Source organism: Centroberyx affinis, unplaced genomic scaffold, assembly GCF_046629955.1.
Source record: "Centroberyx affinis isolate AG114_WGS23_722 - 3 ecotype Tasmania unplaced genomic scaffold, CSIRO-AGI_Caff_v1 ptg002087l_1, whole genome shotgun sequence".
Lineage (NCBI taxonomy): Eukaryota > Metazoa > Chordata > Actinopteri > Beryciformes > Berycidae > Centroberyx > Centroberyx affinis.
This window is the reverse complement of record NW_027280413.1, coordinates 114,421-258,599: the sequence shown is the minus strand read 5'-3', so window position 1 is coordinate 258,599 and position 144,179 is coordinate 114,421. Positions and strand designations below refer to the sequence as shown.

At 40.7% G+C, this 144,179-nt stretch overlaps 2 protein-coding genes across 2 annotated transcripts; one reads left to right on the top strand and one right to left on the bottom strand.

Moving 5' to 3' along the window:
* Positions 1-23,286: 23,286 nt before the first annotated feature.
* On the bottom strand, positions 23,287-138,188 carry ctnna1 (catenin (cadherin-associated protein), alpha 1). The gene is made up of 18 exons (XM_071531498.1): positions 137,934-138,188; positions 136,242-136,359; positions 134,048-134,243; positions 126,960-127,126; positions 124,742-124,861; positions 121,035-121,304; positions 112,517-112,720; positions 73,028-73,108; positions 72,579-72,731; positions 61,637-61,729; positions 60,788-60,944; positions 59,793-59,993; positions 53,995-54,146; positions 49,880-49,990; positions 46,414-46,595; positions 38,686-38,791; positions 27,598-27,732; positions 23,287-26,009 (listed from the first exon to the last, which is right to left on the bottom strand). The coding sequence occupies exons 2-18, from the start codon at positions 136,344-136,346 to the stop codon at positions 25,719-25,721; spliced, it is 2,724 nt and encodes a 907-aa protein (XP_071387599.1). The 5' UTR covers positions 136,347-136,359; positions 137,934-138,188; the 3' UTR covers positions 23,287-25,718.
* On the top strand, positions 77,036-79,359 carry lrrtm2 (leucine rich repeat transmembrane neuronal 2). The gene is made up of 2 exons (XM_071531505.1): positions 77,036-77,039; positions 77,717-79,359. The coding sequence occupies exons 1-2, from the start codon at positions 77,036-77,038 to the stop codon at positions 79,357-79,359; spliced, it is 1,647 nt and encodes a 548-aa protein (XP_071387606.1).
* Positions 138,189-144,179: the final 5,991 nt, after the last annotated feature.

Here is a 144,179-nt window from a genome sequence, read left to right as displayed (position 1 = left end):
ATTGTACATTTTTAAGTCAGCATACTCGTTTAAACCCTGTGATCTAATGACTGCATGTTATGCTGTGTAGATGACTGTGTCACTTTGATTTTAGCCCGGTTCCAGAGAGTTTCAGTAGAACTATCCTATGCGCAAAATGATAAGACATGCTTTTCCTAGGTCTTAAATTCCGTGCACAATCAGCAGGTGTTAACGGCCACCGCCTCTTGATAAAACACGTCCACTGCAAATCTCCATAAATTCCTCCCTTTATTTTGCGCCTCAGCCTTGGAACACCCACAAGTGCATATGCAATTAGACCACACCGCAAAAAACGGTGCACACAGATCAACCCATGTTTTCAGGCGCAAATGCCCTATGCGCCGTCTTAGTAGATCATAAAACAAGGTTTTAGCACCTGCAATGCGATTTGCGGTGGAGCAAACCTTTAGTAGATCTGGGCCCATGTCTTCAGAACCTCACCAGAATAATTTATCAGTTTCTAGTACACAGCAGAATTATCATAAAGATACACCAAAATGCAAAGAGATTATACCATTGGCTGCAGAGGTGCCAGTAAATGAGACATCTATAGTCTGGTGATGCTTCTGGGTTGCAGACTTTTAGCAGTTGCATGTTGTACATTTTTCAATGATACACAAAAAGATTGCTGAAATAAACAAAAAATACTGGTGTAATTCAAGATTTTCCACAATGTGATGATTTCTCTGCTACTTCAGACATACTTAGATTCATACGAATAGTGTTACAGAGATATGCAATTCAAAGTTAAATTCAAAGTGAAATTACCCTCCGTTATCAGATATGCCTTTCACAGACATCTGTGTTGATCTAAAACCATATCTAACAATGGGACTTCAGCCTTATCCACTTTTTGCAGGCAAATATCGTCCTAGTTCTTTTCAGAAAATAACTTAGAACTGGCAGTAAGTTAAGCAACCATCGAATCAATTAATACATACTGGTACATTTCATAAACGCTGCTAAGCAGGCCTCAAGGTTTTTTTTTTTTTTTTCCTTTTTTACCCGTTTCATAATTTTTTTTATCTTTTTCTTAAGATACCACATTTCATTTGAAAGGACCCTGCCCCAAATCATAACAACAAAGCCACATAATGGGAAATGGCCTATGTCAAGTAGAGCTGTAATGAAGGAAAAGATTAAAGGACAATTCCTGCTTTTTGATGTGATATTCAGGCAGTTCTTTGGCTTGTGAATAGTCTAAGAACCACATTAAACTGGAACGCAAGGTTTGACTCTTTGATAGAATAAAGTGAACTGTGGCATCCCGCATTTGCCAGGTGCTTTGGGAAGGAAGACTCCAAGCCACACCACACGTTCTTTGATAGAGGAGAAAAGCTTTGACATTTCTGAAAAGTCGTGTCAGCTGTGTAACTCCAATATAATTAGCATATTTTTGTATGCGAGGTGGTGCCAGTGTAAGAAGATAAAACAAAACAAAACTGCTCTATGTCGCTATATGACGTCTTGTGTTCTCCATAACCCCAGGAAACTTCAGTTCATGCCGTGTAAAATTTATAAACACATTGCATGAATGCCAATATTTATATTTACAGCTATTTACAGTGTGATAACATATGATGACAAACCAAGACCCCATGGCATCCCATGGCACTAAAACAACAGTATGGACATTTCCAGTTGTAAAAAATAAGTGAAGAAATCTGAATTTCCATCTTGGACTTAATCTGTTCACACTGCCTGGGGCTTGGTGTCCATCCTCGGGGGAGTCCTGGCAATCCCCTGGCTCTCTCTGGAGACCAGCAGAGAGAAATGTGCAGCAGAATGGAAATCTCAACACTCTCAGCCCTCCCAGATTGCTATTGAAGGCATTTACAGTACACTGGGTAAGATAGGCAACCAAGCATTGATAATGAGAGAGAGGGAGGGAAAGAGAGAGAGCGCTGTATGGGTAATATTTGCTGGCAAATCCAAGAACACACAAGTTATACAAGTGGTAAGAGAGTCAACCCTAGTTTTTATTTACCCCTCTAGTGTTGGCTAACAGCAGTGGCCATTGTGCTCCAGCGTTTTGATGTAGTGGTAGTGAGCTTATGGATGACCGCCATGGGGTAGGTGTGGGGGGATTTCAATATCTCCCTCAGATGCAGTAGGACTGGGAAAAAGAACTCAGGAGGTCTACCTGAAAAGTGCAATCATCTGCGTTGGAGATAGTCTGAGAAACAAAGACTGGAGAGTGCAAGAGCAAAAGAGAGAGAGAGAGAGAGCGAGGGAGAGCGAGAGAGAGCGAGAGAGAGAGATTCCACAAAACAATTATCAAAGACAGGCATGACATGCCTAGTAGGGCAGATTGCATCCCCAGTACTGGTAACAGGGGGTTTTCAGAGGGAGTACACTCTGCAGATGACTGCATGATTTATAGATGAAAGAGGATCCAAAACAGAGCGATCAGTGCGCAGATGAGACCAGATACCAACTACTCCAACACAGAGGTTTGAGCACACAACAAAACTCAGCATGACCACTGCAGTGGGGGGCAGGTGCAAGGCTATTTTAATGTCTCCCTGCCCCCTCCCCTAAAATAACCAGCAATTAAATCGCCTTTTCTGCCATCATTCTGAATGTGGGAAAGGACTTGAGTTCTTGTCTTCATTTGGGAGAGCCAGTAAATGAGCCAGCATGATCATTGAGGAGTTACAGCCATTTAAGCAGATCCATCAGAGCCGTTTGCAGCCACGTTTCCCCTTTGAACACGCTCCTGCACACAAGCACCCTCACAAATCTTTTGTTATCGCTGAAGTGGCTGCTGTGAAACCACTATACCATGTGTGATACGCCTGTTCATGCTAGCCAGGGCAGTGCGTGGGGATCGGAAGTAGGACCTCAGAGAGTGCATTAACCCACACCGATCTGCCAAATACAGCAGCAATTTCACACCTGAGTGGACAAAAACATGACCATTCATTTTTGCTGGTGACAGGGAAAACCTCACGGCTTACAGTCAACCATCTTGTATGAGACATATGTTCCCCATCATTCAAGTCAGATTTTACAACAGTTGTGGAAGGGATACCAATTATTTGATTATATATTAAATTCATTTAACTTTGTTAGGAAACATTGTTTACAATCATTTTGTATGTTTGGATGTTATTCCATTATTTACTGTGATCACATGACACTGTTTTCCTTATGAATTACTTCATATTTAATTGGCCACACCTCATGTGTAGCTTGGAAAAAACACTGTCAGAGAGATCAATCCTTTACAGTTTGTAGTTAATACGGTAGGTACTGTACGCTTAGCATCACTATGGGAAGAAGTATTTTTTTACTTATCCTATCTATGTTGATAGAAAAAGTAAAGAATTTGTCACCTTCAACTTTTTAAAGAAAATATTTCTGAAATATATGTGGAATGGTGGTCCTCAAGGGCCACGGTAATACTAGGCTTGGTCAACACATCACTTTCCCACATAACATTTGCCTTGAGTTGTACAGGAAAAACTTGTTTCCTCAGGATTAAAGGGCATGTGTCAAGTCACATTGGAATAATGTGAAGTGAGACCGATGTTTTGTCACACAATCTCTGCACGATGTCTGTTTACAGTCAACCTCTGTACCATTCTAACATGTCAAAGCTCTGTTTTTATCATGGAATTTCTGCCTCGTGTGAAAAAGTATGATAATGACAGGAAAATGTTTTGATTTAACTATTTACTATCTTTGCAGTGCGTTCTGCAGTAATTGCAGTAACATTGATTTTTAGCAATAATAATTGACAGTCAGGCTACAGGCTGCAATGTTTAATGGCACATATTCAAACAAAGATAATCTCAAAGGAGTGATTGAATTTATGATGTACACACTTAATTGATACTGTAGATATTATACTGATATGCTCAATTTTGTTGTTGCTTTCTTTCCTTCCTTCCAAATTTTTGCTGTGTAGCAACTATACAGACCTCAGTAATATGAAATTTGAGTTCACAGTGCAGGAGAGGAGTTTTCAGATCCTTTGATGTGTGATTTCCAGTGAACAAGGATGAATGTGATGTACAAGAAAAGACACCAATTAAGAGAGGCGCCACACTCCCAGGGAAATCACACCATTATTTCTTTGAGACCCACTCAAACTCTGACAAAGGTTATGAACCGAACCAAACCAACCCTTAGGCTAGGGCAAGTAAGGAAAAGTGTGTGTGTGTCTCTGTATGTGTGTGCATGTGTGCAATGTATCAGGCACAGCCAAGCTCTGAAACTGGGCAGTAACAAGATAACAAGAGAGTCAGAGGTGCTGCTAGTGAGGGGTGATACTCTACTAAATAAGGGCGTGTTCACACCAAGCATGTTTGGAGCCGTTTATTCAAACTATGGAGTGTTTACTCCTTAAGTTCAGTAGTTTGGGCAGGTGACCACAATGCCATTCAAACTTGGGTGGCACCAAATAACTGTGCCGAGCCACTAGGGCTGGGCGATATATCAATATTATATCGATATCGTGATATGAGACTAGATATCGTCTTAGATTTTGGATATCATAATATCGTGATATGGCATAAGTGTTGTCTTTTCCTGGTTTTAAAGGCTGCATTACAGTAAAGTGATGTCATTTTCTGAACTTACCAGACTGTTCTAGCTGTTCTATTATTTGCCTTTACCCACTTAGTCATTATATCCACATTACTGATGATTATTTATCAAAAATCTCATTGTGTAAATATTTTGTGAAAGCACCAATAGTCATCCCTACAATATTGTCGCAATATCGATATTGAGGTATTTGGTCAAAAATATTGTGATATTTGATTTTGTCCATATCACCCAGCCCTACTTACAACTGAACATTTAGCCCACTTCGTAGAAAATACCGAGATATATATCGTGTATCGCCATTCAGCCTAAAAATACAGAGATATGATTTTTGGTCCATATCGCCCAGCCCTACGAGCCACCTGAAAATTTGGGTCTTGATCCTCTGCCAAGTGAACTGTGGTACGGCTCGTTAGGAGTGAGAATGTAATCTGAGCCAACTGCAGGGAACAACCCCAAAACATGCAGTTCTATGGGTACAAGGAGACGGATGTTGACATCTGATAGTCAGCAGTTCCTCATGCTTGGAAAGCCTAGCATTACAAAATGAACTGAGGGCAAACCGCAGTCTCAACTGATATTCACTCATATTCAGCTATTTCCTCATGTGTTCTTAACTGGTATGAACACCAGAGAAGGGAAATTATGGCAAAGAGCGCAGAGAAGTCCATTATGCTTAGCTAAAGTTACAGGGACTGATATCAGATTTGTCCCTTCCACCGACAAAATCTCTAACCTCGTGATATGGAAGGTTACCAAAACTGTCCAATAAAGGAGCTATTTGCTGCAGCCGAAAAGTGGAATAAGAGCGGCATACCAGTGAGAAGTGTTACCTGCCAGTGGAATAATAAGTGGCATGCCATTGATAAGTGGTACGCGACAATGGAGTAAGAGCGGCATACCAGTGAGAAGTGGTACCTGCCAGTGGCATAAGAAGTGGCATGTCATTGATGAGTGGCACGTGACAATGGAAAAAAGCAGCATACCAGTGAGAAGTAGTTTGCCAGTGAAATAAGACTGGCACACCAGTGGTCACATTTGATCTTGGCCCTGCTGGTAATTTGTGAGTCCGTGTGACTTTTGTTTACAAGCCCTGGTTTATTTGTAATTGGGCAATGTGAAGCTAAATGAATGGAATACAAAAATACAACAAAGTAAAGTTTTCTACTATGGTCTCTACCAAAGAAAATGAACTGTAGGTGTGACTGCACCCTTAGGCTGGGGATACACTAGACTAGACAACTATTGCCCCGATTTTAGCCAGGATTCACAATCAGGCCGAGTCTGTCCTGGTCTGCAGTAGTCTGCAGATTTTGGGGCAGTAGGCGTGGCCAGTTGGCACAGAAAATCTATAAGTGTATGAGGGGTACAGACTCTAATCGACAAGTGTGTGAGGGAAACAGACTCTAATATCTTGCCTCCCGACGTGAGTCAGAGCCACTACGATTATATCAAACATGTTTGATTTTTACAAGCGGAATCTGGACGCAGTCGGGTAGTGTGTACTCGTCACCAACTCAAATGCGAATGGATCCCGTCAATAGCCAATGAAAAACTATGAAGCTATGCCATAACAAGCCAATATGGTGTTTAGCTCACACCAAGGAGCTATCAACTAGTTAATTCTTCATACAATAAATTTATAGATAGGCCTACCAATCTTTCTGGTACCAAGGCACACAGGAAAAAAATACAGGGAAGACTCAATTATTGATTCCACAAAACCTTGGCTGCCAGATGCCGATTTTAGACCGGAAAGTCAGGTTTTATAATTATTATTTATTAGCCTACATGTCCGGTTGGTAGTCCTGACCGGACAATGTAAATGTGCAGTCCGGTTTTGCAACATAATCATCTGGCACCATAGCAACATCTCCTACAAACATTCTCAGCTCCCACTTCATAACTTTGGCTCCATTATGTAGCAACAGGTATTTGATTCACATTTGCTGCTCACCTCCAGCTCCTCTGCAGTCTGTGCAGTCCAGACTGACTTCCACACCTTTATGTAAATGCGTTTTGGGTCTGTGTATTTTTTGGTAATTCTATTTTCCTCTCTCTCTGCTTCTCTCTCTCCTTTCTGCTTTCCAGGCCTTGATGGTGCTGAAAGACGCACAGCTCTGTATTCAGGTTGCAATCCAAAAATAGTTTTTTTTAATTTTTTAGTTTTACAAAGGAGAAAAAGAAAATCAAGTCCTTTGTAAATGTTGTATCTGCCGTTTCTCACCAGGAAAACTATGCTAGACAATGCCTTGTATATTTTGGTTTTCCATTTTTGGATTTTGAAATGAAAATTAAATCATCATTTGTTTTCCATTTTTTATTTTCTGTTTCTGATAAGAAAATAGAATGACCATGCAGATGGTCTTTATTCCATGCAGATGGTGGCGCAACAACAACAGCAAGCTCTAGTACGCTACCATAAAAATGTATAATGTGAATTTACAATATATCTATGCTGTATCCCCGTGTTTGCTTTGCTACCGGCATCTCGTAGCGTACCGCGAGAGCTCCTGTTTTCATGTGAGTTTGGTGTGTTCAGTGTGGTTCAGCTGCAGTGAGTCCAGTAGTGTGTGATCCCTCATCTAGCGTAGTCGTTAAGTGTGTGATCCCCAGTTTTTCAGTCGTCATAAAAAAATCTGCAGAAACCAGTCGGTTAGTGTATACGCCCAGTCTTTTCATAATCTGTTAGGATTTTAAAAGTTGTGTGGTGTATCCCCAGCATTAGATACATCAGAATGGTGTCACATCTTGGCAGAAGGCCCCAAATTCCTAACAGCTCCCCTGCAGCAACCAGGTAGCACAGCAAGGACATATATTTTTTTAATATACCTTAATGAAACTATGTATTCTGTATATTTTCTATGAAATTATGACTTTTGTGTGTCATTTATGGAGCAGGTATTTACATAGTCACAAAGTTTTTTATGACTTAACTTGCATCTGTTTAAACCTTAAATCAGCATTACACAAAAGGATTTTGAGGGTTAGAGTTCATGGAGAGATGACTACATTTAGGTGAACCAAGAGGTAGGCACTGCTGGTTTTATTTCATACATTCCTGAGTTTGAAAAGATAAATAGAGAAAACTAATGATATTTTGCTAAACCTCTCAAATGGAAGAGGTTTTGCAATTGCTAAGTTACGGTTGCTATGGTACAGAATAATTAGAGAGTCTGCACATGAGGGTGTGACTCAGCACTATCAGTGTACAAATGGGAGCCAGTGAATAAACATTAAGAGGATGTGAAATAAAGCATTGTTTATGCAGCTGCTGCCTTGGTCGAGTAAGTAGCCTATGCCAGCATCTCAATTCTATTCCTGTTCTTCAAGACTGTCCAAGGAAGGGGGAAGAAAAAAAGAGGAGAAACCAGCTTTCATGGTTGCTTATATAAATGCAGATGAGAAGTCCAGAGTCCTTAAATTTGTGGAAAAGTAAGTACACCCTCCAGATAAGATGCAGGGGTTTGTGCTATGAGCTGTGAGTATGCAGTGATCTGTTCGCAGCATTGGTATATTTAGCAGAGATTAAAGAGCCATGTGATGCAACAGCAACACAAATGGTTGAAAGATGCACTTTCTGTTTTGTGATTTTGTAGGGTTCAGTCTATAATTAATTTAAAAAAGGGCAAGTCGATCCTACACACTGGCAGGTAACATTAAAAGATGAGTCATTCAGCACTCCTCAACATTACATTTTAGGATAAACATCCCATTCAATGTTACAGTTTCATAATACACATTGTGTATGTGAAGCCAGCCCTTAATTTTGTAAGGCACATCTTCTATAATTTTCCCTTTTCATTTTAGGATGAATATCCTCTCCAACCTTACATTTCACTTAATGGTATGTGAGAATTTATGTCCCCAAGGATTTTTTCACGCTAGGGCTGTGTAATAACCACACATTGAAAATGTGGTTCCTAACATTCATCATCCCCTGCACTGCTATGATCCAGTTTAAACACCACTGGGCTTTGGCAGCAAAGCTGCAATAAAAGCAACTTGACATTGTGCTTGTCACATGATTCCCTGCCTACAATAGGCTCCTGTGGCAGCTAAGCACAAGAGGGATAAATCTGAATTGGCACGCAAGTACAGTATACATATAGGTGAACAGAGTTCTATGACAACTCGCAGGAGATGGTATTTTTAATTTTCATTGCATGCATCCCCAATTCTTCTGTCGTGTGAACTACATAAGCGCAGAAGTTTGAGTCAGTTCTCTTCACACCTGAAAACCAAGAGGTTCATCCTCATGAACACCACTATGTACTTTGGTAGATGCAAATAGAGTTCTACTGGCGCCTGACCCAATCAATAAGCGAGACACTGACTCTTTGTTGGGGTGTTACAGATTTCTTTGTATTTATCTATCTAATTCTGCCAGCGGCAACCAATGCATCACTGTCGGTCTACGACTGGAAGGCTGCAAAAGAGTAAGACTCAGCTAGTGCCAGGTCACATGGGGCGCCGCACTGGACTTCACAAAACTCTCTGAGCCCGACGAGAGAGCACTGCCAGAGGCACTGTGGTGCAAAGCCTTGGATTACACCCGGGTGGAGTAGCTAATTGGCCAGTTGTGTTTTTAAGCAAGCTTACATCTAGTCTGCTCATGATTTAACTTCCTCATTAATTGGTGGTTGCTTATATCCTCTGAAGGCGCAAGAAACTAAATGAAAGTAGATATGGAAATGATGCATTTATCCGCAACGGGCCTCATTTATGAAATGCTCATTGAGAAAGTGCATTGTGTACTGCGGCAGGACACAAACTTTACTTCTGTCCTCACTGTAAACACTTCATCTTGAATGTTGGTACATTTTTCAGGAGTATAGGCTTTATTATTTGAGACCACAAAAACAAAAGCACAGAGCAAATTGCGATTGACCAGTCTATGGGGAAATTTGAATTTGCTGATGCTTCAAATGTACAGGTTTGTTTGCTGTGATGGAACAACCAACCTACAGTACACTGAGACATTTTAACAAGGAGCTGAGGACCAATTATTGACTGAACAGATGTTGCGTTCTTATTTCAGGGCACAGTTGTCATGTCAACCAACAAAACTCAAAAGAACTCATCCATTTCATACTCCAGGCTGACACTTATTGAGGTACAAGCTAATAACAAGCTTTTGGGATGTATTGTATTACTGTTCCCTGGCTTAGGCCGATTTTCCCAGCTCTTTTTCACATTTTTTGGTTGGAACAGAACAAGGGTTGCTGAGAAGAAAAACAACTAGGACAAGGGGACATTGCATGCCTGTCTATTTATAAGCTGATATAATGCCAGCTTTTCAGAATACATTTGAAATTGTTTGACCATGCAGGGAGAGAGAGAGGAGCTGTTGACCACAGTTTCTAGCAGGTCAATTAACCAGCCAGTTTTTGCGGCCTTGGGCATCGAGTTCAGCACCACATCAATTATGATGTGCAGTGTGGGCTGCCAGTGCAGCTGTCACCGAACACCGGTGCAATTCAAGTGGTCAAACTAGCTGACCATGGCTGACTGCTAAAATTTTTTTACGAATAATATCACCATACCTCACTAAAAGGTAATTGAAAATGGAGAAAATCAGATGCATTAAGTAAATGCATCCAAAGATTAAAGTCAAGCCAACCATTTGTTGTAATTCATATACTGTTATAAGGCTGGAATTTTAGGTCCAAAACAAGATAGTCCACATTCATGCAAATAGTTGTTTCATATAACGCTCAATTTGAATTGGCGCCTGTATCCTTATTTCATATTCATAGGGCCACTCAGCATGCTATGAAGTATTTACACTAAAGCCCTTTGTAAAGCATTCTACATACTGAAGCACTTCCAAGTTAGTTGCACTGCCTGGAGCAAGAGAAGAAACAGGAGGTCTCTCTGCAGACGCCACCAAGTCACTGATTACCAAAGTCCAAAAATCACTACTGCCACTAGAAACAGACTGTGCACTTCATTTTGTTGCACACCTATTACTTTGCACTCTGTGTCTGTCTGGGCAGAATCTATAGGGCAACAAAAATTACCCACACACAGATGTTTGAGTGTTTCTCCGAAGCATTTAAGGCTTGATGTATGCCATTATAAAAGCGGTCTGACGGCAGGTGCATTGTCAGCATTCTAGTGTTCTACTGGGTGACGGGGGCTTGGGGCTGTTTGAGAACTGGCTGACCGAGGATATGACAAGATAAAGAAAATTAAATTACACACTTCCAACAATCATTACATCTGAAATTAAACATCTACATATTCAGGGATAATACAATATTGATTAATTTTTAATGATTCTCAAGACACATCTTGTCTTTTTCCCTTTTATTTGTCATGGTAATTTGAAAATTTGAAAATTAAATATTTCCCCTTTCCATTTTAATCATTTTTCAGTTGCAGTAAATGTCCAAAATAAATGTCCAACATTGCTGAATTACTGCAATGTTAGTCCTGCTGTGCTAAATAAAATATGTATTTACTCATCCCCTTGCATGACATAATAATAGTATTTAAAAAAAAAATCCTATTACTTGCTCTCAAATTGGGAATGCATCTGCAACATCATTCAAGAACCGGTGTGAAGTAGTTCTAATGAGGTTGAATCATGCTGCAATATATTCCTTCATCCTAAGCCTATTTCTGTGCAACGCTATCAATCTCCAGGAAAAATGGGATAGTGTGTGTGTGTGGTGTTTGCTCTGTGTGATGTCATGACAAGTTCACTCAGCCCTCAGAAGAATTTAATGGTACTCCTTCCCTCTAGTTCCATATTGGACTGTCGTCCGTATTACAGACCCTTCAAGGAACATAGAGCAATCATGGCAAGAGAGCAGACACTCTTGAGGCACTGTTCCAAAGCAGAGCCTCATTTTAACATTGTTTTGTGCCCTGCTTCATCACATATACAGAGTAACAATCACCCAGAATCACTCCTCCGGCTGAAGGATATTATTAAAGAGGGGACAAAATCAATACAACCCAAATTTCATATTAGGGGTGGTTTTCTTAGGCAAGGTAAATGTCGCCACTCTGATAATACAGCTTTTCAAGTGTGCATGATGACTGAAATCAGGCGTGGAAGAGAGTACCAGGTCTTGCCATGAGGCTGGGTCGAGTTCATGACACCATCACCACCAAGAAATTATTTAACATCACTTTTAATTAAGTCAGCCTACACAACAGCTCATTACAATGGAAGGTTGATTAACTCAACATACTGTATTTCTAGCTCAGTTCAGTTCATCCACTTTTATGCCAATGTCCATTCAATCTCACCACATACTCACTGATACCATTACCATCACATGCCTACATATGTTAAAATGTACTGACAGCAGAATAAGAATGTCACTTGTCTTTGTAATGTATTAGTTTAAATCACCTCCATAAAGGATACCAAATAAAGGGAGCGTGGCCATCCTGTGTATGCCTCCTTCTTCTGAAGGGCAAACCTGCCCTTCATTGAATTAATGCACAAGCCTAGTCTCCCGAAATTTTGTGAAATGAGCACAATGTCTTAAAATGCAAATACATGCTCCATGCACAAAAAGTGAGAGAAATATATTTTCCCAGCACAAACAGGATTTTTTGAAGGAGACGACTACAAACAGGCAGTTGTTTGACATTGAAATAGAGTGGTGCAAAATAGGAGTGTTGTGGTGGGGGTGGTGGATGGGCGTATACATTTATCTTCAACTCCGACAACCTGGGTTAAATTCCCAACTCATATCAATAGGTTTTCTACTGTAAGTGAAGATTTAATTCTTAGCAAAAAAGTTTTTATTATTTAACCATGAACAAAATCTTACTCTAAACTTAAACAAATTGTTCTAGTTGCCAAACCTGAGAGGATAATTCCAGTTATTTTCAACCTGGGCAATCCAACAGGGCCATGGGAAACTGAAACAGTCAATTCCAAAAGCACCCACAACATCAACATCAACATCAACACGATGCAATGGGACCTACCTACATCCGATTTTCCAATTATCCATGGCCAGAACCCCAAGTATATTGCGGTATTAGATATGTTAGGGTTAGTAGCGTGAGCTAGTTGGCAAGGAGAAAGTTCAAGTACTCTGATGCCACATTCAGGTCATATTGGATTTACAGTAAATACAAACTCCCGACTGGAAAAACTGTTCAAGTCAGCCTCCTAATGGTAATTACAAGTAGATTATGTGGGAATGTACTGTATATCTCCTATACTTGGCGTCACAAATTGAGAAAGTGTATCAATGCAAGTGGTAAACATAGGGACTCCAAAGATGTCAGTAGTCCGAGGTAATACAAATCTAAATTATCAGTTATATTCACACTAATGAACTTCAGTGTGAGTGTTATTGTGTTGAAGGGGTTTAATTGCTTTTTGGGTTTCAGTTTCCATTGGTCCTGTTGGATTGTATTGAAGAGCAGCACTCCCTGCAAACTGAGTGGTACGTAGCTCTACAATAAAGTAGGCTGAGGGAATTTTGATCAGAATCGATTGCCATCATGACAAAAACTAGGAAAATAAGGAAATAAGGCCCAGGTTGAAAATAACTGGAATTCTCATTTAATCAAAGTTTTAGCTGTATGAGCCTAATCCAAAGCCTAACAACCAAAGTTGTTTAAGTTGCCTAAACTTAACCGTAAACTAACCTTTTTACATGACGCACAGGTGAAAATGGTGTGTCCAATTTGGGTATTGTCACGTAATCCAATTAGTGGTAGGGGAACGTAATCTTAATTCGTGTCCACAACACATAATTATATTTCAGAGTTTGTGCTCATTTCACAACTGACTGTTGGATGCATTGCATGCACCTAGCTCATTAGAAATTGAAATATACAGTACATACTGTGAAGTCCCCCACCTGAGAGCTGCATTGGACACTTTCACTCTTTTTAATAAAAAACCTGGTGAATAACAACTTGGAGGCAGTTAATTTAGGCTAACACAGCAAAATAGCTGCTTTTATAGGTGGCAGAGAAAACATTCTTTGTAGGGGAAAAATACAGAATAAACAATCCCACTGTTGGAGAGGGATAGGTTTCACAGTGTTTTTCAATGTGAGAACTAGGGAGGGAGGCTTGACTGAATAATAACTTGTGTGTTATGCCCCTGGAATTGTTATTCCAGGTCTCTCTTATGATCTGCATAATTAATAAACGTATGATATTAGGAGTACACAGCGCCGTAGGGAAATAAAGGAATAAATTAGTGATTAATATTTTGTCTGTCCGTCTCTACAACTCCCCATACTGGCTCTTTCAAAAATAATTCTAGACTAATTTATCACTTGTCATGCATGTTCCTGGCCGAATGTCACAATTTTCACAGGTAGCCATGGTGACAGAGGCAATGGCCTGATTGGCATGCAATGGAAAAGGTGTACCATTGCATTTGCACCCTGTCCTCTTCCTGGCAAATCATCCCCCTCTCTGAGATGCCACATTGCTCCTCTCTCCTCCCCTCTGGCATATTGTAATAGCTAGATGCCGGTCTTTTCAGCTGCACTCATACTGTAGTAGATAACATTCACTACCTGTCTCAAAAGGATATTTGGCCGCTGGGTGTATTGTGGCCTTTGTTTCACCACTGGTCAGCGTGCTGCCCCTAAGCAAACACACATTTTTGTGGTCTAACTAACTCTCGCCCTAATTAGCCACAAATCACTGAGTGCATTTGAAAATCATCACTAACCTTACCTATAAAGAACACCAATAAAAATGAGCAGGTCTTCGATTAAAGCATTTAAAGCCCATATGTGGAGTGGGGTAGAGGAGTACATTAAGTGATTGTAGTGGATTTCCATTGACATTATGCTATGAAGAGAGAGGAATGCACACACACCCACACAATGCTGCAACCATGAACTATGAGGGCCAGGGTTTGTCAGCTAAATTATTCTATTATATTGTGCTAGGTTCTTTGCCTCTTTAAACACGCTCTACATCAAACTATTCTTTTACAATCCTTTTTACTTTCCATGGTCCAGAAAAACATTTTTTATTTTAATACCTGGATATTACTCTACTGACTGTTGGCTGTACAAATAAAATATCTGTATTGTTTTTCCAAAGATGTCATGAAATAATTTTTATGCAAAACACAAAACCAAGAGAAATAATAAAAGCAATCTTAATAAAACCAATAGGTCACTCAGACATTTCTTAGCAACATAGATCTAAATAATCGTCACTCTGGTTCACACTCAGAGCTCTTGACTTGTCAAATCTGCGAATTGTATGTGTGAGACATTTATTAGACAGATAATTGTGCTGCTACACAGGCAGCTACCACAGGGAAAGACATGCAGGACACATTCCCTCAACCTTCAAATGGAGAGAATATGTCTGGCTATTTGATTAATGCTACAGCTGGGAGCAAGATCTAATTGTAAAAGCAGGATAAACACTTTGAGTAACCCTACTCTGAGAAAGGAAACAGTGCAAATCAGACCACTCCCCAGAGTATTGAGGGAGGAAATTGGTTTAAGGATGAGACACAGACATGCGTACCAATGCAGGCCCTGTCACCCCTCTCTTACTCTCTGTAGCCTTCTCCACCCCTACTGCAGCACCTCTGATTCAAATTTCTACAAAAATTGGGACTGTGACACAACTGTCTTTTTCTGTTTCCTCCCCTCTGTATTAGCTATGCTTGTCCTATAAGCACAAAGTCAGATCCTTGGATCTGATTGTAACTGATGACTTGAGAAGATATAAATCACACTTGAATTGCAGCCCTGAGATGTCAGCCATTAAAATACAGTGCCTGCTAAAGTGGGTACCTGCAATACATATGAGATGATTGGTAGTCAGCAATGCTGTATGACACCACAGGATTACCTTATGCAAAGGTGTTTGACTGAATGTTTAATATCTGGAGCTGTTTAAATAGCTGTCAGGATGTATTTCAAGTTAAGCACCTAAGAGTAGCTTTGAGGGAATCTTAACAAAGTGAGTATGGAATATATGCATTGAAAGTAGTTCCTCCTTAGGGTTATAGAGATCACGTCCACACAAGAGACAGCTGAGGAGCTGATCGAACAAGCCCGGCTTCAGAAACTGGATTTAGGTGCTTGCAAATAATCCCCCGGCCTTGACCGAAGACAACAGCATGCCACTAGTAGGAACTTGATGGTCACAAATCACTCTAGCCAAAAGTCAATTAAAGAGCCAGCTAAAAAGCATTTTACATCTAATTACATCACACAAATCGTCCCAGACAGCACACACATGTTCACCACAGCCATTTATTTGCAATACAAAGACAGCGGCCCTCACTGCAAGGCTTACAGTATTAAGCTTTTTCCAAGCTTCCATTGTGAAAGGAGTTTTTAACATAATTACCTGTGTCTGTGCCACTGCTGATTCTATTACTTTTTACTGCCTTTTTTGTGATTCCTTGGGAGCTGATTATAAAAGTGACTTTAAATGGAAAGATAGTGCTCTATTTAATGCTGGCACCATTTCACTGGATTACACACCACCCAACTCTAAAATGTTTTCAAGCTCACACAACCCCAGGGGCGACTACCCTGCATGCACTCACATCAGAAAGAGGTGGTTTTAGAATATAGATTTTATATAACTGGTCTTGGAAGCCATGCCATCGAAGGTGAAGATATGAAATTGTGTTCAGTGAGACAACCTTACATGTGTGGGAGTCCTTTATGAGGGAAAGGCACTGGATTTTATTGCTAGATGCAGCATTTACACCTACTATGCTAGACGTAAAAACGTGGGTGATGACTGAAATACTATTCATTTCATATGGAGTTCAATCACAGGTTTGTGGTATAGTGAATTCTGAGAAGTCCTGCTGGGACGGGCTGGCTGGGTGGCTGCACTGCATGGAATGCTGTACCCTCCTCCTTCTTGGGCAGTGGCAAAATAAGTCTTTGGCTAACATGGCTACCCAATGGCAGGCTCATACCAGTAAAAGATTGGCCATGAAACTCAGCAGTCACAATAAAAGGCTCTGTTCGACAAGTCTCTCACATTAGCCAACAAGGGGGAAATGTTTAAGGTTTATGAGATAAACGTTGAGATTGAAAGTACCATACCACAGCACTAATTACACTTCTACGAAAAATGCAAAGTGAACTTCCCCAAGGGAGAATACTTCCATTAAAATGATATGTGGGTTACCGTGCTACTATAAACCTGACATGGGCAGCACAATATACAATTCAGTAACTTACAACTCCTCCATTTGTCCTGATGGCCTTAAGGTAATTAATGTTCTCCCAAATTCCCAGCACTCTGTCTATGACTGTGGCTTTAGGAGACTTTTTGAACCTTATTCCTCAAGACAAACCCTGACAAAAACTGTTATTAATGTAAAAATATTATTAATGATACCCTGGAAAGGTTAAGCTTGTGAGGTCATTAGAACTGATGGAAGACCTTCAAACTTGATAAAAATCTATTTCCCTTACTTTTACTTTGAGGTTTCTACTTTGTTCAGTAACCTCTAGTGTTTATGTTAAATTAATATTGATAGAGGACAGATGACATTTCATTGTCTGTGTGCTGGCTGTTAAATAACTCATCTGAAGAGACTGAAATAAACAGACTTTATGAACTGATACCCCTTTTGGTTTGATATTTGTACATCTAAAACATAATTTCACCTGTCAAATGATTTCACTTACAACTAGCTCAGCAGAACAAATAAAAGAGCCTCACTGGTATGTTTGTAGGTAGCGGAGAATATTAAAACTCCCAAATAAATGACAGTTCCCTTTAGTTCACTGGTCAGCTTGTTGGACTCTTAGATCTTAGTGTAACTCTATTGACATTTTAATAAGAACTGCCTTATTTGGCATGACTGCATGACTGATGTCTGTATGGTGTGGTTCAGTGGTCCTTTCAACCAGTCATATGTCATATTTAACATTTATACTCCAACACAGAGCCAAGCCTATTTGTCTGAAAATTCCACCACTACATTGGGGAGCTTGTCAGTCCAGCAACTGATGTTTACTGCCAATCCTTTCCCACCTGGTTGAGAGCTAATACTTCAGAGGCCTATGTGTTCCTGTGTTTATGTATAGTACCCCCCCCCGCCCCACACACACACACACACACACACACACACACACACACACATACACGCACCTGCTTTACCTCCACTCCCTACCCCAACACAGTCCCTCTACTTATGAAATAATGGGAATCTTTGAGAAAACTTCCCCTATTGATTAAACTGTCACACTCAACCAGTATGATTGATAACACTTCATTTGATCATCTCATCCTGTGACAACACTTTGAGTGACACAGAAAAACATGGAAGGAAGCGAACTAACTGTGGGGGTTCTGACGTGAATGGCTGCTCTGTACTGTCTTTGTGTCTACTGTACTTTTGCATCATATCTGCATTGAAAACCCCTCCTCATAATACCTGCCAAGACTCAATAAGTACAGAAGAACAGGACATATGGTTCTGCATAGTCCTTTTTTGTTTTTTGAGATAGACAATTTATACCATTGCCATATACTACATCCTCATTTTGATGGTTTGATGAATTTTACATCTACAGCATTATTTGTATTACAGTGAGTAAATGTCAGCAAATTCATTGTATTGCACTGCATACCTATTGACATGTAATTGTAAAATATATCCTTAGCTATTCTTGTTTGTGATAAGAATCTTACATCTGTAGCTAGCTAGCTAGCTAACTAAACATAGGTTAAATCATTATCTACCTCCTTAGCCTTAGCTAGTGATATGGTGTCTGAGCAATCTCTGAATACAGTTATCCAGTGTGCCTGAAACTACGTTGAATTTAAGAACTCCACCTATTAACACCAACGCGCTGTGGTAGCACAGCGTTGTTGTAACTAAGAGAATCGCTGAACAAAATATTTAATTAATGGGTTGACTTACTCACTCTAGCTAGAAAATCATCAAGCTACTTCCTGGTAGTGAAAGTCCACAGGATGCAGTGAGGATTGTGTCCCAAGGCTGGCCGAGAGGTGTGGCTTAAAGGGCCAAAAATTCAGCTCCACGTATAATGCAAGTTGGAGAATGTGAGCACGTGCGTGCAACACCGTCTTTGACACGGTGAACAAGCACTGGGGGTGAGGGGTGTATAGCACTGTCACGTGCAGTGCACTCAAAACTTAATGAAGACCATTATTTTTAGTCGCATTGCTGTACCGCTCAATACATGACTCTAGCTAGCTAGGCATTTAGTGATAGTTTGTCTAACAATGCTAATGTTAGAGATAAGCGTGGCTGAATAACTGCGCCCATTTAGCAATTGTTCACCCGCTAGCCTATATTTACAGGATATTTCAATCCTGTATTGTCTTTCCAATTGCAAATCGATCAGAAGTGCATTTAGGTCAGCCATGTTGCCCCAACCCCCAGCACCGTATTTGAACTAGAAGGTACTATTCTGTGCATACCTTAGCTTAAGCCTACATATGCAATAGCGACTCTGTTGCATCAGTTCCACGATGAATACTACCTGAAGTCCAACACCACCCCTCCCCCTCACAGCTCATGTGTGTTCACAAGGCAACTTCAGGGGCCAAACAATGGCTCCATGAAGAAAAATGTACACACCCATAAACCCCTACCTCTCGTCACTGTCTGCTCCATGTTTAAAGGCATGGAAAGTCAACTGGGGTCGGTAGGGCCAACCAATGCTTCCAGATAATATAATACTTCCATGCCCTGCCCAAAAAAACTACCAACGATTAAGGAATAGTTCACCCAAAAATGAAAGTGTGGTCATTATCTACTCACCCTCATGTCAGTCGAGTTTGGTAGTGCTGCCCCGTATCAGCCTTCTCCAAAAGAACTAAATTGGCCGAGTCCTGGTTCTTTAGAGTTCTAAAAAGGGCAAAAAATTACCATAAAATTACAGCTTGTGCAGCTTAATCCTAGTGTTCTAAAGCCAAACCATCCAAGTGTCGGTCCAAAAGTCCAATATTTACCTCGTTATCTCCTAGATTCTATTAGTTGATATCAATTTCTCCACCAGCAGTAGCCACAACAGACCAGACTGCAAAGCAGCCACAAGACGTGTTGTGTTTTGAATGAGACTGGGGACACGATACAAGATCATTGGGTCGATTAACACCATATTTGACCATCCCGACATTTGGGAGGGGAACCCCTGATCTGAGGCTTGGTCTGGACAGACGGTCCGCACAGACTATCTGGTAGTGAGAGTTTTAAATCTTAAACACACCGAGTGACTCCCAGACTGGTCTGAGCCTAGTGTGATTGTATTTACGGCAGAGACAAAATAACATCTGAAATCTGTCATTAGGTGTATGATGCAATGCATTTTCAAAATCGGTTAGGATTTTAAGTCTTCTAGAGTAGAACAGTAGAGTAGAAATCTTTACTGTCCCCAATGGGGCAATTCGGTTCACAGCAAGCAGTTGTAATACACCGAAAACATCAAAGAAACATAACCACATACTACAAAAACACAGACAATATCACACAATATCAATTTATGCCAACAAAAAGCTGTAGGCCTACATCCTTATGCATAAGCAGGGAACAGGCCTTTGTTTCACACACCTAACTGCAGTTAGCCAACACATTTAATCTGTGGATTGCCTCAGGGATAAAAGAGCACCGAAATCTGTTACTGCTACCTTTAGGGAGCATGCGCCTACTCCCAGAGGGAAGAAGGGAAAACTCAGAGAAAAGAGAGTGCAGGGGGTCCTGAAGAATATCCTGAGCTTTCTTACTAACTCTCTTCTGGTAGATACAGGATAACTAAGATCATTAAGGTCACTGCCAGTGATTTTAGAGCACAACTTCACAATTCCTAGCATGTTCCCAGCCTAAGGGGCGCAACTCTTTTCCTTGACTGGAAAACCTCTCTCCACCTACACATAAAGGGTAAGTTAGGCTATATTTCTGCATCGAAGCTAGGCCATAGCTACAGCGGTGCGAACATTTATGGTTCTGCGCATAGACCACCAAAATGCTAAACGCCAGTGGTGTGTTTTGTTAACATGGAGGCAATAACAACAGAAGTAGTGTTTACATTCTTAAACTCATGCTCTAGGATATTTCTCACCATAAATTCAGCGACATCTGGTAGTCTTTATAATTCAGAGATTAGGTGTCCTACAAATTAATATATTTGCAGAACTCCTCAGCTAGTCCTTCTTCGATCGGCTCCATTGTCTTCGCTATTGATGGACATTAACCAGATACAGGTAGGAGGAAATGTGCGGGCCAGTCACAGTTCTTACGTTCTTCCATCGCCCTACGCACAGTTACATAGGAAATTACTAACTTAAGCAGATGTAAACGAGACAGGTTGAGGCAAAGTTAGTGGGTCCACCAAAAAAGTAAATTACTACACTTCACCACAGAATAACTCCTGGAATGCACTGACCACCATAAATTGAACTAACAGTGTAAGAATATCCAAGGTGGATTTTTCCTTTAAGCGTCCCCTGAGCGACCCACAGACGGACTCTGCTGTGGGTAAAATGGGCAATTCATTCCCAGTACTCTACCTCTAGCCACACATAGTTTGCTTTCTCACCTCTCTGTCTGAATTTTCTTTTTCAGGCAATGTTTTGTTTTTGTTTTTTTTAGACCTTGAGATGCTGTATAGTGCCAAGGTGCTATTGTAGGAAGTTGCAACCTGGGCATTGCACAGGCAAATCATGGCTGAAGTTTGAACGAAAGGAGGGAAATGTTCACGCGGAGATGTCACATTATTTCTATTAGCCAATAGCCAATGTACAATACATTAAAGCATATAGAGAGGGGCAGATGTAGCCTAGGCTATACATTGAATGGTTGGGTTAACGTGACATGGCAAATACATTTTATTACTTTTTTGGAGGTAAACATAGCCGAAGTGTTCATAGTATTCCCATGATGTCACATGCATTTCCTACCAATATGATGCTTTAACATACACAGCTTGGATATGGCTGTCATTTGATTATAATAAGCTGTTAATTTATTACAGTCACCCGTTATTTTCCTACCAAGATGGCCACGTGATGATGTAACATAAGAAATCCCACTATGGTAAACATAGTTACCACTATAATGAATATAAAGTTATGTCTATTATCTGGATTTCGCTATTTGCCACGGTAACGTGTATTTCAGACAATTATCATACATACATACCTTCTTTTAAAAATTGTGGGATTTTCATAGCTTCCACTTAGTCAGCAATGAAGTACTCAAACGCAATGCCCACCATTGCAAGAATGAACAAATCTAACATGATGCCTGCGGTTTGAAAACTCCCCTACTGCACTCACGTCTACTTTCAAGGCAAGGCGAATCTCATCTCAAAGTTCAAGCCTAATATTAGATTAATGCTAGATATAATATAATATAATATAATATAATATAATATAATATAATACTTCCATGAGCTTAGCATGTCAAGAGTAATATTTACCATTTGAATATGACTTGCCTTCATCCACAGTGATGCCATTCAGGTTTTCTTGTTCCGCAGGCAACCAGGGGGGAAAAAAATCTAACATCCATGGAGGATATCTCAGTCATCATTAACACCAAGCGGGATGGATGCGATACCCAGTTTTGCACATTGACAGATCTGGTCCTCCATGAGTCCAACCAACGATGCGTACTGGGTTCTTCTTCCGCGCCTTTTTGTCTTCACTAGCAACAGAGCTAGCCGAACCCGGTAGGGATATAGTCTTCTCCGATAAAAAAAAAAAAAAAAAAAAAAAAAAAAAAAAAAAAAAAAAACAATGTTTCTTCAGCGTAGCTATTTGTTCTTATGTAAGTGCAGTTACACACTGGAATTCTGAAATAACAGAAAATATACAGTAGCTTCATAGACACCGCTAAAGCTGCCATGCTCCATCGCCGCCATTGTTGTATACGTTTCTTCTGCTGCGTCGCGCGTCTCACTTACGTCACTCCGCTTGGATCGCCCTACAAAACTGTGATTGGACCGAATCTTTATTTTTTTAAACAAAAACTTGTTTTTCTTCTGTGTGTAGTAATGGAAGGATACGTTCTATATTTTAGCAGGATGGTGGCATCTTATTGGAATAATTTGGTTGAAAATATCAACTATGGTCCATGCCTTCTATGTTCTTACTAACAAATAAGAAATTAAAGTAAAAGAAATTTATACATTTCTTTTAAATTAGAATACTTCCGAAATGTTATCCTGTCAAGCACTTTAAGAAACTGAAGAAAGACATTAATACACACTGCTCTCTCTGTGAATCATATCCTGAAACAGTCTTTCATCTCTTCTGGTTTTGTAATTACACCCGTAAACTATGGCAAGATGGTTGTTATGAGTATTATATCAGTGATGAAAAAGCCTTTTTTTCTTAGTGATTTAATTTTAATTCTAACAAAATTCAATATCCACAAATGTAAATTTACCAACAGAAAGCCTGAATTTGTGTGTTTTTGAAGGAAATTAGTCTTTATGTTGATTTAATTTCTCTCTCATAACAAAAAGGCCATTAGAACTTTTAATATTTGTCATTTATATAAGGTCTTTGTGTAATTCAAGTAAATCTGTGTATCCCCCTTATTTTTCTTTACATCAATTATTTATTTTTTATTGTATGTCATTACCTTGCCCTTTTGTATTACATTGCTGTATTCTCTGAAGATTATTTCAATAAAATAAAAACTGATTGGACCTTTTGGCTTGCAAGGCTAAAGTATTGTCAACTCTTTCAATGAGAATTGAGCCAAGAGATTGTACGAAAATTCACAGCTAAGGTTTAATAATCAAACTTTTATTTCGTTTTCACCAATTACAAGTAAAATATCAGCACAATAATAAAGATAAATGTAGGCTACTGACACCGTGATATGTTCCTTGAGTGAAGTGTCTGACTGACTGACCTTATTTTGTCAGTCCCTAGACAAAAACAGAAGATTGAAGGATGTGCGTTTGATCTTAGATGCTGCACTTATTTTATGGGTGAAAATAACCCACAGCTGTAGCGCAACCCAATTACATGATGATCTAGTTACTTTTATTGCACACTGCACTGTGTACAGCACAACAAGTATAAAGAGCAAATATAAGCCTTAAGTCAATAAAGCTGACTATATGGGAGGTATGCACACAGATAACGCCTTTATTATGCATAGCCTCCTTTTGAGCTTTTGCAGAGACTCTTAATATGTATAAGAAAAAATATTACTATTGAGGGCCAAGACTTGTTACTTCTGTACCAATTTGGTGTAGTGATAAAACATGCAACATATCAAAAAAACAAGGATTCAAGTGAGAAAAAATACTTCGATCTGCAGTAGATTTGACAAAACACCAACATGAAAGAAATAGTGGATCCATCTCATTTGTTTATTAAGATATAAAGCAGGCACATGAATATGGAAAACGGTGTGCAGTAAAAAGTTAGCTCTCAATAATAAAGAATTTCCACAGCAAAGTAGTATGAACACTCCAGATTCAAACGCTTAACCTCACAGCAAAAGACGCAAATCATGAGGAAAAACTCATCAAAAACACGCTCCAAATGCTTGAGTCTACAACACAAGCAAAAAAAAATCTTCCATCTGTCAAATAACCTGACATGCCCATTCTGCTATAGTTTACAGATGTCAAATGAGCGAAAACAGATTCAGCCTCGAGACCAAAGTAGCAGGATTTCAAAGCCTCACTCTACACCAATGCACCACTATGCAGCAGACAGCTATGTATGACTAGAAAACAAGCGGCAAAGAGCAACTCCTTTCCATTCTACTGTTTTTACCTAATGTAGAAGGCATTTCTCCTGTTAAACACTTTAAAGCTCCAACACCTCCAACAAGTCGTTTCAAGGACTTTCATAATGACTAAAAGCAAACCCTCAGAGTGTTTCAGGAACAGCATGATTGTGCATAAACTAAAATCTTGATTAGTGTTCAAGCTTAAGGCCTGGGATTTAAACAGAAGACAAATAACAATGAGCGGAGGTTAAAGCCAGTGGAATTTCCTCCGTTCCCCACCCACCACTAAGCTGTAGAGAGAAAACATATTGATCCCTCAATTTGGACACATTCTTAGATTGTGGAGGTGTTTGGTCTCATTGACAGTTAATGGAGCCTGTCGGCTTTGGAGAACGGTGACACATGGTCAACTCATTGTTTAGCCCACTGGGTTCTCTCAGACTCAGACATAGGAGTTGAAAGCTCAGTTACCAAGACTTTCTGACTGGGTGGATCCATGTGCTGTAAGTGTAGGATGCAGCACCTGTACCAGTCTTATGTCGTAAAACAAAATGTTGGGGAGACTGCTCTCTATCACCTTTGGTTTGCCGCATCACATGAACATGAAAAGACATCATGAAAATTATAAAGCCTGGGGTGTGTATTAACAATAAGGAGAAAAAATAACATTTACCAGTCCAAATGTCAAAGGGGACCACAAAATAATTCAACATACAGTACTGAAAATAGTGTTGAAGGACAATTCAATATTACTTGAACTGTATGTAGTGGCATAACAAACTATATATATATATATAAAGATATAAAAATGCAAGCACACATGGAAAAATATTGACTTTGGTTCCTCAGAGCTAAACCAAAACATTTAAAACCTCACCAGTTAGCTCAGCACATCCGAATGAACTATAATTATTGCTTGAGTTAAAATAAGGCAGTTGAGATTTTGCATAGTTGATATCTGCACTACACATTTCAAGTTATTGTGCCATAATCATAAACAACACAATGGAACACCAAAGAGACCCCACAATATTATTATAAAATAGGTTAGAATACAAAATACTCAAAATCTAATCAAAAGCCTTTTGGAATTAGTTCTTACAATATCTATGAAAGCCACTCCCTCCCTCCTATAAACATGACAGAAAAAAGGGGAACAGGTAAAAAATGCCTTTGTCCAGTTGCTTTCCTCAAACTGCATTTTCCCCAGAAGAGAAATAATACTCAATGCTACAGACTAGGGCAAATCAGACCTTTAGTTTGAGATATGAGAGACAGAGTAGGACTATAATGGGTATACCTTAGGAAGCCTCTACAAAGCAACTCCAAGTCAACCAGACAAGCCGACTATGCAGAGACGGAGTAACATTTTTAAATGTGTTAAATCCTTTCTTTCTGACGGACCGTCAAGCTCAATCTATTGACCAATATATTGTCTCTGCCCTCTCTTGAATCAGAAATAGTGGATCTATATGCTATCCATGGCCTTGAACTCGCTCAGGGCCTGCACAGGATTAACATGCTTCTTGTGGGAGGATCTCTTGACTCTATTAGTCTGGCCGTCTTCCTGCTTCTCTCTCTTCACCAGGGGCTTCTTCTCAGGGGCCTTCATCCTCCAGGAGATGGCTGGCATGTTGAGGGACTGCATGCCTTGGTTCTTCTGGTACTTGGTGGACGCCACATAGGAGGCCTTCACAGTGGACACCACCGTGTTCATCAGGTTCTTTGCTGCCTGGATAAGGGACATGGCGCTGTCCACCTGAGCAAGTGGAAGAGAAATGTGGAAAGATCAGAGACTCGGTTAGCGTTGTGACATGGTGAGAGCACAGCTTAAAGTGATGTTGAACTTTGGTAGTAACTTGGGTTGATATACTGTAACATTTAGCACATAAAATCACACATTTAGCACAAACAAATATGAACAAAGCAGATTCTGACAATATATTAAAAACCTAGTCATTCTGCAGATTTTTTTTAACCATGAATCACTTTATTTATACGTTTATAAAACCTTTTAGTTTGAACAAATGTAACACCGAAATTCTTACGACTGGATTTCGGTGTTACACTTGCCTTGACTAGTTGTTTTATATATTGTCAGAATCTTCTTAGTTCATTTAGGTGCTAGAAGAGTGATTTTCAGACCTGTTTCGCCATATAATGGCAGTGAATGGAGAGAGAAAAAGATGCAATTCTCCAGTCGTCTTGCAACACAACAGAGAATCGCTGATTTTGGTGTTATATCATGGCCAGGAAGCTATACAACCCAAGGACTACCAAAGTTCAACATAATTTTAATATCCTTAAAAATTTACATTCTTGTTGAATTCTTGTCTAGTAAATGTAAACAGTTCACGTCTTTCTGCTATGCTTGGAGAATCCCACAGTTTCGTAGTGTTAGCTTTCCAGTGGAAGGCCAAGACTCAGTGTTTGGAGACAAGAATTAACGACCTTTACCAAGTTTGTCTGGCATACAAACAGATGTGAGAAATTTGAGAATATGGAAAAAGGTCATCCTAATTTAATCTCCACAATTTAATAGCCTCAGAGACACTGCTGACACTCGCCTGGTAGTGTCGGAAGCCTAGTCTCTCATTTCAGGACTACAGAAAGGAGGAATTCATTATCTTCTGCACATAGAAGCAACCAATTTTAAGCAATCCCACTGGTGAGTAAGTGGTTAATTCGCTTTCAAAAGGTTCTGTTTGTAAATATCGTCTAGCACAGTGTTATCTTGAGGATTGAAAAAGCTTAGGAAGCATTTGGGCAACACTAGCCCTCCTTCAGAGAGAAAAAGCTATTATTTTTGTTATCTGTCTATTAGATATAAAATATAAGCTGCAAATTACACTGCAAGAGGATGAATCATTAAGTAATCAGAACCAATAGCCAATGCCATTAAGTCTTAGCGTTTTTAATTTATTTGGGCAACACCAGCTTATAAAACTGCAGAAAACAGTCTAGGCATTCTATTGATTTAATAATCCTTCTATCCAGAAATTAAAATAAATACTTCACTTTTAAACTGTGTTGTGCCTTTAATTTAAGATATAGAACCCCCCCCCCCATTTTACAATTCAATTATGAGTATTCATACTAAAGAAATAATAAAGAAATAGCTACAAAAATGTTACCTTGAAACTCTAATGCTGTTTCATCTTTAAACACTTTAATTTTTAAACCAGCTTCAGTGTTGTCCATTTTACTTAGGACTCCAACTAGTTCCTGAATACAATTTAATACCACATTTCAATCGCTTTACTATTCTTCAGCTACTGTTGCACCTAAGGATAACGGACTGTCTGTCATACACAATGTGTCCATGGTTACAATGGTGTTGAACTTACCCCCGACACGACAAGCTCTCCTCCCAGGTTCTGAACCTCAGCCTTGACCTTGCTGCAGATGTTGAGCTGGTGGCAGTACAGAGCGATACGCTGCAGGTAGGCCAGCAGGTCCTGCTTACAGGTGGAGTCGGGGCACTGGGGGGGGGAGATAGAGAATGTGTGAACTAATGTGAGCTATAGTCAGTATTGACCAGCACACTCAAAACAGGTAGCTGATCTTGCACAACAATGAGGTTTAGAATACATCCATTTTAATCACCTTAATATGCATTTACTGGCTCCCATCAATCTGAATATTTATGTTGTTCTACAGATGCAATCTCATACTTAGTCAAGTTGAGTCAGTAGCACTATGACAGGTAAGGTAGACACCCACGTTACGGCCGTGCTCAGAGCAACTTGACAAACAAACGCCCACAGACTGGTAGATTGATAACTCATCTTCACAGGGTTGAGCACTACCAAGTCACACACAATGCAAATTCTACTGTAAGGCAAACACTGCTGTCGATCAATTACTCCGAGGTGGTATTAATAATGTTGTCTGGAGCAAAGTCTGTGTTTTTATATAAAAGAGCACTTACTCCAGAGTAAAGTGAGATACGAACTGTTTTCAGGATAATTAAACAAAGGCATCTTACCAACTGTCATTAATCTGTCTGCGAGAGTTCTTGGAGAAAATGTTGGAAAACCCTCCATCCCAACAATTTAAACAATGAGCTTAGATGTAAAAGGCACAAATAAACTGCTCAGGGCTAGAAAGGCACTGAAATAGGCCTCCATAAGCATAATTAATTCTCAAAGGAAACATGCAGTGGATGAGAGATGGTTTACAATGTCTGGCAAAAACAATTTTAAGACCACAGCTGCAATACTAAGTTGAAAAAGAAGGCTATGTCTCTTATTCTTGTTTCCAATGAGGCGTAACGGTGCTATAAACTACGAGGAGGTCAAGAACAGTTGAGAACAAAAAAACAAAATGTATCAGGATCTATCGGAAATCTATCAACTTCAAGAAATCCCAAAACTTAATTATCATAAAACCCACTTGAAAGAGAAGCTGTATGTAAATAAGTCCACAAATGCATCTCATTTAGCACTAGCAATCTTTTTGAACTACTTCATCTCGTCATAATTAGACTTAGGCTCTATGTTGGAACACCACTTCCAATCCCTTTCCTAGTTTGCTAAACAAGCCCCCTGCCAGCTTGATAATTAGGCTGTAGTTCTCTTCCTCGCTGCTCATCAGGTGAGGGATGTAAACACATTGATGGGGCTCTGGAGCTTTACATTAGATTCTAATAAGATCCAGGCAGAGTGACCTGACAGACAGGGCATTACGGTATGTCAGCAATGATCACGACACGGGGAGACAGTCGACACAGCAGCACAACGACCCTTTATCAGTCTGTTAATAAACAGACGCTAGTAGCTTTCCCCTCACCTCATCTGATCATCTTCATCACTATACCTGTAAAAAGGCACACGTGTGTCCATGTAAGTGAGCAAGCAAAAGAAAATACTGTTTACAACACCAGTATTTGCAGGTGCTTGGCTGTTTGAAGGAGGGTTCCTTTGGCAGCTGTTAATTCTGAGTGCAGGCAGAAGGTGAAAGGGAGGTAATAGCAGCCAATCTTTTAATTGATGGAATATCTGGGCTGTCTGCTGACACCAAGCACATCCACAGTAAGGAGCTGGCGAGGTCAGAGCTGTAAAACTAAAGCCCTGTATAAAGGAGTGTGTGTGGGTGAAATGAAGAGCCATTTTGACTGGCTTTAAGTGAGCAAATCAGATAGTATACATGTAGTTTTTTTCCAATCGCAATGATTAGCCTATTTTTCAACTTCAGCTATTACCACTATTTCCATGCGTGAAGCCCTGTGTATTTTCCCTATTCCAAGGGAGGAAAGCAAAGGAGCGTTTTTTGGGGTCGTGATTTTTAGACACTTGAAACAGACTGGGAGTTATGATGCTTCTAATCCTGCTGAGCGCATCAATATCCCTGGTGGGATGTCTACAGCACTCCGCTGAACATAGTGCACACACTCCCAGACACACAGCCATGCATGCATGCAATCACACACACAAGCCCTGCCAGTCCAACTGTGCTCAATCATACACAGCAAACATGAGGGACTGGTGGGACGCTATAGCTAAATGAGGACACACAAAATATAGGCACACACTTCTTTTCAACCTATACAAAAAATACAAACCCATGCTACACTATGTCCACATGTAAACTAATACAAATTACAAGACACACAAAAAAAGTGCAACTTCGCATTGCCAGTATGAAAAAAAGACCTCAGTTGTCTTTCCATCTAGAGAGCTCTATAGTTGTCCTCCGACAATATTAATAAAATGGACTAAATCATTTCTATCACTGCCATCCACTCCTGATTAATAGAAGGGTGTGCTAAGTAGAGAGGAGGGAGATGTAAGAGATGACATTCTATTAAAAGGAAGAGAAAAAAGAAGGGTATGCAAGAGGAGACAAGGGGAAAGAGAGAGCTGGAGGGGATGATCATCATACAGGGGAGGACTAATACATGGCTGAGAGACTGGAGAAAAAAGGGAGAGGGAGGAGAGTAAAAAGGAGGAGGAGAGAACCAGAGAGAAATAAGTAGTCGGATAGAGGACGAGGATGAGGAGTGAGCCAGAGGGGGAACAGTATGGAGGAGTAAATAAGGGGGAGAAATCCAAATGGGGGCAAGGGAGGTTGAGAGGAGGATACGACTATAGCGGGAGAGGAGAAGGGAAGTGTGAGAGAGTGTGTGTGTGCGCGCATGCAATAGCAAAGAGCTGGGCTGAGGCTGAATGCAGCAGCCATGCTAATGAGGGCTTGGGGAAGTATTCAGACGGCTGAGAGCAGGGCACTGTGAAAGCATCACTTGTGCTCGTACTCAGCTCAGCTGCTGGCTTCACTCAGCACTCAGGAAATTCTGCAAGGCTGCTCTGACTGTCTCTGACATGTGAATACATGGGTTGCGCAGAGAAGAGACAAGAACACCTCTTCTGATTAAGAGGCTTGCACTGGTGACTAATAGCAGCCCTATGTATGATTAACCTGGATGCTAGTCATAAGCTGCTGATCGTTTGGGTGATTTAAGTAGCTCACTGGCTACATTCACTGTGCCACATTAATATGAGTCGAGAACCAGGTTCCATGAGGCAACACACATTTCATCAGTAAGGTTTAATTGCTGTGGGACATAAGAAAATCTCTGCTTGAGCTGTTTGGTGATTTATGCTGTAATCTGGGTCTAGTGTTTAACTTGTATGTTTCCCTCATGTATCGGCAGGTCATGCAAACCAAAATACATGCGGTCATGTTGAAAATCTCAGTTAGCTTCAGCATTTGAACAATCCCCCTGTATTTTATGGCACGTAATATCTCGTGGAAAAGACAGGGATCATCACTTTTACTCTTGTCCCTAACGATTGACGATTGGTGGTACAATGGTGACTTCAATCATTAGAGCCCATCATTGTTTTCTCTCTCCCCTAGTGAGAAAGCATCTCTTGTCTGAGCGAAGGCCTGTGAAATGTCCCTAACACCTGGTGATATAGGCCCCTTGGTTTTTCCACATGCTGTGCGGCCGGTTATTAAGTGGGACAGAGTTCACCTTGCTTGGTCAGCGACTACTGAGAGATAGCAAAGCGGGAAGAAGGGGCTCTGGAGGCTTCATCACACAACCCAGGAGGTCCTTTCAAGTGAAACAGATAAAAAGTAAGACACCTCCATCATTAAAAGGAAGCAGCAGTAAGTAGGTAGAAATGTCACAGGTGCTTGTAGATGGGATGTCGTCTCCTCACTGTTGACATTAGGTTCATATTCAGAAAGTACAGCAAACACACCAAAGTAGGGCTGAGAGGTATTGGGTCGTCATTCTATCTGCTAATTAAATCTCTCAAGTAACAACGCCTGGCATGGATGACTTTTGGTGTACTATTTCCATATTCATGAGGTTCAAATTTTGAACTGCTGTGAGTGCGCGTGGGCGGCTCAGTTTTTTTTTTTTTTTGTGCCTTTGTGTTTAAGCTGTTACTCTGAAGAAGGTTCAGAGCGTGCTGCAAACAATAGCAAAAATCTTTTTTTCCTTAACAATACCCAGCCCACAAACTAAGAAAGGAGAGAGAGGAAATGAGGCAATAACAATGATAGAGGAGAATGTTGAACAAAAGGATTTCACAGTGCTACGTGTTGGGTAATGTCCATGATATAAATGATCATCAGGAAGGTCAGGTCCCATCATTGGAAATGCCATGCAATTCTGCTGAATTCCATTATATAGAGCAGAGACAGTGGGAGAGCCACTGTGCTGCTGCCGCCCAGCATTGACCTTTCAGGACGCATCACCCAGAGGAAATGCCAATTTCCAATATTTACTGACACGGCAGCATTCTAATGCGCCGCTGCCAGGGGCCTGTCGGTGAGCGCCAGGGGGTAGTGAATACAGAGGTGTTTTCTGCTATGTTTGTTTTCACTCACTTCTTGTCATGAGAGAAGATCGATACTCCTGCTATCCTCAGATCCAAGCGAGGTAAGTTTGAGTGTTTTGCTTAGTCTGTTCATGGTAAAACTGATTAATCTGCTGACGAATCAGAAACACTGCCCACAACACTCTGATGTGAGGCTGAGTATCACTGGTGAGTTTTGAGTCATTGGAGCAAATTGGCTCAATGTTGTAATTCCTCTGCTGTGATATAAAAGTATAATGAGGCTTGAAGGTAAAATGGCCCCATTTTTCTTCTGGGCTTTGGCCTGGTAACAGGGGGCCGGCTAAAGTATAGCTTCCCCAAACCAATAATGTAACAGCTGCTGTTATGGTACACGTACCATAAAACCCAATTTATAATTAAGGTGAGAAAGTAAAGTGAAAAAGGAAAAAAAAAAAAAAGTGTTGTTCAATTCCACAGTGGATTGGGAGATATGCCATAGCTTTGTGAATCATCCTATATCTCAACCTACTGACAGTCCAGTTTGTTCTCCTGCCACTGTTAAAAGATATGCTCATCCAACCACCAAAACCATCTTCAGTCAGGCAATCTGGACGCCTTCCAGTGGAGCCGTGGCTGGATTTTCATAGCCCAGAGAGAAGAAAGCAAATCCAAAAGCTTAGGCCAGTCAGCAAGTTTCACCCTGCGACTTTACTGCTCTGACATACAAGACATCTGCTGGGTACAAAATGTCAGACATTTCTATGTGTGTGTGTGGTTGGGGGTTGTGGATGACGAACTGTGTCTGAGCTGGGAGAGCACCTTTAGGACAGCAAGCCACCAGGCACCTTTATCTGCCATTACACCTCTCAACTGCCACGGGGATTGCAGGGGGGGATATGGGTTACAATGGGCTCACCGCCATCGGGAAGAACAGCGTGACTGAGATGCATGGCAAAGTTTAGGCAGATACAGATAATGCACTGGAAAGACTACTCCATTATTTTGAGGCAGAAACAGAGGCTGGGGATAAGGCTAGATAGGGGGAGGAAATCAATCCACAAACTGAACTGTGGTCTGTATTCACTTCAAGATGAATAGACAGTAACTACAACATTTAATGTTATAGATTATTTATTAAAAAAAAATAAATGTATTACTGTTCTTGTAGTATGCTTCAAAATACCCCAAGATATTGAACATGAGATGGAAGAAGTAAAAAAATCTTCAGGACAGCTACTAGAAGAGATTTTTTTTAGCCGGGATTCAAAAGTAGAAATGAAGACAGAGCTGTGCACAAAGGAGAAGAGGGCACTGAGGAAAATGAAATTAAAAAAATCCTACAGTACAAAAGATAAAAGTGCTTTAATGCAGGATAAAGGCTTGAACAGACTAGACTCCCTACTGGAGAGACCTCTAATGAACTTTGTGAGTATTTTCTGTGTATAGTCTAGTTAATGTGCCGTACCATTAGATTTCTTCTGTCTGGTGCTGATCCTGTTACTGCGGCTGGCTAAATATAAAACCACCATGGTCTACAGTGATCAATCAAGACCCATTTGAAACTGAATGATGATAGCCAGAATTCCTCTCCTCATCACATCTGCTAAAATGATGCACCAAATTTGCGTGGGGCCAATTCAATCACACTGACACTTGGGGATGTTAATGTGACAGTGAAACAGACAGACACTGAGAGTCTGGGCATGACAGGAGAAAATCATGCTGGAGGCAGGCCAAAAAGACTGACTTTAGAGGTAACCACGGGGACCAATTAAATGGCCTTCATCAATTTTTAATGTCCATGCTGCAGCTGTCAGTCAGGCATTTCATTGAAGTACTTGTAAGCAAAACTGATATCTTAACAGGGCAGCTACAAAATAGGTAGGTACAAACAGGCATGTTAAAACATTTATACTTTTGGGGTTAGCTTGACATTCAGGCTGTGACTTCTACTTGGCCTGAACCTTCGCTGCTTAATGGCTCACCTGCTACTTGACAGCTACAAAACCTCAGATTTACAAACTGAGGTTAAAAACCAAAGGAAATACTTATGGCCTTCACAGGTTGCAAAATATTTCAACAGTGGCAAATAGTTGCATCCTATTTAAGCTACTTAAATTGTATTTTTTATTTACAAAGTGTCTCCATTCCTCTCCTATGTGCAGAGGGTCTATACTACGCAATTAATCTGTATCAAGCATTTAGGTATAGCCAAGTACTGAATTTCTGTCAACATGTAACAAGGTACCGCAGACATCACACAACCACCTCAGTACGATATTTGGCCCTTCTTGCAGTGTACCCTCCCCTCGTTTCTCCACCTCTGGGCCAGACGCCAGAGCTCCAGACAGCCTTATTCCAAGGCCACGTGCCTTTTGCCGACCTGCTTCGAAAGTGAAAAATGAAAGCATTTTTGCTATGATATTAGCATAACTACATGCTTTACAAACCAATAACAAAGTGGCAGTGGATAAATTTCCCCTACCAGCAACCAAAAAGGCGGGCTGCTGATGGGAGGGCTGAGCTGCAGTTGGCTGTGGGCTGACCCTTGAACTGCTGAGCTGAGAATTTGTGGGCTCCCTAGGTGATTTTGCTCCTCCACTGCAGCAGGAAATTTACAGCCCTGTCCGCCCTAAAGCGTCCAGGGCCAGAGCCGGGATTAGACTGCGACCAGCACCAGAGCCCATGGATCACCATAAATCTCCACTGATTGAATGCAAATTGGAAAAGTACACTACGTATGTCGGTATACATCATGAGAATAAAGCTTGCACACCAAACGCACACACGGCAAGCACATGGCCCATTCTCTAAATATGCAAGCCTTATTTCATGTGCATGTGCCTGTGCATGCGTTTGTGTGTGTACATGCACAAGTGAGTGTATGTACGTGTGCGAGCAGGCGGGCGGTGGGAATTTATGGGCTACATAGTGGCTCACACATTTGCATTATAAATCTCAATTACATAGCATTATTTGTTTACCAGCCCGCTCAGATGGAATTCTCATAAGGTGCCCTGCAGAGGAGGGTCATAAATTCTTAATAAACTGCAGTGCAGACCTTTGTACGGCACTGACCTAAATCCTGCAGCTCATCTCTGCACTACACTCATTTCTTTAAACTTTAATAAGGCTCTATTACACACATTTAACTGGTTTTCGGTAACCCAAAACTAGACCACTTCTACCTGCACATATCTGCTGAACACAATGTGCACATACAACAACATGCCATAACACGATCTTGTGCGGGAAAGTGTGGAGTGAGATGCTGTGCTATCAGTATGGGACCATCTGCCGATGTGTTTTATATGAAGAGTCAACCCTCATAGGCCCTCCAGCCTGAAACACAGAGGGCGAGTGATTAATATGCCTAGGTTAATGAGCAGTCCCAGCATTGCCTTTGCTGCCCTGACTGTTTCTGACAGTATGTTTGCATCTAGGTGGTGATTCACTTTACTATTGCTGCTCGAGTATGCAGACCATCCCAACTTACCATGTCTTCGTTGGAACTGGGCCTCTGGCATCTCCTGCTTTGTTAGAGATATGCCCCTAAATATAAACCACCTACGTAAATAAATTTTAAAAAGCTGCCACCTGGTAATTACGCTGCTAATTAAAGGCGAATCACTCATAATGGATTCAGCTCTCAGGAGGGACTTCCCTTTCCTCCACACACACTGCCCCTACTTTCTCCCTCTCCTATCATCTCCATCATTCCCTCCCCCACTAGCCCATGTCCATCCCTGGGAGCCCTGGCTGATGTGTTGTGGGTGAGTGTCGCCTGGTCTGCTAGTGTTTTGGTCTGCGCTGAGAGAGGCTAAGAGGGACAGCTGGATGGGTTCAGAGGCTGGAGGGGTCCTCACTCTTGGCAAAGACTTCGGTTCCAAGAGCCAAAGCTCTTCATTTATTCATACTTTGAGTGCTTCAAACCCCCAAATCCCCTAATAGTGTACACACATACACAAAGACGTACACACAGAAAAAAAAAAAAACTATGCAGAAATGAGTAGCTACAAATAGTCTCAGACAGGGAAAAAATGTCACCCAAATCAAACATATCCATACACATGTGCATGGGGGGAGGCAGGCAAGTGAACAGACACGTATGTAGGCATATACACTCACACACATGCACGCCCACACACCTGCACAGTTGCCCATCTGTTTTCTTTGGGGGATAACACTGTATTCATTAAAGTGAATAAGCAGCTTCAAAAGCCGCACTGAGGCATGAAGGGGAAAAAAAAAAGAAAAAAAAGAAAATCACTTTCCAGAACGGCTTGTTCTCTATTCAGATGCAATTAGGTCAGTACAGGTAAAGGTTTTACTCGGTGATAGACATGAGTCTGCAACATGAAGGATCCGAGGGCAACTTAAATAAAATATCAAAAGTGTAGGGCTCTTGGAGGCCGGCAGCTCATTATGTCAGATTATGAGGGAGAGATCTCCACTGAAAGCTAACTGCAGATGTTTCCAGTATGCCTAGGTCTAATTAAAACCTATGGTCGTGCAGCAAATCGGATAAAGGTACTTAGCTTTTACATTCCCTCCTTACCTCTGAGAAACAGTCAAAAAATATTTTTGTATGCATATGTGGGAGGTGTTCAGCAAATTTCAAAACAAGTGGTAAATATTTCACATGCCCCAGCGGTACAAGGTTAAAACATATTTCTCCTCATTACGCAAACAACTGGTATGAAAAGAGCTATGGAACAAAACTACGTAATTCATGCATCAATTATTAAAAAGTGTCGTGTGTATGCGCACACTGACTGTTTGGAAACAGATATTTAATAATGGCGCAAGATAATTGATTCAAACAGAATTGTTAATGACCACTACAAAGCAGCAAAATCCATGACTTGTATTTAGCCTTGAAACATTCAATATGAATGAACTCATTACTTAATGATGAGGCTTTATGCTGTTATGACACATTTTGCCAACATGAGATCAGTGGAGATGTCAACAAAACCAGAGTAAGAGAGAGACTGACAACGCCTCCATGTTTATCTAAATCGAAATCTTACAGCAAACATCTGAAGCCAGTGTTTGCCTTCCCGCGCGCCTGTGTGTTCTTGGATAGAAGTGGAAGAAACCCACAGCTGGTAGATCTCCCAACCACAGAGGCAAGCGATGTCTTCACAGGGGAAGACCATGTCAACCTCAATCTGACAACCGTGTCTTGTTGCAAACATCACAACTCAACTCCTCCGTGATTTAACAACAAAATATATACATATTGCAGACACGGAGCCAGTGAGCCTCTTTTCTGCCTAAGAGGTGGTACATGAATAAGTTGGGGGATAAATCATGTACAGTGTCTCCCAGAGGAGAGGTACAGTGCAAGTATTTAAGTGAAATATGAGGCCATGGATAATTGAATGTGTGTTTCCCTATGTCAAGTAGCATAGTCTCTGGGGTAAAGGATAGATGTGGAAAGATGATGGAATGGGGGATTGGGGAGTGGGAGATGGAGGGACAATGAGAGGGAGAGCAGTGTTTGATCCAGAAAGGAATTGGTTAAGACCGAAAAGGGGGGGGGTCTCATGAATAACACGCATAATGGTAAAGTTAACAGCAGGCTCAGTGATAAAGACCTAGTGTAGACCCTTTTCATTCTGTTACTGTCTCATAATATATAAATTTGATTAATAAATCAGCTAGACAATATTCTAGTAGCCTGTCTGTGCCAAACTGACAAATATGACAACAGAAAATACGATTTGGCGATGCAACCGTCCTATCTGCAATAGGCTCTTTTGAAACAATGATGTCCTACTTGCCGAGTTCATCGAGCCTGTTCCGATTGGTACAAACATAGCTGAGCCTTGTTCTGGCAGATTCAGAAATGCAATTGAGATCATAATGAAATGTTACTGTAGCCAACACACAGACAGATGTCTCATTTTCAGCCAATAAAGTAGCTTAGCTCCACAAATCCAATGGCATTATCTTCACACATTACATCTGGGTGGTTATCCCCCTTTTTACAGCTTATTCCTAGCCCAAAGTGTCATGTATATAGACCATTATTTACCGCCAGTATTTTCTACTGGACATTTCATTGGGTACTGCGACAATGCATTAATTAATCCACTGTAGACTCACTCCATGCAAAATAGTCAAAGATGTGCAAAGTCCTTTTTTCTATAGATACACAATAGAACCAGTAGATAACATCAATTAATCTGCTCAGTCTTTTGTTTTCAAAGGAAAAATATAAAAAATATTTGAATTTAGGCTATTCCTGTGGATTTTGGACTTGTGAAACCTACTGGTCCCGCTGGGGTACCACTGAGGGAGCTTTATTACTTTTATGTTGATGTATGTTAAAATCATCAGCAAGAAACCAAAATCTGTGTGGGTAGGCTAATTGCCAAGGCTAAAGAAAGGGAAAACTCTAACATCATTCTGCACAGCACGCCGGCAGCAGCCACAGGAGATTTAAACCAAACTTGCCTACAACTATCCTTAACATCTGTGCTGTATTTTTTTCTCTCACCATCATGCATTTTAACAGCGCATATTCACATGTACACAATATAAGAGAGTCAAAGTGGCAAATAACTAAAATTCTATACACATATTCGGGTCACTACATCAAGCCCTTTGGGATGGGGTTCATTTCAGACTTACATTGTCAGCGATGGTGCGGCCCAGCTTGTCCATTCTTGATCCCGCCTCGGCGATTTTCTTGGCGGCACTGATGACATCAGACGTGTTCTTCAGCGGTCCTTTCCCCCTGGGAAAAAAACGCGGCAAGATCACTCACTGTTTCTGATCTACTGCAGCCTCATTCAATATGCAAGAGCAGCATCTCAGTCATGGAGCTGCTGCGTTTTTTCCGAAGGTTGTTTTTCGGTCAGAGACAGGTATGGACAGAAGCGTGATATATAGGAATAGGTCATGAAAACACTGTACTAGCGCATGTGTACGCTTGGGCACACTGGGTAATTCCACACACACAAAACACACAAACACACAGACCTCTTGCACAGTTTTGTTCAGCCAGGGTTGTGAACGTTTTATAACCCATTAAACTCAGGGGCGCAGCCTTCAGTCTGGAGGCCATAACATCAGAGCCATAGCCATGTGCTTGCGATCCTAACAGAAATTCCCCTTTCCAATCCTGCTGTGTTAACCTGTTTGGCCCCTTTAATTCAAGCGGCTTCACAGGCTTTGTTAGAATGCTAAGAAGCAACTAGGTTGGTTTCATGTGTATTGGCTGAGGAGAACCAGATGGTCTAAACAACATAACACACACCACCCACTCTTCATTTGTGTGGTCATTTTCTGCCATGGATGGTAGGACAAAGAGGGAGAGGTGGACAAAGGCAGAAAGAAGAAATTATTCTAATTGGAAGGAAGTGAGAGCCCAACTCAAATCAAAAGCTCTGGTCAATGTCCTAATGCTGCACTTCCACCCCCCTCCATGACCCAAACCAAGCTAGTCCCAACACAGGCCAGTCCAGCCCTGACCCAACCCACTGTAAAGCTTGTCAGCCATTTGCCAGCTTTGTGCCCCCACAAGGGACTCTGGGACACAGTTGGCAAGAGGCACAAATTGGATTCAAAGCTGCTCTCTCCAGGCTAAAAAATGAGCCATCCAACCCAGAACAGATGGAATTTTGTGTTCTCTTCTCTCCCTTCCTCTGCCCTCCCCTCCCGTCTCCAACCCTTCCCCTCTCTTGCTCTCCCTCTGCTGCTCTGCTATGGAGCAAGTCAGGGTCCTCGTGGAAGAGGCCATGCGTCACGGCACAGACTGGGAGATCTCTGGGGACCGGTCCACCCCTGGAGACAGAGCTGGGGGCATTGTGATGGGTTTGAAAAAAATAAATAAAAATAAAAAAACAGGAGAAATCAACAACTCTCTAAAAGACAGCCTTAGCTTGGCTCCGTACAAACACAACACTTAGTTTAACAGTGATTAAACTTCTGTCAAAACATCTCATAAATATAGCCAACATTGATTTCCTGTTAAAATACTCCTTGCTTAAATATGCAATAACCATAAGAGCAAAAGGATAGCACTCAGTGTGCTGTTACTGCTAAATTTCCTCCATATTTCCAGCACTCCCTTGGTGGCATAGTGACTGTTTTGCAATAGGGAGAGGAAGAAAGGAGGCAGGGGGGAGGGACAAGGGGGCTCCTGATTTACCCTTATCAGATTTTCATAGTGGATTTATACATGGAAGAGAGGCTGGGGGAATGTCAGGTCTGGTGACAGCCACAGGACTCCAGATGGGAGTAAGCCACATCGGGGCGAGCGCTCCACAGCACAGAATGCTCTAAGACAGGTGGCTCCCAAATATGTTGCATGCTTCCAAGCCACACATGCCTTATTCATGAGAGCCACCATACAACCATAAGCAAAGTAGGAGTCAACAAGAATCTCTCACTCTCTCTGCAGATAAGTCAGGAGAGAGGCCCAGATCAATTTCCTCAAACAGCATTAACCTTGGCAAGGCTATGTGCCAGCTCAAGGTTGAGGGGGCAATAATTTGGGCGTGGGCTGAATTAGCCAGCTAGTGACCTTCCATGTGCTACTGCTGCATGTGAGAGTGAAGACATAATGGGAAGATAGATCGTCAGACAGACAAGTATCCAAGTAGGCTCGCTCACACTCCCCTACACGCACACACACAGGCATCCACTGAGAAAAATACAAAGCACTTGCAATCATTTCAAATCATTCTCCTAACTGCGTAAATTATGTAATCAATGGGAAGTCACCTTTTCATTTGCCTTCATTCATTAATTCTGTTAACTTTTTTTCCATTTATAAAACTGTTGTGTGTGTTCCTCTTGATTTGTAGACAAAATTGAAATGCATGTCCTCAGTGGGTATAGTAATGGAATAATTTAGGAAATATTGCTTTCGTTCCAATTTAAATGATTAACATGATTTAACAGGCAGAATCCAGGCAGATAAAGCTAACAACAAGCGAATTCAGCCGACACAACTGTTGTTGATAGATTATCCAACATGTCACAAGTGTGGAAGCCTACAAACAAGCTACTCCTCTCTCACTGAGTCACAAACTTCAACATCGGCTATTCAAAGATAGTCCAGATAAGAAATTCAGCTGGTTATGAAATCAGGGACTTACAATGGGTAGGCTTCCCCGCAGGAAATGCACAAGAGAGCTGAACAAGAGGAATACACTTTAATAATTAATTACCTTAATGTTATCTATCTGCAATTTCTGTTTAATGTGCAAGGGATTTAAATAAACTCCATTGAATTAGATTGTGTCATGTATCAAGAGTTGAGTTTGCATCAGCTTACTTGTAGGCTAACAGACTTTCAGTAAAGGCAGAGGAAAAAGGCAGTGCAAAAGTCAGGGTTTGTAAGGATAATTTAAGCTATTTATCTTACTTGCCAATGTAGCTAAGCAACATTTTAGACAGGTATGCTGATATTGACAATCAACGCAAAAACATCAAAAACACGAATAATGGAATTTTGAGACCAAGTTTTGCTGTAACACCAGACAGGGATGAAAAGTGCAGCACACAGGAAACAGAAGGGCCAACTTCCTATAAGTCTGACTATTTAAGACCGATTGGGAAGTGTAGTTGGGGTAAACACACATTTCAGGTCTGTTAAGATATCATGATTTGTTTTTACCATGTCCCATTAACCCTGTCCATCCAAAACCAGAGGTTGAGGAAATTTTGGTATAATGTTTCTCAAAGAGCAAACGTAACAAAACTACTGTTTAATATATTCTATAATGCATATGTTCAGCACCAAATTAAATTAATACCTTTACTTGAGAGTAATACCAGTTTCCAATGGCATCAAAATTCTCTCTACCTCCAACTTCTTTTCTCCATTTAAATACAGTATTTCAAATATTGATGGCACCTCATTGGGCACTTCATGTGAAAGGTTTTCTTCATTTGAATTCCTTGGGTGTGCTTTACATTGTAAAGGCTAGAAAGAAGCAGCCGTTACCTTGACAGACAAATATCACTGCAATCAAGAACCCCTTAAAATATATATACACGGCTGGTACCATCTAATCAAAATACATGCATGGCACGGGGCTGGAGATGCGAGGCAGCATCATTTGCATTCTATTTACATGCAGCACAATAGATGTAGTAGGCGAAAGGCTGCTTGCAATTATCTTCTCTTGATCGTTTGAGTAAAAAAGGATCAAATCAAAACTTGTAGGATTCAGCGGACGCTCAGTCGGATCAACGGTTGTCTCAGCACTCTGAACTCTGCCACAGCTTTCTAATATTATTCCTCCACAGCCGAGGAGGCAGGATCTTTGACCCATTCAAAAAGATGAAGATGGAGAGGGAGCATTTCATCGTCATTACCGCTGTGACTCAGAGCTAGGCACAAGATGTCCTCTGAGTAATTCACTTGAATATTTAAAAAGGCACAGCCACACAAATACAGTCAGACACAAATACACCCAGCCAGTCGAAATGTCCCCTCACTTCCTCCAGACACACATGCGAGTACACACACACACAAACATAGTGAGCTAGACTATCGTGCTGAGACAGACATTTTCTCTCACAAACCAATCCATACCAGAGAAGCGTCATAATTACCCCACACAGCCAGATATTCAAATGCATCAGGTACACACATGCACAAGCACATGTTCACGCACAAACACATCACACACACCATCATACTCACTGCATATGGCAGGGATTCGCGGGTGATATGCCAATGAGCTTAGCTTCTGTCACATTTAAACAAGATAGTTTTTGGACTCCTCTGCCTGTCAGAGAAAAAAACCTGACCTTTTCCTCTGTTAAGAACTGCCCTTTCTCTCACAGCCTTTCACAAAGACAGTTTTCTACAGAGGCGGCCTGCGGCAGAACCCTAAATTCACACTTGATGCCTTGCAGTCATATTATTTCTCAACATGTTTACTGTGCTTTCGGGAGGTATTCAACCCCCTTGACTTTGTCCACATTTTGTGGTGTTGCAGTCTGAATTCAAAATGAATTAAATCGTTTTTTTGTTAACAATTTGCTCAAAATAACCCATAATGACAATGTGAAAACATATTTTTATAATTTTCCATGTTTTTTTTAAAAAGGCAATACAGAAATCTCATTTAAATAATAATCCCCAAACCATACTTTGTAGAAGCACCTCTGGCAGGGATTATGATTTTTTTTTGGCAACTTCTTTCTCTTCTTCCTAACTCGGTCAAATTGGCTGGGGATGGTCTGTGGTGTTATATGGGTGGTGAGCTCTCCTCGGTTTCTGCCAGACATAGCACTTTGCATTATGGCTGAAGAGTTAAAATTTCATTTTTATCAGACTACAGTCTTTTGCCTCATACTCCATCTTTCACTGCATTTTTGAAAACTCCAGGCTGCTGCCATGCGCCTTTTTGCAGAAGTGGCTTCCTTCTGGCCACTCTGCCCTACAGCCCAGATTTGTCAAGTTCTGCACCGACTGTAGTCCTTATACCAAGATCTCCCATTGCAGCCAAGGAACTCTGTAGTTCTGTCGGTCAGTGGGTTTCTTAGTAACCTTCCTTGACCGCGGTCCTTCCTGGCTAGTTGCTAAGTTTGATGAGACGACCAGCTCTAGAAAGAGTCAGGGTAGTTCCATATTTCTTCCACTTTCCTAATGATGGAGACTACTGTGCTCTTATTCCCATCACTCCAAAAATTGTCTGATGCCCTCCTCCACAGTTATGCCTCCTCACAATTCTTTCTCTGACTTCATGGTAGAGTTTCTGCTCTGATGTGTACCATCATCTGTGGGACCTTTTATGTGCTTTGTTATAAAGTATGTTGAATCATTTAGTTGGCCACAAGTGGATTCAATCAAGTTGTAGAGCCATCTCAAGGACAATTTGGATGCACTTTAACTCACTGCAAAGGGTGTGAATACTAACTGACAAAAAACATTTCAGCTTCTTTTTGAGTAATTTGTAGATTTCTATATAAAAAAAAACAACAACTTTGACATTACGTGTTATTGTGTGTAGATCAGTGATCAAAAAATCCTAGTTTAATCCTTTTTGAATCCAGACCAACACAAAATGCAGAAAAACCCAAGGGGTTTAAATACTTTTGAAGGCACTGTACATTGAGTGCTGCCGTATTAGGGATCGACTCAGCACAAAAACGACTCAGCACAAACATGCTCGTTAGCAAAGTAAACAATGCCAAGTTAAATTTCTTACTGAAATAGCGCAGAACTGAGAAAACATCTGTCTTGGGGTGTGATTTTTACAACATCTCAAAAGACTTTTTCAGGCCACTGATCCAGACAGAAACCTTCCCGATTTGTCCTATCATGACATTTAAACTTTCAGTACATCTATCTAGTGTATTGTACCTCTCCATACACCTGAGGAAGTTTGAAGGCCTAAAAAACAAAAACACCTATGCTTACAAATACTCTGTGGCTGGCTGGGTAGTTGAGCCAAGAATATAGCATCTGAAAAGGGGAAATATTTTTGGTCAAAGGACAGGTAAGAATCATTTAATCAAATTTGTAAACATCAGATGCTTAAGTTGCAGAAATAATTTACATCAAGCCAAGCCTAATCAAATACTACAAAATTCTGTTAAAATGCTTATCACACACATTTCCCAAACTGCATTTTTGCAAACTGTGGGGAATTGTGGCACTTCCCAACAGTTTGCAAGGATGCAGTCTTCACAATATGTGTGTGTGTGTATGTGTGTGCACACGGCATCATCTAAACAGTAGTGTGAAATTCACTCTGTCTTGCTGGCACAAAAACAGTGCGACTAATTGGCTGAATTATCTCACTACAGGTCAAACACTCAGGCTCAACATGGCCTCCACTCATCTGTGGATTATGGTGCAACATGACAGTGCTCACGGACACTTGAGTTTGACACCACAATAAAAAGCCTGTTGGTATTTGTACTGTGCACAACATTATTTGGATTAAAATGCATTTTTGAATTTTTATTTTAGGCAGACAATAAGAGCTGGACTCTCTTATTGAGGTGCTCCTCCTGAGCATCTAATAAGTGCTTAAAAATGTAATGCAACAAAAATTCATGCTTGTTTGATATGGGATTGGATTTAAAGTGGTAATTTCAGGGAGAAATATGCTTCATCCAGAAGTCCCTATGCTGGCAACATCTGCAAAACAACTGCTGCCCCATAGAAATCAACACTGTAGCGAAGTGTGAATCAAGTTAAATGTTTGCCAGATATTCACAGCTTCCAACCTGAATAACACAGAAACGCCAACTGCTCTCAGTTTAGGCATATTTTAGAGCCATCTATACTGCAGCGAAAATATGGACTAATCTGTTTTATACTTCACAGTGAGTTCTGAGGTTCTTTGCTTGCTGGCTTATTGTCTCAACAAACCCCCGTTGATTTTCTGATGCATGTACAGACATGAACACATTCACACACAGCAAGCCCTCAGCCTTATACAAACACAGCTCAGAAACAAACACAACAGTCCACATGCACAGTGCAATAATTTATCCGAAGCCTCATAATGCCATGGCAGTATGTCGTTATGTCTGAATTCTGTTTTTGAAGTCAGATTCTGCAAGCTCATTTGTGATTTCTACACAATGGAGAACAAAGAACCCCAAGACTGATTGAAGGGAGTGCATGAGGAAGCGACAAAGAGACACTGGTTAGGAGGGAAACAAGGCTGTATAAATACCATTCTAATAGGAGATGCTGTGTACACAGTGGAGCGAGGGGTGAATCTGGCCACCATGTAGCAGCTCTGCTCAGAGAGCCTGTCCATTTAACATTTACACACACACCGCTACACATGTAGCAGAGAGAGAGGGGAAATTTGACATATTGCTTATGGCTCTGCAGAAAAAGAACAGGGGGAAAAAATCTAAATCAAAAAACAAAATCCCACCTACAGTGCAGCTTGAGGAACATTAAGAGCGTTGGTGCATGAACAGTAGTGTTCAACTGGGTGCATAATATATTGCGGATATGGGCAAATGTTGGGAAACAAATGTAAGCTTATTGGGTGATTGTGTTTGACACGGGCTGAGCTTGAAGACGCATTTTGTCTGGAGGCATTTTGCTGCTATTGCACAACCACGGGAATATCAATGTGAGGTGTGACTAAGATGACACATGCGTATCAGCAGGGTGAATAAAGCACCATGGAGAAGTCACAAACACACAGAGAGACTACAAACACTTCATCCGACTGACTTCTGAGGCTAGCAAAGATCAGCTATAAATACTATATAGGGTATCATTCAGGTCAACAGTTGCAAGGGAAAAACAAATGGCATAAGCTGTGTGTTCGACTGTCTACACGCACAAAACACACAACCACATCTTCCCACCCCAGACCAGGTGTCTGGATGTGGGCCAAGTTGTCGGTCCAAGCTCACCTGGTGAAGTCCGTCATCTCCATCATGATCATGCACATCTGCTTAGCCAGCACGATGATGTCATTGCCACTGTCATCCCACTTGGATACTTCAGCATCCAGCTTGCTCTTCTCTTCCTGGAAGCTTGCCACCTGTTCTGCAATCTTCGCCTTCTGCTCCTGGGGCAACTGGGCCATGATAGCCTAGAGGAGGGATAACGGAAAGACATAGAAGGTAAGTACAATGGACCAGAACATGGCACACTTGTGTTGGGGCCATTTCTGTGTCTCCAGGCTACTTTTTTTTTTTCCAAATCATAGCCACTGGCTTCCAAGGATGCTCTGTGTATTTTTTTGCCAGGGGGAGAGCATCATGTTGTATGAGATTACAGCAGCACTCTCAGGGTCCGAATTACCCCCTGCCAACCGCCAAATACTGGTAAAATTTGTTTTTGGGTCACCAGCCACACTGGTTGTTAACTTTGAGACAGGAGCATTTGAATGCCTTGGTTATATAGTCTTTGATACAGCCATGATGAATTACAAAGCACCTGATCTATACATAAGATAATAGGAGAGCTTGTGATTACTACAGCAGAATAATATTGTGATTCATTTTTCTGCCCCACGAAACATACTGTCACATTTTTGTATTCCGATATATTGAATTTCCATATATTATCCCATCCCTATAAAGATAACATTGAAAATGGGTAGAGTGTGACATATTTCTCTGAGAACTCTATATTAATAATTTTGGTAATTTTTTTTACCAGCCCTTGGCAGGTGAGCGAAAAAGTTAATTAGAAGAGGCCGACACCTACTCTTCCAAAAGGACTGTTGGCATAAATATAAAGGACATCATTGGTTACCATTAAAGTTGAGTCATCTATAAACGTTTGCTTACCTCATAGTTATGGTTTGTGAGGAAAAACTTGTTTTTGAATACTGCTGAAAATTTTCCTAAATAGATAAATAGCATGTTGACATGGAATGACATTCTTCAGGGAGTGACCAATGGCTACTTGAAGAGTAATGTCCTCCCTGTAAATAACTGTCATAAACAGCAACCCTCTAGGGTGAACATTTCCTTGATTGGCCCTGGTTAAATGGGGACTGAAAATCATTAGAAGTTTCATTTCCTACCATCAAGGATGGGTTCAAAACGCCTGCAGAGCTCAAGAGTGAGGAGGTTGGTCAGATGGGTGAGGAGAAATATACATTTATTTCACTCTGCCTCTGGCCATTAAAGGAGATCAATAGAAGGGCATTTATTTAGCAGTACTTAATATCCTGTGCAAACGTGTTTAGCACTTTATTTCTACTCATCCTGTTGAGGTGGACGGTTAAAGGGCAGCTTCCCAACAGGCAATCAGACATTCAATGAATGAGGTTGTGAGGCCGAAGTGGGCAGATACTTAAGGGTAGAAACTCAAATACAGCAGCAAGAACGTTCATGCTATTACTGGTAAATAGGGATTCTCTCTAGAGTCACCCAAGTTTAAATAAGGGTGTTCACAGTGGTTCAAGGATGAAGGACCCCTACTTAACCCAACAGTCAGCTGGTCTTCTGTGGGCTAAACGTACAAACAGCATAGAAATGAGGGACCATTCCACTCTTACAAGGAGTGAAAATTTCAGAGGAATTCAGTCCTGCGTATTATTTAAGACATTTAGGAAATTGGCCTCTTAAGTTACAATTGGATGGGAAGTCAAAAGAGGTTAAAGCTGTGTGGTAACAAGAGAGAGGAGATCTTACAGATAATAGGAACACAGACATAATGACAATGCTGGCCCATTAAGTTGGCTATGGCACAGCACAACCACTCAAGACAATAGGACTAATGAGAGTGAAGCTCTCTGACAAGAGCTTGGAGTCACACTTGACTTCAGCTCCTCAAGGAAGAGGGCCAACAATAAGAGGCCTATTGTGTGCCGAGGGGCTCTTCAGATGGGCCACTGTATGCTAAAAAAGCCTGACCTGCACATTCAACATATCAAATACCAACCCAAATCCACTTTAAGACTAGAACATTATATCCAAAAAACAATTAGCATGAAGTCCTTGCTAGAGAACAATATTAGAAAGAGAGAAAAGTCACAAACGATGGGCGGAATGTTAATATGTATATAAAATAATCATTCATTGCCTTGATCTGCTTATTCCTATTAAGGGTCATGGAGCCTATTCCAGTATGCATTAGGCAAAAGGCATGAAGAAATCCTGCAAAGGTTGCCGTCCCATTGCAGGGCTAACACAGATAGACAATCACACACTCTAGAGCTTCCAATCCACCTGACTTGCATGTGTTTTGATTGTGGGAGGAAACTGGAGCACCCGGAGGAACACAGGTCAAATATGCAAACTCCACACAGAAAGGGCCAGGGCCACAAATCAAACCCGGGACCTACTTGCTGTGAGGCAACAGTGCTAACTACTGAGCCACTGTGCCTACCTCTCATATAAAACATGACAGTCAGAATTTATTTAAAAACCACCAAGGACAACTTTCAACTTCAGCTTGCAAAGATAAGGTGTACTTGTTTTATATAGTCCACTGACCTGGAGCTGCAGTAAAAGTTTATGAAACACACATTTGTACAAAGTTTGAGCTATGTTGAAGAAAACAAGGTATATAATATTACTTGGTCAACATCAAATTTCATGCTGGTAAGCAAGTAAAGCTTTACGAATGTTAAAGTGTGAGTGTGAGTTTTGTTACGTGCAGTGCAGGCATGTGGGCCTCAGCATGACAACAACATGAGCTATAGTACTGGCTTCAAGTACAGAGCAGGGCATACGTTGTATAGTAGATGTATGCATAAATTCAATTGTGTGTTATGTCAACATAAGAGACCTAGTTGTCGTGTGCGTGAGGAGAGGCTCTTTATGAATACTAGGGTCACATTAGCCATGGTTCTAGGTCAACTGTACATAACTCGTCAACAGTATATGTGGGGGAGATGTCGGGGGTGGGGGGAAGCATAACTGAATCTGCATTGTAGCAGAAATACAAACTCTACTCCTCTTGTCTACAATGGCAGAGTGGTAAAAAACAGAGATATTAAATGGCTTTAGATAATGCAGTGTTCTTGCAGGTATTTAATTCTACCATATTTACTCACTACACTGATGTGTGGGAGGATTAGGCTACATTGGCAAAGAGGCAAGTGATTACAGTTCAAAATTCAACTCAATAGCTCAAGGATATTAGGCAAGCTTATGAGAATGTTTAAACATCTACAAGTACAGATCTGCTCCTTAAGCCACTGAAAAATCCAATTTCCTATATGATAAATACTAAATTTGTACACTTTCAGTGAGAATATATTTTTCATTCAGATAGAACATTCTTCACATGTGATGTCATGTCACAACTGAAGATGCCAGAGCCATTAACAGGGTATATTCTGTATGTGTAGGGAGCCCGGGACAGGACAGTACAAGGTGTGCCTGCTGATTGCCTGTGCAGCAATGGACAACTCACCCTGGCACTCTGGCCGGCAATAAGCTGGTCATCCTCTGTCTGCACGCTGGTCCTGCTGCGAACATCAAAGTCCTCTGTCTCAAAGTCAGAGTCATCCAGCTCCTCTGGAGTCTGCAAGTGAGTGGGAGAAAGGGACAGAGGAAGGGAAATGAAGGAGGGACAGATGAAAGAGTGAGATGGACAGAAGTAGATGAGCAAAGACAAGAGAGAAGCCAGAGAGGATGGGAAGAACGGAAGAAAGTAGTTGGATGGGAGCAGACAAGAAAAAAAAATATGTTGGTGTAAAAGAGCCATTTGAGCACGGTTAAAATCCAGCCTGCTTATGATCTATGACAAATGCCTTGGCGCTGCCAGCTAGGGCAGCATCAGATAAATGTCTTCTTTCCCACAGCTTGGTACAGGAAACTGTAAACTGTAAATGAATTTGTAAATCAAGTGTAATGTGCTGCCTGTGCATTTTGAGAGGGAAAATGGAGGTACGAGCTGGTATGAAGCATATTGGGAGTAAAACGCTTCAATCAGATTTCCCATCTGTCGTTGCTATCCGTAGAGAGGAGAGGGAAGCATGAGTGGTGCTCTTATAGTGTACTGTTACTTTATCCCTGATCCTTAACCCCTTCCCAGCATTGAATGCAAAGCAAGCCATGAGCAACTATTACTAACCATAAATACTCACATGCAAAGGAAAGTCTTTCTTAGCAGGTCATGCTTAAAGCAAAATATAAAACTGACTGACAGGAAAATGTATTTGTTGGCGATACGGGCAAGGGGAAGATGATGTGGACAGATAAAGGTGCATTATCACGCCTCTGCCGCTACTTGTGCTTATCCAACTGTCTCAATACTTCCCCTCTGTAATGGATTTGGAGCTCTCACATCTAAAAATAGCTGAAGGTCTCTGAACAACCTTACACTCCTTTATGGAATATAGAGATGCTCTTGTTCCCAGGGGAGAAGGGGGTATGGTTTCAGATACAAAGCAGTAGTGACTCATAGGCATCTCTTTCAACCCAGACAATGCTGTTCAGTGGCGCAGAGATATCACCTGCTGTGGCCTGTGCAACAGATAACCTGTGAACGTGGGAGTTTCAGAAATGATAGTCCATGGTGGTTGCCCAATGGGAAACTAGAGAGGTGACAAAGATAGCCTGCAGTTAAACAAAGGGGTTGGATAGTAGTAGCATTGTCACGATAAATGAAATTTCAATATTACTTTGATTTGCAAAATATTTTATTCAATACTTAATTTTATAAACATTTGGTACTTTAAGCTGAATTTCCATTTCAGTGTCACCTACAGAGGGTGGATACATGTGGATGGCATGTGGATTGGAATAGTTAAGAGAGGAAGAAGAAATACTGGAATAGACTGAGTTGCAGTCTGTCTTTTCACAGTGGACTGTAGCGGTTAGCGCAAAATTCAAACATGAAAATATAGCAGTGTCAAACAGTCCACTATGCTTTGAACTAAATCCCAGTCCACCAAAAATGGTTGGGAAAACCGGTGCCAGGAGCAAAATAAGGAACTATTTGACTTGCTACTTAGCAGTAGGCATACTCATGTACATACTGTAACAACAAAGCCAAAGTTGGCTAAATACTGATGCTGTGTTCCGTTTATTTTATGTTCTTCTGGTCAAAAATGATGCTGCACATTTTTCAGAAAGTCCTAGATATACTTATTTGGTTATCTGTTATCATTACAGAGTTAAGAGTTGAGATGCTGAGTTATTTAAGTTAGTGATGTTGAAGTTATGGTCCTCTCCAGTAACTTCTGGCTAAAGCACAGTGATTGCTCTGTGACATTGCCTGATGGTTTCTTTCTTGTTTACTGTGGTATCAGAGAAGTACTGAAATTTTAGATACACTTGGTATCGAAATGTACTGTATCGAACTCACATTCTGGTATCCACCATTTTTATTCTTCCTGTGACACTCTGCACCCACCCTCTGTGAGCCGAGCAGTAGGTGGTCTTTTTTTTTTTTTTAATTTTGGACAGAGCAGGCAAAATCACCTTGGGCTGTGACGCACTGTACAAATCAAAAGGTAGCGACAGCTGCCCCCTGTATCTCGCTGTCGGCAGCTCCCTGACTTTGAGACAGTTTGTTTGATGTCTGGGAGGCGTATTCTCTGATGTCGCTGTAGGTGGGAGAGGGTTCTGTCCGCCTGTCAAATATCCAGGGGACGTCCAACATGGGCTGCCAGTGCTCCACTCACAGAGGTTAAAGACTCTGTCTATCTTAAGTAGCCCCAACCACACACTTGTCTGTTCCGATTGAAGAGTAGCCCACTGAGCAGTGTGTGCACGTGAGCGTGGTACAGAGCTGGGGAGAGAGAGCGCGCGTGCGTGTGTGGACATGCCCTTTGGAGTAGTTGTTTTACAGAGCTTTTAGCTCAGCTGATTTGCAGGCTTTCATATTTTGTTGGACTCAGAGATGGACAGGACAGTTCAGCCAAGCAAAGGGTGCTTCTAGATACAAGTTAACATTTCTGATACACTTTTCTATCTTTTTCCTATAAGATCAAGTCTGTGTATTTGTGTGCTACGCACATAAATGAGAGTACCATTATAGCTCAACAACAATTAAGACTAAGCTTAAACTGACTCCCGTGTAGAGGTTGTTGGAAATATGCGCGCTAACCTGCTGAGCTCTTTCCTGCTGAATAATCACTACAAAACCTGTGGTGATTACCTCTCGCACCTGATCCTGAAATCCTGGCAAACACCTGGGAACTGTATGATTTTTTTTTTATGCATTCAGAAAGGTTCACAGATCAGCACAGATCTCCTGCTCTCAGTCAATGGCAGACTGAACCTCTGATGGAACCACAACACACACCTCCACACACACACACCCACCAGGTAGCATTCAGCCAGCCCAACGGGCCCCGTGTTAACGGCTTAATCAATCTGGATAACAAGAGTGGAGCGGGGGCAGAGGGGAAATTGAATGTAGTTCTCTGGCTCTCAGTCCAACTTAAGAATGCTAATTAAAACCTCCATTTTAAATCAATTGCTTATTATAATGCAAATACTGCATAATGGCTCCCCTCTCATTTGGTGTTTGTCTATGTCTGAGCAGCATTATTAATGGGAGCCCAAGTACAGTTTGGGAGCACCACTGTCAACGCACAATGTGCTGTCAAGACTAATGGTTCCAATTCAATGGATTAAAGCAGCGAAAATAATGGAAGATGGCATAATACAATAAACCAGCACTGTAACACAAAATACTAAATAAATAATTAGGGACTGTTAGACATGAGAAGCAGTTTAAGCAAATTACCAATTCTCTTCTTAATAGAGAAGAAATTAAATTTGGTGGTTTTAAGTGGTTAACCTAGTAAAACAATAAGACATTAAGAGCTATCCATTTCCCTTCACAGCTGTAGTGGGTTTTGTTGTCAGCTCATTGTCAGTCAATTAGGTAACGCTCCAATGGCACCTAACTACCATCTGTCCCAGTTATAGTTCTACTCAAGCAAAGGCCATTAACCCACAGACAACTAAGGCTGTTGTTACACTATATTGCAAGTCTGGTCAATTAGGTCGGCTCTTGCCTGAGACAAGTTAATCATTGGCTTCTGGGGCCACACATACATATAAAGTCACTCGCATAGAATTACAATAAAAACATCTGGTGGAGCGACCATCAGCCATATATACATTTGGCTTTACACTACAATGCACAAAAACTAATTCAATGCTGGGGTTAAAAGTGCTTCTCTTTGTGTAAATTGTTTAAATTAGTCCAAACCAAATGAATGCAGTCCCAGGTCAATGAATCTTAACCTCTATAGATGGCTCTCAAGGAGATGGTGCTTCTTAATGTGATCAATGATAAGCAATGCTGAAGGTAAACCTTTCTATGCACAGTGAAAGCACATACTGGAGCATTATTTAGTCCTGACAGTTTGGACTCTGTCCAAGCTCTGCGGGGGAGAGGGAGGACAGTGTTACTTGCACTCTCCAGGCTTGATTCAGAATAAGACAGAATATGGTGTGATTTAAACTTGAAAATATTGGTTTTGTACTCCTGGCAGGGCGGAGTTGTAGTCCTGTGGTGCAGAGGGGGAAAATCAAGTGTCCACCAAAAGTGTGGTGTTTATTTACCCTGATCATGAGGACAGCCTTGCGAATGTCGCGAACGCCATCATACACCAGACGGGATGCGTCGATGAACTCGTTCTCATCCACGGGTAGCGTGGGGTTTGCACTCAGGGCCTCCACTGCAGCCTCCACCTGCTCTGTGAACCGTGGCATGACTGAAGGAGCAGGGGCGATGGGGTAGGAGGGAGGGAGAGAGAAGCAATATCAATGAGGATTCACCACAGTGAGTGTAGGTAGGTACATAACCAAAATAGGCTCAGTATAACAGAACAGAGACCACACACCGTTTACATATCCTGTTTTAAAGGAGACACAGTTTCTTTTCTCTGATTTGAGAGTGAGGCATGACATGGATTATACTGCATGAACATATGAAAAAATCTTGACATGGACAGAAATAAATGTTGCATAAACCCCACGACCAGCCACCACCCACCCACACACACCAACACAACCAATGGGGTATTAAAACTTGGGTACTATGTTGAGAGCTTACTGGAGCAGTGGTGCCTCCGCACCAGTTCCTCTCTAATCCATATTTGCCACATTCCCCCAAGGTTACAGGCTATCAAAGGCTTCTTGACATAAACCATAAACATAGATGCCCTCAAGAGGAGACACATTTCCAATTAATATCAATGAGCCCCTCAAAGAGAACTAGTAAGGGCCCCAATTCTGCTCTGTTGAAAATAAAAGATTCCTTACTGTGCAACTGAAAAACAAAACGGATTGGCCTCTGAATAGTTAATAAAGCCAAGTGTGATGATTACAAAAAACTTTGACAGTTGGAATATGTTTTGCGCTGTTGGTCACTTGCTTACTTATTGCTTTCTACATGACGTTAGGGTGTTCAAGCTGTGGGTTGCAAGGGGAAGGGAGGCAACATGCCGAGGGGGAGTAGACCCTTGATTCAGCATGATACAAAGCAGCTTTCCACTAGTATGTTTCACAAAGCTGTCCCAGCGGGCATGTATTTTGCCCCATCGATGATATAATGGTTGCTCCAGAGGGCTCTGCTGCACATTTGCATTAATAGTCTTTCTCATTCTGTATTTCGGCCTTCGTGGTAGAGGCATGTATGTAGGGATGCGGGAGTGGATAGGAGCAGACACAGCAAGGAAAAGGAGAGGATTTGGTTTTGTGCATTAAGAAAAAGGTTTTAGGCTTGCCTGCAGGCTTCTGAAAGTAAATTAAGTTTAAAAGAAATTTTAGAGAAACATTTGCAGTGACAACAATCCCTCTCCCCATTTCCTTCAACCTACTCTTGATGAATCTTTCAAATACTTTCACATTAAAAAAGGAAAAGGGAAGTAACCAAGGCATCTCAAACCATGATTAGCAAAACTAACACATTGGCCAGGCTCATTTCCAGAACAAATGTCCTGTGCTGTAACTGCATTTTCCATCACAAATATGAGAAAAGCATATTTCACACTAAAACGTAATCATGTATTACCTAATCAATGTACTGAGCTAACACTTAATTGCTGTCATAGTGTTGATATTAAAATGAAAATGATATATTCAGAAAAAATGCTACATTTTAGTGTTGCATTTTTCTGCAACAGGAAAATACTGTTGCACCTAAAAATTACCCTATAAATAATATCGACCTGCAGGCATGACAATTCTGCATGCAATGTGAAATGCATAGTTAAGAATTTGTGCACTGCTGAATATTAGGAAAGTCCTTTTCCCAAAAGCCATAGAAAAATATATATTTTCTCATATTTTTTGTTACAGATGCTCCAAATATAAAGTGCATCGTGCGGAAGTGCTATTCAAACGTTTCGATTACATCCTCTTCAGTGACACACTATTACTGGCAAACCCATAACAATATATAGAGACATATACAGAGAATAAACACACACACCCTTGATGTCATTTGGCATCAATTACACGAAGCACCAGCATCAACCACTGGAGATGGCAAAGTGTCAAATGTCTATACTTGGATAAGACATAACTTGTTAAAATTCTTCAAGCTATAGTTGGAAATTTGTTTTTATGCTTCCAATTACTTTCAAAATGGATGACTGAAATAATTCAATATTGTAATATCTTCCATTAGCCATTATGAGAGGCTATTCCCAAAATCTCATTAGAAATGCTGAACATTGCTGAACATTGGTGCTTAAAATATTGTGATGGGATAGTGGTCTTGGGTGATAATAAATTATAGACCATGGGAGCAGCTTTTAGTGTGTGGCCTGTACTTTTATTTAGTTTCATATTTTGTATTCTGTCCAGCACATGGTTAAGACTTGGATTGGTTTTTACTCTCCTCATGCATCTTGGAATACAGTCATATTTTGTGACATTTGCATCATAACTGATCATTTTTCTACCAGGCTTCTTAACATTTGGGATATTTACTTACAATTATCTTATTAATATGTAATGTAATATGTATGTTATAATAATTGTCAACAGTCAAAGTAAATGAACTGCATGCATACAAGAAAAATGCTTTTGTTACCTAGATCAAAAGTGATGGGAAGGATTTGTACAAATCATAATTCAACAAAACTATCTGTAACAGTTTGTTATTTGGCAGCATGAAAATATTTTCTCCAGAGTTCTTGATTAGCTGGAAATGAAATATATATGTAATGTATGTAGAATATTCAATTTCTATTTTTGTGGTAATAAATAGAAAATCTGATATAAAATCAACTATTTTGACAATATATTTACAACTCTACCTCATATTTATCTCCATATAAAAATACAAAAAATGTGTAGCTTGCAAAAAATAAATAAATCAAGCTCTGCTCACAGACAACTGTTCAAATGTCAGGCAATTGGCAGACAGCCAGCCCACAGTTTGACATCTGTTCTGAATATGTACAGTGCCTTAAGAAAGTATTCAACTCCATGGATTTTTTTCTGCATTTTGTGGTGCTACAGTGTGAATTCAAAATGGATTAAGATTTTTTGTCACTGCTCTTCATAGAAAATAACACAATGTCAAAGTGCTTTTTACAAATTAATTAAAAATGAAAAGCTGAACTGTTAAGTACTCAACACTTTGCAGTGATACAAACTGAGAGTTAAGGAAAATCTGAACTCCTTTAAATGACCTTAAGATGTCAATGAAACTTGGAGTCTACTTGTATCCAATTCAAATCACTGGACAGGATTTAAAACAAACACACATGCCCATATAAGGTCCCACAGATGCACATGAGAGAAAGAAACTCTACCATGACGCCCAAGGATCTGTCTATAGACTTCAGGGAAATAAGTGAGAGAGAGACAGATCTGGGAAACAATTTCTAAAGTGTTGGGAGTTCACAAGAGCACACTACACTCCATCATTAGGAAATGGGAAAAAAACATGGAATTACCCAGATTCTTTGGAGCTGGTCATCCGACCAAACTGAACCACCGGGCAAAAAGGACCCTTTGAACCCAAGGACCACTTTGACAAAACTACACAGCTCTGTGATTGCAAAAGGGATCTTGCTCGAAGGACAACAATCACTGTGAACTGTGAACAGCACTTCACAAAAATTGGCTGTATGGAAATGAGGAAACCTGACACAGCTCATGACACATCTAACATCATCCCTACTGTGAAGTATGGTATACTTCTTAAGGAGAACCTGCTTCAGAGTGCCAAAGACCTCAGATTGGGGTGACAATTTATGCCCCAAGAGGACAATGACCTCAAGCATACAACCAAATCAACACTGGATTGGCTTCAAAAAAGAATGGTTAAGTACCTGAGTGGCACAGTCATACATATATATATATATATTAGAAACAAAGGCCTGTTTTTGGACATGAAATTCATCTCAAAAGTTATTATAATCATCTAATCTCACCTAACTGGACATATTACCTTATCACAGCCAAATGTAACATCAAGTTCTCCATGCTGCCGACCTCACTGACACAGACCATTGCAGCCAAAAATAGCCGACAAAGAGGGAGGGCAATTCAAACCCACCTCTTCATCATCACACTCGACTAATACTTGGTATCCCTGGAGGGCCCATTGTCTTTTGGTTTCCTCCGGTGTGTCTGACTGTACCATCACAATTAGGGATGTACCAATTAAACTTTTTGGTATCTTATACCGATCTAGGTTATTAAATGTTGAGTGTATTAAGTGAGACAGAGTAACTATCTAATATTTTTGTAATTAATTGAAAAATGTTAATTTTTACACCGCACTTTGCAAAGTAGTAGAGCTCAAATCAATCCAGTTTGCGGTCAAACTCAGCAGTGACACGAGGCAGACGCCTGAACTCCAGATGTCTAATGAAACCAACTGCGGTTACATCTTTCAAGCAATCCAAGAGCTGCTCGAACACTGCCCTCCTACAGTTGCAGCAGGGCAGTGGCAAAGATAATGTTGAGGGAGCAAACTACAGCATGGCTCCAAATGCTCCATTAGACGGTGAAACCCAACTTTGTTCTACACCAAGAGGGGTTGGTAGTCCAGTGCAATAAACTCAATAGCTCTGTTATTTTTTTTTTTCAGTGTTATGGGGTAATTCTCAGTTTTTCAGCACATCCTCTAATGTTTGCTGCCTGGGTGCACACTTATGATCTACTACCTGTTAGAACTATTACTCCTTCGAATGCTGTTTCTTCAAGTGCCTGATTAAATTAGTAATTTATAATTGGCTCTGCTGCTGCCACCCCTCGCTTGCATTGCAAACATTACAAGAATTATATGCAGACATGACTGCTACCCAGATGCTTTCAAACCATGCACCGCATGCCCATAAGTGGTGGACGATGCGTGTTTAAAGCAAATATGTTTTTACGTCAAAAAAGTGTTTACGGGGGGAAATTAAATAATAAATAAATGGATCAGAGTTGAATCAAACAATCTATAGCCAATACCAATAGATAAAAATTCAGCGGGATTGTATCCGATTTTGATACTGGATATCAGAATGGTGCATTCCTAATCATAGTTGGCAGACCATTAAATACACTGAACTCAGTAGCCTTTAGACCATAGCCTAGAGTGCAATGAGGCATGCATCAAGTCAGTGGTGGTCCTGGTTTATTTGATGCCCTCGGCAGGATCATGAAGAGGTTTTGCGCATCCCCCCCATCAATCAAGGGTCATGTCCCAACTCTCAAGTACACTACTTGAACAACTTTTATGTTTTGTGCAAGTCATGCAATTTGCTGATTTTTATTAGGGAGGGGACACATTTGGTTAAATGCTGCATTTTGTGTTTTGCCGACTTTTAGTATATAACCTCTACTACAGTACGGTGCTTTTTGACATATACCCCTCTCCCAGCCCCCGAGTCGACTGGGCGCTCCTGTCCTCACAGAGGGTAAGCACTGAGTGGGAGGAGGAGAAGGGCGGCAGTGCGGCACAGTTGAAGTTGCGCCCCGCATGAGCACAGGAAGGGAACTACTTGAAATTAACATTATATTAATAAATAAAACAGTACTTTGCCACTCCTACCGCAGCGCACGGCATGAGCGCACAGTAAGGGAAGTACTTTGAATATAATAAATAAAGTGCTCTGCTGCCCCTAACCAGCTGTCGCCCTAGGCGACAGCCTATATTACCTACGCCATTGGCCACCAGAAAAAAATACAAAAACATACCACGAGTTACCCGTTTGATTTTCTCATAAAAAGTCCAATGTTAAAAAGTTGTTACAGGCATCAATCCTTTCTTAAGCGCCCCCCGAAAAGAATAATTAACCCTCAAAATGGATGGAGCAGGGATGTTCAATTGTGGTACTTGCAATAGCAAAATATAGCAAGGTTTGTGTTCTATGGCTCTCTACATGGTGCCTCTGGTTCTGTGGTACCTGTGTCGGTGAGGAGCTTGGTGGCTTCCAAGACCTTCTCAGTGTAGACTCCAGGCTCATAGTTGTCCATTTCTGAGGTGACCACATGGACCACCCTGGCAGCACGGCCTCGAATAGCCCCAGCAGTGCGATCCAAACCATCAACATCCTTCTCCTGGAGAGCGATCACACACTTATTCACATCCTCCAGGATGTGGTTCTCTGGAGACACAAAACAACAGTGATGCAGTTGGTTGTTTATATTTTCTATTAATCAAACACACAAGAAGCTGCCTGGATGCACAGAAGGTGGTATGCAGATTTAACTTAGAGAATGAATACTAAGGTATTTTCACTCTGTGACCTAGAACACTCTTAAAACAAAGATGGGACAAGTCTGTGCCAGTAGCGATGAGAACAGAAGTATAAGCAGGAAATCCTCATCCTTCATGCTGTGTTTGCATTGTCATGGACTTAAGATGGCTAATGGGAAGCACAAGGGCAGGAGGGAGAAGACTCAAGACAAATGCTCAGATGGCTTATTAATGGGGAGCCTGTAAAATGCAAATGTCTGCTGTGTAAACTGCAGTCTGTCCTTGGTTGGAGGTGAGAGGAGTCACTCTGCTCAATGCTTAATGAGAACTCTTTAAGGCCATGCCTGACAACCCATTTGTGTGCCTTAACACACGTGAAAGGATGTCAATTTCAGACCTAGTTCTGCTGATGCTTCAGCGCTTTCGTCTAGCTTGTAGAGTCCAATCAGCCTTTGTACATATGGCTCTCATCAGAGAAGACTAATACCACTGCTCCTCCAAAGTTCTTTCTCTCCTCTTAACAATGCTCTTAAATGCTTTGGTACAAATGTATCTAAATAGTGACCAAGAGCTCAGGCGGTCCACCAATTAAGAGTGTGCCGTTTTCCCCTTTTAAAACACCATTTATCCTGGCCAGACCAACACCATAAAACAGTTATCTTTCCCATGCATGGCTGTAACATGCAAATGAGTACCACTCACCAGACACACACAGGAAGTCATCAATGGATGTAATGTCATCAACAGCATCGGTGAGGACGCGGACCTGCTTCTCCCACTGCTCCTTGAACAAATCCATATTGTCCTGGGCCACCTTACTGTTGGGCTTGGCAGCAAGGGCTAACGCTGCATTAATCACCTGCAATCACCCAATTACAACCATTAAAGCCCCATTACAGCAGAGCCCTCAGCCACAACATTAGCATAGGTTGATTGCACGACCCCCCCCCCCCAACCAACCTCCCACACCAACGTTTGGACGGCAGCGCGAACTCAATTCATTCCTGGGAGTGATTAGGGACATGGAGCGTTTTGAAGGAATGAATGAAATAAAATGAATGGCTGCTTGTTTTTTTTGTGGAGAAACACATCTGTGGATATCAAAGCTGAGGATGAATGGGAGTCATTAGATGAGATTAAAAAGAGCAGTGGCAGCACACTGGAGAGGGCTGGCAAGGCTAAGGGGTAGAGAGATCAGGGACTGGGAGTTGGCACAGCTAGGGGTATGAGGAGATAAGCTCAACGTTGGCAACATGGACAACAAGACTTTATATTTTCAGGGTTTTATTTCCTGACACACTCTATCTGACTTGTCTACCACTATATTCATTACATTAAACACCTAGGGCAGGGTCAGACAATGGGAGTTGACAAAAGATCTAAGGTGTAGAACTGCAGGGTTCTGGTCAGGGATGGAGGCTGGCAAGGCTATGGAAATGGGGGATGGGCATTTACTGATTCAAAGGGGTTGAACGAGTCCAGCACAGGGGAGTGGGGTGGAGAACAGAAGTGAGTGAGGTGGGTGGGGGTTGGGGCATGACAGTCAGTTACCTGGGGGCAGAGGGTTTCCAGCTGGGAGGCTGCCATACGGACTAGCTTCACTCCCTCCTCATTGTTGGAGATGGAGCATGCCAGGTTGGCCACCTAAACAACAAACAATTACAGGAGTTAATATATGAGAGCGAGAGTTAATGAGAGCGAGAGAAAGAGAGAAATGCATATATACATAATGCATCGTAGGTGAGCACAGTATGGTAGCCTGGCTCAGAGATGCTTCCCTTTCTATCAGAAATGGAGCAGCTCTGTAACACTACCAATCCCTGTGGAACACAAAACCCACCGCTGGGGATTAACTCATAAAGCTGCTAAAATGATACAATATGATAGCACAGAGGGAGGGAAAGGAGGAGGAATGGGAGGGGAAACAAAAGCTAAGCTGTTGGATGAATGGATGAACAAAAGTTATATGTTTGTTTTCCACTAGAATAGTTAATTTATCAAAATTCAAATGCCAGTGGTGGCTGGTAGTTCAAGGAAGAGGTTCTTCTCAATGATTAAATCACCAGGCTGCCACATTGCCATTACCCTCCTGGAATCAGAGAGGCAAATATTCCTGACACTTTCAAAAACCCAGCAGCCCGGTGAGAACGGGAGTGCTGAGCTAAGCAAGTCCCGCTCCCCGCTGCCAACATTTATAGTTTGAGAGTAAATTTTGTTGTATTGACCAACAAATCAAGCTCTCCAACAATGTAATTTCTAAACATTTTTGCATCGGCCAGAGGCAGAGTAACATTATGAATCCACTCTTGTTCAACAAATTTAGGTCAGAGAATTTAAAGATTGCCATTTGTTGGTTGGGATGTGCTGGCAACAATGTAGCACCAGAATGCTTAGGATGGATTTGAGGTATTGTGCCAAAATGGGATTATCCAACGGGTAGAAAATGTGCTCAAATGTGATCAATTACAGAGACAAAACCAACAGATCTTGATAACACTCTGCCACAATAAAATTCTGGTCCTTAATACCCGTTTCCATTAGGTACCTTCTGTGTCAAGTTTTATGGAATTGCTGAACCAAAAAGCAGGGAGAGAGACTTAAATGTAGAGTTAAACTGAGCGTTGATTGGAGCACTGGTAGTGAACGCACCACTGGCTGCAAGAGTGGCAGAGTGGATGAGAGTCTCTGAAGGCTCCTCTCCTCCTCCTCCTCTGTCTCAGTCTCCTCAATCCTTCAAGAAGCACTCCCCCACTCACCCGCCCCACCCACACACCACCACCCCCAGAGAATTCTGCTGAAACGTTAAAAACCTGTATCCCAGCTCTGATGACAAGCACTTATGCCAGTGTGCTAGCAAAGCATTGAAGTATTGATATAAACATATCCTACATAACCATGCGAACAGACATCCATGGACCACAGGGAGAACATTCAGTGACCAAAGAGAGGGGATGAGCGTGTGGTTATATAAAGACCAAATGGCACTGTATGAAGATTCTCTTTTTATCCTTGTGATCTACAGGCATACATTTAGCCCATTCACATAACGTATCTGGCTTTCTCTTGCTCCTGCTGTGACACCACTGGAAACTGTAGCCATTTAAGAATAGAGGGACACCATGCAGTTAGCCACCTGATGAAATCCTGTCCTTGAGTCAACTTATGTCATTCCACTTGCCATGCTGTAAATCATGCCATTCAATCAAAGTGTCAGAGAAGGGAAAGACAACTGTTCAGGCAACTAATACTGTATTCACATGGGACACAGGAGACGGCATTCACATGGGACACAGGAGACGGCAGAGTGCACACCGGATATCATTTTACTAGACGAGAGCAGGACGGCCGGCAGAGAATACTGGCAACAGCAAACATCACTTACCATCAAACTAAAAATAATTAACTTTTTGCCACCCGCCGCTACAGAATTACGACCGGATGTTACATACATACCATGTGAATGAAAAGGAATAAAGAGAGACAACGAAAAGTTAATCATTGTGTTTTTACATGTGCCGTCTATCTTATCTCATGTGAACGCAGCATAATTCAGTGCAAAATCTATCAAAATGCATTGGTTTAAGTTAGCACATGGTTTGTAACGCTGTCACTGGTTACTGCAATGGAAATCAATTCGATACGTTGGTTTTCAACATGTGACTTATAATTGAGACGAGTGTGACTTTGTTAAAAATAAAATACAGACCATATTAAACAACTATGTCCTAGCAAGTCTGGGGTCGTATTAATTATACTACATTTCATGACTCCATCATCACTCCAGTAATTTAAAAATATGTGAATTCATAGTAGGAAGCCCATTGCATTCATACCTGACAAATACCAAAATATCAATGTTTTGGGATTGTACAATGAATTTAACGTCTAAAACCATGCTAACATTTGAAACTGACCACAAAAAGGCATCAGTGTGAGTCAAATGCTTTAGTATTAGCCAACAGCTTTCTCGACAGCACAATGAGAACACACCAGATACAAATCCCTTCTAAATATATCCTTTAAATGTGATCCATATAGTCCAAATCAGAATGTTTGTAAACAAACAGATTGGCTATACTTCGGGGTGGATAACTTGCACCTGTCGGCAGCGGAAATCGTTCTTTTTAAGCAGTGGTTAATACGAGTCAACTAAACAAATCATTAGCGATTATGCGGAAATCGGGTTGTGTTTGGGACTATAATGCCAAATATAGCTTGGTACATAATGGATTAGGTTTAGGCTTTTTCCAGTTTTTCCCATTTAGGCTTTTTCCATTAGGCTTTTTCCACCGAACCTAACAGAATCGGTGGATACAGATAATAGTTTACTGGCCGTCTGCATCTACAGAACTGGGGACAGGCTGGCAGCAACCACTCATGACCGGGTTCTGCGGCAGGCATTTTCTTACAGGTCAGTAATAAAAATTATTAACGTCGCTGTTGGGTAGCATAACGTGCAAGCTCACTAGAGTGACAGTAATACAGTCTCTCGGTTTTGCTAGTCTCGTTTGGGTCTAACACAGCAGTAGCTCCGTTGTGACTGCCACTGCACTGCCAGTCCCAAGGCGTTCCATTAAAAACCGTTCAGGTAAAATCTTTCACTTCATATAGGTAAGGTTTCCTGACCGAAATTTTGCCAACATGATAAGCTTTCTGAAATCCTTGAGCCCTTTTCTGTTACACGTGTAAAACATATTGTCCAAGTGCCACAAATGTTTTATCTGCACGGTTTTTAAATGGACCGCGGTTCTAGCTCAGGACAAGTAGCACAACACACGCAGTGGTTTGTGATCTGGCTTTGCTTTCATACCCTGCTTTACAGTCAAGATGCTTTACAATTGTGTCTGAAAGTAAATAACGAACAGTCCACAGTTTCTACTATAAAGCAAAACACTAAAGAATGACTGGTTTGAGGTTGCTTTGTTAGATCAGCACTTTGAACTTCTGCACGCTGAATCACACTAACATAGCCTACTTTGTGTCACTGGCTGTCACTGTTTGGCTATATAACATAATATAAAATAAAAACAGAAAGTTATGGTTAATTTGTATAAGAGTGGCCAAAACAAAACTTATCTAACAAGCATATCTAATCATTTTGGTAAAATATAGTAGTTTGTGGACACATGCTTAAATAGGCTATATATTTAGGTTGTGTTAGGTTATACACTAACAAATATCCAAAAGCAACGACATCAGGAACGTCTCGTTTTCGGTGGACAGCCAGAACTACATAATGTCTGTGTATTTAATCACAAGAGCTTAAAAAGGGGTCTTACTTTGGTTACATAACACGAAAAATACTGTAGCGTAAGTTCTTTGTTGTTGTGACGTCACGCTGATATGGCCTATAGAATGGTGAGCAGTCAGGGCTTTGTTTTCCTTCATTTCACCATACAGTGTTTCCCCTGAGATTTTTTTCCAGCAGTGTGTGCATGCATTTCCACATTCAATGTGCGTGAGCACATACACTGATGCACACACGTGTACAAAGACTGATCACTTCCCAGTGAAATACAACATGAGGATTATAAATTCAAATGAAAATGCTCAATATGTTGTTTCATATCAAGCCTGACAAATGCCAATAACCTCGCCATACACTGGAAAGCATAGTTGCCTCTTCCGTTCGTTGCTAATCTCTGCCTCTCTAGCAGGCTGTTTTGGACCAGCTACATTGTAATTTTACCTCAGCTGATGTCTCCTGCTGGCTCAATCCCCGCCATTTGCACGGCCCATAAAAGTTCCATCTAAGCGGGGCATCAAACACGCAGCTGAGATAAAAATCAGCTGGGAGTAACAAACAAAATAGGAAGAGTATGTATCCACCAAACAATGTTTGCTACATCTTTGATATGAAGTAAAGAAACTGATCTGAACTCATTATCCCACCGCAACTGCAGTGTAAAGTACAAGCTTGTGTTGGCTATGTAGGCTATGAACAGCTCTGCGGTTTTCAACGTTTACTGTCAGATTATCTCTGATTGATTCAATTTAATACATAAAGACCAGAGCGCTATATTTGTCTGGACACATCACGACAATTCCGTTGTTTCATGTCTTTTTAAATATGCAAAAACATTTTATTTTTGTCAGGAGCTGATGTTCAAAGGGAATGTAAATGAAACCCGGGCAGACTCCAGCTGTCATTCAGCTTCATGTCCTGATATGAATAATGGCTTTTAAAAGAACAATGTTCTGCTGATTCTAGGGTAGAGGAATTGTTTAATTGGGCTTACAAATTAATGTGGGTTGGTAGCAAAGTAAGTTTCAACCAATGGACCATCTGCCTTTGAGTAGCCTATGTTTGTAAAACTCAAGATCTCATAACGGTGCATGAGATTCAGCAGCGGCACTGCGCCACTCCTGCCTCTATGTAGGGGAAACATTGCCATGGCATCATGCACACTCGCATTCGGCATGCTATCAAGTTGCCAGCTGCACTTACAAGTATTCACTGGCTTGTAGAATGAGACAGCAGGAACCACAGAGCACTTTATGCTACTTCTCACTCTGGAAAAGACACAGCGCTGGTGGTGAGGTCAGGATATTGTAACTCCATTCACTCTATACACAATGTATCGGCAGTAAAATGTCAAGCATATTCAGTCAGAGGAGAAAGACAGGAGTCCTACTGCGACCCACCTATTGCCCAGCCGACATTCAAACTGTGGAGTATGAATGGGCTACTGTGTTACACACATAGATTACATCGTTTCTGGGGATATACTGGATCAATGCCTGTGGCTTGATGGAGGCATTTATGAATTTTTACTTGGTGGTGTCGACAAAGTCTCTATGGCTTATGATGACTTATCGCTCCAAAACCCAGAAACAAAACAGGATGTACAGTCAAGACAGGATAACAGCTATTTGATCTGAATACTGTAAATCCTGTCTAATATTTTCATTGGCAAAAACATTCTGTTGGCTGGCACAGGCATCCTTAGAGCCTCAGAAAACACTGCATGTCAAATCAAACCCATTGCATCTCAGCTGTGAATTTTTCCATTTTGTCCCCCTCATCTCATCAGGATAAATAGGCAACATTTTTTTCAAAGGAGCGAATTCCAATTTAATTTGTAGCATCATATAAGAACATTTAAACAGCTGTATATTCTGCTCTTTTTCTAGGCTGCACATGGCTTCCTCCTCTGCTAACTCAGTGCTAAAATCTCCACCTCGTCCTGAGCAGCCTGGAACCTTTAAGAACATGGCCTTGAGGCAACAACACTAAGCTCAGTCTATTTTTTCCCTGTGCTCTTAAGATGACGCATTTCACTGCTAAAAAATAGGCCTAAAAAATGAAAAAGAAAACCATTCAAATAAACAGTCTTGTACTGTGAATATACAGTATATTGGCATATAGTGTGCTTTAAGATTGGGCTATGTTTAATGCAAAGGCAGTCTAATAACATTAGGAACAAGTGAATAAACTATGAATGCAATGCGCAGTACTTCCGTAGCATATTCTAATAGCTAATTCACATAAGTAATCGCAGGGAGATACAATGATCTCAGAAACTTTAATACAGTTTGCACTGAGCATTCCTTCCTTTTAGAATACAAAATATTAGGACTTTGGTCTCAACTTTTTGGTAATTTTACTTTTACTTAAATAGCATGGAGATATTCCTCTTAATGCCACTCTTCTCACAGCCAACTGCCTTGAGTGGTGTTGTTGCAGTCTGATTTACTTGTGATTAGCAGAGCCTCAACACGCTGTATATTTACATGGAATGCTATTGGCTACATGCCAGAGACACAACCTTCTCCAACCCTAATCACAAACTGTTTCTGTGTGCCGATATTTCTACAAATTGTGAAGAGAATTGGATAAAGATGTAAATATATTTTATAAAAATATACAGGGCAAAATTACGGAAGAGGATTAGGGCCATATGTGAAAAATTTATTTGAGTTCTGACTTTAATCTCAGAATTCTGACTTTAAACTCAGAAGTCAAAAAAATGTTTCACATGTGTCCCTAATCCTCTTCCGTACAAAATGCACTATGACCAATGTGCTGTAATACTGAGTCAAACAACGATAGTCACGCTTTTTTGTTATGAGCTGGCTCAAACATTAACTTTAGCGAGCGCTCGCATTTCCAGACACTTATCCACATTTTGTTTTGTTTCATTTTATCAGTTTGTTACCTAAGAAAGAGTACCCAAGGGAACATGATTGTTATATTTCAAGCCAAAAGCCACCCAGGCCCTTCTACTAGGGGTGGGCAGTATACAGGAAATTTATTGAAACCAACACTATGAATCCTTTACCGACCTAATTTTTCATGTCGGTATGTTCGGTAAATACATTCCTCCCATGCAGTCCAGTGCGCGTGTTTGTTTAATGTGAAGCAGCTAGCAGTAGAATATGAAACTTGATTAGTTTGGCGACCCCTGCAGTCCCTCAGTGTCTCCCCATTTGTCCCTCTGCAGACAGAAGACAAATATGTATCCAGAAGACGTTACGTGACATTAAATTGTCATAATGCAAACCAGATAATGGGACTGGAATAAACCTGTGTGAGGTGGCAGGTTATTTTTCATGTGTTGATCAGGAGCAAAATTCAGGTCAGTCAGTCTGTCGCTCGTCCATTGCTACAGTCTTGCTAAGCTTTGCAACTGCAGTGGCTACTCTGTGTGTGACACAGAAAAAAAATTGCCCGGCGATTACTTTAGGTGCAAACTAGATTGAGCTAGCAAAGCTGTTTTTTGCGTAGCATAGCCCTTGCCAGAGCCGATGTGTTTATTCTAGTTCAAAGGTTTACGGTGGTGGGAAAGAAGGCAGTATACTTCACATGTGTGAAGGTGATGCACTGATGCTCTGGCAAGGATGAAGGCGTCAGGATGGTCTGAATATTTTGGTCCAGACAATTCCCTGAAAGGCAGCTGGCAGTCCCTGCACAAGCCACCTGTTGAAAAACGGATGGCTGACCTCCAGTGGAGGATTGTGCATGGGGCAATAGCTACAAACAGGTATCTGGCACACCTGGATCCAAGCACTGACTGTGTCACATGTTTTCACCGAGTGTCCTCGGTTTAGTCTAATTGAGAGACTAGTGCAGGGCCTGGTGAAGACCTTTTCTTTTGAGGGTTTTATTTTTGGTCCCAAATACAACAAAATGAAGAAGCCGCTACACTTATGAACTTTGTGTATAGGGCTGCCAAACTGGCTATTATGAAGACCAGGAGGGACAAGATTGAGAGGCTGGGGTCTGTTGATCCTGTTTTGATTGTCAGTAGGATGCTGGCTGCCCGCCTTAGGGTGGAGAAAGCCTACTATAGCATTGTGGGGGACGTTGTGGGACTCATACCTGAATAAAAAAGTAGTAAGGGGCCAATTTTACCCCCTCCAAAATTATCCTGGCTCAAATCATGCTTGTCATGTTGAATTGTAGTCTGTAATCTCTCTTCACCAGCAGTGTGTCAAATGTTTCCATATTGCACTTCAGTTCAGTGAAAAAAGGCTTGTTAGCATTGCTAATGATTACCAAGTCCCTAATGCAGAAAAATAATGTGCCACAGTAGAAAATCTTTCCATTAACCCCTTGATCTGAAAAGATGTGTTCTACTGTGTGATCCGTTGTGTAGGCACAGGTTAACCAAATGTACTATACTGCAGTCTGTGTTTCATCATAAGCAGTTAGTGCCATTATGAGCAGTTAACTGACTGCCATTGTGGTTTCCTGCGGTTTGGAAAAAATTAATTGCATGGTTATAGCCCCTTTCACAGATGGAAAAAAGTCTTATTGAAGCCGGCTTATTCATGACCGAGTTCTGCATGAAAGGGTCAGACCAGCATTTTTCAAACCACCAATATGTCGCCTTCTGACCGTTATGAAGCCCGTTCAAAGCCGGCATTTGGTGCTGTGTAAAAGCGGTACTTTAAATGCCCTTTTTCTTTTTCACATTACATGGTATTCATTGTTATAACGTGTTACGATAGAACACAAAGACAACCCTTCAGGAACTACCATACGCCATCTAGTATGTTTACCTGGAGCTCGAGATACAGCCGCTTTGGCAGCTTGGTAAAATCGGCAATGTCAAACTAGCTTTTACCCGTAGATACCAGTGCCGTTGACAACTACTTTTTGCATGATGTCTTCTACTGGCTGTGGTTCAGTTGTTTAGAAGACTGGTCTCATTACTATTAGTTGTAAGTAGTATAACTTCCATTGCGTTAGTGCGCGCTTTCAAACAATAAAAACAAACATAAATACAAACAAAACTTTCTTCTGTAGTCACTGCTGTCTTCAATAGCTGATCAGTGTAAATAAACGCTTGTGCGTGTCTTGCGTTGCTTAGCAACAAAAGCAGTCGTGACTGTGTGAATGGGTACAAGCTGGCAAATTAATGGCTTGCTGAAACCAGTGTGAATGGGTTTACAACTAGCAACGCCACATTTCCAATCACGCCTTTTTACCGGCTTCTCTTTCTGAAAGGGGCTTATTTTTCATGGAAAAACTGCCCAGGCACCAGCTCTTGGCACTAAGAACACAGATGGCAGTGTTTTGAATTATACAGAGCACACTTATCTGCTACCTAGAAGTTACAGTAGCTTAGTGAACATGTTTAATCTACCCTGTGTTTTGGTCTCTCCAACTGCAAACAGCCCATCGCTACTCTCACTCATCTCCCTCCCTCTCATTCTCCTCAATGAAGCTGACCAAAGGGTGAAAGCATTTTGTTAGCCGTCTAATTAGTTAACTCACTTGCTAGTTGAGATGTCTGCATAGAATGGAATGGGCAGCCAAACTGTCAACTTCAAAAGTTCTGACTTACTTTTGCTGCTTTGCTAGCTCGAACAAAGGACCACAGACACCTGCACAACTACATTGATGGTCATAATGGCTTTCCAGCAAAGATTGACTTGAATCGAACTTCACTTCCACACAGCAAAATTCACCCATTATAACCTACTCAAAGGAAATAGGAACAGACAAACTTTTGGTATCATCAAATTCCTGAATGCATTAACATTCTCATCATAAATTTTATTATAGAATAGCCATACATGTGCACCAATGTATGTAAAATTGTATAAGTGTAGAAAATAAATAAATACATTTGGCCTTCAGTGTTGAGTACTTGGCATTCAATGTTGACTTGCAAGTTATTTGTAAAGGATAATTTTTCTTATTTATTACTTATGCTGCTGAAATACTTATCTGGATTTTAAGGCCTTTTTCTTGTATGCGTATATAATATGAACAGCATACAACATAGCCTGATTCAATCCAAAAGTCTCCAAGTTTATTGTGAGAGGGACTCCATCATATACCATTGTGTCCAACAATTAAATTGCCAAAACCTGGTTATCATTTAATGCAATCCATCTTTATCCAATCCATTTACTAACAAAAGTTGCGCATCCTATTCTTCCTGTATCCCAACTAAGTTGTGTCGATGCTCATCATACGAAGTAGTGGAATGTTACGGGAGTCCATGTATGTCATCCTCTAATGCCACTTCTGACACTCAGGCCTCCAGGAGCCACTGGAGGCCACCAACCCACCCAGCTACACTCTGGGCCAGCCGCCCAGGGGGAGAAGTCACTTCCAAATGTCAGCCTATGACGCACTGACACAGGCACTCAGGAGATGGATTGAAAGACCACTAATGAGGACAACTAATGTTACTGTCAGCTTGTTACGGGGCTGGAGACCTTCGCTTTCCCTTGTCTTTCATATCTGCATTCACTTCTTCTAGTGCTGCAGCACTGGAGACTTAAAAGCCAGCAGCCATTCCAAAAGGAGGACCCTCTATTAAGGAAATGAGACTAACCACAGTGAGGGAGTATGGGAGAGATGCAAAAGCCCCTCATAAGACATTTCTCTTTCTAAATATCATTGTGGCACACACACATGGGAGAGAACAGCTTTACTTATGCAGTCAGTCAATAAGAAGTAGGACATCCAACTGTTGAGGCAATGAAAACATTTCCCCAGAGGTAGCACTTAACCTTGGGCTTGGGATAGTTTCGCTCCTTTGGCTAGGCTTAAAAATTTGATTTGTTGATGTGACCATCCATACCAATGTTGTGTTTGCCCACTACAGCTTCACAGTATCAGATTGCAGCCTCTTCAATTTACAGAATGCTGCTATAAATATAAAGTGTGTATGTGTGTGTGTGTGTGTGTGTGTGTGTGTGTGGGTGTGGTGAGTGAGAGAGAAAGTGAGAGATGTGTTTTATCCAACTATATCACAGAAAATAATTTCAACTTTTAGAGTTTTCATTTAAAAAAAAAAAAAGAAGCATCACAGCTTGCCGTTTTCTGAGGCGCTGTAGTCAAAAGTTGTTTCTCGGGGGAATGTGTTTGATATCAGATTCTAGGCAAGCTTGATGTAGACTGATGTTTAGTATAAACCAAAATGTTTACAACCCACAGGATAGAGGGCACATTTATGAATGCACCCTGTATTTGAGCCACAGTGTGTTTTGCTTATTTCAAAACAATTAAAAGAGCTACAAACCTACATACCTCAATCAGTTTATTGGCATGTTCACGGAACACCTGTGCGTACTCCTTGACTTCCTTCTCGTTGCCGTTCTTGGCGGCTTCAATCAGGACCAGGAGGGGAACATTGGTTTCCAAGAAGGAGTCAGAGACATGGTCCATTACAGCTTTACGCAGCTGTGAAGAAAGAAATGGAAAAAGGCACTGTTAAAGTAATATGTCCCCCTGTGTATATGCAATGACATCTTACAGCACAGCTTGTAGACCAGACTACAAGGCACACCCACCCTCCATATACGAGGTAGACAATAGCCTAGTAAGAGGACAGCTAGACAGCTTTATTAGCTTTACTACAGAAAAACATATTCTCTCTGTTCCAGCAAGGAAAACAAATATTTTTACATTAATGACTGTGTGCAAAAATCAATGTGGGGTTATATGAGAGATGGAGTGAAAGAAAAAAGGAAACAAACCTGTCTGCGCAGGTCCCTGGTCTTCTTTGTCATCCTGTCGATGGCAGTGTTCAAGGCATCACTCCTGTCCTTCCTGCCCGCCTGAAACATGGACATGAGAGAGGGATTAGTGGGTTGTGTGGTGCCGATAACTCATCTTTTCCTTGGGGAAGACGCGTTGACATCATCATGGTTACCAGCTATATAATCAATAACTTTGTCCAAATCAGTTACAGATTTAAAAATAAACCAAAAAAAACATTTTAATTTGACAGCTTTAATCCATATTTAATTTTCCACAACAGCTGTCTCAAGTGGATCTCCACATGACTTAATACGTTTTAATGATTCCAAGTCTAAGGATGAGATTGAATTTTCTCAATTTGGGTCCCAGGTTAAAAAAAAAGTTCAGGAATCTATGGGCTGTTGTGAACAAGAGCAGAAATTAACAAAGCTATGCATAGAACATAAGAATATACAGGAAAATAATAGAATCCCATGAAGAGGAGATGCTTACTTGGTAGCAAGCAACTAATGGGGATATGGATTAACAAAAAGAAGTTGGTAAAGTGGATTTTGACTGTGAACAAACCACAAATGTAGGCAAACGTATCTTAATCACCTGTAAAAATACATATATATTTCTGTCTCTAAAAAATAAATAAATAAATAAAATAAAAACATCAAGCTACGATACTGTATTGCAACTTTGAAGATATTAATATTCCCAAATTTTCCCCACAGTTTCCATTTCCCATCTCTTCAATGGGGTGAAAGTTGGGGTGAGCGAAGGGTCACAATTTACTGCACACATCTAACGGTGTTAATTATGCACAGTAAAGCTGTGGCAAAGATGCCACACAGCTAAGCAGCAGTCAAAGTACTAACCAATGTTCCCCACTGGTAGCAGAGAGACGTTCAGTCACATACCCCAAATTGCTCATGCGTAAGTGAAAATCTAAATCTTTCAGGAATGATGGAGAAAGAGAGATACAGTATAAGGGAATAATAAAATTAAGAGGAAAATTAGATGAACAGGAAAGGGCAAAAGAGAAGGCAAAGAAGCAGTTGGACTCTGGGCTGTCCCATCCCCCTTACGCTGCTGACATCAATTGCAACATAACAGCATGTATGGTGGTGGCATTGACCTGCCCCATCCCCCACTGACCTTTGCCCATCAGGGGGTTGTGTACATAGTTAGGGGCCAGGCAGCTCCAACGACACTAATCCACTGTGATTTTGTGCTGGCTGGATGGAGTGCTGTGGCAGGATCTCTAGTCTGCTCTGCCCCTACTCTTTCAATCCAATTTCATTCATGCCTAGCTTGTATTTCATTTCCACACCGGAGGTTCTGAAGCACTTCTTCAGGTGCTTATTATGGAGGCGGTTTCTCTGCAGCATCTTTTATGATACTCAAGTGAGTCTCTCGCTACCCGTCTCCTTTAGGACAGATTTAGGAACATCCCTTTTCAATAAAACCAGAAGTCCCCTGGATTGTGGAAAAATAATTTAAATGAAAATAAAGTACCCTCTTTGGGCCTAATGGTCATGGACCGCTTTGTTACTGATCCTCTTCCAGCCAGTTCCCCTAACTGGAGGTCCAATCAGATTTTCACTTTGCTTTTCTTTTCAAACAGCATTTGGAGATCCAAATCAAAAGCTAGCACAGGTCAAATCCAGGGAGTATACATCATGCCGCCTGAGACTTAAGCGTGTTTCCCCCCCCCCCTTTTTTTCCCTCTCACACTCTGCAGAGGAGTCCCAGCGGGAGATGGAGTCTACCACAATAAATGTGGAGAATGACGGCGGAATGCCAGTCAAGTGACCTGGAAAGTCACAACCAGATGCATGTTCTGTCTTGGTTTAAGACCTGAGAATTATATTATTACATTAAGTTATGAGGGTAAATATTTGGTGCTTTTTTTTGTTGAGTGCAGTTGGTCAAATCCTGACTAGCATGGTAAATGAACACACACAGTGGTAACTGGAGTCAGATCATAATTACAGTGTAGACCAAATATTACAACATAGTACAACACAACAACAATTATCTAAGAGCAATTAAATGGCATATATATCTCAATTAACAAACTTATCTGAAATATGATTCAAACTCAGTTCAGTGGGCATGTGATGCAAGTTAGCTTTTCAATACCAACTACTGCCAAAGCGTATAATAAGATTTTAATTCTGGGCTTCCATAAATCAGAATTTCTGTGTATAACAGATGCCAGGAAAAGAGAGTTGAAGTTGGGTGTGGAAATTAGGGGTGGAGTGCCAGAGTTAAACTTTATATTATATCCTGTATCTCTCATCTTCAGATGCTTAAAATTTTGTCCACTCTGAGTACCCTCATACCCATCTCCACCCACATTTAATTATTAAGGAAACCTGACTGCACTTCCACCCACTGAAATGCAGATGTCATTCTCAGTGTGGCATTCTGTAAGGTGCTGGAAGTATAGCCCTCTTTCAACAAAACCACAAATCAAATTAATTTTTCTTTTCCCGGCACTGAAAATGACAAATTAACAGTGATTAACAGCATTTTGATTACTCTGATCTTACCTTGTGCGTCACACCATCAAGCAAAGTATAGGGCCTAGTCTATTACATGTGCAAAGCTACTCTAATTTTACTTCGGAGCAGCTGGCCATACATCACATGCCTGTGCTCAAAAATTAAAGCACTGCACTCAGGATGTATAAATTATGGATAACAGCCAGACACCCTATCTTAGCATTTCTATAGCATACACGCTCCTGTTCAGAGGTATGGCATTGCAGTACACCCGTCTACCTTTACCCTTACTTATGTTGTCTAAAGTCACATATTACTAAGCACACTGTTTAGTAATTTTATTTTGTTTATGTGCCCAGTTTACATACGTATATGGCAGACGCAGAGGCAACAGCGAGGCAAGGCTGAGATTTAGAGCCATGGTTAATTTCAACAGCGAGCTGCCGCAACACGTTGGAGATATCAATATTCTGATGGTGACGAGCCAGTGGGAGGGGAAGGGGGGATGCAAGGGGGAGGAGGAGGAAGACTGAGGTGCACAAGCACTGTGTACGAGGCAGAGAGCAAGTGACTGAGCAAGAGAGCGAGAGTGTTTGTGTGTGTGTGTGGAGAGAGAGAGAGAGAGAGAGAGAGAGAGAGAGAGAGAGAGAGAGAGAGAGAGAGAGAGAGAGAGAGAGAGAGAGAGAGAGAGAGAGAGAGAGAGAGAGAGAGAGAGAGAGAGAGAGAGAGGAGAGAGAGAGAGAGAGAGAGAGAGAGAGAGAAACGGAGAGAGAGACGGTGGGAGAGAGCAAGAGAGAGCAGGAGAGTGAGCAAGAGAGAGAGCAAGAGAGAGAGAAACAGTAGTGATGATCGACGCCAGGCTGCCACCACTCTGTAGCAGTGAGTGGCTGCAACAAAAAGCACAGAATAACATCCCGGACTCTCTGCTCTGCTTTTTTTCTCTTCCCTGCGTCTTTGCAAGCAGACGAGGGCTCCGCTCACTGCTCTGCAGAGGCTATGCTGAGACTGTGCTGGCGACGGGAGCAGGGTCTCTGGCTGCCATCAACAAGTTAGGGTTGGAGGACCCCAGTCATGAAAGAGGAACACTTGATCTTCAATTAACCAACTGAGCTGACATCATTGCGGTGGAAGGGAAACAAAAGGAAAAAAAAAAAAAAAAAAAAAGAGGGGGGGGGGGGTCTGTTCACTGGAGTCGTTCCGGATGCAACTGATCAACTTACAAAAATATCATCAAGGATTCGTTGGAGGAAGAAAAAGATTGAACCCTTTCTTTAAGCTTGGATTTTAAAGGACTAAAAGGGGACTAATAGGAATAAACAACGTCTTGGGACATGGAATTTCATATTTTGTTTCAGTTGGGTGGGCTCAGAATTGCTATATTTCAGAAGAGCCTGATTCTTTTGTGTTTACTCAAAAGGGTTTTTTCCCTTTGGATTTTTGTTCCATCTGGCTGCTCCAAGAGTCTGCGGAAAAGGACAGTTGAATGCAGCCTCCGATGTGCACAAAAGAATGGGTAAGTTAGCCCCTTTATATGGCAGGTCTGGACATGAATAGGGAATAAGAGTAAGAGCGAGGGAGGCTGAGGACTAAAAGCTATTCAGCCCTGTGAATTTACTGCAATTGTCCTTCATTTTTCCGTCTTCACTGACACTCGAGTTAGGAATGTATGAATTTATAATAGGATATCCATTTCGTAACAGACTACCATAAGCTCTTAACTGATGAAAAATAGTAATTCCAAGTAATTAACCTATGATAAATTCAGAAAAGGACAGCAGCTTTGAGCTGCTTAAGCATGAAAAAATTACTGGTAGACAATGGCAGGAATGGTACGAACCTGCAGAAAATCCTATTTGATCAAACAGAATGACACGCCATTGAGTGTGAATAAAATAAGATGAACATATATGGTTAGGGAGTGGGATCAAAGTCCAGCTCATTTGCATGTAATTAAGCATATTAGGAGCATATGTAACTGACGTCTCCATTACACCCAAGATGAAAGAATCAAGCTTATATACACTGCGAAACTTGTAAATGTGAAATTCATATAAAAGGTGATGTATGTATGACAGACAGAAAGAGAGCGCGCACAGAAAACACGAATGCTACCACGCATCAGTAATAAGTGCTCTGCAGAGATTAGCTTTCCCGCCCCACAGTTCATTTCTTATCTTTGAACCCACCCAGGTTTCCATTCAAGGTGGCCATTGGTGGGACCTGCACCAGCGGCTCTGTGTCTGTGTGTGAACAGCATGCTGCTGCTGTGCATGCTGCCTTCTGCGTCGTGCACAACCTGCCCTCAGAAATGCCGCTGTGAGGACCTGCAGTTCTACTGCGACACCCAGGGGCTCCAGGCACCCCCAGATGGCGTGGACAAGGGGGCCCTGGGGCTGTCACTACGCCACAACAGCATCACTGAGCTAAGCCCTGACCAATTCTATGGCTTTAGCCAGCTCACATGGCTACATCTAGACCACAACCAGATTACCACAGTACAAGAGGATGCCTTTCAAGGGCTCTACAAGCTCAAGGACCTCAATCTGAGCTCCAATCGCATCACCAAGTTGCCCAACACAACCTTCATCCACCTCATCAATCTCCAGATACTGGACATATCCTTCAATCAGATGACAGCATTAGAACCAGAACTGTTCCATGGGCTGAGGAAGCTCCAGATACTCCACCTCCGCTCCAATTCACTTCGCACCACGCCTGTTCGGGCCTTCTGGGACTGCCGCAGCCTGGAGTATCTGGGCCTGAGCAACAACCGCCTCCGGAGCCTGGCCCGGAACGGCTTTGCTGGGCTCATTAAGCTCAGAGAGCTCCACTTGGAACACAATCAGCTGACCAAGATCAACTTGGCCCATTTCCCTCGCCTGGTTGCCCTCCAGTTTCTATATCTGCAGTGGAATAAGATCAGCAATCTGACATGTGGCATGGAGTGGACCTGGACCACCTTGGAGAAGCTGGACCTAACAGGGAATGAGATTCGTGTCCTGACAGCTGATGTGTTTGAAACGCTGCCAAACCTAAAGATTCTGCTGCTGGATAACAACAAACTGAGCAGTCTGGATCCCCAAGTCATGGATATGTGGCAGTCTCTGGGTACCATTGGGTTATCCAGCAACCTTTGGGAATGTACCAAAAGGATCTGCTCTCTGGCCACTTGGCTAAGCACCTTTAAGGGAAGGTGGGAACATTCCATTCTCTGCCACAGTCCTGAATATGCCCAGGGTGAGGAGATACTAGATGCCGTTTATGGATTCCAGCTTTGCCAGAATTTTTCAGCGCCAGTTGTACAGACCATTAGTACAACCACAGACGCTACTACAACCCCAGAGGTCACAAGCTCCCTGTTTGGAATTATGCAGCAGACCCCCACACAGGACTATGCGGAGGATTTTGGGAGCTTTACCACAGTCACCACCACGACAACCACGACTCAAACACCACGCACTGCTCGAGCGACCACCACTACATTGGAAGAGGCAGCTGTCACAGATGACTTCTCTGTAACGGACAATACTGTTCTCACTCATAGGGTTATCATTGGAACTATGGCCCTGCTATTTTCATTCTTTCTCATCATTTTCGTTGTGTACATCTCACGGAGGTGCTGCCCTCCCACCCTGCGCCGGATACGCCACTGCTCGGCTATCCAGAACCGTAGACAGATGAGGACCCAGCAGCGGCAGCCTATGGCAGATCTAGCTACACAGGTACCCTATAATGAGTATGAGCCCAGCCATGAAGAAGGGGCACTCGTGATCATCAACGGCTATGGGCAGTGCAAGTGTCAGCAACTGCCTTATAAAGAGTGTGAAGTATGAACTCTTATTTATTCCTAGAGCATATGGTTTGCCATTTGACCATTTCAGATGATACAGGGTTTGCTTTTTTGATTTTTTCCAGTTTATATAAAAAGCATAATTTCTACAAGTGAGCTTCGAGAATACATGAGAGCTGTTGAATGCCAAGATGACAAGGGGTGGACATGACAGTTTAGGGATGATGTAGAGATAGTCACAAATTTATTTTTCTATGAATGCAAGGTTGTTCATATCAGGCAGGGGCAATCATTTTAAAGAGGAAAATTGTAAACTGTGAGATCTGTCTCCACATTGTCACTATATTCTGCAGCACAGAGAAAATGCTTAGCCAAATGGCCCTCTGCTAAGGCAACACAACTTAATAATGGAGGAATCTGATTTACAACAGAATACCTTGTTTCTTTTAAAAAGTAAACAAGTATTTGAAAACACATTTATAAGCTGCATCACAGACACTGTAGGCCACTCACACAATCACTTTGGACAAATGAATTGGATAATTTTATTTTATCAAATGTTTTTTTTTTAGTTTTCAATTGACGTGTTTTGGGAGTACTATGAAATATTTAAGACTGTGAATATCAAATTCACAATCTGAATTAACTGAAAATCAAATGTCAACATTGTTTGGTAATCATGTTAAAAAAAAAAATAAAGAAAATCCTCTCCTGATCAGAGAAGGGCCCTGAAATTCTGTTCAGTAAACACCAATGATGGTATTCTTTTTTTCAAAATTCAATTTGATTCACTTAGCCCAGTCTATAACCTTCCATCAAACCTCAAAGCTAAGCATTGTTCATGGAAAGGTTAATGTCCAATATACCACAGTGCTCGCTTAGCAAAAATATATGGATGTCTTCCTCACCTGGGACTTCAAGAGGAAATTTATTAGACCCTTAAATGTACGCACTCATTCACCACCGTCTCACATATCTGTGAATGGATAAGATGACCTGTACATGGTTTCTTCAACTCCAAAATGCCAAACACACTGTGACCGTAATATTTCCAATAGCTTAACCTAGCAACCATTGTTTACTGAATCACAATCCAACATACCAGGGGCCAACATACACACCAAGGTAAGAAAGGTAGCAAGAAAAGGAGTAATGAACAACAAAAAGGCCAGAGAGGAGACTGTTTCGTACTGAAAATAAAACCTTTCCCAGTAGCCCAGTGGTGGAGCAGCCTCTTTACTGCTTAGACACTAATCAGGTCTGACAGGCTCAAGATTGAACCAATTAAGGCCAGGCAAAAAGAATCTAATATTCTGTCACCCACACCAGTGATCCAGCAACATTTAGCTTGTTCGGCCACTCAAAAATAGTTCTAGTAGAAACATCCTCCACACCAGACAAGAACATCTTTGAACCTTTGTTTCAAGATCCCGTTCTTGTTAGAGGTATTGAGTTGACGTTTTTTGTCTTTGGTTAAAAAAGGGTTATGATGAATAATAAATATTATAACAATTCCATAGGAAAAGTCACAAGTGTTAAGTTAAACTGTGGTGGATACCCCGAGAGCAAAGAAAAAAATGCAGATCCACTGATAAGCAAACAGCAAGCCTGGGTCAGGACACATTTGTATGCAGCAGGGAGAGGATGTGCATTAGCATCAGACTAAAGCCGCCGCTGCAGCTCCGCACTTCTTTGTGTTCAGTTCGGTGGTGGGGGCAGGGTGAAAGAGAGAGAAAACGAGGGGAATTGATGGGACGATGGAGAGGGGCAACCATGGGGTAATGTCTTGGCTTATCTAAGCCAATGAGCATCCTTCCGGGCAAGTAATGGTTCTCATAAGGCCAAGTGAAGCAGGGAGGGGAGAATGGAATGATAAATATTGACTGACAGCACCTTGGGCTTGAAAGACACGGAGTTAAACATCACATTGACATTCACACAGCAGTAACACTGATTTCACTATTAACTCACAGATAAGCTATCAAAACAAATAATGTTTAACCAAACAAAAATGCAGGCAAAATCGTTAAGTATGGAATTTGGAATATGGCATGGTCCGGATTAAATTTTGGCTATGTCTGACAAAGTCAGTGTTATAGGTTATAAGATGCTTCTGAATATATATCACCTTGAAGGGAGGTAGACTTGTTAGAATGTCCGACTGTGAGCAATGGGAACGCAAGGCATTGGCTGGTGCCCCCTAGAGGGCGCTATTAGGTACCGTCTGTGGTCTCATCTTCCTACAGAGCTTGTATGTACCATATAGATTTGGCTTCAAACAAAAAAATTATAGTTCCTGTCAACGCGTCTCAGTACATGTTCCTAGAATGCCCACAACTTCTTCCAGTCTGAGGAAAATTGTCAGCATCTGTGAAATAAGACCAGACACATACATCCATTCAAAGTGTAGCAATTCAGTAAGGGTCAAACAATTGAACCATGCTATGGAAGGACAAGTTTAAGTGTAAACCAAAAATTGTAATACTTCACATTTGAATTCAAGAAAAAGAAAATAGAATATACTGATTAGTTTCCAAAGCCAAGCACCTCCACTTTGTCTCTAATTTTGTTTTCCTACGACTACGCACTGCTTTTAATATTGCCCTTACAATCTGTCTTGCATGTTCAAAAGTCAGAACTGAGTTGAATTTTTCTTACTGTCATTCAACAAACATTGTGGAGAGGCCTCGTTTCTGATAATGGCAAGAATGGGGATGTGTGTGGATTTTTTTTTTTAAAGTTTTGTCAATCATTTGACATTTCACTGTTTAAGATAAAGCTTGTACTAAGTGACTGAAAAATCCACACAATTTGTAGAAATATGCATCCCTTTGCACTTTGGCTCTTTGTCAACTGTTTTTGGTTCCTCTTGTCATACTCTAGCCCTGTTCCCCACCCGGCCTAAAAATAAAAAAAGGAAAAAAAAATGAGTGAACCAACCCCCTTTCTCTTACCCAACCTCTTTGTGCAAAATGAATGCTTTTCTCTTCCCTGTTCCTTTTGTATTGTAATATGTACAATTTCATATCTGTATAGTGGATAAGATGTGGCAAACTGAAAAAAAAATCTTTTTCCCCCTTAAAACATATATTTTTTAAATAAAATGGTTACAATTTATTGAGTGTTTGCTAACTGATGGATGCTCACGACTCTGTTTGGTCTTTGAAATAATGCCCAATTCCAATATCTTTTGGTCCAACTTGTAAAACTTTACGACTGTAGTGAAAAATCTTTCAGCTGACTGGATAAGAAAATACAGCCCAACCTTTAATGAAGTTGACATGCTACAGATGATTGGTGAAAATGCTAGAGGTACGCTTCATTACAACATGACTTCCATGTGTTATAGTAGTGCTAGTGTTCATTATAATGGGTTTGGTATGGGGTACCAAGGGTTTATCCCATCCCATTTCCCTTCCACCAATGCATGTCAACACAGTGATTACTAGACAAATGATAATGCACTAGCCTATGTTACCCTGGGTGATAGAACTATAAGAAATCAATTTAATGGTTTATCCCAAGTTGAACAGCATACATTTTTATTCATCAAAATACGCTATTTGCTAAGCCTCACCAATACATGTAGTAAAAAACGGGGGCACTGGTAATCTGTCAGTAATTTCTTTTGAGGCACTGTATTCTAGTTCTTGCTTAATAAAATTTCAGAAACTGCAACAAATGTTATGGGGGTGCTTGAAAATATTTTTGAAGAGTAAATAACTTGATATCAATCCAGCTCTGGCACTTTCCTGCCCTTATAAACCAAGATTACATGCTGCCTGAATAATTCCCATCAAATGTAGGCACATTTGAGAGAGCCATCTCAGGCCCCAAGGGTCGAATGGTGCTGCTGCAGCCATGATAAATACACAGTGATTGACAGTGGTTGAAAATGATTATCTAAACCACTGATTCATGGTTTAAACAAAATAGAAATGGGAGGAATTACCTCACAGTTTTGCTGTAGGCTTACTTGTCCCATTTCAGTGTATTTTTTGCTTGGTACTATGAACGTTTCAGAAAACCAGAAACCTTTCAGAAAGTATATATAACACTGCCCCAATTCAGATAGAGGGCTAAAACACGTTACTAAGTGCGGTGGTTAGGACAACTATTATCATAGTGAGAAGGCACTGAGATTTTATATAATAGAAATGAGAAAAAACTAAAAGTAAAAGTCATCAGTAAATTCAGATCTAGTCAACCTTGCAAATAACAATTCACTACTTCTAAAAAAAATAAGCAATTAAGTATAAAAACAGTTATTCACAATGTCATTTTTCTGATTTTTCTGAACACCACATAAAATACTTTTCAGGCCGAAATACTACGAAAGGAAATATAAAAATCCCCTCGTCAAAAAAAAAGAAAGCACTCCAGACTTTCGGAACTGACAAAGCATCCTAATAAACAATAATGATATTAGAGATGACACAGCAAACAGTTTTTGGATGCACTGATAACTTCCTCAAATAACTGGGAGAAAAATCATTACAGAATTGTGTGCACCAGTGCATGTAAAATGGCTTTTGTCCCAAAAGACGATTCTATGCAGGACTACACTGGCACAGTATAGAATATCTTGTAGGCTCAACAATTGCTTGAAATTTCCAAAGGCTACATCTGAGATATTGCAAGATAGATATTTATTACCACCACATGTGACATTTCATATGCTCAAAACATCACATGTAGTGGTAATAAACGCCATGGGAGTGGACTCCATCTTACAATAATTGCCTGTTTTTCTGTCCAGGACCTAGTATTAGTTTGGATGTACGTGCTATTGCGTATCTTTACATCTGAGATAACCCCAAGACATGTACCCTGTACTTAGGCTACATGTCCATGCACAGAGTACCCAGGAAGAATTCACAACATTTCTCGCTGAATGTCAGCTTATTAACAAGCAGTTCATATGATGTAGAAAAGGTCCCATTAGTGTGTATTAGGGATAAATTTATTGGTGGCCATTTACTCCTGTCTCCAACAGCTTGAAACAGGAGTTTGTCCTAACCTCTAATCAGTGATGGCCCATCAATGTTGAGCACCACAGTCAATGAATTGGAATCTATGGAAGTAGCAGACTGTGACAGCATCCAGGATGTTTTTGTTTTTTTGTTGTTGTTTTTTTTTTGGGGGGGGGGGGGCATCAGGGTACAGTTTCTGTTTTGGAACTGATACCACTACTGTATATACACCCTATATACCGTACATGAAGCAAACTTTGCTGTAAACATTGAGGCAAACATTGTAACATTGTACGAATCCATTAAGTCTTTAATTTATGGCTATATTCCATTTATTCTGAATGGGGCAGGTTGTCAATGGTGTATGCTGCGCATCAGTATGACATCACAGATTATACTCTAAATTGGTTTCCAACTTTGGGATTTGATAGTGTTCACAACTGTCAGTTATTTAATGGAGTGGTAATTCACTTGAAGGTATAGTGGAGGAGTGGTGACAGTTTTACATAACGGCTTTGAATGTGGACATTTAAATAGAGAACCGAGAGATCCAGATACATCCACGCTGCACCAGAGTCCTCTGTTGTCAGTGACATCAGGAAGGGGTCTAACTGAGATGCTTTAATGGGTAAGTTTGTCATGCACTGAATGAAATAAATCTGTAGAGATAAACTACTCCCGTAATGCCAGAGACAGGTCAACCGCACAGAAAATGTTTAGTTTAAATTATTGAATATTGAACCCAAACGACAAAGGTTAATCAACTCTAAACACTGACATGCAGAAACGGCCCTTTAGTTTGTTTTATTTTGGTGGCATTTTTGGTGATAAGCAGTCATTACTGTGGTGATTTTGCACGGCACTTTCCAGAAATTATTTTGCAAAGCTTCGCCAGTACAGGGACGTCTTTTCTGTTGATTATGATTAACGAAAAATGTATTAATGTTGGGGGTTGAATCTTCACCAAGTCAGAGGAATGCATGTCAAAGATGTGTTCTATCAAAATGAAATTTTACTCGAAGGCACAATTAAATTACATTACAATATCTTCATTCTATATATAAATAAGTCAGAGATAGTTGGTGAAAGAATAATATTGTTCAGAAGGATACTATGGTTTAATGCCAGCTAAATTGTCAATGGACCAAGACCATAAATGACAGCCTCCCGGATTCAAGTTCATTCTCTCCCAGCCCATGCCACATTACAAAGTGCATTCAGCCGTTCTGATATGCTGTTTAAGCATGTCAAAAACTGTTGGATGGGTAATGACAAAGCTGCCACTATCTTTATGCACCTGGTCCACTGTTGATTATAGCAACTACAGCAGCCCTGACCTCGCAGAATCACATCGCCCAACAGAGTTCCTATTGCTCTGAACATCCATCTACAGTGTGTCTACAATATAATATATAGATAGATATACAGGATAGACAGTAACTGATATTGTTGGATACATATAGATTATGTATGAACCTCTGAGTACACTAAAATCCAACATATTTTTTCTGTTTTTTCCAATCTATCCCAGCCTTCAGTTATGAGATAAATCCCTGTGTACCAAAAATAAATCACTCAAAGCAAGAACACTGCTCTCTCTACAAGTTTTAACACTAAACATTAGGCTAGAATGCTTCCTTTATCTCCAACACTGTTACCTAGGAAACAGCGTTGACGCACATTCAGAAAAAACTTCATTAGCAATCTTGGGTTTCCCTGACAAAGCAATTCATTATCCTTACTGCTTTAGTTGAAGCTACCTATAAATGTGCTGCCTTATTTATTGTGGCTGTTTCCCTTCCATGACGCATTACACTGAACAGCCAAATCAATGAGCTATCAAGATTTCTCACTAAGAGGCCACTAATTCAATCCATTTGGAGACAAAATGTTTGCAACACTGTCACAGCATTAGAAATATTTCAATTCTATACAATTTGAAAATTCTCATTAAGCTGTTAAATATAATCAGGGAAATACCACCAACTGTGTAGCTCTTACCAAATCTACAATTTTGTGCCCTTTTCTCAGAGAAAGTAAAAGGTTGTGCTAGCCAATCAGACGGTTTCGACATCAACTTTGTCTTCTGAGTCACAGCGGACATCAAACATACACTTATATAGTCTCCTCCCAACAGGTGTATCATTCTCATTAAATAATTCCTCCGAGGGAGGGAAATACATGAGCCAATGTCCAAGTACCACATATACAAAGTGAAAAAGAAGCAACACAACGACACTTAAAATCTATATAGATGCAAACACAAAAGTATAAAACCAAGAGGTGATGACATATAGACTGTTAGAGGAAACATGTTAAATTCAGTTCTTCATTAAGGCCAAAAGGCTAGACTGTATTTACAGTGTGAATCCAGTATGCTTCTCTACAAAGCAGCCATGTCAACACCTCTTGGGGAGGAAGAGATTTTTTCTATGCCCCAAAATTTCAATGATAGCTGCAGAACCATGATTAACTTGCACATAATGACATGCAATAGCATATTCCATGTGTGTGCGAATTGCAGTCGTATGTTCAGCAATCTTAAGACCTTAAGAGGTCATTTTGTTTGTCCAACATACACCAAACCACACAGACATTTCAACAAATACACAATCTGTGTGCTACTGCATTTGATTAAATATTTATTTTTTGCTGGTGTGTGTGGGAGTAAAATCTTTGGTGTTAGTGGAGTTGGAGCATTTTTACCAAAGTGGTAAAAACCCACGGGTCAGTAACTTAACCATGAGGAAGTAGTGGTGGGTTTGCAAATGCTGGAGTGGACGAGCCGGTGTCTCAAGTTACAGAACGTTTGAAAGTGATAAGTGGGGGCATCAAGCTGATATTGTTTAAGGATGGGTCGCTTTGGAGAACGTTCCAATGTTTTAGGATAACATCTTTGACTTTGCCTGCCAAAGTGGGGGAATATGTGGTGGAAAGGGCAATGCAGGCAGGGGTCACTGATTTGGACCTCTTAAGTAAAAGGGATTGCCAGTAAGGAAACCTGTTTGAAACATCTAACTTTCAGGAAGACAAGAGTCCTGAGATGTATGATTTATCTGACAGCAATTTATGTGGAGTAAGCTACCCACCTGTAATAACTATTTCAATTTGAATGGCTCTTTTTTGATCAGGCCAATAGGAAGCAAGCTTCAACAATTAACCTGCAGTCTGTACCCAGGCAGGGAACTCATTGAACTGATGAGCCCGACTCCAAGGCCCCACCAGCCTGCAGGGTTCAAGGACTCAGAGAGGCCAAGTATGTCTCAGGTATTCATTATGAGGCCTCCAATAAATCTAGAAAATGCTTACTAGGAAGGACATATTGATCTGGACTCTCATCAGCAAATACCCCCCTAATGTATTTACTGCCCAACACATTTAAAGCCATTGCTCAACCACATCATTGGGGAATCCAAAAGCACAGAATAGTGGGACGGGTAAACCAGAAGTACTTTAAAAAGGAAAAATCCACCCTAAAACACATTACACTGTTGGAAAACAGCTATTGGTGATGCTTATAATGGGGTAACGGCACAGTTTTAATGATTCCATTAGAATCATGTGTCACTATTTTAAGTATATTATCAATTAGAGATTTTCATCAAGAACCTACACAGTAATATTGTGTAATTACTTTTTCATAGGTCAATATACAGGTTAATACCCTGGAACAAGGCCATTGTAAAATAAAATGTTACCACAAGTAAAATCTCAAATATTTATATAATAAGTGGTTGTAAATGATTCCTTATGAATATCAACAATAATGATTTTTGGATGTGCAAGTTTTCCACTTGTGGAAAAATAAATAACCCTAACCCACAGAATATCCAATATCAAGCCAACTTTACTCCTGTCACGTATACACGCACTCCAGTCACAGCTAAATGGAACAACTTCATGTCCGTCCTCTGGAGGCTGTCCAAAGGCATTCTGGGATGTGTAGGAAATCACTAACTGTAGTAGAAGTAGACAAGGCAGGTTGAGGGAAAGTGGGTATAAAAAATGGCAAATTACAACACTTCATTACAAAATAACTCCTGGAATGCACTGAACATTACAGATTGATGATATATATCAGTGCAAGAGTATCCAAGAGTGGAATTTTCCTTCAAGCCATTGAAGACAACTACACTCTGCATGAAAAACTTCATTTAAGCATTTTGGTTATCGACACCTTAATTAGACATTTTGATAAATGACAAGCTTGAATAATGAACACAGTTTTTCTCTAGAATTAGGGCTGCATGAGAAAAAAAATATACACAATGCAATTTTTTTTTTTTTTAATTCAGAATTGATTCTGCAAATCCTTATATTCATAGGCTACTTCTACTTCCGTTGCTTTAAGAGAAGCAGGTTTGACTTTTATTAAAACCTCAGTTTCTCTAGATGTTTCTCTAACAATCTTTTAGCAGTAGCCCTGAGAAGTATGATACATTAAGTACAGAGCCAACGCTATGTTCAATATTAAGGGTGGGTGGTATTAAGCCAGTGCCAGCAAATGTCAAGGCAAATGTTTGGGCACATTTCAGATTCAAAAACAAAAAGGAGCAATGAATTAAATAAAAGGAACTTTATCCATAAGCTTTGCCATTCAGTATTAGAATACCTTGGTAGCACGACAAATTTACACCCACACTCAGATGCTTTCCAGCAGCCTGTAGTTAAATTGACAGAATTGAGTCTGTTTACTTATGTGCATATTTAAGTTTAACTACTAAGAGTTGAGTATTTTCAGTGAGTATGTTTACATGTTATTGCAAAGTAGTTCAGTGCACTACAGAACACAGAAGTGTGCATTATTACCAGTTCAAGAGCACCTCTATAAGAGCCGGGCTCTGTGTGTTCACTGGTTTGTTCGTTCGTGTGCAACGCTTTTTGCAATGTGCAGTGCTTAGGGGAATTACAGTATGAGCCCTTTAGACTACACAGAGCCACAAAAGCCCTGCATAAGGGAAACACAGTGTGCGCTCGTGCACCAGGCTATACACTATTAGTCCCACCTCTAGGTTGGTGTGCAGTATATACACATACCAGGAAGTGGCTCAGTGATTTTCTAACTGTAGCAGCTAAGTCAACGCATGAATTAAATATTTTGTTCAGCGATTCTTGGTTACAACAACACTGTGCTACCATAGCACTTTCGTGTTAGAAGGTGGAGTTTTTAAAGTCAACTTAATTTCACTCCAATCATGCATACCCCCCCCATTTAATTTGCCTAATTTACTGCCAATTTCAGTCATATAAAATGCTTACATAATCGACAATGTGTGAGGCATCTAATCATATTTATTGTGATCCACAGTATCAAAAATCAAGTCATTCAGTGAGGTCACTGGCAATACCCAGCCTTACTAAGAACTACTAAGTACCTCTAACATTTCCTTGGGTACTGGTTAAAGCTTTTCAAGAAGAAATTTTGCTCTTCTTTAAGTATTAACATTGAGAAGTGGGGGGAAAAGCCTTAATACTGGTGGTGACAGCAGAACCCCAGAGCAGCAAATGTTAGAGATTTACTGATCCTGAACTTCTGTAGAGTACACACTGAGAAGAGAAAATGTCGCCCCATCCCCCGTCAAGCTGAGAATCAGAAGGGGTGGCTACGAGTGAAAGAAGCTAGGAATGCAGTCCTCCCAAAACACTGTACAGCTAAAGAAAGGACACCTGTGAGGACTCCTGAAGGGTGAGTGTCTCCAAATACTGGCAACAAAAGCAAAGTCCTGGTCCATCAGCTATTTACTGGACTCCTACTGAGAGTGTGAGAAGGAGTGTGTGCCAGGTTTGGCAGGCTGCATCCATCTTCTACTGTGCAATCTGTCACAGGTGTCAACTCTGAACCAGAAGCAAAACCTTGCTAACCACTGAGCATTTAATAATCAATGGGTAATATCTGTCTTGACAGCAGCAAGTCAGCTATTTCTGGAACACCAATCTCGACAATTTCCAAAAAGAGTGTTTCTCCTGTATGACATGCCCAATTAAGTCACTAGGAAAGGAGTATGAGATCACAGATTGGATTTAGTTTGTGTGATAAAAATGAATCTAAATCAGCTCTTGTTCCGATATCAATTACTTGAGAGAAAGACATGATTCTTGCATTTTGCCCTAACTCAGCACATACGAGTCAAAATAACATACCATATGTCTTAAATGCAGGAGCTGATGTTGTGGGGTGTCATCCCACTGCCTAGCAACAACCTGAACTGCCACTATGTCAATTACAGCACTATGCATGGTGAAGCGGAAAATTGCTCCATTTGGGTTGACATTCCTTCAACTATATTCTTCTAGCCAATTTGATCTGTAAAATAACTACTCTCCCACACTGTCCCCCAATCTCAAAACACTGCCTCTAGGAAATCAACATATCAGCTTGAAAGGGATCACAGAAAAACCTGGCATCTAAATAGATGACGCCAACAGTCACTACAATGAGGCAGACTTTACCCAAATGGTAAATGACAGTCATTGACCGCATATTGGGAACACTGTGAGGTCATTCTACTGACAGGGCTCTAAAATGCAATCATTTGGGTTGCAAATGTGAACCAGATTTGAATTGTGTGACCTGAAAATAAAATTTGGTGCAACTGCAATTCATTGTCTTGGTGCATTTTAAATTCAAGCAAACAGAGCAAAAGCCCTTCTAGGTTATGTGCCAATTTCTAAGCTATGAGACGTCACCATTACCATATTTGACTCCCTGTGGCTCCCCCTTGATGACTGTCAAAGTAGCACTATTTCAGCATTAAACGATTACAGGAAAATTTGTTCTGATCCAACATTATCGATGTGGGAGCCAGAAGGAATAAATAGTTTGTCGCAAAAATGAATCAAAAGTTGAGGCCATTTAAAAGTGACTTTGATTTGTCGTTGTTTCATTATGCATTGCAGCCTACATTTCCCACCCTTTTAGATGCATGGCAGAATAATAATGACTTGTGTAAGAGAGATGAGAGATTTGACCACAAGTTAAGCACACCGCTGACTGAACATGTGACTCGTCTCTGCTCTTTACAACTGGTGAGTGATTAAAACACCAGGAATATTCAAAAGTGGAACGACACTTGTAAATTTATTGAATTGCCTTATGAATGCTGACATGCGAAGGAAGGAAGTAGGGACTTAAACAAATCATGACCAGAGATCGTGTAGAAACAAAAACACCATGTTCATAAAAATAAGCTTTCCTCAAAGTTGGACCCTTGTTAATAGATCCCTTACGGTTAATTTGTTCTTGAACAGTAATGGTAGTTGCGTAGCCGCACAGGGTGTCTGTGGCGCCCACAGAAGGTTGCAGAAAGGGTCTCCAGGCACACTATGGACATCTAGGAAAATGTAACTATGTGCCATTAGCTGCAGATGCGCCACATAGGTTTATTGGCTTGTCTAAGTGAGGCTGGATCCAAGATTGACTAATTTGAAAAGATCTGCGAAGCAAATCACCTGTACCGGCATCTTCTAGCGATTACAAAATAATCTGACGATGATTCCTGGCAAGGAATCATCTGAAACCCAATACGGAAGAATGCAGCAAAAAGTGGAAAAATACCAGATTTGGACAGGGACAGATTTGTTAAAACAAAGAAAAAATTAACTAAACAAAAGCACCACGTGCTCTGCGCATCCATGCGCAATACTATAAATGAGTGGTTGATGCAAGACTCTGACAGGAGCATTAGTAAATATTACTCCTGTTGATGGCTTAAAGTCTCAAAATGGTTAATGAAAGAAATGAAATAAAATACATCAATGAAAGACAAGCCAACTGGCTTTTTCTAGGACCGTCTGGAACCACATGCTGCATTTTGTAGTCTATATTTTTTGCTGGCATTTATCTGTATGCATTAGGATATAGCTGTATTAGCATAATTTAAATTCAAGTCCTGTACAATTCATGGGGAATCATACCTGGGGACACAGAATAAACACAGAACAAACAAATTTTTCTACAGCCGTTATACTAAGCGACCAAACTTAATTTGAAAATTATATATTGGAGGTAGATATTTGAAAATCTGACAAATGCATTCTGGAAACCTCACTCAAGGTTTAAAAATAAAATAAAAAAATATAAATTATAAAGATGTTTAAAACTCACTGAAAATATGAACCCAAAAAAACTACACCAAAAGCTTTTACTAAACATCACCATTAGATCATTGAATTATTGGCAAGATTTCCCTTCATGCATACATTAAGACTGCACTTCAACTCTAAAGTGCTGAGTAATTACAAAATGAAATCACTCCTAAATTACTTGGCTTGAATATTACTAAATCGGGCACTCACAAAAGACCAGGAACAGACATTTCAAAGAGAGACCCATGTAGTTATGACAAGAGAATAAGTTAATAGATAAATCACTGCAGTCAGAAGGTAATACACCGTTTTAATTCCATTTTTTTGTTGGTTTTTGAGTTTGAGTATCCTGGCCTAACCTTATTTATGGATAAGGAAATAATTTCTTGCATCCAAATTTTTATTTAACTCAATTTCTTGACTTTTGTGGAATGGGCACTGTGTCATCTTATTCAGTCATGCTAACAATATCTGGTGTCTAATTCACATGTACAACCAATATAAGGTGTAAGAATGAGAAGAGGTTTTACATTCATAGGGTTATGATTCAATTAGAAAATCCATCATGATTTCATTCAGTGCATCAGGGTTTTTAATATTTTCCCACCACTTGATTGCTTAATACCTCTAAATACATCATTAGACTTCATGATTAGAAATATTAGTATTTACTTCGGTTACATTCCCTTGTATTGTATACGTGTACATACATGTATACGGCCTGTTTCATTTGACATTCACCTCTGAACTATTGAGTCCACAATTTAGACATTGTAGGCCTAATCAGACCCTAACCCAGGTATGAAGGGTTTCCTCCAAGACCTGAAACAAACTTGGTTGTTTCTGAGAGAATATCATATTGACTGTTCAATAACATCTAAGAATGTCAAAGGATATGAAGATTCAATATCTCTTACCAGTTTCAAAGACAACAGCTTAAATCATACCTAGTCTTGCCTTAAGGCAAGAGTTATCTGTGGAATCAAAAGTAAAATAATTGTTTCTCGATGACCATGTAAATGCAAAGTCATGGATTTGAATCTGACCCGGGACCTTTGTCACATGTCACCCCCATCTTTCTCCCAATCTTACCTGTCTATCTCTACTCTTGAATAAAGGCGAAAATGCCCCCTCCCCTCACATTTAATAGCAATTAAATAAATGTCATAGGCAGATGGATATTTTTATGGAATTACTGCTCTCCAAGATCCTAATGAATACTGCCATGTTATATTGTCATCTGTTTGTCCCTGTTGATAAAGCAATCTGGACTGAAATGTCTATATAACACCTCTGCATCAAATGCATATGTTACATGTTGAGTATGCGGTAAACATACTCTACACTGGTTCCAAAAAAACTCCCACTCCAATCAGGCACTGGGGAGGAGGAATTGTGCAATATATTGTGAGGAGATAATGGGAATTGGCTTAATGTATTTTCATTGTGGTGTATTTGTTTAATACAATGATGAAAGTCAAGCAACCCCTTTTTTCCTGTGTCATTTAAACGCACAGTATGTAGCTTCTGCCGCTAGGGGTCTCTCAATCAAAACAATAACAAAAGACGTAGTTTGATGACGTTGTGAAGTAGTGTGGGATCATAGGAGTTTTTTTTTTTTTACGGGGACAGCTTCGGCAACAGAACATGCAGCAAACGGGAATGAATCATCGTGATTAGAGCTGCAACGATTAATCGATTAATCAATTAGTTGTCAACTATTAAATTAATCGCCAACTATTTTGATAATCGATTAATCGGTTTGAGTAATTTTTTAAGAAAAATAAGTCAAAATTCTCTGATTCCAGCTTCTTAAATGTGAATATTTTCTGGTTTCTTTCCTCCTCTATGACAGTAAACTGAATATCTTTGGGTTGTGGACAAAACAAGACATTTGAGGACGTCATCTTGGGCTTTGGGAAACACTGATCAACATTTTTCACCATTTTCTGACATTTTATAGATCAAACAACTAATCGATTAATCGAGAAAATAATCGACAGATTAATCGACAATGAAAATAATCGTTAGTTGCAGCTCTAATCGTGATCCATCATGAGTGAGCAATAAAAACAAAAGAATGAAAAAACAACGGAGTGGCTAGAGTGGTTAGCTAGCTAGTTGGCCGACTTCCTTCCTCACTCTGACGTATCATCTGGTGTTTCCCGTTTTTCCCTGGAAGTTAGGGGATAAAGGGGATATGACACCATTGACAGGTGACCAAATGAAACGCACCGTTACCTTGAATAAAATTACGGATTTCTCTGGGTTTGAACATTGTTGGAAACATTTGGGATAATGTAAGTACACAACTCAAAAAAATATATAACATAGGTCTAGTCGTTTTTAGATATTGTAATGCAGAAATGTTACATATTATACCTTTAATTCCCGCCTTGTGAACACAGTTTCCTGTTGCCTAGGTCAGTCACATTGGAAAACCGCACATTTGTTGAGCGCAAAGGCACTTGCTACAGCTATGTGTGTGTGCACCTGTGAGGGTGCATGTTGTACATGTTGAAGCATGTATAGCTGCGACTTGCCTCCCAGTGAGGTCTCACACATTCATCACAGATCAATTCAGTGAGCCCATCTCACCACCGCCAATGTAATTCTCTGGGTGAAAACACCCACACACAAAATAACCGACTATAGATTCTACTCCTGCTATTATGTCACTTTCAACCATCTTTGTGCCAACAGAAGGAGAACAATAGTGTATTTGACGTATAGGAAACAGCCATTAAGGGGGGAAAACATTCAGCATAAAAATTCATGTTGATTCCTCTGTTCTAGGGTAGTGGTATTTGTGAACATAAACAAGCCTCATGAAAAAGCAGAAACCACACAGCCACGGCTCTAATCCATGATTTCATACCAATGTCCCTTCTAGAGCTGCTGTACTGACAATTAATGGGAAAATAACTAAACTTAATACAGTTGTAACTATTATAGAATTGTCCTCACTACGGTAACAGAGTAACTTGGCTGTGCGATTTGCTGTATTACTGCCAGTCAATGCATGGGAGTGGGTACTTGTTTTAATGTAATGTCTGCTGAACCTAAAAAAAAAACATAAATAAAAAATAAAAAGACAACTTCTTTTCCACCCACAGCTTCCTCTCCTTTTAAAGTGCTTGCCATGCATTCAGCCTGAGCCCACACCATGGTAGCCAAAACTGTGAAACTGAATCTTCAATCTTCCTCCGATAAAAGGGGAAGAGGGAGTCTAAAAAAAGAAAATCTGCTTTAAATAGACAATAAAAAGTTCTTATTCACAGACAATCACCAACATTTAGACTATAGTTTGATTTCCTTGTAGAGTTGCATGCTTATGATTAGCCAAAAAACCAAAAGAATGATCCAGCTTTACTATCCCACCTATGGGCTGGGCACAGGGTCACTTCACTAAGATAGGATTGCTAGTAGCCGATTTTCATAATGGATTTCTATGGTGAACTCAGTCTGAGGAAACCACTCTGCTTAACCCTCTGTAGGCTGAGATATGGCGAGGGGAGAGCAAGGTCATTATTTTCATGTGAATAGACAAAGGCACACGAAGGAAGTCACTGTGGTTACAGACAACAAAATATGGCTATGTTTACATTTCTGATGTTTATCTGGCACTGGTCTCGGTGCGACTGCTTTCAGACTGATGGGAAACGAAATGCATCTCGGCTGCAGTCAATCCCACATCATCTCTGCCAGCAGACCGGTCCCACTTGTTTGTTTTGGAACAGTTCGCAATTTCACTTTCACACTCAAACGTCCATGACAAGGAGGTAAACATACTGTTTCGAAACAAACTAACCAGCCTAGCCAGGACCCAGTCTGATCGCACCCACTCAAAGACTTGGTCTTGACGTGCTTGATCTTTTGACTTCCTCAACTGTGGTATACTGCTTCATCTAAAGTGGCTGGTTCTAACTCGCCATTTGGGTCAAAGCCAAAATGTGAGGTAACATTCAGGGTTCAGACCCAGATTCTCTATAGATTATCTTTAATTGAACACAGCCCAACTATTCCCCTATTTTGTAGAGGTATAGTGCCAACTTGCTGAGAAGCCTCAACCTGCAAGTAGCCTTGGCAAAGTATGGCACATAGGAGAAGGACAGAGAACAAAGTAATTATGATCACTTCACATTACGTGGAAGCATTCAGTATTTACCTGCAAAAAGGAAAACAAAGCAATAAATAAATAAAAAGCAGCTGTTATGGATGTGACAGCGGTCACTCTCTACAACTTCCTAAAATCACAACATCTTAATACCTATGGCAGTATTGTGGATACTGTTGCAGCCCTAGAACTACTACACCTAGAAGTGTTTTCTAAACGTACATCTAAAAAGGAAGTAAAAAATATTATAGCGCTATGGACCTATCCTAGATGGTACAAAAGTTACCTTCATAGTCTTTTTCCAATTCATTTTCTATGGAGCTGTACATCAGTGTTACATCACAAATTTGGGGCAGTTGAAACTACTCTGGCAACGTAAGTAGTAAATGATCAATAATGTAGACCAAACTGTCCAAGACTGGCATGGGAGTAACATTTTCAAGATTAAATATTATGCGATTCCGATTCAAAACAGCTGCTTACTTGACTAATCAATGAGGGGAATGGCCTTGTGTCATGTACTTTGATAAGTTATAGGTTTTCCAACACTTTCACAGTTACGCAAAATAAAGTCCAAATTAAATGAATGGGATCTGAGATGTGTTCTTCAAAGCAGTGTGGTACTTCAAGTATGGCCATTGCGGTTTGGCCATTGCGACTGAAAATTGATCCAACATGCCGATTATTAACATGTGGAACATGAAGACAAAACAACCACCGACCAAGTGTTGACCAAAACAATGTTCTAAAGCCAACACAGCCAGTGCTTCAGATATCAATTGTGGAGCCAATGAGCCAAGCTGAAAACAAAGCTGAAATCTATTCACTTCGCATCAAGAAACCCGAGGTGACATTTGTACTGAGCACTAGCAACAAGGGATCCGCCAAGCTCTGGAAGAAGTGAATTACCCCACAAATGAATATAAAGGTACTTTCATTTTTCCCCAATCGATGGAGAACTCTGCCATCTTTCTTTATATAACCTTTTGTCAGAGACACTTTATATCACAGTCCATGCCTGGCGTGCCAACTGTAGCAATCATTGACCTTCAGAGTCGCTTTAAGTCAACCTGACCACCTCACCTTAAGGGGACAACGAAAACAATGTCTAAAGGCACAGCCTAGAGGTAGATAACAAAAAGGACAAGAAGAGTTGTAGTATCAAAGAATACATCGTCTAACTTGTAGCAATTTAAACAACACTTCCAAAGACACTGGATTTTATACATCAGTTTTGGCCAACCAATTTACTGGCCAGAGTCCTACCTGTGATGTTGTTCAGTCTTTCACAGGTACCTTGTAACTACAAGTATTCATTTCAACAAATTGAATGAGATGGAGCATGGTATGGGGAACATGACAGCACAGAACATCAGCAGTGATTTGGTTGCAAGCACAGGCCATAGGTGAGTGCTACAAATCATTACTGTGATGTAAAATGATGCCCTCTATGATTTCTATGATAGCCTAACATTATGAATATATTCAGTTAATCCCATTGGGCACCCTCACTTTCCTTCCCTATCTTTACCAATTCTTTCTCAATTGAGATACACATCAGTGTGATATTAGAGGAGATGGGACAAAGTCTTGTCTCTGACTTCTGGCTATAGTGGAGAAGAGTAAATGTTCATTAATACAAATTTAAATATTCTAGGACAAGGGAAAATCTGAGTACTGCAATCTAGCAGTATTTATCATTATTTCATGCATTACAATAACCTGTTCCCAGATCCAAAATTCTCTGCAGAAAAAAAGACTGATTTTTCATTTTCTTTTTATCTTCACAATGAACCACAACTTGCATTCAACTTTTTCCTGCTGTCTGCAAATCTATTCAATGTAGGTGATTATGTATTCAGACTCAAAAGAGCATTTTGGTGGCTTGAACAAGATCCTGCAGTCTCAATTAACTGACTATTCCACTGAGTTAGTGACTGATTTACCAGATCTTCATGAACTTACTCTCTCTAAACTGTTGCTTTCCCATTATCCTCCCAGTCCCCCTTTTCGCACCTTCTCGTTTGATCTTTCAGGCTTTCTCCTTAATGTCAGATCTCAGCCAAGATAAAAATGCACATCAGTGTGGCTTGGTGAAATGTCAGGGGATATTCCATTGTGACAAACAGGAAATAGAGATTTGAAATGGGTTCACAAGGTGAACAAAACATCAATTCATTATCTATACGCGAGCAACCAAAGTAAATGCGGGAACATTCTCAGACAAACACACAAGAGCCCCAGTGTGCATCCTAAGATCTTATCACTGTCTGAGAATGTTTTGGGGTACTGGAGGATACTGAAATGTCCACATTGAGTATGTTATTGACTATGTGGAATGGTCAAAAATTATTACAGAGTAATGCAAGTACAGCAAGCATATGCATATACATGTTGTACAATACTCAAAATTCATTAACCCGGCAAGGTTGCGTAATAAAAATGCAATTTGGTTGCATTCTAATGAAGTTAATGATCACACAAATCATTAGAGAATTTCAGGGAGCACCTGCGCTCACTCCAAGGCACACCAATGTGCCATTGCATACTAGCTGAACCACTGTCTTACACAACAGCAATGAGCAATGAATTTATTCTCCAGATCAGGCTGTAGTTAAAAATAGCCTCTCTTTGGCTGCCGTGGAAAAGGTCTGAGATGTTGGCAGGCATCCTTGAAGAGAATGTAAAACAGCTGAAGGGTACTGCTGCCTGAACAGTTCCTGACGGTCAGCTCATAGGCTATAGGTGATTCATAAAGGAGAATAAACAAGAGGAAACCATAACAGATGTGCTTATAGTGTAGTTCATATTAAATGAGGATTTTCATGTTATTTTGCAGTTTTAAAGGATAATTCCAGCTATGGTGATTGTTAAGCGCATTTTCCAGAGAGCCGTTTCTCAATTATGAAATTCCTTGGATGTTTTTTCTATGGCCACCTGTAGCTGAAGGGATTTCACAGATGTTTAATAGATTTTTTCTGTATTTTCTCCATTTTGAATGGGTCTCACAGCAGACAAGAAACAAGATTTTAATTATCATTAGGTCAGAGTGATTTGTGCGTCTACATGTCGAAGAAAAAAATAATAACTTACTCTGCACCTTATTCTAATCAATTTCTATGAACTACTTTCAGGTGGACAAACTCGTGCTCAGTTGAGGGGCTTGAAATGAGGCGGGATGTAATCACAGAGGATATTAGCAATTGGTGAGAATGGCTGTCTGGAGGAAGGACCTCCAATGTAAACATAAAAGTATGAGCAAAGGATTACAGTTTTGGGTGAAACTGGCTGAGCTAGTCACATTAGTATTTGGAGAGGTATGTTTCATTTTTTATTTTCATTATCCGACATTGCTCCGATGATACAGCTATGCCACTACAGTGTTTTGCCCACTTCCTTGTTCCAATGCTAACATTTTCGCCTAACGTCATAGACATGCCTACTCTTCCCCCGTTTATCCAATGTGAGGTTTCTAAATGTGGATATTAAGTCAAAAATGTTGACATGTATTTGGATAGGAAATCCTTTACATACACAAAACAATGTTGTGGGTTTAAATGCTATATTTGGCAAGGCCTAGAAAAAACAAGCATTTAGTTAGCAATTTCATAATCATGGTTTTGATATCCTTTGGAGTAGAAAGTAAATGGCATCTAGGACTAGGGAAATAAGTGACATGAAGTGCATCTCTGATAACAGCATGTTAAAATCCTTTTTTTTTTTTTTAGGAGAGAGGACACACTGAAAAATGGTCTTAACATTCACTGTGGCTGGAATTATCCTTTAAAACGGCCCAGCTTCAAGTCAGATTGATGAAATGAGATGCTATTATTGTTTCCCAGATTATAACAGACATTTTATATTAGTATGGAGCACTGACTGCAATAATGCATATTTTTGTCAGCAGTATTTTTTAACAGGATTTAAAACATCAAAAGGATCAATGGTGCCTAATAGTGAATGTCATTCCTTCATATACAACCAACATATCAGAACAAACAGGCAAACCATTGAAAGCCACCAGCAACTTGAAAGACACTGGCTCATATGTAAATGAAACAAATCACTGGATCCTTTGCCTATTCTCCTTGCCTGTGTGCATTCCTTCCCACTTCCAGCCAACATACAGTGACAAAGCAGGACAGAGCGACAGGAGATAAATCTCTAGTGTAGCTCAACGACCCTTCCCAGCCATGCATATCATCAACAACTCAGTAAATTTCAATAAGGTCAGGCCCATTAACAATAACTACCGAGGGCTTTGAAATGCCACACAGAAAACAACGCTTAGGCTATATAGTGTGAATATTAGCACCTTTTTCACTATACAACCTTATTTCCTTGTGGCACAGCTATATATACAGCTCTGGAAAAAATTAAGAAACCACTGCAAAATTATTAGTTTCTCTGGTTTTACTATTTATAGTTATGTGTTTGAGTAAAATGAAAATGTTTGTTTTATTCTATAAACTACTGACAATATATCTCCCAAATTCCATTCATTTAGAGCATTTATTTGCTGAAAATGACAACTGGTCAAAATAACAAAAAAGATGCAGTGTTTTCAGACCTCGAATAATACAAAGAAAACAAGTTCATATTCATTTTTATACAACACAATACTAATGTTTTAACTTGGGAAGAGTTCAGAAATCAATATTTGGTGGAATAACCCTGATTTTCAATCACAGCTTTCATGCGTCTTGGCATGCTCTCCACCAGTCTTTCACATTGCTGTTGGGTGACTTTATGCCACTCCTGGCGCAAAAATTCAAGCAGCTCGGCTTTGTCTGATGGCTTGTGACCATCCATCTTCCTCTTGATCACATTCCAGAGGTTTTCAATGGGGTTCAGGTCTGGAGATTGGGCTGGCCATGACAGGGTCTTGATCTGGTGGTCCTCCATCCACACCTTGATTGACCTGGCTGTGTGGCATGGAGCATTGTCCTGCTGGAAAAACCAATCCTCAGAACTGGGGAACATTGTCAGAGCAGAAGGAAGCAAGTTTTCTTCCAGAACAACCTTGTAAGTGGCTTGAGTCATGCGTCCTTCACAAAGACAAATCTGCCCGATTCCAGCCTTGCTGAAGCACCCCCAGATCATCACCGATGCTCCACCAAATTTCACAGTGGGTGCGAGACACTGTGGCTTGTAGGCCTCTCCAGGTCTCCGTCTAACCATTAGACGACCAGGTGTTGGGCAAAGCTGAAAATTGGACTCATCAGAGAAAATGACCTTACTCCAGTCCTCTACGGTCCAATCCTTATGATCTTTTGCAAACCTCAGCCTGGCTCTTCTTTGCTTCTGAACTCTTCCTAAGTTAAAACATTAGTATTGTGTTGTTTAAAAATTAATATGAACTTGTTTTCTTTGCATTATTCGAGGTCTGAAAACACTGCATCTTTTTTGTTATTTTGATCAGTTGTCATTTTCTGCAAATAAATGCTCTAAATGACAATATTTTTATTTGGAATTTGGGATAAATGTTGTCAGTAGTTTATAGAATAAAACAAAACTGTTCATTTTACTCATACACATACCTATAAATAGTAAAACAAGAGAAACTGATAATTTTGCAGTGGTCTCTTAATTTTCAGAGCTGTAAATATATATACATACATACATACATACACACACTCATCTCATTTTCAGGGATATAACAGATCAGGTGGTTGATTCCTGGATTTACCCTGTTGGATTTACACCTCAAAGTGCAACGCACCAACAACCCTTTCATGACCGACAAGATTAGACATGAGACGTTAATGAAAAAAAACCCAGACGTAGCCATTGATGTGATCAGTGTTATTCCAGTGTTTCCTACAAGCACATTGAGTAGCCAGCCAAAGAGGGATAATCCCAAGGATTTTTTTTTCCATAATCCCAGGGATTTGTTTTTTTTGTGGCCATATGTTGTTGTCTTTATATCTAATCAGGGTTAGGGTTAGATTCCAATCAAAATGCACATCTCAATTATTGAGTCACTTAATTTGTGTTTAACTCACAAACTGTATTGTTTACTTTCCAGATCAACTATGAGTTGTGGTGTTGAGAATTGAGCACAGGTAAATAATTGAGAGCAGAAATGGAATATAACTACACTAAAAATGTAGAAATACTTTCAGTGTACTTTTAGTCAGTTTTATGACTTGTTTATTACAACATCTGTACTATTTTCTAAGAAAACATTAGAGTCCGGTCTTATTCTAGCCATCGCTGGCTAGTTTGATGCAGCTGTCAGATTGGATGAGATGCAACCGGGGCTCTATTCTATCACACTGCCATAGCAATAAAAGCAAGTGAAACCAACTGTATGTCTGTCTGCTGTGCAAATACCAGGCTCCTTATATCAATACAGTCAGATCAGATTCAGGAGAATTGTCCATATTAAAAACAAAGATTACAGTTAAAAAACTAGCCAGATGGATGACTGGAAAGGAGTCAGTAATAGACTATCTGGCCAGCAGCCGGCACTTACGGAAAATACTGTTATTCACAAGCAAGTTGCGTAGCTGTTAGGGTTGTCACAATACTAGAATTTCTAACTTCGATACAATACCCAGGAAAATATCGATATGTGATACCATTTTCGATACCACAGGTGAAAAAAATGAATTTTCAATCTTTTTTTTAAAAATATTTTCATGTTCTAGTCATCAGCCTATCAGAACACTTTTAGCTTGTTGAAGCAACAGATACCCACCAATGACAGGGAAAAATCAGCAGGGCTAGAGTTAGTGGATTATTATTGACAGAATGATTTTAATGGGACATTTCAATGTCCGGTCAAGCCTTCTTACCGGGCCCGGACAATGCATCTGAAAACCGGACAGTCCGGTCGAAAACCGGGCATCTGGCAAACCTACTTGATAACGTTAGCTAGCTCTGTAGCTAAACTTGCTAGCTAAACTAAAACAGATGATGTGCAGGGTACGTTAACGTTTATGATAAATGTTTAATACTTCAGTGATGTTGAAACGGCAGCTTTCGCTAACCTCTCGAAATTCTTTACATAGACTGGCAAGTTTGACGTGTTGCCCCCCTTCGTCAGCACCACTCTGTAGCATTGTTTGCTGACTGACGCAACAACCCAGCTGACTGCTACTAGTGAGAGGAGGGGCTGTGGGCAGTGGGCAGCGGTGCAGGGTGTGTGTGTGTGTGTGTGTGTGTGTGTGTGTGTGTGTGTGTGTGTGTGTGTGTGTGTGTGTGTGTGTGTGTGTGTGTGTGTGTGTGTGGCTAGTGGAGGCGGAGAAATAATATGTTTGATTTTTCATTAAGAGAAAGCACTGCTGGTATCGATACTGTTGCAAATGAGTATTGTATCAGTTTCAAATTTTTAGTATCGATACATATCTAAGTATCAATACTTTTGACAACCCTAGTAGCTGTTATAGTGAAACCAGATCAATTCAAACGGTTATCTCAATAATTTTCAGTTTAACTTCTAAGCTGCATCTTAGCAGTCCTCAGCAGTAATACATAAACTCCAACTCAAAACAAAGAGAGATGCAAGACTAATGAAACTGCACTGCAGCGTCACATCTGCCCTGCGTGCACAAAAGGGAATTTAGGAGGAATTAAGTGAACCAGGGCAAAAACAGAGAGCATGTTTGGCTGCAAGGCAAATTGCATACTTCACTAATCAGTATTGCGGCTGGCCCATGTGACAAGACATTGTGCCTCACACCACAAGAGGAAAGAGAGAGATGACTCAGACATGTTACCTTTAAATATTAGCTGAAGCAATGCATATGCATTAACCTGGAGAGACAAAGGTTGCCATACTTGCCAATGTATGCACCCAATATTAAAAGCAGCAGAAACAAGCTTACAAAAGCAGCAAGTCTCCCTTGAGTTCAGTTCATTTACCCTTAAGATTGCGAAAAAAGGGGAGAGGTTTATTTCAGTCTTGGTATCACTCAATTTCTACATTTGGAAGCCAAAGCATTCCTTAGCCGGTGTAATTGTTGTAGCAAGGGGAGCGCATCTGATCTACCTGCCAGCAAAGCCAATCAAAAAGGCTAGACTTCAACAGCAAGAGATCAAGGGCCAGGTCTGGGAAAAGCCGCCTGACAGGCCGTTACTGACAAACCAGTGTTTTATGGTGGCTGTAAATATACCCAAAGCCTTGGGGACACTAAATCTTTCCCCCGTTACATTGTGTGGGGTGTAATTTGTTTTAATTATGCATTTAGATGAGATTACAACTAGATAAATTGAACTGCTCTCAAGTTGGTCTCGCATTAGGTCTATCCCCTTTGAACCTTCCTCCACTTCTTCCACAAGCACAGGCAAGAAGTACACAATGATTAAAAATCAGTTTTGAACAACTCCTCTACATTCTCTTGTTCCTTGCCTCGCCCTTGACCTAGACTATAATCTCACCGTCTGGACATGACATGTTAGTAACTAAGGTTATGTTTTTATAAAGTAGTCCAAGTACAACTAAATCACAGGCCATGTCAAATGTCCACTGGTATCCACATCAGAGACAATAGTCTACAGTTGCTGTAACTTGACACTAATCATCTTTTAATTGGTTGGCTTAGACTTAGCCAAGACACAACTCGCAACAGTACCAGGCAGGGAAGGTGGATGATCCACTCAAGCTAAAACACACTTCGAATGAGAGGCAACTGTGTGAGCATTGAGTAACGGGGATAAAGCAAAACTCTGCCACTCACTTTATATGCCCAAGGCAAAAAGACAGAGTGAGAGGAGGGGAGAGTGGGCTGTCGAGAGTGTGGGACACAAGCGGGAGGGGAAGAGATTGTAAAGAAAGAGAAAACGGGAGACAAGATTCAGCAGGGAGAAGGTAAAGTGTACGAGAAGTGGTAAAGAGAGCACAGTGGGAGGACTATATTGAGATATGGGGGCAGAAATGCAAGCGGAGAGAGGGGTAAAGAAATGGGCAAATACAGGTCCCACTGCCATTTATTTGCAATGAGATGACAGTGTCAGGCACGTCATTTCCATCCAGATCCAACAGATAATTATGACTTCAAGTTGAAGGAATTTAAATGTCAGTTGCTTAATATGTCAAAGCAACCTAGCATCAATCTGTTCTGTGCAACAGAGAGATGCATTATTAATAAAATGTGGCAGAAATGGTCAGACTCAACATGTGCCATGTGAAACTGTAATGACAATATGGAATAATTAAGGTCACGCTATGTGGCAGCGCTGAGGCAAACAGTGCACCCCCCCCCCCATCCCCCATCCCCGATCCCCATCCGCCACTGGCTGAGTAGACCAGCTCTAGTCTTGGTAAATTATCATCATAATGCAGTACACAATTTCCACCATCTCCAGGAGGGGAGAAACCAAACATTTGATTACAAAAGTAATCTGACATCATTTTATGTGCATTTAGGTCTTTGCCACTCAAGGCAAGGCTCATAAGCCAGCCTGCCTCTCCCTGACAACAATTTCAACCAAGGGTATTGCCGCCTTGCCAATCAATGTGCCACATGTATGCATGTTTCAGCATTTTGTCATGGAAATCACTCCTTGCTGTAATATATATATTTTTTTAAATGAATAGTTAGGGCTGGGTACCGAACTTCGATACTTTTATGGCACCGACCGAATTACATCAGTACTACCAAGTACCGATTAACGTAAAATCAATCGGTGCCAAATTTCGGTACCTGGGAGCACATCTGGGTGAGAGAGTAGAGAGAAAGAGAGAGAGCGAGACTACAAGAGCAAGACTACAAGAGCAAGATTACGTTACCCCTGCAGCTTGTTGCTTGTTGTCAGGGCAATGGTGAGCCGAAAGCGGCCCCAAGTGTGGTTACACTTTTCAAAACGACGCAGACAACGCTCGCTGCAATATTTCTGATGCGAAATGCAAAGCTGGCCATGGCAACATGTCTAACCTGAGGAAACGCCTGGTCAAACACGAATATTTCTAAAAGCTGAAGAGTGTAGCCTACCGTATTTGATAGCCTGAAACCCAAGTCCCCCGCAGCAGCCGCAGCTAACGTTAGCCTGCAGCCAGCGCCGAAGAAGTTGAACCCTCCGTGGACAACGAAACTTTAAGTGAGGCATTGACAATTTCATTGACATGTTCAGGTAATTAATTAGCTAGTTAAATAAGTTGTTGTTGGAGATAACTGGGCTTTTTTCATTGTCTTGGCTGACGTTAGCTTAGCATTTTTACTAGCGTTATCATTATCATCAGCTCGTGAGTCGTGTTGTTTACACTCTTGCTTTCATTGACAGGTCACCCTGTCCCACTCTCAACCCGCCCTCGTGTCACAGTGAGAGCCGCAGAGGTTACACCCTTCACCCTGGCGCAGAAGACGTCATTACCCCGCCAGAGAGTCAGTAAGTGCCAAAGGGCAGTGACCGCGTTCATTGTTAACCTCGCTGCTACGACTCCTAGATCTTGGGAAGGATATACAGTACATATATACATGTGCTTCCTCCGAGACACACACAACAGCGTTCTCACGCTATCCCCTGGTGGTGACAGACTGTGACAGGTTGGAGGTTGTAGGGACGGGTTTGGGAGGGGAGAGGGCGGTAGGGAGGGGTTATATTTTGTGTGGTAAAAATGTTCTAAATAAATAACAATGTTGAAATTGAGAAGTTTGGACTTATTTTTTACAACTGAAATTACATTTTTACAACTGAAATTACATTTTTGGTATAACAGAGAGAGTAAAGTACCAAAAAAAGTATTGTTCAGGAACCGGTATCGAATTCAAGGTATCGGTACTGAAAATTTTTTAACGATACCCAGCCCTAATTATAGTAAATGTTTACCCATTGAGGTTGTTAGGCAGGCAGGAATTACAGGCTGGTCACTGGCTAACTTGTAACTAGTGTTGACATGTGAGTCAGTGACGCTTACCTTCTTTGCAAGAAGGATACGTGCAGTCATTTGTTGTTCTTTTAATTCACTTAAGACTTCGAGTTCTGCTTGGACAGATGTTGTGGTTGTATCAACACAAAACAATGATGCTCCATAACTACCGTTTGTAATTCTGCTGCATGACTGCAGCGCCTGTTGCTTGCTTCACCAACAGAAGCCCTCCCAAAGATCAACCTCCAAAACTGATAGCAGCATCGGGCTTTTCGTCTCAATCATACCCTCCTATCAGAGGGTGGCCAGACATGTCTCACACTGTGATCAACTTGTAGGATCGTCTACCTTGCAAGACTAATTCAAGGCTACAAAGTTTTGCCACTTAGCAAACTCCACAGCACTCAAGATGAGGGTTAGGGAAGATCAATTCACTTCACAGTCACAGTAAACTTCACCTGTGCTTCACGCTACGACAGCTGAGAAGGGAGAGAAGGCATCAGGCTCTATTAAACCACTTCTGAGATAATGCCGTTGGGGAAAAAATAACACTTCACAACAACATATTTCTCCATCATATAATACTTAGGACTAAAATATTTAGAGATTATCAATGAAGTCTTCAAAAAAACTTCAAGACACGGTGCAATTTGCCACCAGGTGTTTGAGAAAAAGATACATTTTATCAGAGACCTTGCTGTGAGGATAACTAATATGTGAGAGCATAGGTCTATTAAGGTCTACTGGCAGCACAGATCAGGCATTCTCAGTGCAGTAGCATACAAACATTCAGATTAGATAAGAATTGGCAACAAACTCAAGTGTTTCCCCTTAAATATTGTGTCTTTTTTGGAACATGAAGGTGATTTTGGGGGATGAAGCAATACACATACATAGGAGACCCATTTTATCATGGGTGTCAGAATCACCGAATAAGTGTAAATCCTTGAAACTTACTAAAAAGATGGATGGCAAGCGGAGAGGTAAGGATCACTAAGAGGATGTAACGTGAGGCAGTTTAAAAGAGGAGAAAAAGAAAGGGAGAAGGGGGTGAAACATGAATAGTAGCTAGAGGGAATGAAGAAGCAGAAGGGAAGGGAGAGAATGGGTTAGGAGTCCATCCAACAGCCTCAGCTGTTAGTGAAACCCATATGCTGTAATGGCAGCATACCGTCTTGCGGAGCTACACTGCCCCCTCTACAAATCAGGATAATGTACTGACCAATCATTCCAATCGAGCCACTTAAACACACAAGACATAATCACTGTCAACTATAGGCGTACACTATCTCGTCTACCTGCATGAAAGCTTATGGATATTTCCTGACCTGCATGAATTACGTCTTTCATCACATCATAGCGGCTGTTCCTCAACAGGAGAGCACCCACATCAAGCTGATGTGAGGTTTGTTTAGTCTGTCAAGCTTAATCACAGACACAGTCATGTTACCTATCACACTGTCTACCATCGGTTTAAGACACCAGGTCGAGACACAAGCCAGCTCACTATGCTGACCACGTGTCAGCTACAGCTCTGAGGGGCTACACTAGGGCATTAAATGCATGAGGTGGACAATGACATATCATATCCCTCATCAGTTTCCACCGTCTGACCGAATGAGCAGCCAAATCCCTGTCATGTCCACTCACCATCGCTGGGGTGCCGAGATCTCTGTTCTCCTGTAATTCTAAGTTCTGCGGACATGTAGAGCTACATGAGTGGCATGGAGGGACCCAGTGAAGTAGAAAACTTGTTTTGAAGCCACCCTGAGTCGATGCATGGATGCCTTAAAATAAACTGGCAGTGTTCTGGATGAGCAATAAGGGCAAACCATGGCTGTAATGCCTGAGCATGGACAGGTCCGTATTGAGAGAGAATGACATGTTAATTTAGCAGACATGTGATGTCATATAATTCAGCCTGTCACTGGCAAATCATGTATTCTCTGTAGCAAGGTTATTTCCAGGTGGTACACTGTCAAATTACATATCTTTTGTGGGCAATCATACTCATTTTGTGAGCAATGAACTTCAGGATCAGGTTATTGCAAGGCTATGGATGGAAACCCCACCAGTTCCTTACTCTAAAAAGGTCAAATAGTGAGTTATCTTTCCAAGCTGGGATACGTGCTTATTTCCCAAGTCCTATATAATAACAAAATGCCATTTATGATTACCATTCAAAACAGTGCAAGTCTATACATTGATATGCAGTGAGGCTACATCTATTGGCCACATCTAGTAGAAATAATAAGATTCCCCTAATTATCTCCATCCCACGTGTAATTCGAATGCCAATCTCATGACATTAGCACTGATTCAAAGGATGAAAACTGTCAATCTGGACACAAAACAAAGGCCAGGGACTCAAGACATGCAATGTGCTGTAATGCAGAGGCAAGCAAGAAAACCAACCTTTTTGCTTCATTTGCATTTGAAGAAAACCTGTGACTCTGGTGGAGCCATTCATTTGTTTCAGACACAAAATCTGTTATTCAAACCCTACCTAGACCGTCACCACAGCCACAGGGCCATTACTTAGTAACACTTGACAAATGAAATAGGCAAACTGTGTGGTTCAAATGTTTAAATGCCGCAAAACCAGCCAGCAACAGCAGAAAATAGAAAAAAGTTTTAAGTGCATAGATGGTAAGAAATAAGGCATTACCACAGTAATAAAATTTCTCTGGCTGGCTGGCTCTTTCATTGTCTGGCATCAAACGAAAAAAGCAATTCCGCCGTTAAATTACAGGGAGAAGAGTCGGAGGGTGGTTAAACACGGATGTAGCCAAACAGAGAAAAGGAGAATCTGAATGAGAAACGGAGTGAGGAGGAACACGGAGTGAGAGACATACAGAATGGTAGAGGGACAGAAAAACAGGAAAAAATGACAAGAGAGTGCATGTCTGAGAAATGTGACAGTGCCAAGGTACACTGCTCCTCCCTGAACACCAACCCCTGCCTCAGACAACAAGCTGTGTTTTACTGGCAGGATCCCTCGGGGGAAGCTGTGGCAGGCACATTCTAACTTCTCATTATGGAAATACCCAGAATGAAACAGGATGCATTACCTTTCGCACCCCCCTGACAGCTTAAATGATTCCACTGGCTTATTTGAAAGGATTAACCAAGATTTTTACAGTTATTGCGCGTGCATTTGCGCCGATGGGAAACAAATCAATTCTGATCAAGTAGAAAACAAACCCAGTGAGTTAGGCAAACTTTCCCTTGAAAGCCTAGGAGTTAAAGTCTGTGCATCAATGTCCATATGGCCAAGCTCTCAAACACAGTGACAACAAAACAGCATTATGTAAAACAGATAATTTACTAAACTCCATCAGCTGGCATGGACTTAAAATGTTAAGTAATGCTGAACCTAGATGTTTTAGGAATTTTGAGAATAAGACATTAGGCCCAGTGTCTCCTTCAGTGGAAGCGTTCATCCTTACAAGCTCAGGAAGGGCTTGGCCATTTGCCAGTTCAACTGATGAGGTAAAGCACATTTCCTCAGCACAGCATGCCCACTTTCCTTAAAACAAGTAAATACAATGGAGATTGATCACACAGTAAACACAAACTTTGTAGATTTGTCATTTTCAGAGAATAATGGTGCCTATTTAATGATTAATAGTTTATTTTGTGGACAATTAGTGTGAGACTAGGAAATTCCTGTTCCTTAATGGCTTGATAAATGCATTACAAATGTGTATTAGGAAGATACATTCTAAATTGCTGTGTAACTATGCGTACATGTTGGGGTGGCTGTTTTTCAGTAGACGACTATAATAATGAACATACAGGGCAGGGGAAAAAAACTTCACGGTCGCCACAGGATTGTCTTAGCAATGGCAGCTGTGTTGACATCCCAAGGGGCAGAATGAGTGGAAATGGAGGATAAAAGGGGGGAAAGAAGAAGAGGGATGCATGATACAAGGAGGACATAAGAGGGAAGAGAGAGATGGGTTTGAAGAACACTAACCCTGAGAGACGAAAAAGGTATTTTCACAATATAGACTTGTAAGATAGCTAATTAGAACAGACCTGGCTTATCAAATGGAAGTAACAGGAAACGAGGAGGAAGTTGCAGTCTGCTTGTACAGCAGTTTGTCACAAACCATAATAGAACTTAGATGCTCGTGTCAGGAGGACTATTTACACAAGGGCTAGTCTGGGCGGTAAGCCGGACAAATAAAATCAAACAATCAATAATAGTAGTAACTTGTCAGTACAAAAGAAAGCATTTTTGTTGTTGGATAGTTACTCTCTTATTATGCTTACTCTCCAAATGTGATGTTGATTTCAATATAAAACATAAAAGCCTATCATTTGTCAAACCATAAGTAATAAAATCCATCATCAGTGTTTCCCGCAAGCATATTTTAGTTGCCATCCAAACAGAAAAGGTAACCAAGTGGGGGGTGGTCAGGGGTCATGGTCCCCCGAAGGAAAATGTTTTGATGAACAAGCTTTATTTTGGCTATTCATGCATTCTGACAACTTGATTTCCTTCAAACTACTTAGTCTTGATTAATGAGCATTTTAATGCCTTTACCTCAAAATCTGTTTGTTTCCTTTTCCTCCAGTTTCATTTTATTATGAGCTGTGGTGTTGAGAATTGAGCATTTACAAGAAGCGACTAAAATGGGTATTAGGTAGATTATGAATAAGCAGTAAACTATAGTAGGTAAACCAGACCCTCTATCTCAGCAGACCTGAGTTACAAATGGAACTCTGTACGCAACAAGCAAACAAAAAGCTGACTATCTGTGTGTTGGACAGATAACACACCATACTTCCTGTAATTTAATTTCAATGTATCACAGCCTGTCGTGGTTTATTGATTAAGTAATCGCCCTTGCCAGTTGTCAGTGCAGTGTGTTGAGTCTAATCAAATTGGCACATAGAAGCAATGTCCGTCATTGCACTCATGTTCACCTTGTATTCAAATGCTGGGCAGACTGACCTGACAACTAGTGCTGTTAAGTTACTGTCTGACACACAGTGTTATGGGGGGTTCGTTCCCAGTGTTGAAAGCCAAAAATCTCAGCAGATGGTGAAAGGAGAGAAAAATGAAGCATCTGCACAGAAGGATAACTGATGTGAATTAGGAATAGACCTGTACCCTATGTTGAGGTAGGGAAGCTGGTGGGCAGACAGAAGTAGGCAGAGGTGTGGTGGTCAGGGGGGAGGATACAAAAGGTCAGGTACTTACATTGCCCATATACTCAGACAGAAGGTCCTGAAGAGCCTGGCGCACAGAGTTGCACTCGGCCACGATGCGCTCCCTGCGGTCATCGCGCGTGCAAGAAGAATCGGCCATTAGGGCAGCGCCGCTGATAATGCTCTCAAGGCGCTCCTCCAGGGACGGACGGAAGCGCTCCTCGCTGAATGCCAGGGGGTCCACGATGATTTGTTTCTGTAAGAAGAAGGTCAGGAGGGAAATTACACAGGGAGGAAAAAAGCTGAAAAGTCTAAAAAGTCATCGTAGTACACTGATCTCTCCCTCACCGAGCCTGCAGAGAGAGGTCTGGCAGAAAAGAGGGAGGGCTGACTTGACAGACTGTGACAGGCCAGCTGGGAAACCTAGAGGGAAGAGTTTGATGGCTAAACTGTCTTTATTTTCAGAGCCCTTAGGCCAGCAGACGATACTTTGGTCTATAATTTCAGGAGAGCGTTCAGGGTGGCCAGATCTCTAACATGAAGCAATGGATGTGACAAAAAGGACTGTGAAACCACTCACGATTTCTTGAACCAGTTAATGATATGCAAGCCTGGGTATTAGATGGATTTGGTTGCATGTGTCTGTGGGCTGAATGGCTTAATTCAGTCGGGGACTGCTTGCCCTTACCATTTCAATTACTTTGTTTTTAAAATATCAACGCATGTAGCATTGACACGACATTTTGGGGGATGCAGATTAGTATTAGGTGACATAATAATACTCTAGAATGGCCTTATGCCAGTGTGTAAAACTATAAAAGTGTACAGTATGATGTACAATCATACTGTTACAACTTAATGAGGATCTCCCTAACATCTAATGTACTTCCTAGGGTGTATAGAGTGCACTATAATGCAATGTGCTAAAATAAGTACCAAGAGAAAAAAAAAAAAAAACAGTGCCAAGAAAAAAAAAAACCTTTGCCTTATGACAGACCTGAATACTTACTTACACATAACCAAACCAATTGACATTAGCTAATGGGAGGCCAAATCTCTGCAACAGTGTGATCAATAGGGAAGCAAGGGAGGCAATAGGGATGTTCCCAAATCCTGCATTCAGAAAAAGCATGAATAATGTATTTTAAACCAATATTTGTTTCTTTCTATTTTTAACAATATTATTTGGATGTTTTAACAGTATGCATATAATCGTGGAGAAAACATATTCAACTGAAAATAACTTGACTGGCTTTTCTGAATTGAACTTGGAGTTCCTCAGTCTGCCGGTGTTGCTGCCTGTCACACACACACAGAGCCACGATAGAGAGAGCGAGAAAGAGAGAGGGAGTTGCTTGTTCATACACTTTTCCTTTGCTCCGGGAATAGTCTAATTATTTTGATGACTAATTTAGCATTGGTGGGGCCAGTTTTTTTGGTTTTTCGTTATCCGGCGGGCTGCTCCTCTGCTCTGCTGATGCACAGCAGCTCATTTGAGTGGAAGTGGATTATAGATCTAGGTCTTCTGAGCGTCTGTTCAGTACAGGTGGGGATGTTGTGTCTTCCCATCACTTAAGCTTTTGCTCATGGGGAGTCTGTCTTCACAAATTACAACTTAGAGAAATTTGGGTAGAGGCTCAGTAGTCAAAGATAGGCTATTCCTGCCATGGAAGCTTTTGATTTTTCTTTATGTTTGTACCACAATAATTAAACAAAAAATTAAACAAAAAATAGAGGTAAAATTAAATATCTTTAAAAATGAAACAATTGATACAAAATTGATACAAAACATACAATAAACACAAATTGTATGCCATTTCATTTGCACTTCACATCAAGATTTCTCCCTAATCCATAAATGTTCAGTGTCCCCAGTGAGCATGGTGGGGCGGGGTGGTTGGTGCTTGGGCAGGTTGTGCAGGTCATAGCATAATGAAAACTTTTATAATGCATTGTTCAATGTATCCCAATGGGGAGAATGGGGTGGTGGTGGGGTTCATCAAGTTGAACAGAATAGTTCAGAGTGAGTATGAGGAAATACATTTTGATTCATAAAGACTATTTTATCAGTTTATAATTCACTGTTTAGTGTACCTCAGTTACAAGGCGGGGGGGGTTCATTCAGCATAGACCTACTGTGTGCTGTAGCAAAAGAATGAGGGGAGGAAATGAGCATCTGACCAATTTATGTTTCAATTAATTTATTAGCTAAAACGTGTGGATTTTTCAGTACTTAGCATTTACATACAGTGCCAACAACAGCATAATACTTCACTTTTATCATCAGTTGTTGCCACGGCTTCCATATTCTTTTTGGATTTACCACTTTGGTCATTCATGTGCACTCCACTCAGAATTACAATAGTTCAGATTTGACAGAAGTCCCGGGAGCATTGATTTCAGGAAATGCTTCTCCACAAATGCAAACGCGAATTATATCTCCATGGCTGATTATAATGCTTTTTAAATCTTTTTCTTTGGTGTTTTTATTGGATAGCACCACAGCGTTTCTCTAAGCTAAAGTCATGGCCAAGATAGATTATTATTTACCTAAGATAGCGCATTATTAAGGCGTTAAAGTTTCAATGATCTTCTGTCTTTAGCTGTGCTTGTCAACCTCCTGGCTTAAGCCATAAGTCACAATCAATAACACCCTGCCTCCCACTAAGCACACACCTCCGTCCACAGCTATTCTTTCAACCAGTCAACTATGCTCATTCACCCGCGCCTTCTCAGTCCAACCCACACTATACCTTTTAACAGTGACATGAGGACAATTGTGGTGCGGTAACTTACAGCAGGGAAGTGGTTGAGTGTGTCCTGAATTGTGTGCATCATCATCATGCTTGCGTTCACATTCAGTCTGCGATGGTCTCATTCTTGAAGCATGTGGAGCTATTGCCATATGGAGTGTTGCCTCAGTGCATTATTGGGCCAACATTGCAGCAGTCTGTGTACGCTGCTTTGCTGTGTTGACTTGACTGATGGACAAGTGACAAGCCAGATGCAACTCCGGTTAATCCGGGGGTAAAACTATTTTATGCCTTTTTGGGTTTGGTCATATGGAAATGAAATATGGAGTGGATTATGTTTTTGTTGAGAAACAGAGTCATTATGGAACTGAAATGACTCACATCCTTGGTTATTACAACTATTCTGTGAATTAACCTAACCTACTGGTGTGGTGCATCATTATCTTATGGTTACTATTGTGGGTAATTGCTTTGCCTTCTGTGTTACATGGGTTCATTAGAGAAATGTACGGTTTTTATACATGCACCCTTTGTGGCATTTGACTCTGACACACATCTTACTGTCGTACCATATTACTGTCATCAAACCATCAAAGAACTTGATTACCTACCAAGGTAATCAATGAATTGCCAACAGCTCTGCCATTTTAAATGATCAGAAATTGCCTACATTCTTTAATAGCTTTAGAAAATAAAAAACATTGCTTTAGTACTTTTTTCTTAGGAAAAATTATGAATAAACATTTTAAAGACTTTGCATGTTTTTTTGGTCACACTGGTGCAAACGATAAAATCCAGTGCCCCTACTGGGAAAATAGACACACAATGTGACCGAATTGTCTTCCTCTGGAACTCTGCAAATGAAGCCACAGAAAAGTGCTACTTGGGACTTGATGAATGAATGAATGAAGAATGAGTCAAAAAAAGAAAGCAGTGGTTCCATGGTCTCATTGTGGACTAGGAGATCCATTTCAGCCAACAGATGAGCCTATGAATATATAATGCTCTTTTGTGGAGGCATTAGATTTTATAGCCTCTGCTACCTTTCATTTGAGTCACAGAAGTGCTGTAGTTGGGTGCATAGTAACACACTCTCCTCTCTTTTATATCTGCAGGATGAGAGAGAACACTTATTTATGTCTGATTTCATGGGGGCAAGCCTGCTGAGAGAGGGAACTAGTTGACATGCTGGAGAGGCATTGCAGAGGGTAAGGTATCACCATGACGCTTGTGGCAGCAAGAGAAAGAAGGCAAACTTCCCCTATGACAAAGGAACACTGTGCTACCACCGATGCCTTATTGCCACAAAAATATTCAACAATTCAGTTGTTAGAATGCTGGTTTATTAGGCGGCCCACCCTCCATCACAACCACCACCAGCCCCCTCCATTCCATCTCATCTGACCTCCTCTGCTTGCGTGTCATATCACCATGGCAACAGGCACCCGAGAGAGAGAGAAAGAGACAGAAAGAGGGAGATAGAGAGAGAGAGACACAGAGAGAGAGAGAGCGAGAGAGAGTGACTCATTTGCTAATTTTGCCTTGCACTTGAAATTGGGCATCAGAAAGGAGCTGGTCTGGAAAACGTCTGCATGCAAAATGTTTGCATGCGAAAATACTTTCTGCATGGCCACCAGGACAATAATCACTGATGCAACAGATCTGAGATGCTGTAATGCTGCCATCTTGGTTTGTGTGCATTTATCCTTCTGCCTTGTCTTTCATTTTCACTTTTTCAAAGCATGCCATCTGTCTGGCTGGAGAGAGAAACTCTTGCCTGTATGTTTTAAAACCCAAGCAGTTTAAAATAGAACCCTTGCTATCCTCTCAGCCTGAGCAGACAGCCATCAATCAATCCCCGGATGGCATTTCAAAACAAAAATGACGAACATCTATTGAGTGACACCAACTCTGTGATAAAGTACGCAAATAAACATCTCATCTGGCCCCTATATCACAATAAAGAAATACAAAATTGTGTGAATGCAGAAAACGGCATGATTTTATATACTCTGTACTGTGACTACTTAGGAAAGCGCTTACTTAATAAAGGATGCCGCTTTAAGAGTAACCCCTAGAGTATCACTTTTTCTACTTAAAAAGCTTAGCTCAAGTAAATTTTTCATTAGCTTTGCTAAGAGCAACTGAATCAAATGGAGGGTTTAAGTTGGGCCTGTGTATTTTTTACTAACAATAACAGCCAAGCAGATAAAATGATCATGGCCCGTTCAGTCATGTAGGCTATGAAATAGTTTAAAATTACAGGCAGAAAAAAAACTAAATGGTAAGAAGAATCTGATGTTGTATTCAACCCCTTCAGAGAAGTGAGACTACTGCGAGATTCAGTGTCTTGTTCAAGGACACTTCAGTAGGGGAGATGCTGAATGACATGGAGCTTGAACCCAGGTCACCCGGCCACACTGCCAACCAATAGTAGATGCCATCTGATTGAAGACTACTTAAATCAAATGTATCCACTCCTTAATACTTTATGGACCACAACCTTGTTCCCACTCACTTCTAAGACATGACAGAGAGGCAAATCACCGGAAAATAGACCCATTCCGGCAAAAAGAACCATAAAAGCTTTCAGGTTGGTCGTGAAAAGCAGCTTCTACATCCTTGGGCAAATGAAATGAAGCTTCTCAGCATAGTATTCAAATTATGGAATGTACAAGATCCTTCTAAGTCCAGCAGCCAGACATGCATGCCCAACAACATCCAAAGAGATTTGGGAAAAGCACAACTTTAAAAAAAAAAACAACTGGGCACACATGACCTTGTTCGTTATAAGTGGTCCTGCAGAGGGCTTCCGAGGGAATGACTGTGGAAACCAAGAGTAAATGATGGGTGTAAGGGATAAAGACTGAAACAAAGGGGAAATGTGTCTGATTACAGCTTAAAAAGATGAAGCATGGGAGGTACTGAAGGGCACTGGAAACAGCTAAAAGATTGCGTCTTTGTCTTCAGATTAGCAGTACAATTGTGTACCATCTAAAAGAGTAGAAACGGCATCTTTCAGCAGGAGAAAATCCGAGGGGACGGAGTTTGTTTCCAAAAGAGCGTACGGGCCAGAAAGTGATTTTCTGAAAGCCAGAAATCTCAGTACCTTGGGATGTAGTCTTTGAGTCATTGGTATTGATCAACAACCCCCTGCAGATACATATATTAGTCATTTTGTACTATGGGACAGTAAAAATCTAATAATGCACCTTTAACAAGTCTGACACAATACAACAAAAGTGCTTTTTAATCTATAAAATTTTGAAAGGGTCTTGAAAGGGCTCATCATTCATCACAGAAAGGTATTCAAAAAAGGAAACAAAAAGGAACCCAAATCACATGTGCAAATTGCTAACTGCTTTTGAAAGCTTTTGGCATTGTTCTGACCCAGCGAAGTGGTTCAGTTCAAGTGTGTATTTCAGAAGGACAAGCGCGTTTTAATATTTCTAAGCAATTTTCTAAGTATATGCTCTAGCTATATTTGCCGATCGTGACAAAAACATTAAAACAGGTAAATCACAACACAAAATCTTGATCTCTGTAGTCATGTAGGGACACGCAACTTAGTCTAAGAGGTCCATTATCCACAATAAACTGAAGCACAGTATATGAAGATAGACATATCACCTATGTGCTTTATTTTTCACATGTAGGAGGACCATTGTCTGTGATGTGACAGTCCCATACATCCTATCACAGCAGAGTCATGTTGCTATGTCCACAGAAGACTAATGGGAAACTGCAAATTAAGGGTGTTAAGATTAAGTGGAGAGCTGGTTAATCTCTTAAGGTCTTATCTAATCATGAAGTAATGATTATAACGATCTATTAAATGAAAATGTAGGAGTTTTTCCCGCTCCAAACCATGTTATACCTACTCCAAGCAGAGCAGCTTACCTAAATTAGGTTGAGCAGAGGGATTTCCACTGTATTCTATATTGAATCTCAAATTAAACAACCTGCTCTAGCGAGTATGAAATGGAGTCACACCAAACTACCATCCAACCTACTACTTATGAGCTATACACATAGTTGTGCAAAGATATTTATTTATTCCAAGCAAAAACTTAATTTTAATATTCAGACACCATGAAACGGTTATCAGAGATCACTTAATGACATATTCCTCTGATTAAAAAGAAAATATGGGTGAGAGTTATGCGAGTTTAACAGTGGGAGGACACCTCATGTTGGTAAATTGTAGCAAAATCAGTCACAACTCATTGATGAGGTGGCAATGAAAATCAAAGACCTAGTGATAAAATATGATTATAGTCCAGATTTTATCATCCTACAGGCTGCAACTGAATGTGATCATTGCTGTTTTTGTTGACAGGCCTATCTGTAGCAAAGACAAACTAACAGAATGTTGTATATAAACCTCGGAAACGAGCCCCCAGTGCAGCATCTCAAGTTTGCCAATATGCCGGTCGAAATGTTACACCCCTAAGCGCAGGTTGAGTAAGCTACCCTTCACCGCACATTCACAATAAGTACAAAGAAAAAAATATTTCTGTCTTGACCGCAAATTTCTCTTAGGCATAAAATCTGGCATTTTTGGCCTCCATCACCTCCATAGAGAACGCTATGATTGAGAACATTGAGTAAAAGTAATTTTTAACTCGATTGGGGTCTTAAATATCAGTCTTCGGTTGAAGCTGAATGAAGTTAAAGCTCTTCCTGTTCTGTGACAGCTACATGAACTATCAGATTTGTAATCCAAGCCTTTGACCAAATTTAACAGGTCAGGTACAGAACTCTGTTTTGGTCCAAAAAAAGAATTGCTCTGAAGCAATCCTGGATTACAGGGACACATTAGAGGTAGCTCGATGAAACACTGGATAACATTTGAACAGATTTTCCGATTTAGAGGTTTTACAAGAGGGAAAGAGGAGGGGAGATAGGAGGGACTAGACAGCGAGATGTTGAATGTTTTTAGTTGGTTAGGGTCCCTCCCTGTGATAAATGCCAAGGTCGAGTACACTTTTGTTCACTGCAATCTGCACAGACACAGGGACACTGCCTGCATGTTCACATCTCTTCCTCATCTAAAGATACTGTAGTAACATCTCAGTGTGCCATGCTTTTCTACTGAATGGGACTCTAAAATATACTTCTGCAGTTTTCTTTAGAACCTAGCAGCAGCAGAGATAAGCTCAGATACAATCGTGACAGTGGAATCACTGCCAAGTGCTTTATGAAATGTCAATATTTAATGAGAAGCTGAGAAGGGGGTTAATCTAAATCCTTCTCATCTCAGGTTATTCACAGGATGCACATGGAAAACACAATGTGCTGCCCTTTCTGAGACTGAGGATACACAATGTGTTGTCCAGTGATTCAAAGTATGTTGTATTCAAATTCTGAGCTGGAGCTGCATAAGTCTCCTTCATTTTAGACATACAGATAGAAGCAAATCAAGGAATGGACTAGTGGTGACTCAAGAATTCAGTGTACCCCAAAGCCATGTCCCAATTTGTCCACATAGCTTGTCCTACTTTCCAACTCAACCCTAAGCCCCTTCTAGGGTATTGGTCATTTTATGATTCAGCTGGATTAGTTCTTTAACATCAAAGATTTGAAAACCTCTTGGAACAAGCCCACATCCATCTCAACCAATTAAATGATTATTCTTAAATCATTCTGTTGGAACATAAGCTTACTGTGCTAGGGAAACTGAAACTGATCCCAAGTTCAGAAAGGAGGTTGATTTTTGATTGTGAGTTCCTCTGCACTAAACTGGCAGATATGCACAAAGAACAGATGGATAAGGAGCAAATGGGTTGTAATTTGTATTCCACCCTTTTGACTTACATCAAAATTGTTGAGGGCGTAGGCGAGCTCTCCTCCCCCTGCCGGCTGATTGAGGGCAGAGTCTTCGGTGGCAGTGGCCTGGGCGGCGTTGGAGATGCCGGAGACTGCATGCTGCAGCTGCTTGTAGATGAGGTCACGGTTAGCCTTGTAGGCTGCCACGTCAGGGTGCTGCAGGCAAGCACGGGATGCCGTGTACAGCATGGGGATGTTCCTCTGTAGGACCCCGCGGGCAGCAGCCATTTGGTCCTTATGGTGGACATCCTTCAGCTCCTACCATTGACCAGGGGTGTATGGGAGGGGGGTCGAGGGGGTTAATGGAGGGATGGGGTCAAAAGCAAGTAGACAAGGGACAAAAAAAGAAAAGGGTTAAATTGTGAAGACACAATACTTTGAGTGGGGGTGGGGGAAAGTATAGGCCTACTTTAGATTCAAAATGGGCCTGTCATGCCCTTATGGAGACACTAAGTGTGACAGAGCTTGTTCTGGATGACCCAGATTTGTTTTTGTCCCCTGCGGTAACACAACACAGTCATAATCGGGCCATTACATTATGCCTTTGCAATTTAATGCATTGCTATTCAGGCCTCTGCATTATATTGCAATTACTTCTTCATAGGAGGGAGGAGATGCGATAGTGATCGCTGGCATAGATATATGGCTTAAAAAAGCAGTTTGCACACAAAAAATGAAAGCTTCTCCTCCAAACTGTACACACCCAGGGCTTTCTTCACTACTGCCTGAGACATGCTCTGCAAAAACTCACTCTTTAAGCCCCATTACTTCATGCATTCATTTTGGTGTACGACATTTCTGCTCTCCATAAAAAATTTACTATAATTGCAATTACAAGTAAATTCCATCACAAAATCACCAGTGTTCTTTTGGTCATGTTTTGCATTTTAGGAGATGCAAGTTTTACCGCTGGGAAAAAAGTTGAAGCAGAATTGATATTAATATTTATTGTTAAAAAATAAATGATTAAATAAAACCGTTGTGTGAATGTGATGAATATGTATGAAACAAGCTACGAAACATCTTCCAACAGATTTCTGTTAAGTGGCCCATTTGTAAAGTTTCCTGATATTCTGTGACTCAGTCAATGATATTCTAACAATTCAGTAAGTTACATACGAACTAAATAAATACATAAATACAAAGATTTCAACAAAATAACCTACATCTCCTTAACTCTAGTGGCAGCAGTGCCTTTACAGCTGTATAATGAAGGGTAATGGGTGAGAAGTTGGCTTCCCACAATTTTCACCTACTTTCCCCCTATTGTGTTAAAATGAAGTGCTGTTACAGAGACCAGGGGCAGGATAATCACACATTTCTTGGACATTTGTGTTGTTTGCCCAAAGGATTATTGGGGGTCTTAAGAGGTCATACAGATGATTTGCAGTCTCCAACAAAATACATTTTCCAGGACTCCATAAATGAAAATGCTGCATACCAAATACTTTGGGACAGCTTTTGCATGGGACAGATTGACTGCCATTTTTATGTCGCTTGAAAATGCAGTCAATGGGAGTGATTATGTTGCCTTTGGCCTGTCAGCCTACAACTAGGGCTGGGCGATATTGACAAAATCAAATATCACAATATTTTAGACCGAATACCTTGATATGGATAATGTGGCGATATTTTGGGGATGAGTATTCATGCTTTCATAAGATATTTATACACAAGAAAATTTTGAAAATGAGTAATGATCATCAGTAATGTGTAATCAGTAATGTGGATATGACAAGCAGGTAAAGCCAATCTTTGTTCATTTTACTCAGCATGAACAGGCTAATAAGTTCAGAATATTGTATCACTTTACTTTAATGTAGACTTTAAGACCAGGAAGAAGTAACATTTAAGTTATTTCACAATATTATGATAACCAAAATCCCAGACGATATCTAGTCTCATATAACGATATCGTTATTATACAATAGAACGCCTGGCCATACTTACAACTTGGTAAAACAGCTTCATTTATATAATTGCACAAGCGCAAGATTTTCCAGGGGTGGGACACAATGTTATTTTCACACTGTCTATATTGAATGCATGTCTTTGGCAAGGCATCTTGTATTTAGTCTTTTATTTAGGGCCCTTGGAGGCCTAAAGCCAAGGTCAGACTACAAGACTGTTCAAGTCTTGCCCGACTAGCGCAATTCAGACTAAACGCTTGCCATCTGGTCTGGAAGCTGTTCACACTTTGTGACAGGACAAAGATGGGCGTCACACATGAAGACGAGGGATCACACACACTACCCGATTATGTCATTCAAAAACATTTTCCCATTTGTCCAGAAAATTTCACTGTAAATATAATTACAATGACAATAATATTATAAAAAATAATTACAATTGTTTCTTGCTCCATGATACAGAAGCTACAGATTTAATTTACATTACAATGTATTTTGAAGTGACATTATTCAAATTAAGAATTTTGTTTGATACTTCTTTCACTTGATTTGTAATTGCATACTTATGTGGACTGATTCAGGCACGTTGCCATTTAATACCATTTAATGAGATTTATTCCTCCAACGGAAATTGCATAGCAACTAATCAATAGTTGAGCAAGGGGAGTCGGGAATCTTGCTGATATAAACTATCTACATGAGTGGACGTTGTTGTTAAACGTGACTTTTCTTCTGGTTCATTTTTCATTTTTCTTCCCCCTGTATCTAAAATCCCATTGGCTGTCACCAATAACAGATTTCAGTCTTGGACCGTACACCTGTAAACAAGCCTGATAAAACCAAACATGTTTGGAAAAAAAATTGTGTCGGGCCAAAGGCCAGAGTCAGCAGTCTTCAGCCCGTTCACACTAGTGGACAGTCTACACCGACGATCAGGCCCAAGTGCCCCCCCAACCCTGACTAGTCCAGATTCAAATAGATCTTAGAATCTGGGTTAAACTCACCGACTGTGACCTAGTCTTAAATTGATAATAGTCTTTGGAATCTGCAAATAGCATACGTGGGATATTTGTTGTAGTAGTTTGTTGGGGTAGGTGTTGTTCTTCGCTATGCCAGGTAAAAATCCTACATCCACACTTTACATGATGCATACAAATGTAGGCTAGCTCATAATGATGATTACTAAATTGAACAAAAAACCTCCTTGCTAAGTTAGTTTCATGGCAATCTTGACAAATGATGGTAAAGAGGTAATTGATATTAAGCTCAAAACAAAAGTGCCATTTGCCATGCTTTTTATCTTCAATAATTAGCTTTGTGAGTTATGTGTTTCTGCTGGATCTGTACAAGGAAGTGATGCTCATCCCATTATTCAGTTATTTCACCTGGAAAATTCATCATGAAATCCACTTCACTGTTGACTACCGCTTACATGATAGCAGAAAAACCAGGCGCCACTTCTCATCTCAAGGAAATGGGTTTTGTCACCCATGCAGCATCCAGCCTGCATACTCTTTTCTTGCCCTCCTACCCCCTGCATCGCAATTGGTAATAAGGAGATTGTTCATGCTTATAGCATCTAATCTTCAAGCAAAGCATGAGCCGTTCTCTTGTCTGCTCCGTTCTGATCTTCCACTTACAACTTACTATGTGGGTTGGAAAGTTTAGTTTTTGGTTATGAGTGACAAGACGGCTAACACCCATTCAGGTACCTGATAACCCCCCACAATCAAATCCACCACACTCCTCTTATCCAGTCTATCTTTATGGCTAACTGTACATTACCTGCTGTCTCTTGGCAGCCATGATGTTGAGCTTGTCCACCTCTGGTTTCAAGGCCTTATATTGGATCCCCAGGTCCTGCTCTGTTCCTGCATTGCGCACTTTCACCAGATTTTCCTCCACCTAAGCCGGATAGATGGAAAGAGATAGAGAGACAGTACGTCATAGAGAAAGCATGGTTGTTTACTGCAGATCAGCAATAAATAAATAACATGTTTAACAACAGTCAATATTTCAACAAATGTTATATATTAAAAAGGTATAAAGACACACAACCATCTCTGCTAAAAAACTACCTACCTAATTTACACACCTGATAGCCCCATCTAATTGAAGGCATGTCGTCATGAAATACTTTTATACCAAGATTGTGGCAAATTTCTAATGTTATATCATACTGTTCTGGAAAATCAGACAAACACAAAGAATGTACAATGATAAGTTCCTCTACTTTATGTGTCACATAAAGCTGCGATCTGATTGGAAGCACTCAGAAAGGTCAATTCTAAACTGGGTCAAAGTTCAAATAGGAGTGCAGTGACATGGTGGAATTTTTAGTGTTGTGCATTGCCAACAGTAGCACTGCCTCTAAGGTGGGGGTCACAGCTCTCTCCATAGGAAAACAATGGCTCAGACAGCGCAAAACCATTTTTCTGGAAATCACGTGCACCGGCCCTAAGGTAGATCAAGCTGGCCTATATTTTGTTGGTTTATTTTTTAAAGGAACTGATAATTGCTGTAAACATACACAGTCGGAAGCACCTAGGCTATATGTAAAGCAAGTGGAAACAAGCACGCAATTCATGAGCTGCGACCAGATTGTTGCAGGTTACCTTGTCGGCGCCTGTAAGTGGTAGCCTAAAGTAGGCCTATAGTTAGATTGTTCAGTCACCACTAAGGGTATTCATGAATAGGCCTACTCAATGATCTGTTATTTAGGCCTAATTTTGACTGTGTGTAACATCAATCCGTGTTATTAAGTTAAAAGATATTCATTTTAGTGTGGAACATAACTTTTTTCTTAGTATATTTAAAAGATTGCATTTTCCATAAATCCAATCTTTTAAATTGACCATGTCAAATAGTATTATGTGAACATTCTGTGCTTGCTGGGTTCAGGAGTCAAACTCTACTTGAATCATTTGCCAACCCAGGATTAGAACCTAGGATCCCTGCATGAAAGTCTGCTGCCCTACCAAGTGAGTTTAAGCACCAGTGTGGCTGCCTGAGAAAGTTATAGTATTGTATTTCTGTATCCTGCGCCTCTATAAGCATTGCGAGTTGCCATATTACAAGTCACAGTGGAGAATTCAATATTCATGATTACAATGATTGTTATGCTTTGGAGTTCAGAGCAACATGCTGCTAAACTACAGAAGGCCTAGCCAAATTCCAGGCTCTGAGCTCATTTCAAGCAACTCAAGTTCATCTGGACGTTAGCCAGTTCATGTCCCTATGGCATCCATCTTCTTGTTCTGCTTTCTGACAGGGAACGGCAGTAAATGAAGATAATGAAGTAGACGGCTATAAACAGAGCTCTGATAAGATATGGCCACAAAGTGAAAACGACTTTGAGTTAGACCTACATGGGACTGTTGTAAAATGACTGGAGAACAGGGTGTGGTCCCTACAAATAACACCAGGCGTAGTAATGCATACTTGTGGACATTTTGAAACCTCAAATATGGGGGAGAAGCCAAATCATTTTCAGTTGCCTGTCTTTAGCTTCTTGTTTCTTCAGTTCAGTAGAGGGCTGGTTTGTTACAAATGCATAGTTATACATAAAAAACTCTGGCCATTTTAAGAGCAGAGGATCATCTTACTTCCTTATATTGTTCACATAATGGCCTCACTGTCTGTGCATGTCTCAGCTTGTGTGATTGCATCAATAATAGATTATTCACAAGCAACACTTATGCTGAAGTTCTAATGAACACTAAAGGTCATTCCCTGTTGACTCCAGGACCATGTAATTCAAAACAAGGAATACATTTTACATTTTTTTACAATAAAGCTTGGTGGAAGATTGAGGCAAGCCAGCACCACCATATCTATTTAATAAATAGTGACAATTACGTATGGCAATAATGTGCTCTTGAGATAACAGAAATAACTTGGAGCATGACTTTATTGTTGAGGGTAATGATCGCATTTTCTGAAGTGATAAATAATTAAAGCCCGTTTAGAATGTATAATGCACAGGGGAGGATGAATGTCTCACCAGTTTGAGCTGCAGTAGCAGTTTGTAGACATCAGACATGTCCGCCAGCACCAGAAGATGAGTAACAGCTGAGAGGAGGGCCCTGGCAGCACGGACCATGTTGCCTCTCTTCACTGAAGAGCAGGGGTCTTCTGCAAACTCTCCGGAAGCCAACTTCATTGAATCACCTAAGAAAAAGCAAAGATGGAACACTTGCTGTAACTTCACTGCTAGTTTTGTCAAAGTATTAAAATTTGTACTTTAAAGCACAACTCCAGCCATTTTTGACCTGGAACCCTATTTTCCCATCTTTCTCATCATGTTGTTCACTTCTGACCATCACTATAGAGGTACTTGCGTTTCGTTTGCCTGGGCACGTGGCTCTCCAATACAGGGCCAATAGATACTCCGGAAATCGACTTGTTGTGTGACCTTATGTCAGTGAATGATGCGGATGTAGGCTAATGCACATGATGCAAGCCATTCTAGCTGTGATACTTACCTCATGTTACATGAAGCTACTATATGCAACTTTCTTGTCTTGAGACAGAAAGTATATTGTTAGCCCCGCCCTCCTCCCTCTCAGTTGATCTAGTACCAAGCTCACCGGTGGCCGCACCCACAGCAAATGGGATATGGCCCAAAATATCCTGAACATCATTGAAAAGCCAATGTCAAGCAAATGGCAAATTGACATGTACATACAGTGTCACGCACAGACCCAGACTGATAGGTAGGTATGGTACGATATATCCTACATGTTCATTTATTATATGCATATTGTAGCTTTATATAACATAAACTGACAACTAGCACTAGCGCTTTATAGGTGCTCAGCTGGAGAGGCAAGCATGATTATAGTGAGTGAAACTACGTTGACTTTTAAAAGAAAAAAATATTCTTTTGGTGTTTTCGCCTTTATTAGACAGTTCAAAGTCAAGAGAGATAGGAAAGCCAGGCTGAATAGGTTTGTAGACCTCAGCTACATGGCAATGAATAAAAACGACACTCAAACACAGCAAAATCTAGGATAGTACTAGGATACTACTATAAATAGACAACCAGTAATCTCAGTTACACTGTGCTTAGTTTAATTGTCAATTCAGAATACGAGTGGTCTGGCCTTTTATCAGAAAGGGGCAGGTCAGCTGCATGTAGGATTTCTTTTGAGGACAGGCCATGGCTGAGTCTTGGAACCGATTGCGTGACAGTCACAAGTGAGCCATGTAGGGATCTAGGAACAGAGCACTTGCACACATCTGAAGTGTGGCATGATTGTCCAATACAATGTTTGGCATAACTGATCTATGTAAATAATTTATTCTAAATATTATAACGTTTTGTCCTAGATTAATACAGAAAACAACTTAAATACTGACAGACTATCTCTGGAAAACTAATTGTATTTCACGCCACAGAGCAACTATGTAGGAGTGAAATGTATGTAACTGTTGGGACAATTGGGATTTGTCTAATGCAGCAGTATAGCGTTTTTATCAGAGCTCCAGCATCAAATGTGGAACAATAGCTTAGATTTAGAATTTTACAGTATGGGACACTGTGTTACTAGTGTTAGGTTACATGCTATATACTGTCAAAATGAGTAGCTTCGCTCACCTTTCTAACAATCCTTCTCTCTACACAGAACAAATGGCTAAATTCCTATCTCTAGTATCACAGTTGCCAAATTTATATTCACAGTCAACGTGTTTTGCCTCATAACCACTTCTCCCTTGTGTTGTCTGTACACCAATTAAGTGTCCTACTGTCCTTCCACCCATCCATCCGTCTACAAATTCCATAAATAATTTCCTGTGACACCCCACTCCCAGGCCAGAAGCAACACGCAAAGTTAGCCATGCTGTAGCTAATCTGCCAGGCCTAGGACTCTGCCTGAACTACACTAAGAAAAAAAAATGTGATGTCCTCTTAATCTTCATACTCCTCCACCCGAGTGCAGGCTACTCTGTACTACAGGAACTGATAGCAAATGCCTGAGAGCAGCCACAGTCGGTTGCAGGCTACAAGTTAATTGCATTAGAAAATCTTCATTTGAGAGGACAGGAAAAGTGAGGGAGAGGGGCAGCAGTCTGACGCATTTACCCTGCCTGGCTGGGGTCAGCATGTGTCACACACACAGGAACACGGACGCACACAGACACACATAGACACAGACACCTCCAACGTCCAGTGACCATTTCCGCTAGCACAAAAACATGCACACACAGCCGTCCAAAAAGAGGTCAAACCCATGACAAAGACTCACTGTCTGGTCCAGCACCAAGCTTTGTCCTACATCAAATGGGCCTACACAGTTGACTGGGCACACAAATTGGGTTTGTAGGCTCGCATTATGAACTAGACAGTAAATCCCCAAATAGTTTGCTTCAAGGGGAACACTGCCGAATTTCAACTCTGAAATATGTCAATCCTATGCCTTATGACAGCTTGGTCTGCATTAGAGAACATTCATACCCATCTTCAAGGCCAACAACAAGACATGCGTTTGTCCTGCCCACTTATCTGTGATGTCACACTGATGCATAGCTCTATAGAGAATGAAGTGGAAAAGAGAAAAAAAGATGACAAACAGTACCCAGGATAAATTCCTTGCGACAGGGATACATTTTTCTGTTTGAAACTGATAACACACATCAACATAGGGCATACTTATTCAGCTTTCCCCAAAATAGCGGAGGTGGGCTGGAAAAAAAAAAATTGAAAACTAGCTTTGCGGTAGTTAGATGCTTGCCAGCTGTGAGCGTCTTGGAAAATAATCCAAAAAATGTGATGTTTTCCCTGACAGTCACGGATACAGACAACACCTCTAATCTTTTAGCAACACCACTTATAGAGACAACAAGGGATTTGGAGTAAAAACAGCACAAGTCGTGTTTTCAGTGTTGGCTAACAGTATGACTACTGAGTAACAAGATGACTTGGGCACAGAGGCCCCAACTCAACAATCTAATTTATTGTATTGCAATTGAAATGTAATGATTATTGTAAATAAGTTTAACTCAAGGTGTGTGGATGTGTGATAATAAAGTGTGCTTCAGTAGTAGTGTGGGTCAATCTGCATTAGGCCTATACGCATTTCAATAACTTCATATAAGTTGAGTATATAACAAGTTTGAGTAGTTTGTCATCGTTTTGAATAGCACAGTGTTACATAGGACATTTTATTTTGAATTCTGTCCTTTTTTCTCTAACTCTTTAAAGATGTAATGTATTCATGTATCAAATGTTTGATAAATCAATCTGGGCAGGAAAATTAACAGGTCGCCAAGTATGTTGCTCAACTACAATAATGCAGCACATCTGTGCTCCTTCAAGTCACGGTGTGTCTGTGCAAACACAAACTCAGGGCAGGAATTATACCACGGCCAAACGGCCAGTGGCGTGGATGCCCCGGAGTGTGGCCGTAATGCCCCTTCTAAAATTAACTATCCACACGGCCAGTTTGGCATGCCCTGTTTTGAACTGGCCGTTGTGCCCTTAAAGAAAGTTGCGTATTTCCTCATTTAAAACTACATGCGACGCAGCAAATAAACAAACTCACGTTTCCCAGTGTCTCCGTCATCACACTGGACATCAACAGTAGCGCAAGATTTCTCCCACTACCGCAAATATGTGTAACGTTAACGCAAAAATTAATAACTACTTATTAATTAAACTGAGAGGGAGAGAGAGAAGCCATCGCTAACTGCTAAGCTATCGCTAACTGCTAAACTAAGTAACTAGCAGATCTGAAAAGCGTGTAAACAACTGTGGGATTAGCGAGAAAGTCGCTAAAAGAAGGAGAGAGCTATGGGTGCTTGAGCAGAACTAGTGTAAGTTTAAATGTACAGCGGGTAATTAGCCGCTGTAATGAAGAATACAGCAAAATTAACAGCAAAAACGCTATCAGCAGCAGTAGCCTGCACATGAGGCGTTTAGGGAACATCGGTAAATTGTAGCATCTACCGATAGTCTGCATGTGAAGCGTTTAGGGGACATCTGTAATTTGTAGCTACAGAAAAAAACCTGGGTTACACTTACGTTATCGTGTGTTACTGGACATGTAACTAACTTGGCAGTCAGAGCCATCTTACATATGTGCTGTATCACACTGCAGCACTTAATTTTTCTATTACGATATTTATTTTGTTGAGGAAAAAGGACTGGAAAAAACGATTTTAATAACCATTGGTTTTGGCCTTGGTGCCCTACATTTTGGCCTCGATACCCCAATAAATTTGTATTTATCAAAGGGCCTTGCCCTAAAAATGACTTGATTCCAGGCCTGAAACTGAATGAAGACGGTTTTAATGTAGCCTCGATAATCAGATGGAAATATAACAGTCAGCTAATACTGTACTGCCATTAGCTTATACTAGATTGAGAGACTTAAGTGTCTGAAAAAAATGTGTTACTGGGCTCGCTAAATGAAATGTAAACAACAAGTCGTCAATAAGTCCTCCTCACAACGATGCCGAAGAAAACCAGAGTGAAACGCTGATTAATGTTGCTCGCTATGCATGTGCACACTGCCCCCAACCTTCTCTATCGGCGGCGCCATATGTGCCCACAAGCATTTACAGTTCAATACACATGCGAAGTTCAACAGTGACTTCCTGAAAATCATACAGTCACCTTACCCAACAACGGGAGATGTAGATGCCTGCCAGCACTGCTGCCAAGCATGTAAAAAAAATTACATCTTCGGTCTCTGGCTTGCGCTTCCAAGAAGATCAAGGGAATAAGGACATCAATATGTCAGAGGAAATTATTTATTTAACACTTGGGCTTCAAGAATGCTTAGCCTATATCTAGCAAAATGTAATTTCTGGAGAGATGTTTTGACAACTTGTGACATGCTCTTCCTACACTACAGCCAAATGATGCCATCAGCAGCTAGCTGTCTATATACATAAAAATATACAAGAAATATATATATATATATAAATAATCTCAAACATAATAATACACGGCACAGCCACAGTCTTTTATCTGTAGAACAGAGATCTCACAGAGATTCTGACCATTTTGCCCCCGACTAGGAGCAAAAGCAGTTTGCGCAAATGATCGACCACACAGACCTCAGACGCAGTCCCCACCTTCAGGCTGTTATTCCCCCCTGTGAGCCAGATCAATAAGGCCATTTTCAGGGGGCAGATAGTGATCAGTGCTCCTTTAATAAACTTCCATCCCTCTAACGCTCACCTACGGCTCACCAAGTGCATGATGAAATGATTAAAATGTATATCACACAATAAGCCTCACAAACAGCAGGACAACAAAGGCACAGTCGGGGGGGGGGGGGGGGGGGCAGAGAGAGAGAGAGAGAGCACAAGGGCAAGCAGGCAGAAATGGTGGAGAAAAGAAAGACAGGCATTACCAGGGTGAGAATGATGCTAAAGACAAAAGAAAGATGAATAATCAAAATATTCTGATAACCAGAAATAAGATGTTAACAGGGGCAACACACCTAATAAAGTCCAAATCCTTTTGTAGAAAAAAAATCCCATGCCACCAGCCTTCAGCATGCATAGCATACACAGTCATCCCCAAATGATTATGTCAGGATTTTTTTCTTCCATTTAAACAGCTGGTAAGCCACAGCTGGGTGGAAAATGCCTTCTGAATCCAGGGGAGGGTTTAGCCCTACTCAATGGACGCATTATCAGTCTAGGCACGCTCCGCTGAGCAGCATGGCATAGCTGACAGCCAGGCCTAGGCACCAGCTAACAACAGTCACTGAATTCCTGCCCACTGACAGCTTACCAAAACTACTGTAACATTCCTGGGCATTGAGCACAGTGCAGGCCATCTACTGACATGTCATCCACCTCCCAACTACTCAGACCAAGAGCGCACGCACAGGACATCTAACTTGCTGGGTGTCTGGGAGAGTAGACAGTGACAAAGACATTGCTTCAAGAAGTGATAACAGCCACCCTAAAGTCATGGCTCCCTGATCTCACTGGTCTGCAAATGTGTCAAAAGACAACCTGATATCAGGAGAAGTGAGGAATAAATGAGACTTGCAAGTGGGGGTGTTAGATGAGGAGAGTCTTGCGATGAGGCTATCGCAAGACAAATGGTAATTTCATTGGTTGGTGATTTGACGGCGGATTCCTGACTCGGGAGTTGTGGGAGGCATCAAATTGAATTTGAAATGGAATGTGTGTGGGTTGGGTCCCACCAGGCAGGTGGATATAGCCATTTAAATACATTTGAGATCATCAATGACATCTGCACACTTTTTCCTCCCCCGTTCCTTCATGCAGGAGTTATGCTCCCCATTGTCATTTCCTTGGTAACAGCCACAAAAAAAACCATTTAGATAAAGTGGAAACTTAAAAACAGTATGCACAAGCTGTTCAATAACATCCGTGTCAATTCTTTTGTCTCGCAATAAGCTAGTACTCCACTATGGATTAGCAACCCAACAGATAACAATTTACACAGAATGCTAGGCAAATCCCCAACACCACCCCGAACACAAACACACCCATATAGACAAGCTGATAGAACTGCAATCTTTGCATGTTTATCTGCAGACTACTAACTGTTGGCACTCACTTACATGCAGAGGATTCAGAATGGCTCATTCAGTATCCATAAATAAAATAGGCTTTTAAAGAAGACATAGAGAAAAAAACAGCTGAGAAACAAGGTGCTCAGGAACTTTACAGGGTTAAACTTCTCGATTAACCAGCCTCCTCTCCCTTTTCGTCATGGGAAGAACACAACAGAAAAGAAATTCACTGCAGAGGGGTAATAGCATCCAACAACTAGACTAAAACAATGAGGTTGGTGATGCACAACACCAAATGCCTATGGGCAACCTCACATTGAGCTACAAGAGCAGACACACACTCCGGAGGGACAGTTAGATTGGCTCCTGGTAGCAGGCAAGGAATTGATGGTGTATAGCTTCAAATGAATACAAGAGCAAGAAGAATAGCAAAAGGAAAATCTATCAGGCTCATAGCATATTCTTATTTAAAGGTCTTCCGCTGGGGTAGATGGTATGTACATAGTCTATGATTTATTTAATAACCCTCCTATCTAAGCAAGCAGTCTGTATAGGCCTGAAACCACACACTGCTGCTTCCATATACCTTGCTTGCGGACATCCTCCACAGCAGCAGTCAGCTCATCCTTAAGGAACTGACTTTCCTTTGCAATCTTTTCTCCTTTCTCCAGGAAGTTCTGCGTAGCAGTCTCCACTGAGGCAGCCAAAACATGAGCCTTCTTGGACCGTCCCTTCTTCTTGTTAGAGGGGCCTTTGTTGCTCGAGTTTACCAGAGTGGTGACCTGTGGCAGGGAAAATAAAATGTTTAAAAACAGTAACTCATGTCAGACACATGGGCTTTAGGATTTTAAATGTCGTTTGGAGACTATGGCTGGACTATGGAAAAATATTGGTACCACTGAATTATCTGCTTTCACAACCAACTGGAAATGTTAGTGGTACAAAGTGGGAAAGTCTCACTTAAGAGAAAGAAAGTGCTGTAAACATGTAATGAATACAGGCAATTTAAACTGCCCCATGTTATTCATGAGTGACCGCATTTACATTGTTGTAACTTATTTCAATTTAAAATTAAGAAGTAGTAGCCTTTGGGCATAACAGGTAAGCCTATACAAACTACCAAAAAGGTGGCCTGGTAGCAGATGTTGCTATTTTGGTGAACTACCACATTAATTTGTGACTACGCCTGGGGGCACATGGAAAGTCATGGATAGCAACAACTGAGAGCTAAAATGGAGATCACCACATTTGAAGAACATGTTTTATTAACCTCTAGAATGTGTCACTTTATCTATAATTTGCTATATAAATATATATATATATATATATAAAAACAGAAAATTACACGAAATATAGCAAAATATCAAATCTATCAGTATTTCAAATTCAACTGTCTTCAGCCTTCTCTTGCTGAAGCAAGCACACAAATTTTCTTCAGAAAATTTAACCTTTTCTAGTTGGAACATTGTGCTCCTTGTTTTGCTGAGACTGAGTTACAGCAACAGGTTGAGTTCTACTCCCAGTCTATCTCCCGACCTGCTCCCGACGAGTAGCTTTGAGTAGCTTTAAGTCTCTTTCAGTAAAGTAATAATAAATATTGCACTATGTGAGTTGATTTAACTGACACGAGACACAAATGGGGAGGATTTACTAAATTGTTTTGAATGTAGCGTAATGTAACGTTATTAACCAATCAAGGGCGATGTGTGTGTGTGTGTGTGTGTGCGCGTCGGGTAGGCCTACGTTGTGCGTCAGGTGAAGGTAAGATGCCTTTGCAGTTTATTTTCATGACTTTTTGCTGGGCTGTGCTTTTTACATATTTACTGTGTTGTTTTTCTTGGTTGTAGGTTGTATATTTAGCAATTGGCAATGTGTGATGATGGTTAACGGGACATGCACGTTGCGCATTTGGCATTGCGTAATGGTGAAAGCATACATATATATATATATATTTGGCAACAAAATACATGTCAGGAACAAAGTAAAGTGCAAATTTTCATAGTAGATGATCCTATTTTTCTATTTTGCATGGTAACGTTGTGTGTGTGTTTGACAGAGATAGCGTTACACATGTGAGTCTATTGACGGGACTTATTTTATTTGGAATATAGTGTATAAGCAAAAGTACCCTACTTTTCAATAAAAAATATTATAAATCTACATGCCTTGATGATGTCATTCATTATATAGCCTGCCTTTCAATTGTTTTTAAGCTCAATAAACACAGATAATATTAGACCGGAATTTCTCCCATTTGTCCGGGACATTGAAATCTTCCAGGACACGTGGACCGGCACCAATTTTTTCTAACGGAAACCCTGATTCACATTTAAGAATGCTATTTTCATACAACAACTGAGTATATCTGACAGCACAACATGAGTTCTAAATCTAAGGAAAAATCTCTTATTTTTGTGAAATGGGGTACTAATTCCAAAACTGCCCCATTAGGCAACAAAAATTGGCTGTCTTTCTTGGATGGATGCATCTTTCTTTCCCAGTTTTGTTTTCCTCATTATTACCACAGATTTAACTTAGTCAGCTTCTCTACCCTCTTGAAGATTTCTAATGAAGACAAATGCCATCCCTGACTTCTGTCACAACAATACAAAAAACAAATTCACTCAAATGTAGTCCTGTAATAATTCTTATTCAGTCATGTCAAGGCAGCAAATCTAAGGCATTGTCCTGCATATACATCAAAGACACTGTGTCCCTGTTGGCTAGCATTTGACAAGTCTTGCTATTCCAAACAAATGGGTACACTGTATGTAAATTACCTGGGTGACCAAGGGCTCCAGCAGCCTCTCCACTGCCAGAGTACGGATCTCCAGGCTCTTTGGGTCCCACTTGAAGTTGATGTTGGCAGTGTTGATGCTTGTCATGTTCTCACAGATTCTGGGCATGATAAAATAGGACACAGTGTGAATGAGACACAGATAAAACAGATGCCTAGGGCTCAGTCAAGCCCATGCTTCAGATGCAACAAGCGCACACAAGTTGGACTGCACTAAGCATAAATATCTTGGTCTTACAAAACACAGAATCTTTGCTGTCACAACAAATGATTGTGTCTGTATATTACAGAGAGTAGCCTTTAACAAAGACCAAACATTGTACTTTTAAAAGATGCATTGAGAAACAGAACTATTGGTTCATGTTGCCAACTTGAGTTACCCTTAAGATTTGTCAGCCTAGTTGCTTTGTGATTGCCATATAGACAAAATATTTAGGTCCTTATTAGAGACAAAGCTGCCTCCATCACTTTTTGAATGACTGCCATAAGCAGAGCACAGTAACACTATGGTCCACTTTCGATTTTCCTTTTCAGGCAGTGACTGCAGCTCCATTGATTAGCTATCACACATTGAGGGGCAGGGATAATCAGCAAGCCCTGAGGGTTGAGCAGCTTCGGATGAGAAGTTGGTCAGCTGAATTGTGTGAACAATGTTGTACCTAGATAGTAGCCTATATTGTCAAGTCAGATGTGTTGAAATATTACAGAAAGGATATCTGAATGGTTGCCACCTAGTGTAAGGCCAAAACGCATGTATTGTGATTAATTTCTGCATTCTGGTGGCAAGTCTAATCTGTGGCCCCCTTTAAAGCTGTTAGTAAAGCTTAAAAAAAAGTCGCCAGCTAGTGTGGATGAGTAAGGATTGTGTGGCACAGTTGTAGCTCATTTATTCATTGACCAGAAGCACAAGGCGCTTCCACAGTTCTCCCTGCTGCTTTAATCTACAATTACTCATCAGGCACTGCAAGGTTTCTCTTCCCCACAACGTTACGCCTGTAAACCATGCGCCTAACCTGCGTCAGCAGGGCTGGGCTTGTACATGGGAAATGGGACGATCCTAATCGTACACGAAAAGTTCAGAATTTAACATTATTTATATGTCAAAGGTTAAGATGTATTAAATCATAACGCTTATACTATGGCAGAGTAACTGCCTAATCAATTGTCAACGCATCAGCAACAAGCCATGAAACGTCCTATATGTAGACGGAATGTCTGCGTTCCAGACCTGGAGGGGCGGCAGGCTGGGCCGAACACCTGACCAGCTAACGTACAATGCTAACGCCCAGTAGCTAAAATTACAATTACTGTAAATTAGTTTCCCCATCTAACTAATGCAAACTAAAATAAGTAAAGCGGCCAATAATGTATGCTGAAATCAGCTTTGAAACGAGTGGGTCTTTGTCGTTCAGACAAACTTAACTACTATTCAGCAAGTTTTTTTACTATTAGGTACCGTTAACATTGATGAGCTAATTTAGCTTACGTTTTCCATAGCAAACACGATAGGTAGCTAACGCTAACGCTAGCTAACACAAATAGCTACGTTCGCGTGCCTTTTACAGTAAAATTGTTATACATTAATTGTATTTGTCAGTCCAATTAACTTTTTCGATGTAATAAAGTTAAACGTATTTGGTTTACATGAACTTAGAAAGAGACGTTATAAACTTACCGAAAGTAATCCACTCGAAAAACTGAGTTTAAAAGTTCAAAATGGTGGAATGGGAATTACAGGAGAATTCCTTGCCTCAAAGTTTTCTTCCCTTTCACTCCCTTCACTAACTGAGGTCTAACTGCTGACCTTACTAGTTTCTGCCTTTCGAATAAATAACTTGAAAAGTCAAAATATTCCGAATACAAACAGTTTATCAGGCTATTCGACAGCTACACGGAAAGTTTCGGTCAAGATTGTTTCGGTGTCGCAGGCTGTAGCCCAACAATGGATATGGCGGGGGGGGGCCGGGGCGGTGAGCGATTTCCTAGGCTTAGCAGGCAGGCCAATCGTACACAACAAGCCACAAACTAGTAGGTGATCTGGGCGTGGCACTCAAAGGGCAGTACAACGTGTGCCCTTATAAGGATTAATTATTACTTCCATGAAACTAGCTGTCCAATATAGGCACACGCCAAGTTTTGAGATTCCAGTTTTATCCTCCAAACGGTTTTTGTCAATCTGAAGAAACATTCATACTTAGGCCAGGCATCCAAATCCTGAAGCCAGGGCCCTGTGTGGGACCTAGCGTGCCCCTGATGTTAAACTGGTGTCCCTTGAAACATCTGCAGTCAAACTGCAATGAGTGAATATTTTATTGTTATTTTAACATGAATACTCCCAAAAGCCTTTCCTGTATTTTGGATGTCAAAGATGTTTGTCTCCTCTGTGCAGACCAAAGTGAAGAGCTCATTTTATCCTGAAAGCAGCAAAGTCTCACTGGCTGTTGAGTTACTACAAAGGGATCTGTCAAAAATCTCAGCGTTGTCTTTGATCCAGAACTCACCTTCGGTAACACGACAATATACAAAACAGCATTTTATTTATTTATTTTTTGTTTATTTAACAGGGACAGTGCACATTGAAAACATTAAATGTAGGCTATATGTGCCAGAGTTAGCCACAGGGGTTAGTTTTCCCCTAGTGAAAGAAAACACCAGGGGACAGAGTCTTTTCTATTTGGAACATGTTGTCACTTTTGAAATTTTCCAGGATTAGAGATTTCCTATTCTTTACTGACATAGAAAAACTGATTTGTGCTTTTGTTTCTTGTCTTCGTTCTTGCAACCCGCTTCTCTCCAGCTGTACCAACTCCAAACTCAGAAATATCCAACATCAAAACTCGACAGCCAGAATACAAACCAGAAAACATGATCACATTATCCCAGTCTTAGTCTCTCTTCACTGGTTCCCTTTAAAGGCACACTTTAAAATCCTACTTCAAACTTGCAAAACATTGCATGGTCTTGCACCACAATACTGTATATCACTAATTTAGGTGAAGGATTTCATTCCAAAATGCTAGTTATCCATTTTGGCTACCTCATGTTCAGTGATCAATGTTTTAAAAGCACCAATGATTCTAGTCTTTCAAATATGTAATTAAAAATGTAATTCATGCTTGCAGTTTTTAGGCAGAGTAGGCGTCACATTTTCTAAATGGTAGATATCTCATTTTGGAAACAAGAAGTTCACTGATTTCTTGTAAGCCTACACACAAAGTCTCTGTTCACAGGATGCAGGACTTTGTGGCATTTCCTGCATTTGAAAGAAAACACCAGAGGACAGAGCCGCTTCCATTTGGAACAAGCTTTCCACCAATGTCACGGAATCAGACGTTGTCTCAGTATTTCAAGTTCAGATTTAAGCGCCATTTATACAGTTTACAGTCTCCCTTCATTCCTATCATACCAGCTGTTCCTTCCCCTTTGTCTTCCTCCCTGCAGTCTGTCATTTTTCTCTCTGTGGACTGTCCTAGTGCTGTCCCATGTTCTCATATTTTTATCTCTTGTGCTTATCTACATTTCTGTCATTTGTTTTCTATAAATCACTTTGTGGAAAAAAAACTGTTAAAAGTAACTCCTACATAAATTTGACTTGACTATTAGATTTCACAGATGCCTCTGTAAAATCTAGAGCAGCTTGATTTCAGTCCTTCTGAGGAATGACATATTGTATTCATCCTATGTGCCTCTATAGGTGTTGCAACAATGTTCATGGATTTCAAATGTTGGAGTGACAAACTGAAATAAGAGAAGTCCCCGCTGCAAACAAAAATACCTGATATTGCTTTAAGTATAACGATCCTCACTCAAAGGACAAGCCTCTGAAGTCAATTGATGTAGTATCAGATTCACACGCGATGAGCAGGCGGTATCCTCAGTTTCTCATATTATATTGATACATCAAAAAAGATCCTACCACACCTGTACCGACATTTCAGTGAATGCCTTTATCAAGGTAGCTGGTGGTTCAACAATTTCAATTTTCCAACCTCAGTTCTGCCAAAAAACAGTTGGGATCAACCTCTGTTTTGGACAATATAGGCAATGATCAGGCTGCTGTAGAAGCACTTTTGCTAAATTGTTTGTTGCAGCTGTGAGAGTAATAAATAACAATGGGAAATGTGATAAACAAGAGTATTTTTGTTTGGGCTTAATGAAGAAAGAAAGCCAAAAATAGATAATATGAGGAGCCCAGATGCCCACCTACACCACCCCCCAGCACACACACAAAATTACATGCACACCTAATATTGCTTTAAGATGGCATAAGAATGAACACTGTATCCCTTCTCAATGTGTTGTTTTGCCACTACATTGTCTCTTTACAGCATTGTCCTACCCACAGATTTTACTTCATGGCCATATAAAGTAACTGGAAAGGTAAGGGGCTGTTGGTAATTTAGTTTTCACAGCCTGCATCCTTTTTGCACATTGACATCATTGTGTGTGCTCCATAAACCTGCTTGTTGGCAAAGGATTAGTCTATTCACAACTGAAATAAATAATCAAATATGACAAAGCAGTACCAGCAGATAGGTCATAATACCAATTACATATAGAGAGGAAATTGCTGTAAGAGAGCACAGACAATCATCTGAAATCAGAGGTGGTGGGCCAAAGAGAACATTATTAACAACAATGGCTTTTTGTTCTGCAGGCAAGTACAAAACACACATTTCTATTAGTTGGCCGGAGTAGGTGTTAATTAAGAAGCTCTACCAGTGCAGCATGAATTACAATCCTAAAGAGAATGTGCTTACAAATGTACTTAGGAAGCTCTTAATGAAGGCCTCAGAATATGATTATATTTTGAAAAGACTCTCCTGTATATTTTTGGTGCATTCATAATTTGCAAAGTAATTGTTTTCTCCATAGTCCGGGCCATGAGTGAAGGGTTATGTATTTAATAATACATATTAATTTCCTGCTGCTGGAGATGTATCAGTCTAGCATCTTGTTTGCAATGTTCATTTTAGTTACTAAGGGGACAGGGGACCTGTTACATGAGTGATGCACTACAGATTTGTTATTCCAATTAACACTTTGTGCTAAAGAGGGATTTGATGTGGTGGAATTGTGGGTTTGAATGATGAATGTTTGTCCAAGTAACAGCTTGTTGGGAGGACAAGTTTAGGTGTCCTTGAACTCCATCTTTTTGTACCTGTTGGACCGACAAATGATAGGAGCACAGCATGTTATAAATAATTCCTTCTCATAATGAGGAAGTGCACATGTTTATCACACACTGAATGTATAATTGAGCACATGCAAATTTGCAGTGTGGGACACCATGGTGAATCACGGGAATAAAAAGATGCTGGATATATTCCAGTTACCTATTTGTAATCACAGTGTTGTGTGGTCATTGTCTAAAGGATGGAAATGACCTTTATCTTATTAAGTGTTTTATCTGGACTTTATGCTCTATGATGAATTAATTTGTACTGTGACTGCTGAAGGAAAACAATCATGAATGCAGACAAGTGAGTCTGTGAGTGAGTGAATCTGTAGAGCAGTTACAGTATATATGCTATTACGTACTGTTTATACAGTATATGTGCAGACATAATAAGTTACATTGCTGTGCCATTTCAGTGTGATCACACATTTGAATCTGATGTGAGCTGAGCTGATGTGATTTATGACTGAAGTGGAAGCTATTGACTGAGAGATTGTGAGCGTTATTTTTCTCCCTGTCATAAGGGACGCAGCTACATTCAGTCTGCCCACATTCACCTGACTCATCCCTACAGCGATCCATGAAGCTGCATGATGTCACCTGCAGGCCCTCCTTTCCAGAGTAAGGCCGTTTACTTCACTACTGTGATTAGTAATATGTATACGTCAATCTAAGTGTTGCTCATGCACAGCAATACCCAAGGGATGGGAAGTAAAGGGAACAGACTGGTGACACTGATGATTAACCTTGATTCATTCATTCACTGTGACTTTATTGTGAACATGATAAAAAGAAAATGTTGAAATACAGGTGTCGCAATGGATCAGCAAAAGTCTCTTGAGAGAGATCAGATGTGTTTACGTAAGGTGTCAGGACTGTGATGTCATGTATTCTGTGATGTCATGCAGCACTGCCATCTGATTGGACTGTTGAGCAGTTCTCTCCTGACTCCTGAGTTAAACCCCCTGTTAGCAGTCTGCTGAGCTCCACCTGCTGGTTTGAACCATGGGATCTGACTGTTGACCTGCTGCACTGCTGCAGTGAGTCTGTTTGCACAGCAGCTCACCTTGGCTTTAAAAAGGGCAGGGATTAGCACAATGAGATGCTTGTGTGCCTGTAGTGTAACATTTGACAGTGTATCTTTCTTTTCTGTGAGACGGTTTGTTTTTACAAAGTGTAGCTTATGTAAATCTCGATCTTTATATCTAATTATAGATGTAGAACTAAAAAGGACATCTCCAGTCTGAGGAGAACCTTTGGAGTCAAATAACTGTTTGTAGAACAGCACAAGTTCCACTTGAGAAGATGATAATGTTGACATTTCTGAGAAATAGTGCTGTTGACAATATTAAAACAAACGTGTGTGATCTGCCTTTTGTGCTTTCCTAATAATTCTTTCTGTGATCATACTGCCTCCTTTGCAGAGAATTTCTCATTTATGTGCATAATCATTTTCCACAATCAATGATTACTCACTGAAATACAATTATCAGCAAACCACCAACTGCAAACACTCTGCTCATTCACAGTACATTCACTACTCCAGAAACCTTGTTTTATTCCAAACTTCTCCCGGGAACTGCTGCCCTAATTTCTTGCTTTCCAACTGGGATTCAGGCTAAAAGAAAGGTGAAGAATGTGGAGGAAGCCCCAAAAATGAAACGTAATGCAACACATTTCAAAGGCGGAATGCGTCACAGGTTCAGAAAGCCCCCACCCCTCCGAGCAGTGCACTCTCTCACTTCCTCTTGTCACTCCTAAGTCTTATTGTAAAGCCTTTGGACCAAACATGTTATACTGCAGCCTATTAAACAGCAGATGCCTGTGTGCTTCAAAAAGACACAAGGTACATTTTGTTGGCAGAAGCGCTAAATGTGTGCAAGGTCACACTATTGCCGGCACTGAAATATCTGACGACAGCTTATATAACGTCAGGTTGTCCATTACTGTATGATTATCATTCCTTAACAAGGAGTTGAGGACATTTGCGTGTCACAGTCTGTTAATCAAACTCAGCCACCTTTGGTAGCCAAGTACATTACAGGCACAAGGAATTGGACTTGACTTCCTTATTCATCATGCCTTGTGCAGATATTCATGTGTCTGGACATTTTTTATCTGTCAACTAATTGTGGAATATGATTAAAAAAAAAGCATTACTGAACATATCATCATACATGTCCCCGGGCTTCTGTAGAGTTTCCCCAAATATGAATAAATTTGCAAGTGAAATTATGCTCAGAATGACTGGGGCTGACGCACAGTGAGATTTCTTTAAGGTTTGTGAAACTAATTCCGCCTAAAGTTACCATTGCAGCCTAAGGTTCCCAATTATAACACTACAAGAAAGCCTCAAGGAAAAACAATCATTTGGGCTTTTTCCTTGATTTTCTACATTTTTGCAGGATGGCTTATTGTGTGTCATTTCTATGGAGTTAAAATAGTGGAAACCAAACTGTGTCATCCAGATATGCAGCCAAAAACAACGCAAACTTGTTATTTAGACTGGCCAGTCCATTAAATCAATGTTACTGACTCAAAGATTACTGAAGCCTGAAACTCAGCTTCATACTGGCTTTCAGACTGAGCTGCTGTGATAGTCTTTCACAGCTATGACTAGACAGGGAATCAAAGCAGGATCTGAATATAGAAAGCAAAAAATTGAAACATATATTTTTTACATTTTATAATATATGTGTTGGTAACATTTGTCACTGGTCTGGACCAGTGGTTCTCAACGTG

What these genes read in the sequence shown, in the direction of transcription:
- ctnna1 (XM_071531498.1), bottom strand. Translation starts at nt 136,346, where the DNA reads ATGACAAGCATCAACACTGCCAACATCAACTTCAAGTGGGACCCAAAG. An exon ending in ACGCCCTCAACAATTTTGAT is followed by an intron (nt 112,721 to 121,034) that starts GTAAGTCAAAAG and finishes TTCTTCTTACAG; the next exon opens with AAACAAATCATCGTGGACCC. An exon ending in GCCGCACCATCGCTGACAAT is followed by an intron (nt 27,733 to 38,685) that starts GTAAGTCTGAAA and finishes TCCCCCCCCCAG; the next exon opens with TGCCCCGACTCCACCTGTAA.